The sequence below is a fragment of the Tinamus guttatus genome, unplaced genomic scaffold, assembly GCF_059628265.1.
Source record: "Tinamus guttatus ecotype Peru unplaced genomic scaffold, ASM5962826v1 Tinamus_guttatus_pri_ptg001087l, whole genome shotgun sequence".
In the NCBI taxonomy this organism is placed as follows: Eukaryota; Metazoa; Chordata; class Aves; order Tinamiformes; family Tinamidae; genus Tinamus; species Tinamus guttatus.
In genome coordinates this window covers 1,720,674-1,857,352 of record NW_028289621.1, presented here as the reverse complement: position 1 = coordinate 1,857,352, position 136,679 = coordinate 1,720,674, and the positions used below count along the sequence as shown (strand labels likewise).

General features: G+C 52.5%; 9 protein-coding genes across 17 annotated transcripts in view; 1 reads left to right on the top strand and 8 right to left on the bottom strand.

Annotated features, from left to right (window-relative positions):
• The window catches only part of OGT (O-linked N-acetylglucosamine (GlcNAc) transferase), a 23,171-nt gene extending 15,465 nt beyond the window's left edge, over positions 1-7,706 (bottom strand). Inside the window, exons 1-4 of one of the 4 annotated variants that reach the window (XM_088538556.1) lie at positions 7,555-7,706; positions 3,873-4,053; positions 2,625-2,868; positions 1,172-1,240 (exon numbers count right to left, since the gene is read on the bottom strand). In XM_088538556.1, the coding sequence (XP_088394682.1) occupies positions 1,172-1,240; positions 2,625-2,868; positions 3,873-4,053; positions 7,555-7,591 (531 nt within the window). In that variant the 5' untranslated portion in view covers positions 7,592-7,706. Of the gene's footprint in view, positions 761-1,171; positions 1,241-2,624; positions 2,869-3,872; positions 4,054-7,554 lie in introns of those variants that run through there. The other 3 variants (XM_088538557.1, XM_088538560.1, XM_088538558.1) reach the window with 3 other exon arrangements.
• A 1,115-nt stretch (positions 7,707-8,821) lies between these two features.
• TAF1 (TATA-box binding protein associated factor 1) lies at positions 8,822-41,490 on the bottom strand. The gene is made up of 39 exons (XM_088538457.1): positions 41,336-41,490; positions 40,493-40,610; positions 39,743-39,859; positions 38,507-38,626; positions 37,810-37,883; positions 35,484-35,702; positions 34,845-35,066; positions 34,498-34,699; positions 33,052-33,168; positions 32,493-32,660; positions 31,904-32,031; positions 31,712-31,819; positions 30,658-30,831; positions 30,383-30,556; positions 30,191-30,295; positions 28,717-28,917; positions 27,003-27,144; positions 26,717-26,847; positions 26,054-26,134; positions 25,555-25,704; positions 25,276-25,395; positions 24,930-25,105; positions 24,096-24,337; positions 21,735-21,948; positions 20,229-20,394; positions 19,856-20,067; positions 19,497-19,605; positions 19,193-19,291; positions 17,703-17,880; positions 17,494-17,561; positions 16,964-17,086; positions 16,201-16,293; positions 16,030-16,114; positions 15,412-15,479; positions 15,213-15,329; positions 11,539-11,637; positions 11,106-11,256; positions 10,158-10,329; positions 8,822-9,061 (listed from the first exon to the last, which is right to left on the bottom strand). Exons 1-39 carry the CDS (start codon positions 41,459-41,461, stop codon positions 8,845-8,847), a joined length of 5,586 nt encoding a protein of 1,861 aa, XP_088394583.1. The 5' UTR covers positions 41,462-41,490; the 3' UTR covers positions 8,822-8,844.
• Positions 41,491-45,554: 4,064 nt separating this feature from the next.
• On the bottom strand, positions 45,555-53,382 carry LOC104570345 (rho-related GTP-binding protein RhoG). 3 transcript variants are annotated; one of them, XM_088538515.1, is made up of 2 exons: positions 53,360-53,382; positions 45,555-46,317 (listed from the first exon to the last, which is right to left on the bottom strand). In XM_088538515.1, exon 2 carries the CDS (start codon positions 46,294-46,296, stop codon positions 45,721-45,723), a length of 576 nt encoding a protein of 191 aa, XP_088394641.1. In that variant the 5' UTR covers positions 46,297-46,317; positions 53,360-53,382; the 3' UTR covers positions 45,555-45,720. The 3 variants fall into 3 exon arrangements, with proteins under 3 accessions (XP_088394641.1, XP_010215649.1, XP_088394642.1); XM_010217347.2 differs by lacking the exon at positions 53,360-53,382 and adding an exon at positions 48,188-48,257; XM_088538516.1 differs by lacking the exon at positions 53,360-53,382 and adding an exon at positions 48,202-48,221.
• A 739-nt stretch (positions 53,383-54,121) lies between these two features.
• Positions 54,122-57,556, bottom strand: ITGB1BP2 (integrin subunit beta 1 binding protein 2). The gene is made up of 11 exons (XM_088538469.1): positions 57,488-57,556; positions 57,354-57,403; positions 57,219-57,275; positions 56,686-56,825; positions 56,484-56,596; positions 56,336-56,394; positions 55,768-55,838; positions 55,581-55,683; positions 55,119-55,238; positions 54,905-54,967; positions 54,122-54,379 (listed from the first exon to the last, which is right to left on the bottom strand). Exons 1-11 carry the CDS (start codon positions 57,549-57,551, stop codon positions 54,122-54,124), a joined length of 1,098 nt encoding a protein of 365 aa, XP_088394595.1. The 5' UTR covers positions 57,552-57,556.
• Positions 57,557-60,738: 3,182 nt separating this feature from the next.
• On the bottom strand, positions 60,739-74,850 carry NONO (non-POU domain containing octamer binding). 2 transcript variants are annotated; one of them, XM_088538541.1, is made up of 11 exons: positions 74,735-74,850; positions 74,458-74,587; positions 71,725-71,945; positions 70,439-70,740; positions 68,440-68,535; positions 67,145-67,341; positions 66,772-66,856; positions 66,046-66,148; positions 64,636-64,678; positions 63,795-63,904; positions 60,739-61,772 (listed from the first exon to the last, which is right to left on the bottom strand). In XM_088538541.1, exons 2-11 carry the CDS (start codon positions 74,576-74,578, stop codon positions 61,635-61,637), a joined length of 1,416 nt encoding a protein of 471 aa, XP_088394667.1. In that variant the 5' UTR covers positions 74,579-74,587; positions 74,735-74,850; the 3' UTR covers positions 60,739-61,634. The 2 variants fall into 2 exon arrangements, with proteins under 2 accessions (XP_088394667.1, XP_088394668.1); XM_088538542.1 differs by having other exon boundaries at positions 71,725-71,918; positions 74,735-74,849.
• A 725-nt stretch (positions 74,851-75,575) lies between these two features.
• ZMYM3 (zinc finger MYM-type containing 3) lies at positions 75,576-104,041 on the top strand. Its single transcript, XM_088538537.1, has 25 exons — positions 75,576-75,596; positions 84,075-84,971; positions 85,665-85,708; positions 86,095-86,167; positions 87,388-87,679; positions 88,065-88,239; positions 88,651-88,863; positions 89,094-89,244; positions 89,802-89,917; positions 91,583-91,669; positions 92,024-92,174; positions 92,751-92,923; positions 93,348-93,513; positions 97,183-97,241; positions 97,748-97,916; positions 98,498-98,613; positions 98,789-98,963; positions 99,512-99,658; positions 100,497-100,600; positions 100,991-101,159; positions 101,273-101,424; positions 101,843-101,957; positions 102,964-103,218; positions 103,305-103,422; positions 103,840-104,041. The coding sequence occupies exons 2-25, from the start codon at positions 84,089-84,091 to the stop codon at positions 104,036-104,038; spliced, it is 4,302 nt and encodes a 1,433-aa protein (XP_088394663.1). The 5' UTR covers positions 75,576-75,596; positions 84,075-84,088; the 3' UTR covers positions 104,039-104,041.
• A 1,970-nt stretch (positions 104,042-106,011) lies between these two features.
• On the bottom strand, positions 106,012-106,745 carry LOC148590812 (gap junction alpha-3 protein-like). Its single transcript, XM_088538544.1, has one exon. The coding sequence runs from the start codon at positions 106,731-106,733 to the stop codon at positions 106,014-106,016; it is 720 nt and encodes a 239-aa protein (XP_088394670.1). The 5' UTR covers positions 106,734-106,745; the 3' UTR covers positions 106,012-106,013.
• Positions 106,746-107,018: 273 nt separating this feature from the next.
• LOC104570349 (gap junction beta-1 protein) lies at positions 107,019-107,886 on the bottom strand. Its single transcript, XM_088538543.1, has one exon. It carries the CDS (start codon positions 107,872-107,874, stop codon positions 107,035-107,037), a length of 840 nt encoding a protein of 279 aa, XP_088394669.1. The 5' UTR covers positions 107,875-107,886; the 3' UTR covers positions 107,019-107,034.
• A 4,695-nt stretch (positions 107,887-112,581) lies between these two features.
• NLGN3 (neuroligin 3) lies at positions 112,582-131,557 on the bottom strand. 3 transcript variants are annotated; one of them, XM_088538538.1, is made up of 7 exons: positions 130,928-131,557; positions 129,841-129,900; positions 122,679-122,738; positions 120,827-120,976; positions 118,942-119,127; positions 113,806-114,595; positions 112,582-113,479 (listed from the first exon to the last, which is right to left on the bottom strand). In XM_088538538.1, exons 1-7 carry the CDS (start codon positions 131,403-131,405, stop codon positions 112,642-112,644), a joined length of 2,562 nt encoding a protein of 853 aa, XP_088394664.1. In that variant the 5' UTR covers positions 131,406-131,557; the 3' UTR covers positions 112,582-112,641. The 3 variants fall into 3 exon arrangements, with proteins under 3 accessions (XP_088394664.1, XP_088394665.1, XP_088394666.1); XM_088538539.1 differs by lacking the exon at positions 129,841-129,900; XM_088538540.1 differs by lacking the exons at positions 122,679-122,738; positions 129,841-129,900 and having other exon boundaries at positions 130,928-131,556.
• Positions 131,558-136,679: the final 5,122 nt, after the last annotated feature.

Here is a 136,679-nt window from a genome sequence, read left to right as displayed (position 1 = left end):
TACCAGTCACACTAAAGCTGCAGTGAAGTGCAATTCGTGTTAGCTGTCCGCTTGGTGGGCTGAGAACCAAGTGTCTCAAAGACAGTTCAAACTGTAAACACTGCTCCAAAATATTTTCAACCTGGATCTGACCAAATTACGTTGTTCTAAGAAGGTACACACATCCAAGCTGTCAGAGAAATCAACAAAGAAGAAAATTTGAACCTGCTTTCCCATTACCCCACGAAGATCTAATCCCTCCCCAAATGGTACTGCAGCCAAACAGACAGCTACGCTGTTCATACACTCCACTTTTTAGCATGCGCGTGGGGCTTGGAGTGACAGACGTGGAGTCCAGAGCGTTTCTGATTTCTCCACACTCCTCACCCCTGCAGCGCGGACGCGTAAGGTGGCTTGTAACAAGACAATTTCATCGCGCAATTGAAGTTTTAACTTGCCAAGAACTTTAAACTCATCTTGGTGTTCGAATTCTCAGTTTAGAAAACACAGACTGCTAGAAGCCACCTTTCCACTACAGCAAGTTTTCTTTCGATCAGTTCATTTACCGAACAAACCAGCTTTGTCCTTCTGATTTCTTTATTTTGGGGGAAGGGAATAGGGAAGACATGAAGAAAAGTTATTGGGGGAGGGGGAGGTTGCATACTGCAGCTATTCATCATTTAATAGCCTTTCTTCCACTATTGAGGGAAGGGAAAAGTTAAAGAATAAAAATCTTTAAAAGCCAATATTACAAGATAACATTTGGATAAGTTTCTTCTCCACTTACAAGCCACAAAGGACTTTAGAAGAGCAGCACTTTCAATAGTACCTGCATCGTACAGGGATCTCGAGCTAATCACAGGCTCTCTGCTTGGCACCAGCAGGCAAGCCTCAGATTTGAAGGACTTATTTCCAGTTAAGAGCATGGTGGAGCCCCTGCCCAATACTTCAGAATGGTTTCAGATAGTCTAGTTCAGCAGAAAGACTTGGTAATGTTCCATTTCTTGATTTAAACCAACTTTTAAACATGGACATGCCATAGCTTGCCCTGCTACTACTCTGGGGTGTTTCAGTGCCTTCAGTTTTCAGCAGTTTCTCAGACTGTCTGTAGATCAACGCAGATCTGAAGACTTGGTGCAAAGTTCAAGGTTTCAAAACACTGACGTTTAAATGTATTCTACTGAACACCTACCTTGGCTTCTTCCAAGCGACCCAGGGCTTTGAGCAGGTTCCCCAGGTCACTACGAACACAGTACAAGTCCTGAAAAATCAAATCACACCATCAGCACTTAAACTTCACGACCTCACAGGCACCCCAAAGGTCCACACCGAGGTCTTACAAAGTTCTTAGGTTTGCTGCTTTAAAATTAATTAGAGAGAACTAGTTAGTGGAATGCCATTTCAATTATGAATGATTTTTCTTGACTATTATTGGTGACATTTATATTGATTTTAACATCACAACAGTACAACCATAAAGAAATACAAAGAAACGACCAACTCATACAATGCCTGTTTAGAGAGAAATACAAAATAAATCCAAAATTAAGCTCAAGCCCCTGCCCCTGAGATAACTTTAATTCTTTTGACAGAGGAGAACACACATTTTAAGACTGTTTTTTTTCTTTTTAACTAAACTATGACTGTCTGCTCCCCACAAGGCCTGTACTGTTAATTTACACCGTTAATAATCTGAAACCATTTTAAAAATATGTATATAATGACCACACCTCCTCTATTCCCTAAGCAGGGGTTTTCTCCCTGTTTTTCATCATCTGTGCATTTTCAACAGTCTTCCCACATGCCTTTTTTTTTTTTTTCTACTTTTATTTGTAACCAGAGCATAGACTATAACTGCAGTCTCTGGCAGTACATGCGAAGACAACATAGTCTATGGAAACATTTCTATCAACAGTAATGAAAAAAGTTTCTAACCTAAGCAAGACTTATATAAGAATATACCATCTTACAATATTCCTAACATTTGTTGAACTTATTTTGCATCTCCCTTTTCAAAGGGCAAATGCCTAGCTGCGTTAAACCAATGGTGCTTTGTAAGTATTTCTGGCAAAACAGTGACATTTATCACCAAACAGCAAACAACTGAGACACTTCCACCATGCTCAGTATGACTATACCATTGAGTGTAATTCAAAATAAATAGAAGCTATCAGTCTAATTCAACATTTGTTAAAATGCAAAAATCAAAAGTTATCACTAAAAACTCCCAATAATATACCAATTAGATCAATTTAGCCATGTTTAGATAGATACAGTTGCAGTCTGTAAAGCATAAATCAATGTTTCTATAAGTCTGCCCAGTGTGGAAATCTAAGCAGTGAAACTGTAATCATCATAGAATTTTGGATTTCATAAAATAGTACCTGATGATTTATTAAGATTTAGCATGTATCTGTAGAGATTTGTGACAATGGTATTTCATATATCTTAAAAAAAAAATTAAGTAAATGATGAAATTTAAGGTGGCCATCTTGGGGGTGAAGGGCCGCTTGTTGTTCTCTTTAACTAACAGCTGGAGTTAAATAGTCCTAAATCTTTCCACATCCATGGAAACCTGTTACTTGTCTGTCTGTCCTGGGGCAGCAATGAAGCACGCAGCTCTTCCACAAAACAGTGTTACTTACAGGATTGTACTGAAGGGCAGACACATAGGCCTGTACTGCTCCTTCCATATCACCTGCAGCTACCAGTGCAGCAGCCAGATTAATATATCCATCGATGAAGTCTGGTTTGAGGCGCAGTGCATGTCTGTAATGTTCAATGGCTTCTTGCAGCTGTCCACGTTCCTTGTACACATTGCCCAGGTTCGAGTAGGCTTCAGCCAGCAACGGATTTTGTTTGATAGCCAAAGTGCTGAAGTGAGCAGACCTGGAGAAAATCAGACAAATTAAAACAAAGAAAAGACTTTGTCTGCCCGTCTACCTACTTAACATTCACGTTCGAGTAACACAAACATACAGCCAACAAATCTGAAGTTGCAGAGAACAGTCTTAAATTTTGTCTAGCTTCTCTTAAATTCCCATCTCCCTTCCATTGTAGGTTCTACCGAAGACAGACTACTCTAGTTTGCTAACAGGAGAGTTCTTCAAGCTTCTTGCTAAACTTGAACTGAACACAGTTTAAAAAGAAGTGACTGTAGAATTTGTGTTAAGCTTCTGCCACCACCGGAAGTGTTTCCTCTAAGCAAGGTCTTTGCTTAGTTACTCTTTTCAAGAAATAGGATACAGCAGTATGTAAATGTAAAAGTTTGCCTCCTCCCCACATTTCCCCATATCTTCATTACTACTACTTTAATTAGAAGCCTACATAAATCCCCATCACAAATCACCTCCATCGCCAGGACACACACAGGACATTCACAGACATAACAGTTAATAAGGTTTGAAATGCTTGAGGCACATAAAGCAAGCTCAGGAACAGGCAGAAAGGAAATGTGGAGACAACTTGCAGAGGACAAAACATTCAACTGATCATGCCACTTCACAGCAAACAGTCGTCATGTCTCACCAGTAAAAAAAATCCCCACAAAACCCACACTACAGGTGGAATGAACAATTATTTTACAAGTTTACAAGTGCAAACGCCCTTGGTACACACAAGCAGGCCTGATATCCTGATATTAAAGTGAGTAATATTAAAGTAAAACACAACTAACAACATCTGCTGTGTGTTGCAAGGCTAGAAATATGTATTTGGACTCCTTTTGCCCTAACAAAATTCAGAAAGAAAGAACATTTTTGGACCAATCCTTACTGCTGTCAAGAAGTTAAGTTGTTAATGATAAAACCACATTTTTTTTTTTAAACAGAACTTTTGTCAGTTGTGCTCTATATTATGACAGATACAAACTAAAAGTAAAACAGGTCTCCTACCTGTCCAGTCTGCGACACTGGAAGTGAATGGAGGATAGCAATAAAAGCACGCCAGTATTATCAGGCTCTTGTCTCCAAAGCTGCATGCAGTGTCTCTCTGCTGCTTCAAAGTCTCCTGCCTGATACTCACGATGAGCCAACTCCGCTAACCCTTGGAAGGAAAGCATACGTTTCGTTGGTTCTGGAGAATCACCAAAACATTTAAGGGGGGAAAACAAAAAGTTAGATAATGGAAACGAAACAAACAAATAAAAAAAAAAGTTTAAAACAAAAACAAACAAACAAAAAGATGTACAAAATTAAAGGATGAAAATGCACAAAATTATGTAATGAACTACAGCATGTGACATTTTAAACTCTTAGATCTTCATACCATATAGTTATGACATTTCTAACATTACGGGTACAATAGTGCATGACCTCATCAGTTAACAACAAGCATATAAACACAGAGAGCTATTACCAGTTAATCATTTTCCATGAACCTGAAAAATATTCAGATTCTGGAAATAATAGTGTACTTTGGTTCATAACACTAAAAATGCTAGCAACCAAACAAGGAACCTGCTCTCTTCCCCAAATAAAAGTTTTAGGCTTCATAGTTTTAAAAACAAAGCCTAAAAACTATTAATTGAGAAATGAAGGACAGTAGACAAAGACTTCAAAACTCAAACAAAAAGGACTCAACAAAAAATTTGCTGTACCAGGATATTTGTATCATGTGAAAGCCCTTAAAAAGAAGAGAAAAGAAAGTGCAACACGCAACATTTCTTCCAGTCGCTATTATGTGCTATTAGCACACGTATCTATAATTAGTAAAAATTCTTCCATCGATAACAATTTTGGCCTTGGAACAACCGCTGCAATATTGATGTTGTTGGCCTACCGAAGCAGTCTTTAGAAAGGACAGCACACAGAAAAGGATTCACTAATTCTGGGTGTCTAGCTGGAATCAGAGTGACAAAGCGCTTTTAGTGTTAATGACACATTCATAGAGAACAAAAAAATTAAGTAAAACATCAGCCATTTTACATAAATAACCTTTTTTTTTTTTTGAAAGAGTAAACTGTGTTACAAAGTACAGTTCTACACTGGAATATAGATGTGCGTGTGTTAAGTGCAGCTTGCAGAGAAAATGGTCATCATAAAAAGAAGGATCTGTCCTTAGATTCCATCTTTATACCCGCATAAAATTACTTTTAATAATAAAAGTATAAAAATATCACGTTTCAACTACCACAAATGTCTCTTATTTGCCCTTCTTCAGTCCACAATCACTTTAAACCCCATTAATTAAACAACACTTCCCACCATGACCTAATGAGTTTTACATTTTTTATACCATAAAGCACAGATAAATCCTTCTTAATATATGGAGATTTGCTAACGCAATAGAAGACTAATCACGAGGAGATTAGGTATAGATTTTTTTCCTCTAATGTTTAATGATTTTGAGATTGATGGAAACCATTTAAATTCTTTTTAAAAATTAGCTTTTTAAGCACTGTTGGGTTTTGAAGATGATTGCAAAGACTGCAGGACCCGACTAAAGCATCATCTCTGTTGGTGTTGAAAACTTTTACTGCTTCAGTGTATGTTGAAGGTAACTCAAAGACCCTTAAGACTGACCAGGTACCTTCACACAGAATAAGTCCTTTTTTTTTCCCCCCAGAGGAGCCTAAGATTAAGAGTTTTCCAACTCCAGCCCATGGAAAAAGTGGACTTCTGTATCTGGTTAAACTCTGACAGTAATCAGATACAGGCGTTATTTAACATGAAAATGACAGCATCATCTCCCAAAATTAGCGGTCGCTGACAAGTAAGAACACTAGTGTACACATGCACTGTCCCTCGCCTTCCTTCTGCTGTTAAGGATCACGCAGGTTTAGCTTATCTGACACTTGCTGTGTTTTCAAGTTCTGATGATGCTGCAAAAAATCAAGAGGCTCCAAGGCCCTAAACCAGCAATCTCTTCTTCAAATAAACTCCAACGGTGTTATTAAATTCAAGTACTAATGCAAGAAAGCAAAACCCCCTAAAATTTAGACTTAAATTCTCATCATCACTTGGAAAGAACCTCCTAACTTAGCTACATGCTTTGCCTATTTAAGCCAAGGTAAAAAGAAATCAAAGTTACAGTTGCAATGGCAACAGAAAGAAAACAGAGCATTAAAAAAAAAAAGAAAGAAAAAGAACAGTTAATGGACGGAACAATGAGTAAAACACTCAGATTTCTCCCATCTTTGGAATCTTCCATCCCTTTGTAAAGCAAACCCTGCAAGTGAAGATGAAGCAAACCCATCACCTGCAGCAACACAAGGGCCACCTCCCTGCCCAGAGGCACCTCAGCAGCGATCCTGATCCTCTGGAGATGCACACAGGAGAGCGGGAAGCAGAAAACTACTGTGGACTTCAAAATGAGCCCGAGGTTTAGCAGTGCTAGTATAGAAGAGAGACCGTAATACCCAAGGAATCCATTATACTGCCACACACAGTTGCTTGCGGAATCCATTTTAAAGAAAATAACTCCAGGGAAAGAGTCACAGCCAAAGTAATCCCTTAGCAAGTCTTGCAAACATTCACCTGCTATCTTACAGGGACTTGTGTAGCTCTGCCAGGGTGTGCTATACCTTGAAAATTATGACCTTGGAAAAGCACTGTGTGTGCTGCAGCAATGACCTTTCTCGGTACTTTTGGAAAACCCACGCAGGAACATCACCGCTGTACCCGAGACAAGAAAATCTCCAGCGGCAGCACAGAAGCACTTAATGTACGTTCACACCCACCCTTGCACTTGCACGGGATGCAGGCAGGAATAGCTGCTGCCTCCGCACGGAAGGTGGTGGTGGCAGGGAAAGGCTCCCTGAGGGGCCATCCGCCCTTGTCACCTCCATCACATGAGGCCCCCAGAGAATACTGCAGATGAAGGGACACGGCAAGCGCTTCTGGCCAGCCCTTCTCCACCTCCTTAGTGCTTCCAGTTCCCTCTGCACCGCTATTGCTCCTGCTGGCATCACTGCTCTTTCCCTGCTTTGCCTTTTTCCCCCCTACTTTTTTCAGCATCATGCTTCACCCATCCTGTAACCAGAAGGGAAAGAAGGGTCTCAAAGCCCTCAAGTTCCCGTGGACAGAGCTGTGTTTTCCTTCCATCCTCTCAGGACGGAGGGCCCTGAAGGGAAGGAGGGAGGTTTTACTCCCCACCCCCACACTCTGCATCTGCACGCTGAGAAGAGCATCCTTCCCAGCCGGAACAGCTGCCTTCCTCACCGGGAAAAGTTGCCCTGCCGGGCATTTCCACAAGGAACCCTCGCATTAAATGTAGCAGGAGAAATTCTAGAACAACCCATTTGTACTTCAGGTCAAGCTTCCATTCTCCTCTGCGAAACCCTAATTGCCGTATAAACAAAGCCACGAGGAGCCCCTCGCTCGGCACTGACTCCAGCGGCAGCGCTGCCCGCGCGGCCGCCGGGCCACGGGCCGGCTCCCTCCTGCTCCGACACCGCCAAGGGCGGCGAGAGCCGCTCCGCGTTGCCGCTTCTGGAAAGTTCCGCCGGGCGCCGGCCCCGCGGAGCGCCGCGCTGTGGGCGCCTCGGGCCCGCGCCGCCGCGGGGGGCGAGGGCAGCGGCCGCCCCCAGCAGGGCTGCGGCCTCCCGGCGCGCCCGAGCCCGTCAGGCCGCGCTACCTGTGCTGTCAGCCACGTTGCCCACGGAGGTCGCCATCGGGACGGGGGGCCGGCGGGGCTCGTGCGGAGGCAGCGGTTGGGCGCGCAGCGCAGGGGCCGCGGGGCTGAGGCACGCGGGGCAGGAGCGAACGCCGCACACGCTCCGGGCGCACTGAGGCGGCGGCTCCCGAAATGGCGCTGGCGGCGGCGGAGGCAGCGCGGAGCCGAATGGCCGCGGCCGGACCTACCTCCGCTCGCGAAATAGTGCGGGCGGCGCGCGAGCGCGGCGCTGCACGGGACTCGCGCGGCGGAGGGATCCGCGCCGGAACTGCATGCGTCTCCCTCCGCCGCGCTCCGCCTGCAGGCGGCGCCGCGTGAGGGCCGCGGCACCTTTGTCCCTGCGGGTATCCCTCCGCGCGGAGCCATTGCGACAAACGCGGGGGGAGCGCGCATGCGCGCGGGGCTGCCGGGCGCCATGAGGCGGGCGGCGGGTGAGGTGTCGCCCTCGCTTTGGCCTCACACCGAAACGCAGCAGCCCAGGAAAAGACAGGCAGGGCAAGGACTAGTCCTCGGTCTTGTCTTTAAACCAGTTCGGGTTTTATTTACAGTTGGGTTAAGCAGCATGTACAGTACAAAAGCTCATCGGGGTCTGTGCTCCACTCCTGCCTGAAAATGAAGGATCTCACAGCCACAACTACTGAGGATTTTTCCTGGAATACAAGCAGCCGGAAATTTCCTCCACTTCGGAAATTTTGATTTCTGGGAACAGTTGCAACTTCAAAAAAAAAAAAAAATAAGGCAGGCATTCAGTGAAACATTCTGGGTAGTTGAATTACTAGCACATCCACTCATACTGTGTTCCTGGGTAACTGTCATTTCATAAGGGGAAAGTCCATCCTTTACAATGCTTTATTAAAAAAAAAAAAAAAAAGCTGTTTCATTCTGAGCAACCATTTTTCCCTGGTAGACATGCTGGAATCCATAGGGCTCTTAAAGTTCAGAAATTACTTTACATCTCTAAAGACCAAAGAATGAACCATTCCAGGTCTCTTCAGCTGGAGTCTAGAAGTAGTAGAGACCATACCAGGCCAACACTGCAGCCAGGCTTGTTTCTCTAAAGCTTATTTTTCACCATTTATTCAGTCACATAATAAGCTGAAGAACTGATAAAAATTACTACTAAAAAATGTTTCATATTAACACAGACTGCACCGTGTTGTTTCCTACACCAAACTGGGACGATGGTAATTCATGAGCCAGGAGCAGCCTGGGCTGCCTGGCAGCTCAGGGAACAGGAGGCTCCCGAGAGGTCTATTCATCCGAGTCCAGGTCGCTGTCTCCTGCAATGGAATGGAAATCCTCGCTGTCTTCCTCGTCCTCAGAGAGATGGACCTGACTTAATACACTTGGCCCACAACGCTGCTCTTCCTCCTCTTCCTCTTCCTCCGAGATCTCATACCCTCCAATACTGCTGAAACTAGTATCTCTCGTGTTGGATTTGGGGTCTGGTTCTTCATAGCTGCCATAACTAGAGGAAAGAACATAACTCCTGTTATACTGGCATTTCAAATCAGTGGTTGGTATTCAAATTCTATATGTAACATTTTTACTCCTGTAAGCAGTCCCCGAGTTGAACTGCTTGTGAAATTCTTGGAACCATCAGGCATTTCAATTTGACAGTGACAATTCTATTACTAAAAAAACAGCTCTCCTAATGAAACAATTCTCCATCCTCATCCTCACCCCATTCTGAAATGCCCAGGGCAGAAAGAACAAGGGGAGCTCTCTCCTTCCTGCAGGGACCTTCCACTCGTCACCTCCACTGGAGATGCAGCAACTGCCACCGCAGCACAGCCCATTCTCATCTGGCCTGAGTGACCATTTGCCTGCCCCAGCATAGCTACTCTTATGGGGACAAGTCTCATCTGTATTATGTTTGCCTGTAAAATATTTTATTGGGCAAATACCAAGAGCAACATTGTGGGGGTGAATTCTGTTAGTTAAAAAAAAAAAAATCTAGTGCTAACACTCTACATAATGGCCAGAGAAAAAGTAGATCAGTATTTTCTCACATCAGTGCAGAAAATAAAGTTATTATTGCTGTACTTGCCATTTTCTAAAAATGGAACTCCTTTTAAAATACAGAATAGGCACATTCCTATTCTTCACTATTCTTTTGGACTTCAAATAAGCAATTTTCTTTCAAGGAAGGAAATTATTACTTTAAAAAAAACCCTTGAAGGTAATCAACTATATTATCTTTTAGCTTCAAAGGCATTTAGTAATTTCTGAGACAATTTATAACAAGACTCACTTTCCTTGCCTGCAAAAAAAATTATGCAGAGGAAGCTATTTAACTTACAAGAACTTATTCTTGATTTTATTTTTAATTTAACAACTATTCTTCATTAGGGATGGTCTAACAGCATAACCAAATTCCTATCAACAATAGCTTCAAAAGTAAATTGCAGTGACACTCGCAACACTAAGACCATTACCAGAGAAACTTAACAAAATTATGAGACACTCTCCAATTCTTTACCATAAGCGCTTCAGAACAAAATCCTTCCTGTTAAGAGATTTCTGAAGACAGTATTTTAAACAACCTCCTTAGCTCTAATTACCTGATATTACTGTCTTCCATGACTTGAGATGTCTCCCCACCTTCATAGGACATCATACTTTCTTCGTTGTCCATGCCCATTCGCGTGTTCTCTTGGAGAACATGAGGTTGTTTGGGTCTCACTGCACTGGACTCCACGTCGGAATCACTGCCACTCTCACTCAATTGGATAGCTGGGCAATAAACCAACACTTGGTCATAAATCAACAGTTTGGTTCCAGCAGTGACATACATACTGTCTTCATTTGTTAAAAGGACACAATATAGACTATAAGGAACATATAGGAAGTAGTGCTTCCAAAACACAGTACAAAGTGCATCTGGAAGCCGGTACCAGTGAGCACCCATTTCTGATGTTTCTTAATAACAATCAAATTCCACTATTCAAGTGCTTCTACCGCATCTTTCCTTTGTCTACTCCAAACATTTTTTCCCTTATAATAGTTTTCTGAAGCCATCGCTAAATACCACCATATGCTCTTCTGCATGGACACTTCTTTAGCAAAATGAAGAGCCTTCAAATCCCTCTGCCAGCTCCTGATAACAATCCTGATCCCACGGTCTCCTATCGACACTTAGTGCTTTTGGTAATCTCTGCCCAATCCTGTTCAACACATGAAATCCTAGTTCCAGTCTCTCCTAACCATTTTTTACTTTATGAAACAACCAACCAGATCTTAACTGTTTTCCTCTGTGCCCATACGTAGGCACAGCACTCCTGTTCTGCTTTGTCTTTAGTTCCATTTATGTTTTTTTTTTTTAATCTTGCCCTGATGATCTCTTTTCCTTACAAATGCTACTTTACTTGCTCTATGTATACCAATTATAAATTGTTTAATTATTAATCCAAATAATCCCCGGTTATGTTTTTATGATGGAAGGACAAGAGAGCTATTCTGGTGAACAACCAGTTCCTATTCAACCTTGCTATATTAAAAGGGAAACATACATGAGAAAGGATTATCTCCTTCTTCGTCACTCCCATCATCATCATCCTCTCCATCTGACATGAGCAAATCTTCATAGAGGACACTGGCCTGGGGCTGCTGGGCTGATCCTTCTTCTTCATCAGCAAGATCACCATCTGCATCTTCAACTTCCTGTATCATTCAGAACGAGAATCATTAAGCTCAGACATGGTATAAACTACTGCCATTTCCAGCTTATACCTATTTTTTAATCTCACAATTCAGTTTGATGCATTCATTAATTTGTTTTGCAATGCTGACATTTTAAAACTGCATTTAATTGTCTAACTACTACTGTGAATACTGCTGCCCTTCAGGGTGCCAGACACACTGCACTTAAACTATGGAGACTTCTACCACAAGGATGCAAGTCAACAAGTGGACTGTGGATGGGATTTCAGTAAGTATACTCACTGGGGCTGGAGTCTTAGGTTTCCCATCATCATCCTCATCAAACCCTTCAATATCTACGTCAGAGTCTTCCTCGCCCAGCCTACCTCGCCCCTGGCGCATCTGAATGGGGAACACAAATAGCAACACCATTGAGGAAGGCACTAATGGACAGAAGCCAATGTTTTGACTGACATCCAGACCACAATGATGAGTGGGGGGGAAGAAAGGGGAGGGTGAGGCGAAATCCCTTCTCCCTTTATTCCAAGAATGCAGGGCACACAGTCTCCACCCACCTTTTTCTTGATGTACTCATCTGGGAAAAGGAAATCTCCAGCCTTAAAGCACCCAAATTCCTTCATTACCTAAGCTACTTCTGGAATAGACCCTTAGATCTTAAAAAGGGGCTTATTTTCACAACACATTTTCAAAGCAGTCAGCAGTTTCCAACAAGTCTTTTCCTGCCCTTCTCTCCCATTCTTCTGCCCCCAGTCATCATGAGTCCAAGGTAGAGAAGACATGCAGGTTCTGATCCAAGCCCAGAGAACACTTCCATTCTCAAAGCCATGAACAACAGCAATCTAGACAGAACCACATATATTCAAACTCTGCAGGTCAGGAGTACTCAGAGTACTCCTGAATTAATTTAACAACTATTCTTCATTAGGGATAGAGCTCTCATGAAATCTTTCTGGCACCAGCTCCAATCCTGGGGCTCTCCTCACCTTCTTTCCTCTTCCAGTCTTTATTTTTATTGCCCATGTTACTGTGTTACCTCTGCTGTGCCTTCTTGTCCATTTTTTTTTTTTTTGCTTAACATGGAATAGAGACTAAGAAAAAATATGCTTTGTGGTTACTGTAACCAAATCACTTATAATGATTTAACACCTTTAACCTTGTCTTTTTCTTACGTTCTTCAACAGCTCGAGAGTAAATACAATGCCAACCATCTCCTCCTAGGAGGTTTGTATAGTTTCTAAAGATCACTGAATACAAGCATAATAAACCAGCTATGATTTTCCAAACCTTTAGAATAGACTTCACCATTTCCCTATTCAGAATCAATGAGGGATTGCACATGAGCACTCTGAAGAATGAGTCACCAGGTTTCTACTCCCTGAAGTAGTGAAGCAAACAAATATCTGGCCTTAGGCAGATTCTCTTGCGGTTTTTGATCCTTAGGAGTCAGAGTAGTAGATTTCACAATTCCAAACTCCCAGGGCTCTTTAAATTTGTCATTTCTTTTTTTCTAGAGCAATCCAAATGAAGGAAAGCACCTAGTTTTTGAAATGTATTCCCTTGTCTGCTTGAGCATCCTCCTCTTCTTTGTCACCTGCTACATACAAAGTCACTGCTTCCTCTCAGGAACTTGTTTACACAGCTCAATCCGTGTTCCTCGCTTCCCTGGGATAGTGTGGTGAGTGTCCATGCAGACAGATTGCTCTCACCTCCACAGACTGAAGCGTGACCTGACACACTGAGAGAAGTGTTACCCTCATACAAATCAGGTGGCTAAGGCACATGTGGATACTGGGGACAATGTTCTCAGGCATTGAACTGAGACTGGAACAATTCCTTGAGAGGCAAGACTGGTACTTCAGGACTGAATGCACCTGTTTGGTTCAGTGCCTCTGCTATTAAATACTGTCTAATCATGATAAGGAATTACATTTTAGGAACAAACGGATAGAAAGCAATAGCTCACAACTTCAGGATTGAGGTTTGTCAGACAGCAAATTTGAAAGTGGAGGGCGGTACTTCACACAGTGCAATCTGGTAGAGGCCAAAATTGTAAATGGACTCCAAAAGGATCTGAAATTTGCAGAGAATACATCTCTCTGCAGCTCATAAGCCCAGGAGCAGGTACAATGCCACCTTGAAGGGCCTGGGCTGCCAAATGCCAGCAGCAGAGAGGCTTCACCATAGTTGTGTCTGTTTGCATCCAGTCACTCCTGCCAGAGACAGAGGATTTGATTTTATCGCCCTGTGCTTTGACTCAGTATGGCTCTTTTAATGCTTCTACCATGGAAATAGTGTTACAAGCACAAATGCCGAAGAACTGCTGCTATCTGAACCGGACAAAAACTACTTTACCAAATACGAAATAGTAAAACATTAACTTTCAGTCATTTCTGTAAATCGCTATATCAGGAACACCACAAAATGACAAAAGAGAGAAAAGGGATGGGGTTGGGTAATGTGCTCTAAAAGGCAGCCTGTAGTTTGATTCCATTTGATCTCTGTAAAGAGTTAATAGGGAACTACAGATTCAGATTTTGATAAAATACCCTTATAATGTATACACGTATAGTGCACCCAGGTAAATATACATGGTTTAAGTACCATGACAATCCTGAAAGTGTTAAAGAGCAGCAGCAGTACTGTTCAAGTTAGGCAAAAACAGGTTTCCTAAGAATCTAAACAGACATGTAAACCATAAACAGCCTCTACTTGCTGTATTTGCTTTTTATAGCTCAGAGACCAACTCCTGAAGATGCATATGGGGAGCAATATTCTAGTCTCCACAACTGCATTTGACTAAAAGAACCTAAAGCCAAGGAACCATCAGCAAGCCTGTGATCTCTGACCAGTTTGGGAGTTGTAGGGAGTGGGAATGTACCTCCAACCAAGAAGCACAGTGATAGGGCTGCCGGATGATGAGTTTAGGGGAAAAACTTCCTTCAACAAGCACAGAAAGGCACAGGCAACCAAGAGGCAGTTCACTCTTCTGACCTCTTTTCCTCTCGCCTGATCACCAGCTTGGAAAAAATTCAGAACAGCTAATGCTGCTCTTGGGAAAGGAAACCACCAGAGACAGATATTTTCATCGCTCCTTCTCAGAGGAATTGCAGTGGTTCTCAATTTCATCTAATCTTGTTTTAAATGTGTCAATAGGCAGTTTCAGCAGCAAATCTCCAAAGCTTCCCTTTGCAGCCTGACATCTCCCATTGCTAGCAAGTCTTTTTTCATGATACTCAATATTTCCAGCCCCTTAACTCATCCTTCCTGAATGGCTTATAAATTTTTGTCAATTCTGTGAACACTTTCAGTTTTCAACAGTCTGTCATACAACCATCAATATATATTATGCTTCCAACTTGGTCTCTCATATGCACAAAATACTCTCACACATTTTTTTCCTAAAATAGTACAAGCATGAAGAGTCAAAAAGTTTATTTCCTCTAGGAGGCAAAATAGATGATGGCTGAAATGAAAAGAATACCATCAAAGAATGCAGAAAAGTCACATTTCACTGACCATACTGGGCAGTTTCCTTGCTCAATAAGCCTCTTAAAAATATCCTCAAACTGCTCTCTTGGCTTCTTCTCACCACTATGCTACTAGTATTTTCCCTTCTATCTTCCTTACCTTTTCACAGCTTGCCTTCTGAGGGTTTAACTGCTGCATTTATATAGCAGTTGAATTTGCAACAAATGTTCACTTGAACCTCACTACCCACATAGTTCACCTTGAGATTGCTTTTGCAAGTGGTCTGGGAAGTGACTTCATGCATCTTGCTCTAATGCAAGATAACTGTTTCTTCTAATTATCTTTAGCGACAAATTTTAGGATGCCATACAACAAGACAGTATACTAAACACTGAGGACAAGTCAGGAACAGTAAATGAGGCACCTTTTAGATCAAACATCCAGCAGACTGACACTAAAGAAAATGAGAAACGTGCTTGGTCACTTGCCTGGGGTGTGTAGGGACCAGGGGTCATAGGATCAAGACTTTCCAGATCTGCCTCCTCTAGTGCTGCTTCCTTAGCAGTAGAGATGTCTCTCTCAAGTTGAGTCAAGTGTTCATCATACTAAGAACAAAGTAGCTTGTTAAAAATTGCAGAAAAAAATGTAAACATGAAAAAAAAAATTACAACAGACGTGTCCACATACCTCTGCTAAGGTTTGGTAACAGATGTTTACAATCTCCTGGGCTGTTTTTGTGTACTGGCTGTCTGGCCCTGCAATAAGAAACAAATCTCTATGCCTTTGGACAAGTTGACTCAAGACAAACTCAGTTGAGTTTGGACTCAGGACAAGTTGAGACTAAAGACTGGTGTGGCTATACAACCCTCCAAATACAGTCCACTAAATGGTACATTTTGATCTGAGAAGAGACATAAAGCAGAATTCACACTGAGCTAAAAAAGAGCAACCAGATCGTATCAACATCAAAAATATAATTTTTGATATATGAAAGCTGTTCCCTGTCAATCTCAAGGAAATTCACAAACACATGGAACAAATCACTGAGAGACATGTAGTGAACAGGCAGAAAATCCTCTCCAAATACAGCTGTGTCCCATTCTGCAGAGCAAGATTTTTGGCACCATATGACAGTTAAAACATCAATGTTTTAAAAAATGTCATTTTTTTTTCCTCGGTAAGAAAGGAAGGCAACAATGAAGCTCACTATTCACACTTTCAGGCCTTACCAATACTGCAGAACAGGTGCATAGATGTATTTAATTAAGGATAGAAGAAGGTTAAAGCTTCGTCATCAGAACCTACCATTGTACTTAATGCTGTTGGCAAGGATGAGGTTAACGTCATCCAGGAAAGTCTCTCTGCTCTGGTACTTGTGTTTGGAGATATTCTGGAAGAGATGCCAACAGTAAGCAATCAAGCCTAAATGCTTCTCATAAATGTTTCGCAAGCAGCTGCACAATTCAAGCTACACACCTTGCGGATACTCTCCAGATCCATTGGATTAGCAATCACCTTGTAATAATCAGGAACAAACTTCTTATTAACGGGATGATGGAATGGCCAAGACTGGAGGAAAGAAATAAAGACAAGTTTAGAAGGATTCCATGTAGAATGTGTTAAAGGTCGAGCTACGAATTTCATAAAGCAATTCTTCAGAACAGATGAAGATTCATTAGGTAGAAGAAGTATTTCTTGAATCACATTACTTAGCCTCAGAAGGAGCACAGAGTAAATGCTTTACCAGCTAGATTTTTAACTAGATGCTTTGCTTGTTGAAATCTGATAGAAGCATATTATAAAAATAAATAAATAAATAAAAACAATCACGCAGAAGATGTTTCTATTCAACATCACTGTTTCTTTCAAAACAAAACTGCTTGTCCATTAAGAACACTTACTGCTTTGTTTAATGTAACAAAGAACAAAAAAACAAAGTCTGATTTCACAACAGGGTCTATATACACTGACTTAGCAGTTTAGCATGATGGGAAGGGATTGGGGAAAAAAAAAGAAAAAACTTTAAAATTTGTTTCTACACATCAAAAAAACAAATAGATTCTGCAACAGTTCAGTACCCCATCACAGCATTTCTTCTACTTAGTAAGAGCTAAAAGATCCACACAGTTCCCTCCAGTATATGGCCACAGGACTATAGTCAGCACATTTTGCACATCTCCCTCGGGAGAATATAGATTTACACAAACACATGTGCACGTGCAGTACTCAACCTACGTACATCTGGAACTGCCATCATCTTTTGAGTGACAATGTTATCCAAAATGAAGGAAAAGGCCACTTGGTCATCATCATCCAGGAGGGGGTTAATTGCTTTTTCCAGTCGAGCCAGTTTATCTTCCTTCTGCAATACAATTCAGGAACGTCAGCAGCTGATGCTATGTTAATAACTATTAATATTAGGTTACCCTATCCTAAAGAGATTCCCATTCATCTTTTTACAAAGCTACTTGCAAATAAGGGGGGTAATAGCCTAGATAGAAGCCTACATACAAGATAAAGTAACTAGTGCAGCAACTAGCATTGTTTATTTTTTGAAAGAGAATCCAGTGTGAACTTCTTAGAATTGTATAAACTTAAACACACCACCAAGATGGGGGGAGTGAAGGGGAGAGTTCCCTTACTCTTTCTACTCTTTCTTAAAGCCCTGTGTTCTGCCTGCTCCCATCCTCTATCCACCCCAACCACTCCTCAACCACCCCAACCACCCCTCACTCCCCACTCTGGCCACAACTCATTGACAAGACTTGCCTCTTTCAGCTTTTCATCACAGAGGTCCAGCATGGATTGAGATATCTGTGTCAGGGAGTGCTTTGGCCCTGCAAAAACACAGCAAGTGCAGTGAGGTACCCTGGTCATGATGGAAGCTTTTAGAATTAAAAGCGGCAGCGGGGAAAGATTCACCTCTCCCACAGCACGTTAAACAGAAACAGAGATTTCCCTCTTTGCTAATGATTTACCGTTATAAGTTGCACTGTTCTTAACGATCAGCTCCAAATGTTCCCGGAACTCTTCCCGGGATGGGTATTGCCGCTTACGAACATTTTCGCGCAGGGTCTGTAAATCCATGGGCCTCGTAATAATCTTGTAATAATCCTTTACAACTTTTGGATTTACGGGTGTGTGGAAGGGATATGTCTGAGGAAAAAGGAAAAAAAGAAAAAATATATATTTATTAACAGAGTACTAACACAGTTACTCTCAATTTAACCTCCATATTTGAATGGACACTAACATACAAAGCCTTTACACAATCAGTTCCCTAGTCACGAAGGAAAATATGATAAGCATCAGCCCCCAGTATTTTTTGGTTTTGTCAACAAAATGTTCTGATAAAATTACAGAAAAGAAGAATCTTACACAGGATTTTTAGGTAGAATTTTTAAGTATATAACGCAGAAGTCAAGCAATTTAACTTTATCATCATTTCAACTCAAACATTATTATTTCAACTCAAATCTTAACTTTAAGTTCCTTTTTTTTTTTTTTTTTTTTTTTTGCAACCTTTGATGAGTCAACTGTGCCCTTCAATTTCATGCAATTTTTGCTGGGTTTGTTGGGAGAGAGAGAGGGGAGAAATCACAGCCCAGGCATTGAGTCTATCCACACAGGATTTTTCAACTTTATTTTCTGATGAGACATTCTGATTTTGATGATGAATAATTATCATAAGATAATCATCTAAGAAAGAGTAATAAAATATGCTGTCATCGCAGCAATTTGTTTTTACTGTGTATCATACCTTAATGTTAATTAAGGCTCATGTGCAGACAAAGCTTATTCTTTTTTTAAATATATATATATAGATATATTGCCCTTGTAAATGGAAAAATAATCCCCTTAATGTGGGACAAATGTAGACTCTCGCACTGACATCAGGAAGTCAGCAGTTTTTCTACAGATGGAAAACTACAATGTAAATTGCATTTACCAATAAGATTTAACAAACATGCTTAACAGGAACATTGTAAATCAACACTAAGGACAATTCTTTTGCCATTTGCCTTTGCAATGCGAACTCGAGTACTTCATGCTAGCAGACAGCAATCTGAAATCACAGCCTTTTGAGGAAAAGATATTTCCCAAAACTACCCAAAAGACACGGGGGAAAAGTAAAGCAAATACAAAATGTTTCCTGTGCTAAAAAGCCACAAAAGCCTTCTCAAAACTCAAAAGCTAGCACACAACCTAGCCAACCTGCATGACTCGGTTTTAAAACCAAACACTACTTGCAGTGCAATAAAACAAAAAATTGTGAATAACAACCATTATACTGGGATACTGGTATGACTAGACTGCCCATAAAAAGCAGATCCAAGGTGCTGAAAGTGGTTGCTAGAACACAATTTAATCAGAGGGCAGTCTAGCATAATTTTGCTATCTACATCAACTATCGACATCAATCATGTTGTTTGAGACAGAGATTTTTGGTCTCATAGCCTAAACTTACATTTGGAAGATCCCTCATATCATTGATGATGCCCTCCAAGATAGATGACAGCGTCACCATAGGGTCTGTTCGACGTCGGTGGATGGATTTATGGGGACGCTGCAGATACGAGAAGCAGAAAAATCAAGGTAGATATAAGACAGAAAATAGTGATCTACAGAAATCCCAGGCAATTTAGTTTATTAATATTCTGAGTAGGTGCCTCTGTTGCATGCTGATTAGTGTGTATGTAGTAAAGGAAGTGGCTAGTTGATACAAATGGAAACAAAGACAAAAAAATCAGCTCAGTAACATCTCAACTCACATTCAGATAATCACAGTGAACTGTTGTCCCTACTCGTCGCTTCTTCTTTGGAGGAAGCTGCTGTTTAGGGAACTTCAGCACCAGTGATTTCCTGCGAACCTCATCTGCACTAAAAAAAAAAGAAACAAAAACAATAGTCCTCTCCAGTCCTTTTGGGAACAAGTTCATTTGTCCCTTAGTATTGGCTCTGATCCCATCTGTTGTAATTCCAAACACACAATCTAAATACTGTGGTAATAGCCTGTGTAAACCCTTGTCACTCTATTTCTGATTGCTGCACATATGATGAATAGCCTGCACTCAGTTCTAAATCATTTTTTCTCACTACCTCATTACTATGTCTATATTTCTTCCCTTACCTCTCGATCAGTTGCTTTCCCAGGACAATTTTTGTTCCTTCTACTTTGATGAGTTCTTCATTATCATTGTGAATGACTGTTTTTTCCAGTTCTTCCTCCTGCTCCTCTGTCATGGCAACGGGATTAGAAGGTGGAGCATTGGTTTGGTAGTAAAGAGGGCAGAATTTATTGGTCCTCATGTGGCCAATTGCCCCGCAAGCTCCACATTTTAGCTACAAGATACAAGAAAGAGATAATAGATCAGAATTCATACATGGATGACTAGTGTAGACACAGACTATCATAGAAGTCCCCTACTCAGACCTTTCACACAGCAGAAAACTTCTATGATCTGCAAGTTCCATTACCATGCTTTGTGTGTGGATATGCTTACTTTCAAGTCTGGACGCTCTTTCATTTTCTTGGGCTTCTTCTCTGGAGGGCCCTTAAGTTTCTCTTTTTCTTGGTTTCGTTTTAACCTTCGTAACTGCTCCTGGATCCTGCGCCGCTCCTTCCGCATTTCCTCGCGGTGCTGTTCATCGAACAGAGCAAACTTCCGTCTGAAAAAAACAGCAGTTCCTTTTACCAGGGGCTCTTCCCTCAGTGTGTTTCTCCTGAGCCTTGAAGCTCTACCCCACAACTCTGGAGGAACCAGAGAGCTGGGTTCTTTTGCTGCAAATACTTTTCACATTATTTTAGGACTCCATTTAAATAAATAGGTTTCTAGAATAAACTTGCTACATTTTAAGGCTATAAAATAAATTTATTTACTCACCTTAATTCAGTTCCTTTACACGCTACATTACACAAAATAACTGTTTGATCAAACAGTATCTCTTTCTCTCAGAATCATAATTAATTGGTTCACAAAACGTACAGTACTCTCTGAATGCACGGCCATTAAATCTCTCTCTCCACGCAATTACAATGCCAGGTTTCTATACACAATTATTTCAAACAATTACCTTCTGCAGGGGGGCTTTCTACAATTCTCACTCGCACACTTTCCAAATGCCTCACTAACAAAGCAACATAATATTATTTCACTGGTCTGAGGACCAAGTCAAGAGCAATTTAACCAGATTGCATGAAGTAGTCACTGATTTTAGATGCCAAGAAATAGGAAGCCTAGTGTCAATAACCACAGTATTTTGAATTTTACAGATTCAAAGCTCAGAGTGTAACAACTTCTCTCAGAAAGCTGCTGCAAATAACTTTTTTTTGTCTCGCTCATTCTTCTCTTCCTGTAGGCACCTATTTTGCTCACCAAACACTTTCCATATATGGTAAAAACAATGACAAGAAAAATCCAGCACTTCTTCCAAAATCACTTTTGCATCTTATTATCTTTGCACACTGTCTGTAGACGATCTCAGAGAGTTTGAATAAAGTGCTATGAAGATTCCATTGTATGGAAGTCTACTGATGTCCTGGCTCACTGGTAACACAAGGGGCTTTAGATGGTAACTAAGAAGAATCTGCTACGTGTAGAAACCAGGTAGAGACTGCAGTGTATTGAGGCTATGAAACCAAACCAAAAGAAGGGAAGCAGAGATTTGCTGCGGCCTTTCAAATTTCTGTAGCCCACAGAGAAATGCCTGGATTTTATCTTAGATGCTATTCTCTATTCTGATAGCCTTCTCTCCTTGGGTTATTTAAAACTTAACTTTACTAACGTTTGCTCAAAAGACTACACAAAATAATATCTCCTCATTATAAAAGAGTTATCAAGCATTTCTACCAGGAACCACAAGGGTAGCATTTCCAATTCAGTTGCACCAGACAGCATTTTTCAGCAAATACTCCCCAGAGGGCAAAGAAAACTATCCACGTTTCTTCCTACTGCCAATAGTGTGAACTAGGTCTAAGAGCAAATAAAAGAAAAACACGGAGATCTTACATAAACTCTTCATCCTTGGTCGTCCGTATGCGGCAGTAGGCATCAATAACAGAGGGCTTTCGAACGGTCTCACACCTCACGTATTCCTTCCCATCCTCATCTCGAAACGTGCGATAGATTTTGAGGCGGCGACCGGTGGCAGATGAATTAAGGCTGGTTACAGAGGCTGTGTCATCGTCTTTGTGAGAATTTGCTGAAGCTCCAGAAGCTGATGCTACAAGAGAGTGTTTTATTTGCTTTTAATTTCTTGCGTGCTGTAGGAACATAATTGTTTGTACACAGGAAATAGCTTTAGCTCGGAAATTTCCGAGTCATAAATTCAGTAAAACCTACGGAGAGCTCATTTGTCAGAACGTCTGAAAAAAACTAAGTTCTGGAATCCAGGACATGCAGAGAAAGCAGGAAAACAGCACGGTGACAGATTTCACCCTGTTCGAGATCTTTTATTGACAATACAGGGATGGGTGCAAAAAGATAAAAACAGTTTCAGTGTCTAGTTGTCTTGCTTAGCATCCACCTACATATTTGCACTAGGTGACTGGTCTGGACAAAAGGAAGAAAGATCAAACAGAAACATTTAGGAGGCAGAAGCAGTTGGTTTGTCATTGTTTGAAAAGCAAGATCAAGTAATACTAGCCTTTTCCTTGCTTGTCTGTGTTCTCTTTTCATCATCCAACATTCTGAAACAAAGGCAGTCTACTGAAATATCTGTATCTAGAAGAGTTTACAGAAAGAGCTCTGGTAGGAAGTCTGCAAATATAAACTTCCAAATAAAGGAGCCTTTAACCACATCTTGGTAGCACAGAAATTGTAAACAGATAAGGAACTGTCTACAGAAGATACAGTGAAGCTCTTTTAAACCTAACCTTCAGCTGAAGAGAGATTACAAATAAAGTTCCTCAATGACTGACCTTGTTAAGTATGTGTTACATGATGAATGTTATTTAATACAGCAGGTCAGCACTAATGAAGTCAGATGACAATAAAGGTAGGACAATAACTGTTGCAGAGGAGAAGGGAAAACGTCCTTTGAGGAGAAATTTTCGGGACTGAGATCAAACAAGAAAATATGCACTTCGCCCCAACAGGAATACTGCTGGGAGTTGAGCAGGAGGTGACAGGGGAGGGAATGCCATGGATTATGTGAAATAAAGAACCCCTCTCTATGGCAGAGCCTCAGAACTGCATAAAAATCATTTCCTCACTGGAGGAAAACATTCTTTACCATAAAACGTCTCTAATGAAGTGGCAACATTACATCTGCATCATCATTTGGCTATTATACAGACAAAAAAAACGATGTTCCCCACTCATCTGTCTCAGAAAACTGTCAAGAACACTGCAGATCTGCACCCAAGCATTTGCACCACTGCCTCCAATGCGGAATTTCCCAGATGGCCGGGCCAAAAGCAACAATGACAGACAAGGTCCTGGTTGCCTAAGTGCAATCTGCAAGTCACTGCAATGTGGCCCTGCACACGTTACAGTTATTTTGATTATAAACTCAGAGACCTGGCAGAAACTGAAGGCAACAGTTGCCCAGTTTTCCAAACCAGCACTATACCATTGTTTGAGGGATTTTGTTTTAAATAACACTGGATATCTTTTCATAAGATTACAGTCATTAGGTTCATTCCTCATTAAAAGGGTTCCTCATTAAAAGGGTTTCCAACAGCAATGGTAACTTTGGTCCAGGTTCAGCAGAGCTCAAGCTTGCACACACACACACACACACACAGGTAGTGAGCCCGCTCACACAGACACTCACACAGTTCATTTGCAGGTCAAACACTTCTTAGTGTCTGACTAATAACAAAATAATAATAAAAATAATAGATAAATGAAATAATAATAATAAATCTAATTAGGAACATGTTTATCTCTGTTAGAAAGCACTTTAGATACAGAACTGTCCAGGAAATCCAAGTCTGACGGCTGCCCAGCTACCCCCTGAAAACGCTGCCACAACACCCAGTATAACAGATAGTGCTCTCAGCCTGTGTACTGTGCATATCTGCTTAACACACACAGCTGTGTGCACAGCCCAGATGCAGAGTGCCATGAACTGCTTGCTTGCAAGAACACCATTTTACTTATGAACACGTCTAGAGAAAATTACTCAAAATAAACAAATGAAAAAGCCAAAAACAAACTGGAGCACCAAGCAGCAGTGAATATCTACAGAAATATCAGAGTAATTTTATAGTTCAGAATAGTCAAAGCTGGAGGCAAAGGAGACAATGTAAACATACTTCCAGTCAATAATTGTTCAGGATGTATATGAGGACATACATCTGTGAGGAATCTGTGCTTTGTTCTACATTCCTTCCCAGTTATGTTCTAGTTTCAACAGTTACTTACATAGCCCTTTTTTGTCTCTCCTGTCCTTTTTGCCCCTCTCCTTGTCATTGCCACTGTCTTCTCCCAAAAGCATCCTCTGCAATTCCTTTCGCTCCTGCTCTTCTCTTTCCCGAGACAGCTGAGAACTAGTTTTCTTGTTCTGTAACATATTCTCAATATTCTTCCCCATCTCTTCAAAGTCACTGTCTTCAGCTGAGCTGCTATCTGTGTCTGTTGACAAAATCTCAGTGGATTCCAGAACTCTGAAACAGAAGGCACCTTGAAAGTCAGTTACTTAAAAAAAAAAAAATTAGCCTGACACCTTCCCAGAAATAGAAGGCAAAAATGACGCAAAGGTCTGAAAATGTTGCAAATCACTGCTCTTAAAAAAATAAAACAAAACAGACTAACATAGACATGATAATATGATATATTCCCTTCCTTTCTGCAATCCCCACATCCAAAAGATTAATCGTCCCAAGCCTACAGTCTTCAGTAAGTCACTTTCTTCCCCATCAATAGTACTGTGTTCCCTCCCCACTTCTGGCTCTTGAGCAAGAACAAGGAGCAGTGCAGGAATTCTTCTGGCAGTCCCAAAGAATGGAACATAGGATTAGTAGTTACCACCCAAAAGAAATAGGGCAAACATCTACGATAACAAGGCACGCAAGCTACTCCATTAGGTACTGTAAACAGTCAAAGCCTTCCTTCTCAGCAGGATATCTTGTTGGCCCAAGGAGAAGCACCAACATCTGCACCACTACGTATCAGAGAGCCCCAGGCATTCATAGAACTGGACTTTTAAGGTGGGCACAGGGTGGGGTTCAAGACTGCAAACACTGGATAAGGCCTTACTTATTCTGCAAATCAAAGATGCGCTGGCACTCCTCTTTGTATCTCTCTTGATGTTCTGCCACAGAAAACCGAGACCCACGTGCAAATTTGCTCATAGGACCTTCCCCTGAGCGAGCCTGCTCCGTCGACATCGTGCGTACGACGTCAATCACTTCCCACCGGGACAGCTTCTTTATCTGAAAGGAAGATGTTGCACTAGAAAGGGCTTTAGAGACTCACAGCTTAGGAAGCTGACTGTGAATTTCCACTCCTCCAAGACCAGAGCAGAAAAGAATATGCCTCTTCCACAAATTGCTGAATCTATCCATGAAGGGGAGTCTGTATTTAGCTCCAAGCTCATGCTCACCTCCTCTTCAGGCACTCCAAATTTACGCAGAAGCTGTTTGGCATTTTTGAGAGAAAGTCGGCGCAGATCAGCATCTGTCCCAGTCACTGTCTTTTTCACTGGTTGTGGCTCCTTATCATCCTGCTCAGAGAAAAATTTAGCCTATGAATATCATAATGTATTAATATTTCCTAGGCTCACCATCTGTACTTTCCTCATCTCATACCCCACGTTTACTCCATTTCTCCTGCACGACTTTCCGTTATTGCCCCATGTTCAACCCAACCTTGGGAACGATACCTTTTGCTGAGTTGGTTTATTTGGAATCTTCACATAAGAAAATCCTTCGCCACATCCAGTAGGATCTGCTACTCCAGTCACTTCCAGAAGGCACTTGCCCTTCATGGCAGCAATGAAGGCTCGTGTGGTGTTCCATGGAGCCGTGCGCACCTGCCAGCAGAGAGAGAAACCTGCCCTCACAATTTGGCTCCCACCAAGGAGCATTCCAAGCTTTTTATCTTGGCTTCTCCCAGTCATACTGAAAAATCTTCAAATGCTTCATAGCAGAGCAGCTGAAGGAACAAGCAATGGAATTCACCCTCGTTAGAACCCACATGAAGAACCAAAGTTAAGTGGCCAAAGGCAAAATGGCATGAAGGAGGATAGGGCCAGGCCAGGTAGAAGAGTGCACAAAATATATTGGATCTGCCGAATACTACTTGAAATTTGTTCTTTGTATTTTAAAAGGCCTAATTTTTCACCTGACATGGATGCACACACTTCTTTTTTTAAACAATACCTCGTCATCAATCTTCATTTGGAAATCTTCTTCATTCTCTTCTTCTGGTGCAAAGAAAGATTTCTCCCCATAACCTGCATCCTGCAGAAAAACATTATAAAAAAAAAAAAAAGAGTGCATCATGTCTTGAAAAGGTTACCAGAGCGAAAAATAGAAGCATATTATGCATCTTCTGCATAATCTGTCTTCTGCAGATCTGTCTTGCTGAGCAAGCACACTTGTACAGGCAGTAGGATTTGCAAGATTCACTGTGAGCCAGTAACTGAACCACAGAATCACAGGTCTCAAACTGTCTGGTATTTTGACAAGCTCCATAATCAAACACTGCACTCAAAAAAAATCCTCTCAGAGATCAGCTGTGGAATATACTGGTGGCTTTCCTCAGCTCTTTCTAGGCTTAATAGGTAGAAACATAAAGTCCTTGCTTACACTTTCCCTTTCCTACCACAAGCATGGCTACCTAAACACCTAAATAATACATGGAAACGACATAAGGGCTCCCTCTAAGACCTTGATTCTCTTCCTATGCAGCAGAAAATTTAGCGAGTTGCTCAGCTGTCTGGGTTCTACTTTGCCTAACTGTATAGCAATAGCTTTAAGCAGAAAGTGCTTTCCAGCCTCACCCTTCACCATAACTCGCTCCGTGCCCACAGCAGTGTTTACCTTCAGCCGCTGTTCAGCTGCAATCATGCTGTAATAAGCACAGCACTGTTCTGGGGACACCATCGCTCTGATCTCTTCCTCTGTGGGCAATCTGAAATCTGGCTTTAAAACCCACCAATTTGAGTCCATCCCTGAAAAAAAGCATTTTTCAAAAATCATTCACCTGTTCAGGAGGACATGTTGCCTCCTCCTTTGGAGCCTCCTGGAGCTCCAGGAGTGGCAATGCATCAGTTGGCTTGCACGGCTGAGAAGCAACTAGCAGCCTCCATACGACAACTTAAAATACCTGTGCGTTTGAAATCAGCACAAAGTTTGAGCCGCTTTCGGATGCTGCTCTCTGAGTGCGAGGGAAACGCCTTCTTGATGTCCTCCATGCGAATTCTTCGAGGACGGTCTCTGCTCTTCCAGAAGAGGCGATAAATAAAAACCTGGAAAACAAGAGTCATTTGTGATGTGTAAGGGAATAACACAAAGACAGTGTAAACAATGCTGCTCCTATAGTGACAAGTCCACAATTCCTACTTAAATCCAATTTACCCACTTTTAAGAATGAGATGTGGGGAAAAAATCTGTTTTGAAAAGTTGTGTATTATCCCATTAGAAGTCTTAATGATTTGGAAGAGAAAATCGAGCTCTTAAGAATGGTAGAGATTTTCCAGCTTAAGGAATGCACTTCATTGCAGCTACATAAAAAGGGCCAAGATGAAGTTAAGTTAAAATTTTCTTTTCTTTCTCCCTTTTTTGGGCGGAAGGGAGGAGAACAGAGGTGGGAAGGAAAGTGAGAAAAATCACTGATTCGAGAATTGAGAGCTGAAAGGGATTTCAAAAAGTCACGCTGTACATTTGCAAACTGCAAAATATAAACTACATTTTCTCAGTAGAAAACCAAGTAATCTGTGAATGGGTGGAGGGTATGGAGTGGGAGAATCTTGCTTGCAGCTGCTGTTACCAAATTTTAGAGGCTATGATCTCCATTTGCAAACTTCTCTTGGGAGATAACTTGTTCAATTCAGAAAGAAAGAACAATAAAACACAGCTACCACAGCAACCTATGTAAAACTTAACCAAATAATTGCTTTCCTTTCTGTGAATCAGTTACTAACTGAAACAGACCTGAAACGCATAACCTGTGTAGCAGTTTCAATTTATGAAGTGTAAAGCTTTAAATATTTATTATCCCTCAATACACAAAAACAGCCAAGTAATATATTAGGTCAAATATTTCAGCAATGATCTGTACCAAAACCAAAGTTCTATACGTAGCAAATGCATGTTTTTACAAACAGATTGCAAACTGAAATAACTTTGTCTAACAGCTTTCAAATTCTCAACCACATGAAGAGATCTCCAATACTGCTGGCAGAAGCTAAAATTGTTTCCAATAGTATTGTTACCTTTCAATTGTTTGGGATTACTGCAATAACTGTCCCCATCTGTGGCTGCCAATACCTCCTGGGTTAAAATTTTTGATTAAACCAACAGTAAATGATCAGAAATAATTTCCAACATCTAAAATTTGGGATATTTACTTGAATCACTGACAACCCCACAGCTTAACTGCACCAAGATCCATGAAATGAAAGAATCAACTCTAATTCTGTGCCATGTAATAAGACTGGGATCAGATCCCTTAATTATCTCTTGGTATTACTCATGTAAGTGTAATTTTATATTGTATAATGAGTGCACAGTTGCTTTTCATTTGCTTAGTTTCCTACAATTTTATATAATATCATCAGCTTCCATCACGGCTAATAAATGTCTCCATCATACACATATTAGACACAAGTAAACAGGGGAAACATGCTACAAATAAATGGTTAAATAAGGTCTGTATGGTTAACAATCAAGTCCTGTAGTGCTCTTATCTCAGAGATACAGGCAGCCACAGCAGGGCAATGGGCTTCTCAACGCAAGGCTGTTTGCATGAACTCCATGGCTAAGCCATGGCCTTTCCCCACAGAGCCCTCAGATCCCCAACCTGTAACTTTACCACATACCTGCAGAAAATCTCTGATGTGAGTGTTAGCTCGCTTCGAGTTGGGACCAGGAACTTCATAAAGAGGGCACTCCTGACCAACTACAAAAATATCCACTAATTCTCGAACATAATAGCCTTGTCGTGTCCGGATGATTAGGAAATCTGTTTCAGGCATCTTATGTAAATAGATGGGGGCCCGGAAAAGGTTGTTTTCAAATGCCTAATAAGAGAAACAACAATTTGAAAGTCAGGTAGTGAACAAAATTTCTATAACATAGGGACATCATGGGAGATCTTAAAAAAGACTGGAATTAACGGTATATCATTACTTATGTCACAATATATTGAGATGTGCAGTCAGAATACTCCTCCTTTATTCAGAGAATAACCAGAGATGAAGCACAAAAACAAACAAAAAAAAAACACAAACGAATGCATAAAGAATTTGAAGGGCTCTTAGGACTGACCTTCACAGAGGCAACTTAAAATTAAGGACAGAATGAACAGATATGCAAGAAAGTGCCACAACCATGGAAACCAACAAGGACACATGTATAGCCTCGGAATATGACTAGACAATAAAAACAAGAACTAAAGACGTTGCTCAGAAACTGAGGTGGTAGGAATATAACCAGAAAAGCTGAATGGCAGAAATGTTCAGTCTTTAAAGGTGAGGAAATTGCAACTGGCACCAAGAGGCACTAGACTGAGCAGAACCGGTAAGAGCATCCTCTGCTCTAAGGCTTTCCTCCACCCCTAAGGCTTCCACAAGCCTTATCCATTGCTCCTCTCCCAAGCTACTCCAATCCATGCTGCACAGCTTTCCCTGAGCTGGCCCTGCCCTGGCTTCAAGGCTTCCACAAGTGCCGCTCTTTCCCTGAGCCCTTCCAGCCTGAACCGTGAGCACTGTCAGCTGTGTTATTGATCTCCATTCTCATCCTACTTGTTCTCTATGGCACAGCAAGGACAAAATTACTGCTGCAGCAACAGCAACTAGCATTAATTGGAATTGATTTATTTTTGCATTTATCATGGATTTTGTAATCAGGTGGGCCTTGAAACATTCTTTATTTATCCCATCTCAATCAAAGTTGAGACTTTCAACATGTCTCTTTCAATGCCTTTCAGAGAAACCTAAGTAGTATCTGGCATCTAGCGACCTATGCAATAATAGTGCAAATCTAAGGGAAAAAAAAAACAAAAAAACACTTTGGCTCACCTTGTGTGAGCCACATTTTTTGTCTCCTGTAATACCTATTTACTGAGTTCCTCAACACTGGAGCAGCTCTAGCCTTCTACTAACGAAATCCTCTTTAACAAGATTTCTAAACCCATCACAGTGTAACGACTTCCTACCATTTCTTACAATTTTAAACCCACAGAACGGGGAGAGATTTTTTTAAAAAAAATCATCATTTGCAATATATGTATATAGCATTCTACCTATTATCCGCCATTTAACTCTCCTGTCTTCTTATTCCTGCTTTTCTCACCTGCAATAACTGGCCTGGATGAAGAGAACCCAGGAACGGAGAAGTGTGGCAATAAACAGTCTCTCCATATTTACAGTCTGGAGCCCCTGGATCTTTTCCAGGCTTCTGCAATGTGTAATGAAGATACAGTTAACACTCAGTGAGAGGCAGGAGAAGAAAATCACTGTGCAGCAGCGGCGCTTACTTACTCACCCTTTTGTAGTAATTTTTTATCTTTGTTGCCATGCCAACCTGCATCATTAAAGGGGCATTTTCCTCACTGTATTCAGCAAGGATGAGATCTCCATCCTTGCCAGTCAGGTCCTGTGGTGTGCGCATGAAGAACATCTCACCGCCTCCGGAGGCCTGACGCTCCTGCTCTCTCATCTGCGCCAGCACAAAGACGGCATCAGGGAAGCAGCACGTCAAGCACATACCTTGCTAATTGAGTCTCAGCAGACACCAAATAAAGACAAAAATAACTGTACCTTGGCTTTCTTTTTTATATGTTTCAGCAGAGGTTGCACGGCGTGAGGTCCTGGCTGGGACAGGGCTCCAAAAGAGTATTTCTTCAGCGGAGGCCGATGGAACTGTCGGAGCTTCATAGGACCCATATGGGTGGGAAAGAAAGGCTGGCGGAGTTCTACTGCTGGGATGGAGTGCTGGTAAAAACAAAACAGGCGTTTAAAATGATTCATAGCATCTCAAAACAAAGGTGTTTCCAGCAAAGATGCTCTCAAAACAAAGATGCTCTCCAGTCCTGCAAACCCTGCTTTATCCAATAGAACCTAGCAGCATTTATGTCTGCGAGCAATAACAGCAGTGCATCCAAATTCATGTGTTATCACAAACGCTGCCCTTCGACAGGAAGCATTAGCCTTTGGATTGAATCCTTTCTCATTGTGCAGACACTACTTCTCATTTACTTTTTCACAGGGCACCACTGAGAAGAATTTTTATTACTCAGAAACATGCAAACCATTACCGGTGTCAGTGAGAAAGCAGCACATTTTGAACTGCATACATTTGCCACACTGCAATAAAGGGTGGATGCAGCTGAGGTTTTAGAAGAGGACATTCAGTATCACAGTGAAACAAAAAAAAGTAACAGCTCTTCACCAAGCCCTAGGCCAGCAGTAGCTTAAATTCATCAATATCTAAATTATTTTTATCATATTCAGATTAAAAGCACACCAGTAGCAGAAGCATAGCCTCACTTTTGCTGTATTGTTGCCATCTAACCCCATCCTATTACTGCTTCAATAAGAGTAGTGCAGAGACATGAAACAAAAGCAAGGCAGACATGATGCTGCAAGAACTAGCACATACCTCAGCACCTCTTTCTGATGGGATAGTCAAGAAGTGTTAGTCCAAACTCCTTTCTAAGCATTTTAATTAAACTGTGTTAAAATTTTCTTGCATGAACACTTAATTGACCCACCGTTACATGACTTTCTATTTACAAATCCTAAGTCATACTCTCAGAAACCTTCTACCAAGACATTCTATCTCTAAGCCTATACCCTGCAGTAGCCTCAATACCTGAATGATGTTGCCTCCAAAGGTTCCTCGAAGTCCCTGCTGCTTAGGGTAATAAAACTCATCATTGGAGAGGTTCCACGGATCCTTCACTTCTGGTTGAGACATGTTCTAATATTACAGAGAGAGAAACATCAGAAAAGTCATGCTTTCCAGGTCATTCCCAGCCCTCAAGGTGCTAAAGCTCATGCTGACCTGCTGTGGTTCTTCCTTGATGACACCTGTTTTTCCCAACAGTATTCGACTTTTCTTCAGAGAAGATTCTTTCTTATTCTCCTTGGATGGAGAGTTCAAAGTCATCTCTTCCTTTTCATCAGGAATTTCTAAAAGGAGAAGCAAGCACCCTCTAGGACACTGATCCTAGAGATTCCCTTTTCAGCACCACTGCTTCCCACTGGTGATGTGTCGAGATCTTTTTTTGTTTCATTTTGGGGTGATTCTCACCCTCCTGCACTCCCCCACCTTTTCCTCTGTAACACCAATTACCACAGTGTCAAAACTGTCCTCTGCAAAACAGAGAGTTAGCACAAACACCAGACAGAATTTCAGTATATAGTTTCATAAGACCCACAGAATGCAGTAGTACATGCCCAAATGCCCCTGAATACTGACAGTCTCAGCTACCACCAAGTGGTTGACTGCAAATTGTTTTTAAAAGTCAGGGCAGAAGACTATATGCATTGAGCCAGCCCAGTTATTTCCACTGTCATGTGACTAAATCCTTGCTTCTACTTCCATTCATCTTCTCCCATTTGAGTCAATTTTCTGGATGCTGTAAACATACCTAGAATTATATTTTCATCATTTGGATCAAGTGTCAAGACAGGGGGGTCCAAGAAGGTTTCCATTGCCTGATCATCCCAGATGATATTGTCTTCCCAACGGCCATATACTAATTCCTCATTATCAATTGGAAAAATAGAGTACCAGGGCTTATCTTCATCCAAGGAAACTGCAAAGATCATAAGACAGATTTTTTTTAGCTTAAAACACTACCCTGGCATTTCAGAGCTCATCCCACACTATATTTACTCAGCCTTCCCCTTTTTTCTGTACTGTCTGACAGGACCTTTAAAGGGCAAAGAAAACAGAACTTTAAAGCTAAAAGAAAGACAGCCTCACGTCTCAGTTCCACCAACAGAGCGATTTTACTCCACTGAAACACAGAGAATCTCTTTAAAAATGAAATTGTAGGTGCTCTAACAGGTTTTGGAGCAAAATCACGTTCCTTTTATCTACACTTTCTGATGAAAAAAAGACCTTGTTATTGCACCGAACCCAAGACTATTCAGAAACGTGTTACATGCATATACTCATAGGCCAACGATTGACACCCTCATTACCTTGTTGTTCAGGGGCCTGCTTCTCTTTGCCCTTTGCTATACCTAGGACTCCTGCAACACTGGGTTTCTGTGCTAGTGGAATGGGTGGGTTGAGCAAAGACCCAGTTCGGTTCAACCCTAGAGAAAAGGGAAAAAAAAGTTGGGTTAGAAGATGGAAGGAGGTGTTCCACTGCCTAAAAATTCAAATTTGGAGATGGATGTAGAATGGCTTCCAGGCTACACCAGGATGGTTCCGCTCCTCATAGCACAGATCTTAAGCCTAAAGAATGTTACGTTTCATCAGTATGGCTGCAAGCAACAATTTACAAAAAGGTATTCAGCCACAGCTTAGTGCTGAGGTCTGCAGTTTCTTGGAAGTTATGTTTGGCTTCCTTTGCATTTGCTGCAGAATGACGTGCAAGCTGACTTTCTATCTGTTCCCTATAAAAGAGAGAGGTCTTGAGCAGACAGTTGTCTCTGACAGAACAGTTAGTCTGACTCAGCAGCATCCTATCTATGTCAGACTGTCACAGAAAAAAAATGAGGGCCAAGTAGACCTGAATGAATCGCTCTATGGAGGCTGCTTGCCCCCAGCCATCCTCCTCCTGCCAGGACAGACCAGTGCACCTATGTCCTTATGCTACATATGTCAACATCGTGTCATGTATGTCAGTATTTCTGGAAGGCACAAAACCTGCTGCATGTGAGAAGACCAAACATGTTTGGCATGTACTGTAACCTTTGATGGGACTTACACAGCAAGCCCAAACCTGAGGCGGTCAAGCACGAAATATTCTAAAATAAAAATTGTAATTAAAAGCCATGGCCATTCCAATCCACCTCTCAGCTCCACAGGGTGTTTTGTACACCTAGTTGAAGAGCAAAGGATTGAAGTTAATACCCGCTAAAGACGGGAGTGATATAAACAGACATTTCCATTAGTCTTTTCTTGTAAAAGCAAACCAGAATATAACAAATAGGGAAAAAAACCTATGCAAATAATTTAAATTCAAATACAGCTGTGCCTAAGTTGTGTGAGGCTTGTAAGAACTGTGACCCCTCCCTTACCTAGAAGGTCATTATTACTTCAGGAAAAACAATTCAGAGGAACTTTACAAAATTCTTCCAATTAAAACATATACAGAAAATTCCATTGGCCAGGAAAGGGCAGATATCCTAAGTGTACCAGTCCTCGATACTGGTAGATGGATGGACCCTGGTTAGATGGATCAAGTATCCTGTACTCCAGATGGAGAGAACAAAGTCAGAATTGATCTTTTCTTCAATAGAAGAAAATGTTTCTGGAAAAAATGTAAGAGACTAAGAGTTCTGCATGGAGCTGCAATTTAACCAAAAATGCTTCCTGATGAGAAAAACTATGTTCTGTATTTAAGAAGAAATGAGTCAGCTCAACTACATCAAGCACAGTGACTCAAGATCCTACCAAGATGTCAGATCACTGCTTACCTTGCTGGGCATTGTAAGCAGTGGCATTTCTAGTCATGCTGGATGGCAGCCAGCCTGCCAGACTTGCCCGCTGTGTTTTAGTCCCTTTGTGTTTTACATCTTCTCCATTCCAGATAACATCATCCTCCCACTGCAGCTGTGTCACCATAAGGAAGTGCTCATCAGCTAGCAGATCGTCCTTCTCATCCATCAACTCCGCATCCTGGAGGGGAAAGAACAGCTGCTCAAAGACTTGCAGTGACTTAATACTTTACAGCTAAAAAAAGGAAGCCATGACCAAGTTCTCTTTGTGCAGCAATCCCCAGCACCGGACACACCTCCACTCCTTCCCCCACCGTTCCTCTCACCATCTCATCTCCGTGTCCTTTAACTTCCTGCTCTTTCTTCTTCTCTTTCAGCTTGAAACCATAATCAAATCCACTGCCATCCTCAGGGATCCCTAGCATGTCATACCAGAGTTGTGCTGGGCCATAGCGCCATTCTGCCACCTTAGGCTTTGTGTCTGTTACTTTGTCTATGTCACCCGTTGACTGGGAAAATTTGGATTCCACAGGAGCCATCATGGTAATCTGAAGCAGAGCAGAGAGTGGTTACACCAAAGGTCTGAGTGGTAGAAACAAGTTTCCTCCTTCAAATTTCCCAGTTCATTCTCAAAAGAGAAATGTATTTCTAAAAGGTGCTTTTCCATACTTACTAGCTGCCTTAAGAACGTTCTGCAATTAGACTTCCAAGAACACAGAGATTTCTTCTTGATACAAAGTTAAGCTCTCCTATTGATCCTGTACCATGGACGCAGCCTTCTCAGTGAGAAGCAATCACCTGAAGTCACTGACTAGTGCCTGGAGAGGAGCCTCCGCATAGCTGGAATATAAACCAACCCTGCCATCCAGTTTTGTTTTGGAGGAAAAGTCGTTTACACTAGACGTCCGTTCCAGTATTACCCCCAGTGCTAGCTGGCGACCCTCTCTAAGACTCAGATATCCCACCTCATCATCTGAAAGGCATTGCTCAGGAGGGGGAGGAGCAGCAAACTCATATTCCCAGGGAGATTTTCCTTCCATTCCACTCTCAACTACAACTTCACCCTCCTGTATCTGCACTTCTTGTGCCAGTTCCCGATGTTTCTTCTTGCGTTTCCTTCGGGCGCTACGCCAGACCGATGGAACATTCTTTCCAGGGCCAAAGAGACGGAGGAAACGCAGCACCTACAATAGGAAATCAAACATACAAACAAAAAACAGAAAAAAGAAAGAGAGAGTCAAAAAGGCAAAGCACTGAGGAATGCTTGTCTGTCTCTGAAGAGCAAGAATGAAAGAGAGCATTCTGAAATCCTGTACTTGACCTGCACTACAATCCCAATCCCCAAAGCGGGCCACAAGCTCACTGTTGTAAAAGAGTTTCTGATCCATCTGTTTGACATCAGTTGTTTTTCAAAAAGATTTATTCTTAATTTCAGACACAGAGAAACTTAGAACTGAAAATAACTACACCTTGGGCATGGGGGGAGACAGTACCTGGAAATAACTATTTCCATACTGAACAATTCCTAACCTTCAGCAAGACACACGGAGACTGAAGTTGGTAAAATGATTAGGAGAATAGACAAAGTTATACAAGCAGACATTTCTTAAGCAACCAGATAGAAACAAACAGCACAGCCCAGAAATACTACATTTCCTTCATTCCCAGCACAGCCCAGTTTCCCTCTCCGCCCATCAAAACCTCCACTGATGGAAATGGCAAACCTTTCTTTCTATACTTTCTATGATGATGATCACTGCCTTTTAAGCTCTGGTAAAGTAACCTTCCAAATACCCTCGCATTATTCCCAAACTAACTAACAAATTTAGGAAACAGGAATATAGCCAAAGATTTGCAAACCAATCTATTTATTTGTTGTCTTCATGTCCAGAGAACATAATATTTGTATGACTCTGCTCATATCCATGTTATCTTCCCCCCCCAAACAACCTCCGAACTCATTTGCCAGTTTCGGTGAGGTTTTTGTCAAGGGCAGAGGTTCTGGGTATAGATAAAAAGTTTAGTGAAATATAAAGTGGTTTCATCAGGATAAATAGTACTGCATAAAAATGTGCCTTCTTAGACATCAACCAATCAATTCTTGTGATCAAATCCAGAGGAATTCAGGCTTTGCTAGCTCTAGTAGCTCATGAATAAACCGGGAGAACAGCTCAGCATTAACAGCTTGCACTGACTGCACTACAGAAAGCAGGCATTGCCAACCAAAGATCAGTCCTTGCATTACATGCTGAGTGCCACAGAAATGAATATATTAATGACAGCTATAAAGACGCAGTAACACAGGAATCACCAAACTTGTCAAAGCTGAGAGAGCATCAAGTGCTTCACAGAAAGATAAGGACAAACCACTACTTTTGTGTTGACACTCACCCAGACCTCTAATAGGTAGGGGTTAGCGAAGTCATTAAAACACAACATTTAATTATGTAATCATTACAGAAAGCCTATGGCAAAGACACATGTAAAGTTGACTCCAATTCCTTGGTAACCTTAAGCTTATTATCCTTTCCCTCCTGTGTTTTATCTCCTCTTGATAGCTTTAAAACTTCAAAATTATAGAAATACATGATCTATATTTGCTACTGGGTACTGATTAATTTTCAAATTTTCATTTTTTTCAATTTACCCCCAAAAACATTTAAAAATAATGACAAAAAAGCACAAGGCAAAGCCTATAATGAAAAGTTCTCAGCAGTGGGGACAGTGATTAGATAGATTATGATCTTTAGACATAAAAATCCCCACCATTCTTTCAACCAAAATGTTATTAACGTGACCTCTGATCCATAATCACAGTGGTTTTGAAGGAGAGTTAAATAAAGGACATACACCTTGCAGATTGTTTTATCAGACTAAGTTCAGAACAGCATGAAAGGAGCAGGTATTTGGCTGAGAAGCCAGAAAGCAGATTAAGTAATTAAGCCATTTTTGAACCATCTGGTAAAGCATTTTCTACTCCACTAGAAAATAAAAAACGGCTTAATAGATTTGTGCCATGGTTCTAAAGAATAACAAAACATTATTTTATTATTTTGCACTTCATTGATTTATATTGATTTATATGGCACTTTTTAAACTACAGATGGTTGGAAAAGCACCACAGGTAAAGCAGTCTGGAAACAGCAACCCACAGAAACTAAAGCAGGAAAGAGCCAGATAAGCCAGAACACCTATGCAATTATGGTGTGCACACCCTTAATACTTTATCATTCATTCTTAGAGAGCCCATATAATAGAGTTTCTGTTGCCTCCCCATATTTCTTACAATACCTTTCCAGGTCGAAATTCCGGGAAGAGCTCTGTAACACTTGGCAACTGTTTGGTAGCATCTCGCTGCATGATTCCTGCAAGAGGAAGTGTGAGTTTGCCTTCCTTGGATTCTGCCTGCCTGGCTTCTTGAGGTCCCATCTCTGACTCAGAATCAGAGCTGCTGCTGAAATCCACCTTGTCGGAGGCAGCAGAGGAAGGAGCAATGATGGAGGGCAAAATGATACCGTCTCCATCTTCAGATACTACAATAGAACAAGCACCTTATAAACAACCAGGTTTCCTCCCTGTCCCCTAGTACAACCCGATAATGCCATATGTACTGTTCATATCAAATTCTGCAAAGCGTAAGCCTTCGTAATTGTCGCGAGTACCATTCTGGTTTAACTTGTCATTTTATCCTAAGCGTTCCAGGTGAATTTCCCAGCCACAACTGAGAGGATGAGATAAAAAAAGGAGTTTTATTGTGAATATCAGTATTTTAATAGTCATACAGTATTTCACTCTGTATTTTACCTAAGAACTCACTTCAGACAGTTCCATCTCATCGGGTATCAGGAAAAAGACCCACCTCTGGACGCAGTCTGCAGACAGAACTTTGATCACGCGTGGGTGCTGGCCGCAGAACGAACTGCTGTGCAGCTGTGTTTGCTTCCTTCAGACAGCTCACATTGTCAGAGGGAAGAAGGGCCTCACTCACCAGGGACAGCTGCATCTTTTTCATCTTCTTTCTTCCCAGGTACTGGAGGTGGTGGCGGTGGCGGCATCAGCTTGGAATCAATATCCTCACAGTCAGCATCGTAATCATCCTCATCTTCATCTAAACAGACAGCAGACAAGAATACACATTAGGCTGATAACAAAAGAAAACCAGACACCCTTCCCCAGCTAAAACATCCTCTGTGTTGGGACAGATCACACCCCAACATAGTAGACCACATCTCCACACTGGCTCAGTAAGATTAACATTCTTTTTTTCTTAAGTAGACCCCAAATCCTCACAACTTCAGCTTTTTTGCACAAAAGCATTGGAAAATTGGAATTTTAAAAAGAGTGAAATGTGGAAGAAGGGTAAGCTGACAGCAAGCGAGCTGAAACCTTCAAAAAAAAGAAAGAAAAGTAACATACTGACATCACCTCTCTTTACTCAAGCTTTGCAGAGCGAGTAAAGCTACTAAAGAAATCAATAAAAAGTTGGAAAAGTCCAAATCAACTTTCCATCCCACCAGCAACAATATGATGACAGAAAGGTACAGTATAACTCAACTTCAAGAGATAAGCACAAGATTGAGCAATTGCACTAGCAACTACCAAAAGGGAAAAGTCATAGATGTTTGAAGATTTGTTTCTGCCACAGAGTCCTGGGACTGATATGAGAACTAAAGTGCCTTCTGGAGAACAGTAATTTTTGACAAAAGAATGCAGAGGCAGAACAGGAGAGAGATATTATGGTTGAAGTGACTCATTAGGGGATCTGGACCTCAACTCTGTCTTAGGTTACTCTCTGAGAAGGAGCCGACTGCCCGCGTAGCCCTGCTTCTAAAAGCACAGGTTAAAGAAAGATCAGCAAGATATCAAGTATTCTCTGCAGGGGATCCCATGGCAAAAGAAAGATTTCTCTTCTGAGGGTAGTTTAACTTTGAGAGCAACCCAGCCATTAAAAAAGGAACTTATCTAGCAGAGCTTTTAACCAGTGAGCAAGGTTTCCCAGAAGGTTATATTCTTGAAGCAATGGGTGAAAAGGGAGGGAACTTATCTAGCAGAGCTTTTAACCAGTGAGCAAGGTTTCCCAGAAGGTTATATTCTTGAAGCAATGGGTGAAAAGGGAGCAGTAACACACTCTTAACAAAGCCAGTGTCAAGGGCAATTGCCCCCAAAACATATCACCAGCTGCCAGTCACTTCAGCCTCTTTTAAGAAGCACTTATCCCATTTACCTGGTCTTCGAACTGGTTGCAGGTTGCCCATTGCCTGCTTATACCTTCGACTCTCATCTTCGGCCACTTCATTAATATCTGAATAATCAACAGCATCTTCTGTGCTCTTAACCCAACCTGAGAGAAAAAAGAAATCTGGTCACAAAACACTTCATTTGGATATATGTGACTAATATCTGGCTTCACAGTGCACATATGACTCCTTTACATTTCCTTTTCTCGGAAGAACAAAGCGTCTGATTAACTTCTCCCACCAAAAGATTCTTTCCCTTCACTCTAGCTAACAGCCCCAACACTTTTCAATTTCCTATAAACAGTGCTAAGAAGCAACCAGGTTTAGCACAAGAGAGACACCCTTCACGTAGTCAGCGAGACTGTTCAACAAACTCAGGAAACTAAACTCAGGAATAAAAAGAAATAGTAAGAAACTGGGCACTGAATAGGGCTATAAGATTTTAAGACTGAGAAAAACACAGAATAAATTTGTTTACAAGGAAAAAGAGACAAGAAGTAAACAAAAAAAAAGAGAGAGAGAGAGAGAGAAAAGATCTTGTGTAAAAGGGAGCAGGGGCTAAGGTGGAACTAACGCCATCAAGAAAAAAGGAGGTGAGGCTTTTGTCAGATGAACAAAGACCAGATAACATCGCCTTTTTCCTTTCAGCCTTAGAAGACCTGGGTGTTTCTTCTCCAACAAGAGCTCCCATCCCACAGGTTCTCCATCGCCTAATGACAGCTAACCCAGGGCCTCACCTTCCTCATCCAGGTGGGCTCCATCAGCCTCTGTGCTATCGTCCTCGCTGGCTGTGATCTCAGTGATCAGGTTGCCCAGTCCCAGGGCACCCAACCCAGCTAGATGCTTCTTGGATTCCTGGAGAGACCAAAGGCAGATCCCAGCTGGGAGAATCCCCCAGCTCCCCCGGCCAGGCTAAGCCCAGAGGCAGCACTTGCTGCCTGGGCCTGTCCTGAGGCGCAGAGAGTTGGGATCCCCCCAGCCCAGTCCTGGCAGGAGCCTGTGGCACCAGGAGCCTTCCTGCTCCTGGCCTGGCCCTTCCCTGAGCCCGCAGCCATTGGATCCCTATCTCAGGCCCCATCTGGGAGCCTGCACAACCAAATCCCAGCACAAACCCTATCCCAGAGCCTGCACCACCAGGAATCCCCATCCCTGAGCCCACACATGAGACACCCGTCTCAGACCCCATTCCCGAGCCTGCACCCCCAGGACTTTCCGTCTCAGCTCGTCCTGGATTTCGCACCCCTGCCTCAGCTCCCGTCCCAAAGCCCACAACACCGGGAACCCCCATCTCAGGGCCCGTCCCGCAACCCCGGGACCTCCCCCCGGACCCACCTCGTCCCTGAGCTCACGCCACCAGGAACCCCCATCTCGAAGCCCACAGCCACAGCCCCCCCATCGCACCCGGGGCACCAGCCGTCCTGGAGCCCGTACCCACGGCACCTCCCGCCGCGGAGCCCACGGGTCCGAAACCCTCCTCAGAGGCCGTCTCGGAGCCCGAGCCCACGGCGCCCACGGCAGCCCCGCCTCAGAGCCGTCCCGGAGCCCAAGGCGGCGGCCGGGCCGGGCCCAGCGGGCGCTACCTTGTCCAGGACACTGTCACCCTCCAGCTGCCCCGCCTCGTTGATGTTGCCGAAGAGGAAGCCGGCGAGGGAGAAGGGCTCTGCGCGGCCGCCCTCCGCCTCCTCATCGCTCTCCGAGTCCGACATCGCGGCGGCGCCGGAGCGGAGCGCGAGGCGGAAGCGGAACCGGGACGCGAAACCGGGACGCGGCCCCGCCGCGCGCGCCCCCTGCCGGCGCGGAGCCGCGGCCGCCTCGGGCTGAGCAGCGCCGCCCAACGGTCCTAACGGTCCCAACGACCGCCCAACGGTCCTAACGGCGCCAAGCGCCGCCCAACGGTCCTAACGGCCGCCGCCCAGCGGTCTCAACTGCCGCCCAACGGTCCCAACGGCCGCCCAGCGCTCCCAACGGCCGCCCATGGACCCTAACGGCCACCCAAGCTCCCCACAGCAGTCCCAGGAGAGACCAATGAAGGCGCCAGGCTTCCGAGTTCACCAAAAATCGTTTATTGCATTTAAGAGACGGGGTCTGGCTTTCCACAGGAAAGAACTACATTTAGAACAGCTGCATCAAGGGAAAAAAATTTAAAATATACTGAAGGAGTTAATAAGACAGCCAGAGAGATGAAGAAAATTTTATTACAATTTAATCTTGCATAATTTAAAAAAAATCTTTTAAAAATTGTTAGCTGTAATACATTTTTTTCTTATATAGTATAAAATCAAGTTGCCAGTGTATGTATCAGTACCACACTTAAAAGTCTGGGGCTCCTGTCGCCAAGGACGCTCGCGGCATCCCGATGGCGCCGGCCGGGGAACCCTCCTCCGAGATCCATCTGCTCCTTTAGGTTAGCCCAAGCAGCACCACGATTCATCTACACAGCAAGGATTAGCACTCAAAGCACAGTGAGGCTTTCCTAGTTTAAATTCCGTATAAATAGCGACAGCTGTAAACCGAACAAAGCGTTTATACATCTAAACATGCTTCATAACATCCTTTGGACACGGGGTTCCTGGACTGCTCAACTCGGTGTGGATGGCTTCAGAAGGAAAAAAAGAAAAAATCCTTGCGTATCTGAGAAATTATTCACAGGCTGAAAGATTAAAACGGGTCTCTTGGTAGAGTCTCTTTTGTGAATGGTAACACGCACTACGTTTCTACTAAGAAATAATCTTGAGCAGTTTTGGAAATCCTCATTTCGGTCACATAGGTGGATTTTGTCTGTTTTCATAAGCGAAGTTATGAGTGTTTAAAGTCTGTATTTGTTACCTGTCCACAGGAAAAAAAAAAGAAAAAAGAAAAAAAGAAGTGGAAGGAAGGGAATGGATCATAGACTGAAACGCTGGACTATTTAAAACACACTAAAAATTACAGAAAGAGAAAAAAAAAAAAAAAAGAAGGAAGATCATAACTGAGAGAATGCCCATTGAATGGAAAAGTTCACTGGATATGTGCACCCCTGGAATCCTTTCACATGGAAATCAGATGCTGAGTAAATGAACTGTCAAACCAGCAGGATTTTTGCTCCTCTTGACAGAAAAACACAGAAGTACAAGGCATTTGAATGAGTCTATTAATGAGGTACTTTGAAAACAGTAGAAGTTTTCATAGTTCTGTTCAAAGTTCACTTTCTGCTCGTTTTCCTCACAATGGTATTAATCTCCCCAGTACTGTTGTGCAATCAATTAAGTTATCTAGACAGGGGTAAAGTGTTCTAGTATAATGCAATCAATTCAAACAACCTGATTAAGCGGTAGTTTCTCTTTCCGTACCCTCTTCCAGTTAACACCAGGATGGCTGCACTGTGAGCCTACAGAAATAGGATGTGTGCAACAGTATTTGCTCACAGGACTTCTTCTCCATACAATTATTGTCATCCAGTTATGAATATCCACAAAAGATGCAGAATTACAAGATTTCAGTATCTAAAAGAGTAAAAATCTTTAAAAAAAACAGCAGTAGCTTCAGTATAAAATTGCAAATTTGTGTAGCCAAAAAAAAAAAAAGAGGTGCCTGTTGTTGAAATAAAGTCTATTTAAGAACAGTTCAAATGTATCACAAACTTTTCCAAAAAATATATTTGAATTAAGCAAAAGTTATGGGCTTGCACCAGGGTAACTATGCCATTGAGTTAGGCCTGACCTGCATTAAAAACGTGCACTGACTTAAATAAATATATTTGAACAATGATAAACTATTTACTCTGTTACTGAAATTTACCTACAGAACAAGAATCTTGAATTACAAGGCACAGAATCATTGCAGCATACAAGTCAAGCCACAAGTCTAAAGGCTACCTATTAAAATAAAGGCAGAGAGTGGTGAGTAGAAGTCACATCAGTGAAATATTCTATTCCCTTACTGCTTGCAGAACGCCGCGGCAGGAACCGCAATTGGGGTAGCACTTCCTCTACAAGCACAAAAGATGCAAAGACGCTCCAGAAAATGGCACTTGGTGAGGAAATATAAACAGAAGCCTCTAAGTTTCTAGAAACACCAGGCATTACGGATATTTTGGTGTCGTCTGCAATCAGGCAGTGTTTGGAATTCAGTGTTGCTTCACTAGCTACATATACCAATATTTGGATGAACTGCAGTTTTTAATTGCTGGGTTGCAGAAGCAACCTAAGCACTACCAGTATGAGCATACACCAGATATCCAGAAATTGTAGTTAGTGTTGGCATCAGTTACACTAGCTGAAGAAAGGCACATCCTCTTCAGAGGGGAATGATGGCACAAATGGGAATGTGTCTCTATCCACCTGGTATTTCTGTCTGTATCAGATAAAGCAAGGTTAATTTAACACAAGATCCCCAATAACCTGTTGATATATTTTCTGTTACCTTGCTAAAAAAATAAAAAAATGAGACTTTTTCTCAGGTTGTACACAGTACAGTTTTGTATGTGTGGGAATCTTAAGAAGGCAACTTTTGAATTACCAGTTGAGGTGGCATCTGGACAAAGACAGCACTGCCAATTTAGACAAAGTCCAGGCCAGCACCATTGGTTTCACACAAGGTATCTTGGAAGCATTCTCTTTTCACATCACCAAGCTCTAAGGTTAAGTCTCAGGAAGGTTTCATGCTCTCCTATCTCAGCTGGTCCCAGAATCACACATTAAAAAAAAAAAAAAGCAGTGCATATTCTGAAAACAAAAGCCAGCAGCCATTTGCTATAGCCACTAGAGAAAGTTAAACAGTACATAAATGGCACATCAGATAAAACAGTTTATATTAGGTGATCATCTGGTAGATGGGGAAAAATGTCCAGGTAAATCTATCAGTGACTGGCTAACCATTAAAAATTTAACTGGAACTATCAGTGAGTTGCCATGAAGAAACAATGGTTCCTGATTCCTGTAAATAGAGCTTCCAAAATTTAGGTCAATGATCTGCCAGAAAAACAGCAAAGGAATTTGCCATGAAATCCCACGTGGTGACTCCAAGAGCATTAAGAAGTGAAGCCATGAATTCCTCGAGAGCAACCTGGCTTCTACAAGTCTCTGGAATTCATCAAAAGGAATCACACCAAAAGGCTTGTTTTGGGAAGCGTCATCCCAATTACCTTAAGCAGATAACTGTAACTTTATTCTCAAAATGTGAAATCTCATTGGAGAGTGAAATAAAACATTCATTCACTTTAGAGAAGATTACGTAAGGCTTGTTGCTAAACTGCTCTTCTACCTCTCTGTTCAACGGCACAAGAACACTCATTTGAGTGATCCACCATTATCCTAAATTCTTTACATTAAGAGAAATCAGTTCCCACTTCTATTAATAAAATTATTGCAGGTGTTCTCTATGTCTTGCTCATTGGATTAAATACCCCATATGTTAACTTTCATATAAACAATCACAAGTTCACTGCCAAGTGAAGCTCAGTAATATCACAGGCATTTGTGCATGTAAACAAATGGTTTTCAAGCTTTAAATTGACAAAACAACATTTGGACAGCCAGATTTCTGTTTTCTAAAACTAAATTGATCATTAAAGAAGGGATAGGAAAAGCAGCAGCTACACTTAAAGCAAAGTTACCAGAATTTGTGCTTTTCAGCAAGTTCAGTAACTGATGGTTGTCTAATAAAGGACACTGGCTTCAAAGAAGTCCCTTCTTTTTTTCTTCCTCCACTAAATAAGAACAGAAGCCAAGTGATCGCCGGAGGAGCTGGAGACTAAAACTTCAGAAATTAAGTAGGTGTTTGACCTCTCAGTGGAAGGGGGGAGGAAAAAAAAAAACCCACACTTCTGTTTCAGTTTCCCTGAAGCAATAAGCCTGCAAGAATATTTTTTGCATAAACCATTTCTGCTTAGAGCTGTTAGTGCAAGATGCAAATCTTCAATTTAACTCAAAGAGACCTCCAAGATTCTAGTCAATATTCAGCTTCGAACACCCATTATCCGAGGTAACTACAACAAGACACATTTTCTTGTGTTCTTCTTTGTCACAGGATACAGAACTGCACGCACAGCTTCGGCAAACACCTCCCGAACACCCTCCTGATTCAATGCCGAGCACTCCAAATACTTGACTGCTCCGATTTGCTTAGCCAGTGAAGTCCCCTGTTGCGGGGTAGTGGGAGCCAAGCTTTGCTCTTTCAATTTTTTAACCGTTTCCAGGTCATTTCTCAAGTCTCTCTTGGTGCCCACTAAAAGGATGGGAACATTAGGACAGTGGTGAGAAACTTCGGGATGCCATTTGTGCCTCACATTTGCATAGGAAGAGGGGCTGCCAATGGAAAAACAGATGACAAAAACATTGGTTTGAGGATAGGAGAGCGTGCGCAGGCGGTCGTATTCCTCCTGGCCCGCTGTGTCCCAGAGATTCAGGCTAACTGTCCGCCCATCGACAGTCATTTGCGCGCTGTAGTTGTCGAACACCGTGGGGATGTACTCCTCCGGGAAGGCGTTGGTGGTGTAGCTGATGAGAAGACAGGTTTTGCCCACAGCGCCATCTCCAACAACTACGCACTTTATCGTCTGCATTCTTCACCCAGAAAGGAAGACCTGCACAGAGCAAGAAGAAAAGTTAGGAAAAGTACACTCAATGCTAGCAATTTTAACAGTAAACCTAACCGAGAGTTTTTAATATTGCTAACAATTTATTATCATGGCCAGATGCCACAAAACCCATTACAAAGAGCATACAGACTAGAAAAGCAATAGTGAAATAGAGACAGAATAAGTTGAAAACTCAGTGACAACTGGCTGCATATGGGTAAATTATGAGCAAATCATATGAGTAAAATTAGCCAAATTCTCAGTCTAGCCATAATCAGCCAGTTTCCCACAGGCAAAAGGGACATGTCTTTAGAAGGTACCTGCAAGTGGGAAGAGACTGTGGCCTCAGATACAACAGTAAAATACTCTGTCATTTGTAGGTCACATACACACATATTCCGTCTGAACTGACACTTCCTGACTACATATTCTACTGTAGAAATGGTTTAGCACAAAGAAAGTAGGGTAGAATTCTATAATAAACTGAGATATATCTACTGCTGCACTGCAGTAATATTATTTGATAGAAAAATAAATCACTGAATTCAGCATCAGTTCGACCTCAAGAAGCTGCAGCACTGAGAGGACACCAGATAAAAGGTTCAGAAAGTAGCACTTGCAAGAAAAGCTTTGAAGTATAATTGGCCATCACGGATTAGAAAACATAAAGAATTTTGCTAAAGAAGCCAAGAACAGATTATTCTCACTAATCAGTGATAGAACAAGCAGAACTTAATAGGCTTGAGCTACAATAAAGAAAGCTTATACTGAGCATTGGAAAAACACATGCTATGAGAGACCAATAAGTAACTTTCCTAGGCACGTTGTGGGACTATTGCTGGAGATAAGTGATGTGTAAAGGCTTCCCTATCCTTCCCCAATACCTCAGGAGAAGGAATGATAATCAAATAGATACAGTCTAAAATTCATTTCATTCTAACCCTTTATCACATGAACAGCAGGAACTTTGAACGCGGCATGAAACAACTGCAAGCAGCTCATTTGTTCCATGCTGGAGTTTCCACTGGTAGCCCGAACAAGAAGGAACTTGTACCTGCCTTCTCACCTAAATGCCTTTGAGGTACTATCTGTAAGCCCCAACTCGCAACCGCCAGAAAAAACCCTGCTTCAAACGGGAGAAGAAAACAAAAAAACAAACAGTGGGAGGGACTACACTGCACGTTCCAGAAAAATCACAGCTCAGACACCACTGAAATAGCAAAGGGAACACATGAAAATGAGCACTAGTGAAGTAATTGATTAATAAAGTTATAAAATACCTTTCAAACAACTTCCTCATCAAGCCAATCCAAACAAACCAACAATTTTATACTGTTTGAATCTCAGCCCTGTCCTTTTTGACACAGTCTGCAGCTAGGCACATTTATCTTCCCACAGCTGGCACATGCGACTCTTCTGTACCACGTGCAAATAGTCTACCCTAAGCTTTGGGACAAAGTTGCAACAGGCAACTCAAGTGAGTGATCTTGCCTGTGCTCCCTACACCGTACAGGGCTTTAGGATGTATCAGAGTACCTACACATTCATAATTGGAAATCAATCAGTTGCAGTAAGCAGTGCAGGAAACCTTGATCCTGAAATACCCTGCAGGGGAGGAAGTTGGAGGAGAGAAGCAGGAAAGATGCAGAAATAGTTTCTCTTTTGCAGAAACAGCAGAAATTAAACTTCTGCAACAACGTGAGTCATCTAAAATGAAACCTAGCAGGCACTGTTGAGTTTTAGCAGATCATACATGTGAATTCCACCAGGCATTAAAAATAGCAGACAAGCCACTTCAAGGCTGCAGACATGTCTAAGTAGATGTACGAAACTGCAAGTTGTAAAGTTAACAAGTAAAATGAAAAACGTCACTGACCAGCAGAAACTGACAGCAGGACTGCATGCAATATCCCAGAATAGTTGCACGAAGATTTTATTTAACAGGGCTAGGAGAAAATAAATAAATAAAGGTAAACATCTCTTTAATTAGAAGTTTAAAAACATTTATTGCATTTTGCAAAACCCAAAGCTGAAACTTCTTTAATAAAATGTTACTTAAAGCATTATAAATTAAACACTTTTAACATTTTATTATTAGTCAGGGTTGAATACTGACAACATAATGCAGCATAGTGTTTCTGACCCAGGAGGTCTATCTGTTCCAAACGACGATGGAAGAGCGGCTGTATTTTAATGTTGTAACATTGTACAACTGAAGACACGACTGTAACTCGCAACATTCCAGTCCCTACCTCTGTTTCCCTTGTAGGGCAGATCGCTACAGGGCTGCCCCACCGCCCTGTCCGGCTGCAAACCTTAGTAGTGACCAAGAACAGTGACAAAGCACCATATTTTCCCCAAATGAGTTGACCATACAACAAACAGCTGTTTGGATCAGTTCATAAAAAGGTGGTATCACGGAGACAGCAGAGCCACGCTAGCTGGAGACTTGCATTATAAACTCAAGTAGAGCAACAGAAGTCATAGGAAGAATGAGATGCAGAAAATCTTTTATGTCCAGTTCAAAGTTTCTAAAACAACTAAGTTGCAAAGACTTGAAAATAAAACTGTTTTTAAAGCACAAACCACACCTTCGCCAAGGGCTCACGGCTCGATTTATTGCAGTCCAGGTTCTTTCGCAGAAATACCAAGTACCCCAGTGCTGCACCTGCACAACAAGACACATCCACGTTCTGGAGCATCATCACACCAGCATCATGATGCAATACCGGCAGTTCTGTGTATTGCTACACTATAAAGCCACACAAACCCTGAATCACGTGGAGATTAAATCATTTGATTCAATCCATTCCAAAAGTTTCTAACAAAAATACACTTTTAAAACATTCCTTATTTTGTTGGGGCTTTACTTAAGAATTCATAAGAGCTGTTGATGGGGAGCAGGGCGGTAACAAAGCAGCCTGGAATCTGGCTGCTCTTTTACAGCATTAGTATTACCAGTTCCTCAACTAGGGCTTGGATTTCAGGAGAATCTCATTTGCAGTTGGAAATAATTCTGTTCAAACGTGCCAAAACATCAGACCAAACATGAACTGCACACATACAAATAAAGAGCCTGTAGGCTCTGAGGTCGGCTCCTCTGCAGGCCTCTTGGCTAAAAGGAATCATTTGTGGCAAGTGCTGCCTAAGGAGAAAAAAAACAGGATTCACATGATTAAGTACTAGAATGCAAAATTTAGAGGCATTAATCACCACAAAGGATAGAAAGAAGCTCCTACACTCCACAAGTCTGTAGGCTACGAGCAGGTGTAGTTTGGTTAAAGATTTACATGTGGAAGACAAAGGATTTCTTAATTTAAGCCGCAACCAAGCACACAATATTACCTCTGTCTAACCTTCTGCTATTAAATCCACAAATCACTTTGCTTGTAATATACAAAGTCTCTATTTAGCTCTTCTTGTAAACAATTTGCATGACAATAAACCTCTCCTAAGAGCACAAAAAGATGAGATGCAAATTTCTGCACAGAAAATTTATTTTTTATTTCTCAAGGACCCTTCAGCTTGGCACTGCCCATTATATGATTTTAAATATATGAAAAAAAATTAATGAAAATGACCAAAAGCAGAAAGAATATTACAGATTTTGAGTTTTTTCTTTTTTTTTTTTGGAGTGTTGGGCTTGAAAATAATTTTTAGGAAGAATTTTGGAGAGAGTAAAGAAATAAAGCGGGACAGTTTCATGCATACCTCCAGGTACAACAGGTAATAAGAAATCAAAAACTGTAAAATACTGATTAACACCTTAACACATCAAAAACCAGACTGGGAATTTAGACACAAAGCTGGGCACAAGCTTCAAAGGCAAGTTTAAAGGTTACTCGGCAAGAGATGGGAGCCAACACAGAGTCCAAAGAAGTGAGAGGTAACTCCGTAACGCCGGTTGCAGAGTTCTGGATTTGGCCAGTCAGCAAAGGCCACCAGCAAGGCGAGAAAATGGACCTTGACTGCAATGAAGGTGGGAATTATTCCCAAAAAATCGAAAAGAAAAAAATCACAAGCATCACGCGAAAACACGTAGGCGTGAGTTATTTCTATCTCGTCCATCAGAGCCTTTGAAGGAGAAAACTGCTACTGCCGTTTGGGCTAGCGCTGCTCAGAGGATGCTGCAAGGATCCTGAGGAGGACCCTGTGCTCCGCATCCGCACACCTGGAGCTTCCTCTGGAATGCACGAGATTTCGATCTACGTGTCGAGACATTGTCTGGAGAGCTGCTCCTGACCTAATTACATACCTGATGCTATCACCAACACGGGCAGTTTGCTCTCCTGCAGCACTGTGGGGCATTTGCTGGAGAAATTTGCTATTTGGACTCTTCTTCCACCACCCCACTCCCGAGCTGGAAGTGAAATCGCACTTAATGTTACATCAAAGTATTTTTTGTGAGGGAAAAAAAAAATTCAAGATTTTCTCCTTTAATATCATTGAAGTACAGTGCTCTGTTTAGGAAAGGGAGAAAACACTGACAGGAAAACAAGGAGGAAACACAAACCTAATTTCTTCTGGGGGATTTCTAGATTTTCCTTATACTTTTAATACTTCCTGCACTTTGAAAATTCTTGGCAGATAAACTAATTCTTAGCAGGATATATTTCTGCAGCATTTCTTGCAGCATTAATACTAGGAGCTTTTTCTCTGCTGGGTGAATTTTAGCTTTGATATCGCTCTTTGAAGATCTCATCTGGAAAGAGTTTGTCAGGTCTTCTACATCTCACCTTCCAGTTTGGATATGCCCATTTTGGCCACATATGAGCAGAAAAACACTAGGAGTTCAGCAGAAGTCACCTCCAATGAGCATAAACCCTGCGCTGCTCTGCTCAGCCATCACCTTTGCTCTATCCCTCCCAGTTCTCCAGGCTCAGAAGTTTGATCCTGCTTTATCAGGAGCAAAGAGAAGCAGAAGTTAAGAAATCTAAACAACTTAATTGCTCATCTTCCAGTAACAAAAACGAGAGATGATTCACGCTGTCCACCTGACACAGGAAACTTTCAGCAAAGAATCGGAAGGATAACACAGCTCTAACTCCGTCCTTCTGACTCTGCCCATGCAAAGAGGTTTCAAAGGCTCTCGATTCATGCAGTTTAGCCACCAGAGCTTATAGGGAAGAGAAAGGAGCTTTCAGCAGTTTAATCAAGACTGTGTTACTATCCCATAATAGCTCAGCTTACTCCATTTTTTTTTATTCAAGTGCCAAAGCAATGAACAAGTGCCAAACTTTCAGAATGTATCTACACATGCATGCCAAGAGAGAGCAGTGAAGTTAAATAGGGGACCTCATCCATAACACTCGCACTATTCCCTGGGCAAGGAACGATCTGCTGGAACTTCCGAACGCCTTTCAACGTTTTCACACCAATTTCTGTCCCGTCATTTAATTCCTTAGCCAGAGAAAACACACAACAGCCAGAAAAGCACCAAACCACAACAAGCCAGCAAAACGGCTGCATAAATATGAAATCACAAGGTGCATCTGTACAGACACAGGCACACGGGACTGAACGCTTGAACAGGAGGAGACACCTGAACCCCGAGCACACAAAAATGAGATGGATCCTGCCACAGCCAAAAGCTGATTAATACAAAATTTGATTTTCCTCCCACAACCACATGTGAGAGCAGGGATTCATCGGGCTGGCTATTCTCAGAATTTCCTGGCACACGAATGAGGCCTTGAGGGCGATAAGACTGGAAGTCAGGGCTGCACCGTTCCGCTCCCACACCCGCATCACGCTTCCTAGGAGCTGCAGGCAACTTCCAGAGTGCCCGATACCCCAACCCGCAGTTTATAAAATGTGAGTCCTATTTAAAAATAATTTAAAAAAGGCAAGAGAGCGAGACAGAACATCTCTGACCTGACCCCATGTTCTAAGAAGAACCTTAAACAAATTACAGGGTGAATGACAAGACCAGTTAAAGTCTGAATTTCCACCTGAGGTGGGAAAATGGAGCAGTTTTAAACTGTATCATCTTTTGTCACCTGGCATTTGTTGCCACTCTAAAACAGTATTTTTAAGGAAAGTTGGAACAAAGCCACTGTTGTACTTGAAGGGTAATGCATACACAGGAAACGTCCAGCTTCTTCTGCCTTCAAGAAGACAAAAAACACTTAAGTCTCTTCAGTATCTCCCCCTCCACCTCGAAATTTCATTGAGAGAGGAAAAAAAAATCCCCCAGCGCCGTCTTGGCCCTTCCATCAATAACAATTCTCGAAAGTCTCTCTAAACAGTTTCGATATGATTAAGGGCCGAGCACGCGCGCGGCGCGCGCCCTTCGACGGCGCGAGCGCTACGAAACTGCAGAACCCGCCCGCGGGGAGCCCTGCGCCGGCGAGAGCGGAGGCCGCGGCTCACACGCGCGGAGCTGGGACAGGAAAGAGCAAAAATGAAAAAAAAAAACCCTCCCCAAACGCGTGTTTTGCAGATAACAGCGCTGCATGGGCGGCAGGGCGAAAACGCTCCGGGGGAACCGCAGCCGCCTCACGTGAGCGAACGCGGCGGCCGCGGCGATTTCCTCCGCGCGGCCGCCCTCATTGTTCTCCCGAGGCCCCGGGAAGCCCCTTGCCGGGAGCGCTCCGAAGGGCCCCGCGCCCGGCTGGGCCCCCCGTTACCTTCTCCGGAGCAGCCCGGGCGCGAGGCGGGCGCTGGCGCGGGGGCCCCGGGTGACGGTCGCTGGATGCGGCGCAGGGCGGGAGCGGAGGCTCCGCGCGCTGGGAGTTCGGCGGGGAACAAGCGGCTCCCGGCACGGGGCCGCCCTGCCCGGCGCGGCCGCTGCGGGCCAGCGGCGGGAGCCCCGTCCCCGCGCTCCCGGCGAAGGCGAGCGGGCTCGCAGGCGGCGCCGGGGAAGACGCGGGCGGAAGGGGAAGAGGCCGCCGGGCCCCGCGGAGCAGCCGGGACGCGGCGGCAACGAGAGCGCAGCGCCCCCCTCGCCCCCCGCCTTCCTTCCCTCAACTCCCTCCTCCCTTCCCGCCTCCGCGGCGCAACCGCCCCCAGCCCATGCAGCGGGGCCGCTCCGGTCCGGCCCGCTCACCTCGCGCACCGGCGGGCGCTGCTGCGCGGCGGCGGCGGCGCCGTCGGACCCGCGCCCCGGCCGCGCCCCGGCCCCCGCCCCTGCCGCCTCAGCGCGCACGCGCCGCCGCCCCCGCGCACGCGCGCTCCGCTCCGCGCCGCCGCCGCCACCGCGCGGGTCGGCCCCGGCCCCGGCCCCGCTCCGGTCTCGATCCCAGTCCCGGTCCCGCGGGCGCCCGCCGTGAGCGGGGCGGGTGGCTCCACTGCGCGCCCCGGGGTCGGCGGCCAAGCGGGACCGGTGCCCGAACCCGGACCGGGCCCCGGGCCGCCCGCCTGCCCCCCCGCGCGCGTCGTTCTTGCAAGCAGCGGCTCGGCGGGGCCTGGACGCTTTAGTGCGGTCAGCAAACAGCGCGCGGCGCTTCCCGCCCGCCTTCCCGGCTCCGCGGAGCGTTCAGCAGCGCAAACGCAAGGGAATTCCCGTCTCCCACCGCCCCGTTACAGCGGTTCACTCCGTTTCCTGCCTTTCCGACAGTTCTTTAACCCCGGGGCAGCTTCGTTTCTGCGGGCGTCTTGCTGAAGGAGCTGGTCAACGCCCCGGCAATGCCCCAGGCATCAGCAAAACCGCCCGGCCGAGGTTTCTCGAGCACCTGGAGGGATCCGGGACTGTCACCTTTGCTCGGGGGTTTTGCTGCCTGCCCTTTCGCCCGCCTTGGCACGGGAGGCCGGGCCGCCCCGCCGGATGCATCGGGAGGGCTGCGGGAAGCGGCGCCGACGCGCTTGGGCGTCAGTTGCTCGGCGTTGCCCCCGCCATCTCCTCGTCTTCGTCCTCCGACCAGCTCAGGCTGTCGTCCGAGTCGTCGTCCGGGGGCGCCCGGGGCTCCCGCGCGCCGGCAGCGTCCTCGTCGTGCGCCCGGTCCCCGCGGGGGCGCGGGCTGCCCCGCGGGAGCTCCAGCCGGGCCCAGGGCACGGCGCTGGCCTTGCTCAGCGTGATCTCCACCTTGGTGGGCACCATGGTCACGAAGCTCCTGCCCGTGTCGATCACCTGGGGAGAGGACAGGGCGCTGGGGGCTGTGCGGCCAGGGCCGAGCTGCCTCTGCATGGGGCAGCGGGACCGTGGGGCAGAGGATGGGGACGAGCCAAGGCCACTTAGGGCAGCCTGGTGCCTCTACATGAGCATCTGTTTTAGTGAAGGTGTGACAAGGAGGGACCCCTGCACCCTGCAGGGCATCGGGAGCCAGCGGTGAAAAATGACAGAGGGAACTAAAAAATCACCCTTCACTCCATGAAAGCAACAGCCTGGGCACTGGGACAGAGCCAGTCCCCTGGGTCTAATCATTTTTATGCGCTATTATAATTAAAGTCTGCCTGGCACCACGTGCCCAGGGAGGAGCACACGGAGGTTGCAGCAGCAACAAAAAAGCCTGAGACTGGTGACTGCACCAGGAGTAATGTTATCCCCCGGCGTCTGTATTGGGGGCTGCAAGTGCTCCCCAAACTTGTCTGCCACTTCGTGGCCTCTCAGCTTGTCCAATTGCTGCAAGGGGGTATCAGATTGACGGGCTCTTACCCCCCAGAGGTCCAGTTCTGCCTGGAAGACCTTATCGCCCTCGAAGACGACGTGAACCTCGAGCTGCAAGAAAACCGGAGGACGGCGGCTCAGCGGGCAGCTCCCCGGAGCGTGTGGGCTGCCACCTGCGAGCGCCGCACGCGGCGATGGTGGCAGCGGCCAGAAGGGCTGTCCCGAAGCCCCCTGGATGCTCCCGGCTCCGCGGGCCCCTCACCACGGTGCGGTTGGCTTTGACGGTGCTGAGCGCTGGCAGCGGGTTCCTGGCGTAGACCGTCACCACCACGTGGCTGCTGGTCTGGTGCCAGTCCTGCCGGCAGGACACGGCCTTCTTGTCCTGCCGAGGAGAGGGAGCTGTCACGGCGCCCCGCGCCGCGGCGGAGGGGACGGGGAGGAGGCACGAGGGAAGATGTTGCCAGGCCACCCTGCAGCACGGCCGCGGTTGTCCCCACGGCATGCCGCTGTGCCCAGGAGCTGGGCATGGTCAGGAAACCTCATCTTGTGCCACCCCGTGGGCACAGCCTCCTTCCCATCCGCTTTTCTGCTCGCGGATAAAATCTCTCCCAAGCTCCGTGGTGACCGCTCTGGGCATCCCACAGCACCGACACCAGGGACCGTGACCCCCAACCTGGCACCCCCTGCTCTCCTGCTCTCCCGCACTGTGCGGATGCCCCTTTACCCCCTTCTCGGCCCAGCAGTGCCGCCCGCTGCTGCAGCCCGGCTGCTCCAGGAAGGCTCCGAAGTCCGTGGTTTTCACCGCGCAGCAGCTCCAGTACTTCATCCTGCGGGAGAGCAGACGTGGCCGGGCTGGGAGCCCAGCACTGCGAAACCCCGCGCGTTGTTCCCTGGAAAGGAGCGTTTCTTACCCCTCGTGGAACACGGGAGCTCCAGGGTGGAAAGTGCAAGTCTCCGCGTTGCTGTCCGGCCCCTGGTAGATCTGCGGGACAAGGAGCAGAGGGCTCGGCTGCGTCCCCGGCCCTCTCCAGCAGTGCCTTGGCACTGATGGCACCTCGCAGGGCTGACACAGGGTGCGGGGCAGTTTGAACGCTGCAGAACCACCCACGGGGCTGCTGGGGTCCATTTCCCTCCTCTGCAGCCACGTGCCCTCGGCCAGGTCCGTGCTGCCCTTGGCTGCCCCTCGTCCTCCCCAAGCCCCCCGGCCTCTCCGGGGGCTCAGGGCGGGCAGGCAGCCCTGCACTTGGTGCAGGATGGAGAGCGGGCTGAGCTGCACTTGGTTAAAAGCCGCCTGGAATTGTTTTGCGCGCGTTTGACCCAAAATGCCGCTCCTGAACACACATTTTGTTTCATTGCAAGCGATTAACGCAGCGAAAGCAAACGGGACACCAAGGCGGGACTTGGGAAGCGTCCAGGAGGGGCCGGAGCAGCCGCGGGGAGCGGAGGGCACACGCGCAGGACCCGCTCTCCCGGACTCACCGCCTTGCAGGCCGCGTTCTTGCAGGCGGTGCCGGCTCTCACCTGCGCAGCAGCCTCCCCTGCGGGGACAGCGCGGGCGTCACCGCGGCCCCCGCGCGCTCCTGGCCCGGCCGTGCCAGCTCCCTGCCACCCCGCGGCCCCTCGCTACCTGCGCCGCCGCCCTCGCGTGCCTCCTCCTTGGCCGACAGGTCCAGTTTCTCCAGCGCCTGCTCCAGGGATCGGGATACTTTAACGGGCAGGAGTTGCCTGGGTTCATCCGAGCTGGAAAAGAGCAGCAGCCGCGTCCGAGCGCTCTTCCCGCAGAGGCCCCGCGGCTCCGGCACCGACGCGGCTCCCGGCCGCAGCCTCACCTCGGCCTTTCCCGCTGCATCCGCTCCGCCGATGCCGGTCCTTGGATGACGAGCTCCGCGGCCGGCTTGGCCTTCGGCTTCTCGGGGGTCTCCTCTCGGCTGAACGGCTTCTCCTTGCTGTGGTAGCCCTTTGTGCAGCCCTGCGGAGCGCAGACAGCCCCGGCTTCGCCCTCCCTAGCCCGCAGGTTGCTCCCAAAGCCTGCGGGTTTCCACGGCCTGGCGGCTCCGCGGTCTCCAACCCCGCACCAGGGCAGGGGCTGCATCCGCAGGGAGCCCCAGGAGCCAAAGCAGCCGGAGCGCTGGGGAAAAGGCCCCAGCTTGGATGCGCTTACGCAGCTGAAGGGCAGCAGGAGCCTCCGCCATCTCCACTGGCCTCTGTGGCCTCCTCCTGCCCCCTGAGGGGACAGTTGGACCCCAGAGCGTGGCTGGCGCTTTGGGCACGCGCAGCCGCCCCGCAAAGCCCCGCAGAGGGGTGGAAAGGGCGGCTTGGCAGCGAGCAGGGACCCTGGCAGGACCCCGGCGCCGGTCGTCACCTTTATGGCGAGGAACTCGGAGAAGTCCGTGGTGCGTTTCTTGCAGCACGACCATCCCTGAGCGGCAGGACGGGACACAAGGCGTGAGGCGCCGCGGCGCGGGCGGCCCCCCCGGCGCCAGCGGGCCCCGCTCACCTTCAGGGCGTCGTGGAAGATGGGGTTGCCCGGGTGGAACACGCAGGAGTCTGCGCGGGAGAGAAGAAGCGCGCGGAGCCGCTCAGCGGGGGCAGCGCCCGCGGCAGCCCCCGGCCGCGGCGCCCACCCCGTACCCGGCGAGTTGCGCGCAGGGTCGAAGCGCTGCCCGCAGCCCGCGTTGTAGCACAGCGGCTCCATGGCCCCGGTGCCCGCAGCGACCGACCGGCAGCCTCCGCGCGGGGCCAGGCCCGGGGCCGCCCTCCTTGGCGGCGGCCCAGGAGGTGGTTGGTAACCGGAGAGCAGCCCAAAGATGGACATGGGAGCCCCGCGCCGCCCGGCCCCGCTATCTCCGCGCGCGTTTCTGGCGCCGCCGGGCCGCATCCGCAGGAGCCTTTGCCCCTCGACCGGCCCCGCGCGCTGCAGTGCCCCCGCGCACTCGCGACGGGAGTTTTGGAGCATTAAGGAGCAAGAATAAGGGGACAGGCATCTAGATTAAAGACAGATGAAAAGCCAAGCTGCTAACTTTCCCTCTGAGGATTCTCAGCGCGTTTCTGCAGGGCCTGGGGCGGTTTGGGCAGGAACGTGGAGATGAGCGGTTAGGAGACCTGGCAGCCCCTGGCTGAAGCAGAAAGGCACCGTGGCCCCGATCCCCATCCTCTCTGCAGCACCGTCCTCCCCCAGCGCAGCCTTTCGCATTGCAGGGAGGCAGAGGACCGGGAAGGACCCTAGTAGAAGCACAAGCTACTTGGAAAACACCTCAGAAACGCAAGCGATGACAGGAAAGGGTGGATGGAAAGGTGCCCCCCAGCTTGCAGAGCCGGGGCTGGGGGATGACGCGAAGCAGGCGGAGCCGGTGCCGGGGAATTTGCCGTGCGGGGCTGCGCGGAGCTCTAGGGTTTCAGCTCCCCTCGCCCGCCCAGCAAGGCTGCAGCTGTTGCCATCCCGGTGCCAGGAAGAACTCGGAGCTCGGGTTTCTGCGCGGGCCCCAAGGGCAGCCCGGAGACGCTGCCGCGGCCGCCCTGCACCAGGGCCTGCAGGTACCCGGGGGGCCGGGAAGGATCCCCCCATTCCACGATGTTGTGCTCATCTGCACCCAGCGCCTTCGCCCTGGTCCACAGGGCCACACAAAACATCTTTTCCTGCTCCTGAGGGCAGCCCCATGGAAAAGCAATATCTTATATTCTTCCAGCTGTAGCTTTCTGATAGATGCAGCTTCTGGTAAGCAACAGAATGCCGGAACTAAAATAAAAATAATTAAAAAAAAGGGAAATTTATCTACGCCTTTGATGTCACAACATTATCTAGGTACCAGATGGATTCCGTGCAGTTACTCTGGTTCTGGCAAACGCAATCGCTGTTGCTCAAGAGGAAGCTGCATACATGCACTACGTGACTTCTGGAGCCTAGGAACGACTGGCGTTTAAATCTACAAGCAAGCGGCAGAGAAGCAGACAGATCATCAGTCTTGCTCTAAAATGTGCTCGTGCGGTATCAGTTCATAATAACCAGGCTGATCAAATATGACAGCAGACAGCAATGATAGTCAAAACACTTTATCACTCTGCAACTCTGTAACAGGCAGTAATCTCCGAAGTCGGGCAGTATTCTCTGCGTGTTGGCTGCATTGCAGCACATCAGAAAGCTGCTTGCGCAGAATGCGTCTGGGACAGCGTATCCGACAAGGCTGTAATTGTGAGTTCCTGCTCAAAGCTACAGACCCAGGAGCTGCGACGTTCCCCGCGCGCTGCCAGCACCTGTGCCGACACCGAGGAGCTCCGGCGGCCTCCAGCATCGGGACGGGCTATGGGAGGAGATGGCCCCGCTGCCCTGAGGGGTTTCCGCGCTCCAGCAGCCCCTGCTGCCCTTCCCTCCTGCTGAAGACGTCTGTAAACCTCAGTAAGAGCTCGCTTTGCAATGCTCCTGCTGGAATCAACTTCATGGGTCTTTAGTCTCCTCCTCTCAAGGGAGTGAGGATCATCACCTCTAGCGCATGCAGCAGGGAGTGCAGTTTTAGCCCCTTTCTCTGCTGTCACTGGATCTTTGATTTCCATTTTATACCTGTCTTGTTGTTGGATGAAACCCTCTTCCTCATCATCTTCACGAAGCCTGTTATTATCTTCAGTTTTCTCCCACGGAAGGAGAGCGAGCAGTCCAATCCTCACCTTACGCTTTAAAGGATTTGAGGCAGTTGCTAGAGCAGAGGCTATTTGGGCTCTGCAGCTTCCCTAAAGCTGTCACTGCTGCTTCGACTACATGCCAAAAGGCTAGAAACAGGCAGAAGGGGAGACAATTCAGATGCTTGAGCGCCTCTTAACAGTCTCTTCTCCTGACATTTCACGTTTTGGAATTGAACGACGTAGTTACCAATCCCCACGGCATCGGGGAATGCCTGCCGGTCAGGTTTGGGATACAGGAAGCAACAACCACAGACACATCCCCTCTGTAGGGCACTCAGCACTCTCGCCAGCTTAGCTCAATGCTGCAAAACAGCAGGTATCTCATGCAAATCATCACCAAACACCATACCTTGCACCTCAGATAAGTCATAGTCCCTCTGACAAACAATAAATACAGTATCAGCCTTGCTGGATGACTATGATGTTGCTGCTGTAAAGAAACAAGGTGAAGAAATAGCAGCAGCTTTAGTCTTTCCCAGATACATTTTCATGTTGGACCATCGCTAATTACAAACCATCAAATGACAGGAATAAACCAACGTCTCCACAGTGACTAACTCATCCTTCTCCATTTAAATAAAGTACCTATAGGCTGAACTGTGATTACGTTGGGCACCGTAAGATGAGGCTCAATCCTGAGCCTCCCTGTTGCCTGCCCAGCAGCTCCCCACGTCCCCTTCCTCCCTTTCTCACCCTTCCAGACCTCCTTCCCATCCCAGCGCCAACACAAGAGCCTCAGTGTGGGGATACAGGTCACAGAGAACTCCCATCCCCGCAGATTGCAGCACATATTGCACAAGATGAAGCGTTTCTTGCTCTCCCCTGTCTGTCCCGGGTGCTCCGTGTCCTGCCCCAGCTGGGAGCTGACAGAGCTCCAGGGCAAGGGCTGCGTGGGGGGACACGACAGAGACACAACTTTGCACTGCACAGATCAGCTCACGTCCAGGCAGGAATTACAGACATATCCTGGTTCCATCGGGAGTTCCCTTGCTTTACTCCAAAATGCCAGGGTTGAAGGCATCCTTCCAAAACACAAATAAAACCCTTTCTGTGCCAAGGAGAATCGCTGGAAAACTCCAGGGTTAAACACTCTTCACAGAGCTGTGCAGGAACAACCTTTGCTCCACAATCTGAAGCCCAATTTATTTCACGCTGTATGTACCCATTTTATTTTTTTTCCAGAAACAGAATAGACAGCACACCAGATAAAAAAGGCTTAAAATCCACTTTAATAATGCATTCCTGTAACATTCCTCAGACAAACTCAAACTTGTTAGTGGGACAATTACAGCTTGTGTTCAAACAGTTTACACTAAATGAAAAATCTTGTAGTACTTCTACACAAAAGACAGGCAAGGTTAAGATTATACAAACATTTGTTTCAGTTAAATCTTCAGCATGAGATACAGTATCTTTGTCCAATAGATTGTACTTTACTACCAGTAAAAATAAACAGCGATACAACACGTTATCAAAAAATCCATCCAAACAAGAGCCTTCCAGCCATTCAGGCTGCGCATGACGGTCAACTACTTTAAAGAAACAGATGGTCCAGAGAAAAAGAATAACTACAGGTTAGGAGGAAAGAAAACAAATAAAAGAACATAAAAATCTCCCCAATTTACTACATGATGGATCATTTGGAGCTATATAAATTTACAGAGTCGTGGGAACTGCGAAGTACCCAGATGCTGCCCTAGTTCTCCAGAGACTTGCCTGTGCTTAAAGCAAGGTTCACTACACTAAAAAAAATAAAAAAAATATGCCAAGACATACCCCAATTGTATCTAGTTTAGTCTCAGGACTCCGGCTGCGAACAGGAAACCTGGAATGGTCAAGGCTTTAGGGTCCTTGCCAGATCTTACCGTTACCGAACAACCATGGCAGCCTCCCAGAATCCCTTTTCACATTGAAATTATAGGAATGCACCACATGAAATTTTCTAAAACCTTTACCAGACTGCACTCCCCGTGTCCTAGAGTGGCTTTACCAAAGCAGGCCCTAACTAACTACGTTGAATATCCACCCCCTGAGTAAGAACCCTGTATGGCCTGCTGAGATTCCTTTCCTCTTTGGGGTGCGCGCAGGGGGCAGTTGAATCCTGTTAGTATCTGCGACGCTTGTTAGGGCCAAAGTCACCCCCGGGGTTTCCTCTGTTGAAGGCCGGCGGGTTTCCTCCCATCGCTCCGAGTCCTTCCATCGCGCCGCCCTGGCCAAAGCGATCGGCGGGCGGCGGGGGAGTCTGGGCAGAGGGGCAGAAAGGGCAGAGAGAGAAGAGAAACCGCAGGGTTAAGAGCCGTTTAAGTCCCTTGGGATCCTATCAGCTTTCCAGGGTTCCAAACAACCTTGCTGTGAACCCCCACCCCAACAAAGATAACCCCAAGCCCAAACTGATAAGAGTCGCTAAGATAAGGGTTGCAGGCAGTGCCTTTCCCCTCGTAACCTGGAAGCTTGGAAACGCGGCTCCCAAACGGGAAAGGAGAATGGCCCAGGTCCAACCTGCGCCAACGCCGACTCCACAAGCCCCGTACGAGCCTTGTGCCGTTGACCTCAACTCCCAGCCTCCGCATTCACTCCTCAGCTTTCCCTTCCATTGCTCTGTGCAGCCTGCATTTCCTCAGCCACCCCACTGTCCCTACCCATCGGTATAAAAATCAGAACACGAATAAAACTGTTCTTTACGTCCAAAAATCTGAAGTAGCAGCCATGAAGTAGCAGCCACGATAGACCACAAAGTCTAAGTGGGAAGATTTGCATCTTTTTTATTATCATTATTGGACTAGCTGATATAAACTGAAAAAACAAAGAACAACTCTCCGGATCAGCTTGACTTTGCTGCAGTTTCTACTGCAGATTTGAAATACTGAAACTGTGAGTGGATCAATCCTCTGTACAATGGATAGGAATGACAGATGCCCAGGCACCACGGCCTGTTGTGAGGCTCCACACTAAATCCATGTGAGTCGCTGTGGCTTTTCATCCCCAGAGACCCCTGAGCTCACCTGCTACCGGGTCCCATTCCCACACCATTTGCTTTACAAGGTTAGATTTTACAAAATAAACACCCAAAATTGGGAGTTACAAGTTGCAGGCTAGGGCAACATCAATGTTTATTTTGTGCTCCTTTTGTTATTTTGAAAGGGACACATTTTTAAGTACAAGGACTTATTTTATTATTAAGTTATTTTAATTCCTGTCTTTAACTTATTGCAAAAAACTCTATATTTTAACTTATTCCACTGACAGCTCAATGACCCTTAAGATAAAAGGCTTCTAAGAACAGTGTTTGTTTTACACTCATGGAGAATAAACTCTTTTTTTTTTGTAAGCTGGCTACAATATACAGGGAGAAAGGTTGTACAGCTACTATATGTTTCAGAGCAATGTTTCAGTTCACAATCGATACTAGAATTTATGAAGAATTTCATTTCTCATGTCCTAGCATTGTAGGAGAGATTGGCTGTGAGTTTTCTGAGGAAAAAGCTTAAAATCTTTTGTAAAAGATTTTCTAGCTTTCCACCAGCTACACTTAAAATTTCAATTTGTATTTGCAATTTTCCTTAGGATTTTTAATTCCATGGTGACATATAGTCAGTGAGAAGGTGACCTGGGAAGCTGCTAAATTGTGTAAGGTGGGGAGGCTGGGATGGGGGAGTGCAGCTGGGGAGCTGTCGGCTTCCCAGGCCTTGGGGATGGATTTCAGCCTTGACTTCTGCTGAACAAGCATTCACATTTTCTGTGCCTTACCAGAAAAGTCACAAGGACTCTCTGCAAAGACACTGTTTAAAATTCAGTTAAATATAAAAATTGAAAGAGACCAGGAAACAAGCAAAATCTCCACGGGTTCTTTGTTGTTTACTTCTTTAAGCAAGAAGATTTTGTTTTAGCCCACTTATTTACTATTGCCATACTTATTTACCTTAGAAAGGAATCCTTCATTGGTGATACACAAATATTCCTGAAAACTTCGGCATTCTGGTTGCAAGAAAGTAGGTCTCCAAACACTCTAACTCAAATGAGCTGCCCAATGTGCTTGTTTAGCAACCATATGTTAATGCTAAGACTAGCTATTTTTGAAGCAAAGCATTAGGCTTGGCTCATTCTCCTCGAAATTAGCACCATATATCAAGGTAAGATTGATTGCCAAGATCTGAGAGGAGCTAAAGATCAAGTAAACACCTTTGACTTTGGCAGCACAGCTCCTAAGGGCGGAGATGACACATGCTACGTTTAAGAGTGTGTGTCCCAAGAGCGGATACGTTACCATTCCCATAGCTCCATCAGGAATCATAGCTCCAGGACCCGCTGCGGGAGGCGCGGCGGCGGGGACGTTGGTACCACCCATGGCTCCTCTATTGTTCATGCCAATGGCTCCTGCAAAAGAAATCTGGGGAATATTCCTGGCATACGCAGGGAGGGAGCGAGTGCCCGTTCATTGCTCCAGAGCCACAAAAGGCCCCAAGCGCCTCCCTGCACTGTCACACCCAGGGACAGAACCCTGATCTATTAGTTAGTTTGGCACTACTAGGGCAAGACAAACTGCTCTTGCATTCCAGGTTTATCTGAAAGCAGAGCGGATTCCAGTGCTCTCCCATCTTCACTAACCACCAAACACCTACTTTTCCACTGGTTCTTGCCCACGTGACCTAAAACTCTAGGTCACATAGTCAAAATATGGAAAAAAAAAAAAAAGTATTTGAGATTGCTTCCTGGGCTCAAGGTCTATCCTTACATGTTGTACCAGTTTATGTATCAGTACAAACTTCTGTGGAACCTTAATCACGCCATGGCTCCGACAGCAACTTCAGCTAAGTTTTGTGCCTACTGAACAGCCCTCCCCGGACGTACAGTATTGCCTCCAGCCTGATTGTTGGTGTGTTTGTCATAGGAATGTTTCCTGTCACTGAGCTGAGAGAAATTACGTGGAGTTTCTAAATAATAAGCCAATAAAATAATTATATATATATATCAAATAAGCCAATAAAATAGATTATATATGTGTGTGTGTTTGTGTGCGTGTGTGTGTGTGTATATATATATATATATATATATAAAATAGAGAAGAAAATTAACACGTAAAGGAAAGATGGCCACAGAAAACTCACCTCCCATACCCATCTGCCCCATTCGCATGTCTGGCGGCTCCCTCTGAAAAAAATGAGATAATTCATTTCAAATGATAAATTCAAGGCATTTTTCATAACAGTTCTATAAATTCAATCAGTTTGGGGGATTTATTACTGAAAACTTGCTAGGAATCATTTCTAGAGTAAATTTCAAAAGACTTGGGCTACCTTCACTGTTAACTACTGAATACACAGGTCTTTAAAAAAATCTCATTCTTCAAGGCTGCTTTTCACAAGCATGGCACAGCATCCAGGAGCAAAGCAAGGCTGCGTGCGTAGAATTTACCACAGTAGCAGCATAAAGGAGATATTTAATGTCTGGATGGAAAGATCTGTGAGCAGCAGTAATGCATTAGGAAGAATTAGCTTTGCTACTTCCTCAGCATAGCTAAGAAGCTTTTCATATCAAAAGGAATGCAAGCTTATATAATGAACACACAGGGCTAGGTCGCTTACATTAAAATTCCAGCTAGTAAGTGCAGTTTTTATCATTTGAGCACAGGGCACACACCACAGGCAAAGCCAGGAGTCCCACATCACTTCGGTGCCTCACTACTCCCTCACTTTCAGCTGGAATTTATTTATTTTACCACTATTTACCCTTACGAAGGTATTATTATTCAGAGAACTCAACACCTCTGCGAGGCAAAGTAATATTCACATGTTTAGGTCAGTTGCACAGTTTTGTCCTTTGGCTCTGTACATATTTAGCTATTTTGTTTAGGGGCCAATTTTACATTTATAGACCTAAATCCTTGACACCCCACTGCACTGATGCTATCATACCACTTCCCTGGCATGACAGCTGCTGTCACGCTAGAAAGCTGTTGGGATTGGAAATGATTTTTAAGACAGATCAGTATAGAACTAGAGTTCCTGCTATTAAAAACCAAGCTACCATGCAGTGCATTTTACATTTACAAGAAAATGTTGACTGATGCTGACTTTTAAGTACAACCAAAATATCATGCCTGCAGCACTGCCTCGAGTTGTGGTAATTTTATCTAAGCAAAATGAAGAAACATGGCAGGCTGGGGACATAGCCGAGCATATGCCCATACAGGACTCTGCAGCAGCAGTTCAGAAAAGTACATTTTAATTACTGCTCTTAGAATAAAATCAGTTTCTATATATTCCTCTGAACAAGATGACTACTGAGAGTTGTACATGAACAGCACCGGGAAACAAGCAATCTGATAATCCAGTAAGAGGGGTATTTATAATTTCCCAGACAAAACCATGTTTAGATTTAGGACAAAATGCACTGAGGATGCAGAGTGTCCCAACCACGATAAGCATCCACAAGGCGATATGGAAGGGCAAAATACTAATGCAATAAAATGATAATGCAAATGTCAAGATGTAATGGGAAAGCAAGAATGCTTGTACCGCATCCGGAAAATTCCCTTTAAAGCCCTCCTGTTGGCGTCTCATCATCTCTTCTTGTTGCCTTCTCATTTCCTCCTCACGACGCCTGCGTTCCTCCTCTTGCCTGCAAAAGAGTCCAGAGTTATTCAGCACAACACAGGTTAATCATCTGCATCACAGGGTTGCTCTCTGTTTCAAGGAGTTCACTATAAAACCCTACCAGAGCACACCCATGTGCACAGCCACTCTCAAATACATCCTGTCTCCATGTAAAATAACAGACAGGAGCCACAGATAGCTGTCAAGTTCCTTCTATATATTCAAGCAGTGTGGAGTTTCTTACAATGACCTTAAGACAAGGAAAAGCAAGAATGCCAAGAGACTTCTTCAGTCTGAGGACACGTCTAGAGTGGGGATCCCAACCTGCAGCACTGAAGTCATTGAACTGCTGTACACATTTTAATCATTTTATGTCCCTAAGCCAAGATGCTAAACTGAGGCACCAAACTATAAAAGAACAAATACTAGTCAACTTCCTTCAGCATCAGTGCAAGAAACTACCTCTTGCAACTTAACCAACTGTCCACTCTCCCTATATCTCATACACACAAAAACCAAAAAGCCTGAAGTAACAACAACTCTTTAGCTAGCAATTAAATTGTCACCCCAAACAATTATGTGCACTGAAGAAGTGCTTCGGTTCCAGAATCTCACAGGTTCAGAGAATTTCAGCACCTGCCCCCTTACCTGAGTTCCAATTGTTTACGTTTTTGCACTTCCTGGTTATGCAATTCCTCCATTCTCCTCAGTTCTTCCTGGCGTCTCATTAAATCTGCAAAGATGAAAGTAAAAAACAATGAAACTTCTGTCTCCTCCAACACCTCTCATCAATTTCTGAAGCAAAACTGTACCCCAGCAAAGAAGGTGGTAACGGAACTGCCATCAGTACAAATCTCTACGTTGATTTGCCTCTGCGATGGCTGGTTACAAATCAAGCAGTTGTGTCACTGCCCACACTCAGCGAGCTCTAGGCTGTCTGCTAAGCTACGCAACCCTTAACTTAGCAGGGCCTTGTGCTTGTACCACGTGTGCTTGTACCACGTGGATCTTTCGCCAGTACCTTGCCGCATGAGCATAACTTGGTGCTCATGGCGAGCTGCTTCCATCTCCATTTCCAGCTTCTCTCGAGCTTCCTTGATGTTCCGGTCTACCTGTTCTTGCTGCTGCTTCTCCATTTCTATTAGAGCCTTCCAACGCATGGCATATTCATACTCAAAGCTGCCAGGCTGTGCGAATCGAGGAGGTTGTTCACGTTCCCTGTCAGACAAGGGGGAGCCAGTGAATGCTTCAATGGAGCAAGGAGGAATTAGGAAAAATACAGTGTGTAGTAAATAAACAGCAGATCCTGTCAACAGATAGAAATGTATTTGTCTCTCTAACAAACAAGCCACTTTGTCCTCTCGTTTCTCATGGAAGTGTAAGATGGCCTCAAGAAAAAACAAAAGCAAATTTATTGAAAGGAGAAATGTAGGTAGAATCCTAGTCATACCCTCTTCTTACCACAGACCTTTCTATTGCAGGATTAATTAGACATGAAAACGGTGCCCTGCCCTCCTCCATACTAAGCAATGGCTATGCTTTCCTAAGACACCAAAAGCTGATGGCTGGGAGACATTCAGGAATACTCTGCATGGAACAGCCTTTGCTCCCGCTGCACACCCTATTTCCCCTACAGATCTGCTCCAGGAACAGACCTGCCAAACACACCTGCTTGTTTCACTCATTTCTGCAGTCTCTGCTGCACCTGGAACATCCCGCTATTCCCAAGGCGGCTTCCCTGCTCCTGCAGCACCCGTTTTCCTTACTTGAAAAATTCATGGGATCATATGGCTTATTAATTCCCACTACTGTGATCACATGACACCTACTTAAACTGAGAAGCCTTCCAAGACCACAGCTTTGTACCTCAATAGCTCTACAATCTCTTAATGCTACCCACATAATTCCTTCTACTTTCACTGTGAATTCAAGCCTGTTTGCTTCATAGACTCTGCACGGGATTTAGAGCAAGTAATTGTCTCAACCTTTCATGTGCCTTCTCCTTGCACAGTTATCTCAGATTTTAATATCAATTTTTATTCCAGCAATGGAAGCATACAAACACTCATGACAAATATGTGAATGCTGCTAGGCTTATCCAGCCAGTTAAGCAGAAAAATTTCCACAAGCAGCACTTTCCTCCAGCTAACTACAGGCAAAGCAGAGTGTGCTATTCCCTTTCCAGAGTCAGGACACAACTACAGAAAAGAAGGAGCTTTTGGAAACACCAATGAGCCACGTTCCTAAAGACTAGGCCACCAGTCAGTGTCCTAGGCCACAGCTGATCTCATCTCCTTTCTCTCAGTAAACACATACTTGTGATATTGCTGGTTTTTGATGACCAATTTCTCTGGTAGTCCCTCTTCATCATCGTACTGATCCATGGGCTCCACAGTGACAGGCCGAGGAAACCTAGAAAGAAAAAGGGAGGTGCCTTCAGGACAACTCAGGAATAAGCTTGCTGCGCAGGAAAGCATGTACAGTTTTGCCTGGATCTACAAAATATTGCTTTAGCATTGCTCTAAAGGTTCAAAGTAACCAGGGGTCTGAACCAAACAGAAATCACTTAGAACCTCCCCCTTTCCTCCCCCCCAGAACAGGAGTTGAAGTTCCAAAGCAAACTGCACTGAAAGAAGAATATTTCCAAGCACTGGTTTTAAACAACAGCTTAACTGAAAATGGACATTCCTTCGTAGGACCTTCATAGGACCCCAGGACCTGTCTTTTCCCCCATTTCTCCCTGGCTACATGGTCGACCTCCACGTGCTGCTCCAGCCCTTGCCTGCCTTTTTACAAAGGCTCAAGGCGAGTTCTACCTGCTGTGCTCCTTGCTGGAGGATCACGGCAGCGCGCTACAGCGCTGGGTGAAAAGAGGCCGTTCCTGCCAGGAATGGAGGCTCTGCAGGTGCCTGTGGGGCTTTTCAAAGTGCGAGTGGTGCCTGGACTCCAGCAAGAAGGCAGGATGTGGGAGGCTAAATCTCTCCTCAGCTGAAACTCCACAATGTTGTTTTTCCACTATGATGTGTCCTATTGCAAATGGTCTTATTTTCCAAGGTGCACCAATTTCAATGAGTTTAAGGTTACCTAGGTGTTGCCATCATTAACTAGGCCAAATGAGAACAACTTTAATTGGAAGCAAATCTTTAACAGAATTGATCAGCAACCTGGTTTAGCTGCCTTATATGAGAAACTAACGCACTGACAGCTAGAACAAGAGTGAGTATCCCCTCCGAGCCACTCAACGTCGTGTACCAGCAGTGCTTAGGGTTGCATGGTGACTTTTAAGAATTTGTTTTCCTGGTTCTTTCAGGATATATGCTTCTGAATCAGCAAAAAAGCGCTCAGACTAAATAATCCCAATAATCTAAGAAAGCCCTGAAGTTCCCCTGAAGCAGCGTTACTGCAGAGCACTAAGCACAATAATGGCCATTCCCAAAGAGCCCCAGGAAAGAACAAGAAAGGATAAAAACCCTGAGCTGCTTTTGGAAACTGAATGCGCTTGTATACTGCTGTCATAGGCAGCCCAAAGGGAAAAGGTGGGAAGTAAGAAGGCACAAAGATTCCAAGTTACTTTAGAAATTAACAATATAGTTCAATTTCCCTTTCCATTATCAAAATTGAGGGGCACGTGTACAAAATATACAGTATTTTATTTTCCAGAGGTTAAAAAGTGTCCCCTCGAGCTGTTAAAGCAACAAGCCATGTTCTGAGGAACATGCCCTAGAATTAGCCGTTTACTTCAGTACCTTCATGTATTTTCCCAATAGTCCATTTTGCTCCTTGTGATATTCAAGAACAGCAAAGACAGTTGATTGCAGTCAAAACCCAAACTAATCCAACCCACTGGAATGGCTTCTCAGACAGATCCCATGCCACCGAGGGCAATAGATCATTCCACTTTAGCAGGGCACTCTGCTGAGCGCACCCCATTCCAAGACTCAGCTCTGAAGTGACCCAGAGCACACAATTAACACCTGGCTTCATTTCCACACAATAAGGATGGTCTCTGAAATAGTTCCTGCTTCTGGAAAGCTGCTTTAACTGCTGTAAGCAGGTTTTATTAACAAGGAGCTTACTGGACAGTTTTATGCACTTATCCCACTAGCGACCTCCCAGAATAAAGCTTTCAGCCTCGAGTTTCAGCACAAACTTTTGTCCAAACAAAGAACCAGCAAAATTCTCCATGGCCAAAACCACCTACTGCCTCCTGTCCCATGTGTCAGAGGCCCCACTCTGCATTAAGAAATGTTGAGGCCAGTGCTACCCCTCAAACTGCACACATGCCAGAAGAGCACTTCTCCCCCTCCACACTTACGTAGTTAGCAGGAAAGACCCATCACTACATCTATCCAGGGCTTTCCTAGCAGCCGGCTTCCCTGAGAACTCCACAATGCCTTTCCCAGAGGATCGTCCTCTGTCATCCACAATAACCACAGCCCTTTCCACCTGGCCAAACACAGAGAAGGCTTCCTCCAGGAGCTCGTTGGACACAAACTGAGGCAGGTTCCTGACTGTCAGAGACGCGCTGTGGCAAGCAAAGCGCACTCGGAGCTGCTTCCCACGGAGAGGCATGTTGTCTAGTTCCACCTTTGCAATCTCTGCCAGAGTGCGAGTTTCCTGAAGATAGAAAAAGTTATCATTAAAACTCTCAATGCGGGATGGACTTAGCCAGTCACAGACACAGCAGTCAATAGCCTGCTTCCCCTGAACAAGGACTTCAGAGAGGAACAAATAATCCTCTCACAGAAGGGTAAAAATGCCCTGACAAAACGTAGCTGTTTTCTATTATCAAAGACTCTAGCTGAATAGGCATGTACAGAGTTTGGGGGAAAGAAAAAGGTACCAGACATAAACTCAATCCAACAGTCAGTCCTGACTACACATGCAATTAACCCATCATTATCTATCAAACATCATTAAATTAGGGCCACAGAGTGGCCCTTTTTTTTTTTTTCCCTCCTTTGAGATTCAGCTTTTAGCTGGTAACTGTAAAAGGAAACGATCATTATGTAAGAGCTTCTGAAAGATGTTCCCACACCTCTTCCCAGTTTCCTACCTTTCCACATATTTAAGTTTCTGCCCAGCAGCTATGCCATAGCGAGGCACCCCAAACTTGGGGTGTGCACCCCATACTCCATCCATTCACTCTGGGGCTCTTGGAAAGGCAGGACATGAACCAGTGAAGTTGGGGACCTCACTGTGTTGGTTTCTACCTGTTCATGCTTCAGTGTGACCACTGTGCTTCAGTGAAGCACTTCATGATGATCTACGCTCACGGAAATCCCATCCTCACGCCCTTCCTGAAAGCAGAAGTCTATCCTATCTGCAACAGTATCGTGTCCACGTCTTCCTTCTGTTTTCTACCAGCTGATCTCAGAATGACTTTTACCACAAACCTCAAATTCTGCCATAGGCAACCCAAATTCACATGCCTTCTACTGAAAGGCTCTACACAAACAGCTTGCAAAGCAGATCCCATATATTCCCCAAAATTCACAGCAGACAAGATACCTGAATATCTACTGCTCCCAATTAGTAGTAGTCCTCCAGTGTGAGGATCACTGCCATAAGAATACCCCAAAAGCAGCAACAGTCACTCACCAGCCTGATAAAGCCAAAGCCTTTGTCCTTGTGGATGAAGACTTCACCCGCCTTCCCATACTTCTCAAATAACTTTCTCATCTCTTCCTCTGTAATATCTGGGGGCAGATTCCCCACAAACAGGCGGCTTCTTTGGGTGAAGGTCTTTTCACCGGGTTTCCGGAAATTCTTCAGGTCAATAGTCAGGCCTTCATCTGAGGGGAATAAGGTACACAGCTGCTCTACAGTTGGGGGGATAAATTCCATTAGGTTACATCACAGTGAATGCAGAGACACAGGATAATACAGGCAATGCCACTCATTCACTCACTTTTCAAACCTCTCCAGCCATCTCTAGAGCAACTAAAGCACGCAACTTCAAAATGGGCCAATATTTTTCTTAAAGAAAACACGTGCTCAAACTCCAATGCTCATTAACACCATGGCTTGGAATAATGAGAGAGATTTCACTCAACTTTTGGAGCTCTGGTCAAGATGACGGGCTCACAATAAAGGCACTAGTGGTTACAATACAGAATTCTGCTAAAACAACCTGGGTAATTATAGGAAGGCAGCAGTTTTGCCAGCAACCAGATTTTTAGTGCAGTGGGACGAGTCTAGAAAAGAAGTCTAAAAAGATGTGTACTAAAGCTATGATGTTTTGCCCAGATAGGGAACTCCTACTGCATGGGATTTGGATTTGAGACTGGGGTTCCAAGCTGAAGAGAGGGCTGGAATGGTGAAAATACAGAACTCAACAAAAACAACTATATAAGCGAGACCCCAGAAAAATAACACAGTTTGTTACAAAATGCGTATTCAGTAAGTGATGCTACATCTAGTACTCATAACTAGGGCTGATTGTAGAGCCCCCCTCAAATCTCCCGACTCTGTATATTCTATTGGCTCCTTAATCTTTCCCTCAGGAAGTTTTCCACCCATTACCTTCACCTCAACAGCATGACTTTGGAAGCCCTGCTAAACCACCACACAATCCCAACTTTACCATCAGTTTATCAGCACATCCCCATTCCCAAAACACATGCAGAACCTACCCACACAGGACAGCCACCCACACAAAGCAAATCCACCATTTTCTTTCTTTGTTCCTTTTGAACCTGTTTTTTCTCTTGTATTCCTCATTTGACCCCAGCATCTTGCAGATCAACTCCTATTTAAATTAAGCTTTTCAATTGATGTCTCATGGCCACAAGTAACAAATAAACTACAAACGTGAGTGGTCTGATTCAGGCTACCAAGAAGCATGATACTGATGAGGAAAGGCAGCTCACGGGGACACAAGACCAAAAACATCTATTGCAGACGGAGCACAGAGGAATGAAGTTATCTACCTAGCCCAGGAACAGTTCACAGGCAAAGGGTTTTTCTTGTGAAGTTTTGAGGCCATTATCAGAAGCATTTGGGCAATAATTTCAAGGCCTGCAAATATACTAGGAGAGACTGAAGGCAGAGTTACATTAATATGACTGGTTTGCCTTATAAGACCAACATCCACAGGAAAGTTAGACATAGTCACTATAAGCAGATCCCGGTGAGGACACAATATTGGGCATTATTCCCAACTTGACTGGGAATGGAGTTGTCAATCTCCCTATTCTTCAACCTATCGTGACTGATTGAGAGTCTACATTACAGGTTGTCTACTGGAAATATCCTAGAATGATAATAAAACATATCCTGGATTTTTGTACCAGCCCAGTATGTGCATGTGTGGGGAGAACAGGAAGTTCTAGTCAAACCTGCAACAAGGATAAATAAATAAATAAATAAAAATAGGGAAAGCATGCAAAAGAAAAACAACAAAAAGTGTATTTAGCTCAGGGGAAACGCACCCAAGATGCACGTACCACTTTTTTTTTCTTTTAAAGTCATGCGCTTAGAGTTTTCAAAACAAAAATAGCTTAATTCATAATACATTAGGGCACCTCCTTTCCCCCCCGCACATGAAAATGTTAATGGCCATGCCCTGGCACCGTAATTCTGAACTATCAAGTTAGATCAGTTAAGGCCTCAGCGCTCATTAGCGCATCCTGCCTCCGCGCAGCCACCGCTGGCGAATCCAAGCCCCAGAAAACTCCAGCCCACACACGCTGAACAAGAACAAACCCAGAAAAACACCAGAAATCAGCGTTAAGGCCAGCACCAGTGTCAGCCTGTGCTTTGGATACTGAAATATGAACAAGAAAAGCTAAAAATCTCATGCTCCTGCTGTGCACCAGTTTGGCTGTAAGCAGTAACTGCAGACCTCTGTGACAGCCTTTTTACTAAAGCTGCATCCTTACAGACAAGGGATCTGTTCCACTAGTGATTAAAGAAGGGAAAAGAGGAGGAAAAGAGGAGGAAAAGAGGAGGAAAAGAGGAGGAAAAGAGGAGGAAAAGAGGAGGAAAAGAGGAGGAAAAGAGGAGGAAAAGAGGAGGAAAAGAGGAGGAAAAGAGGAGGAAAAGAGGAGGAAAAGAGGAGGAAAAGAGGAGGAAAAGAGGCCCCCTCACGTTTGTAGTTTAAAGAACACTCTTGCAAAGAAAAAGCCAGGACTCCCAAACTTGCCAAGTTTCTCTCTTAGAAGCTGGAGAAGAAACTTTTGCACCAAGGCCGAATTTCAGGAACACGGAGCAAACAGATCTCGCCGCGAACAGCCGCGCTCTGCACCGGCGCTGATGACCCGCCGGGGACCGCGAGCCGCCGGGGAAGGCGGCGACGAGCCCCGCGGCGGGGCCGCGCTCGGCCGGACTCACTCTGGCTGTTGGCCTGCTGCCCGTTGGCGGGGATGGAGGGCGGCGGGTGCTGCTGGTGCTGGTGCTGCTTGCGCGGCGCGTGGTTCTGCTTCTCCATGCTGAAGCCCTTGTTGCCCTGCATGGCGCCGACCTGCGGGGCGCGCGCACACACACACGCACGGTCGGGCGGGCGCTCGGCTCCGCCTCGGCGGCGCCGCGTGCGGCGGAGCGGGCCGGGCCGCGGCGGGGCGGGGCGGGGGGAGGCGCGGGGAGGGCGGCGGGGCCGCCCCGGCCTCACCTGGGCTCGGACGGCGGCGCCGAGGGGGGATCGCGGCCTCGTCGCCCCGCTCAGGCCGGAGAGGAGCGCGCGCGCGGCCGGAACTGGCGCAGCCTAACCTCCCGCCCGCTGCCCGCGCTCCCATTGGCCCGCGGCCCGCCAGCGCCGCGTCGCTACTGGCCGAGCCGGCTGCCACTCAGCGCCCGGAGGCGACGGGGCGGGAAGAGCGGCTCCGGCCGCCCTCTGCGCGCAGCCGATTGGCTGACACGCGGCGGCGCGCGCTGCCAGTCACCGCGGCGGGCATCATGCTTGGTTGAGAGGCGAGGCCAGGGACAAAGGAGCCGAGCGACGTGCGCGGCAGCCGCCGCGCAGGCGCACTGAGGCGGCGGCGGGGGGGGGGGGCAGCGCCGCGCCTGCGCGTGCGCGCGCGCGGCTCCGCTGCCTTTAAAGGGACCGCGGCGGGGGCCGAGCGCGTGCTCCGCGCGACGCCCCCCTCCCTCCGTGCCGGCCCCTTCCCCCACGAGCCGCGCGAGGCCGCCGGGGCGGCGGGGACCGTGTGGCGCCCCCCACCCGCGTCGCCGCGCGCTCCCGCCCCGTCCCCTGGCGGGGAACGTGCACGCGTGGAGGGTGGGGGCGCCCAGGTGGGGGCGTGGCCGCTGTCACGCGTGGGTGTTGGGGGGGGGGGCAGTCGGGGGGTGTCGCGGGCGGGGGAGGGGGCCGGGGCGGCCCCTCCCGGGGGCGGGGCAGCGCCGCGGGCCCCCGCGGAAGCCCCGCCCGGCCGCGCTGTCACTCACCGCCCCGGGGAGACGCTCCAGCTCCAGGGAGGCGGCGGCGGTGGCGGCGCCCGCACCGGGCCGGCCCGGGCGGTTCCCCCCGCGCGCAGGTAGCGGCCGTGGCGGCCGGGTCGGGCCCCTCGCGGCGCCCACGGGGCCGCCCGCGGCAGCGACAGGGTTAATGCTTGGGGGGGGAGGGGAAGGAGTCCGTTCCGTGCGATCCGCTCCGCACTTTGCGGGCGGCCGCGCTGGCACCGGCGGGGACCAGGGGCGCCCCATCTCCGGCCCCGCGCTGCCCGCCGGGCTGCGCGCGCCCCTCTCGCCCGCCAGCGCCCGCTGCCCACGCGGGGCTCCGCGCCGTGGGCGCGTGCGGCCCCGCTCCGTTGCGCCGCTCCGGGTTTTTACGGGTCGCCCCGCTTGGCCGCGCCGATCCCGGGCTGGAGATTCCAGCCCGCGTTTCCCAGGCCGCCGGCTGCGAGCGAGTCTCGCGAGCTCGGGCCCCGCCGCAGCCAATGGGGAACCGTCCCTCGCTTGACACAGCCAATAGGGAGCTCCCCCCGCCCGCCCTCGGGCTGCAGCGCGCCGAGGGCTCCGAGCGGCGCCTCCATTTAAAGGCGCCGCGACCCGAATTGGGGCTCCGGGCAGAGCGGGCGGCGCAGCGCGGGGGAGCCAGGTACGAGCGGCGCCTCGCGCGGGCGCCTCCCCGCGGGCTCCGCCACGGCGCGTGGGCGCCCCCCCCCACCCCCACCCGTGGGGCGCCGGTGTTGGCGTGGGGGCGGGGCGGGGAGCGCGGATCCCGGGGGGGGGCGGGACCCCCCCGCAAGATGGGGGGCGGGGGCGGGGCGCGCGCCCCGGTGGGCGGCGGCAGCCCGGGGGGGGGGGCTGATCCCCCCCCGAGGGGGCGGGGCCGGGGCGCGCGCCCCCCCCCCCTGCCCCCGTGGCGGCCGCGGGGGGGCGCCCTGGGGCGGGGGGCGGGGGGGGGGCAGGTCCCGGTGCGGCCCCCGCCCCGGTGCGGGGGGGTCAGCGGGGACCCCCTGTTGGCCGGGGGGGGCGGCCTGGGCGTGAAGCCCCCCCCGCTACCGGGGGGGGGCGCGGGGACCCTCCGTGAGGGGGGAGCCTCCCCCCGGTGCCACTTGTGGGGGACCGGCCCTGGAGCCCCCCCCAGCTTTGCGGATGGGGCGGGGGGGCAGGTTCGGGGTGACCCTGGGGGGGGGGGGCCCTGGGTGCAGCCGCCTCCCCAGGGCTGGTTTGGGGGGCTCGAATCCCGCGGGGGCAGAACGTGGGGCAGGTGGGGGGGCAGGTCCCGAGTGCCCCCCCCGACCAGCGGTGACACCCCCCACCCCCCCCGCCATGGCATCGCTGCCACCGGGGAGGGGACGGTAACGTCCCGGCCCGTAAACGTCTGCGTGGCCCCGGCCGGGCCGGCGGCCCCGATGCCAGCGGGGATGAAGCGCGGGACCCGCACGGACCCTGCGTCGCCCCGGCCTGTCCCCAGAGGCGGCCGTGCCCCGGAGCAGGGACCTCCGGGCAGGGTCGTCCCCGGGAGCTGGCCCTGGTGCGTGACACCAGGACAAGGGGCCGGGCGACGGCAGCGGCAGGGCTGGGGCTGCCCTGTATCGAGTGACAGTGGGGGACAACCTTCCCCTTCCCTCTCTGCCTTCTCCCCCACAACCCTGCCCAGCGCAGGGCCAAAGGCAGTGCCAGCAGCGCGGCCCTTCCTTCCCATTCCAGCCTCCTTCTCCCGCAGGAATGGCCGTGTCCTGCGGGGCTACCCCCACGCTGGCCAGCTTGCCCTGATGTGCCTGTTGCACAGACCCCGTTGCCCCCCTTGCATGGGAGATGCGACGTAGCGGCCCCATAGCAACGCCAGGCCCGTGCCAGCAGGTCCCAGCGGATCCAGGCCTGACAGCCGGAGCGAGGGACCGAGGGGAGCGAAGTCCCCCGCTTGCTTCCTTGTAACAAAATCACAGAGTGTCTGAGGTTGGAAGGGACCTCTGGAGATCACCTAGGTGATCTTCTGGTCGCTGATGGTGGGATGCGTCACCCCCATGGACACGGTTTTGCCAGCAGGAGATGGTGAAAGCCACGCAAGGGGAGCACGGAGTAAGCTTTGGCTGCAAAAAAAGCTATTTTAGGGTAACGACGGTCGCGTCAGAAGGATCTCGCTGGTACCGTGTTCTAATGGTACCGTGTTCGGCGCCTCCGCTTCTCCCTCTGCCGGCAGCGCCGCTTAGCAGGGGGCAGCGCCTGGTGCCAGCCCTGGCACTCGCGGGCTCCGGGGGTGTCTGCTGGCCCCGCTCGCTCCGGCCGCTCCATCCATATGAAAAAGAAGCGTCCGAGGCTCCCTGGGGCTCCCTGGGGTTCCCTGGGCCGGCTGCGAGCGCGGCTCTGCTCCTCACTTTGCTGCTCGTGGGCAGCATCCTCCCCGGAGCCGAAGCACCCCAGGGGACCCGTGCAGAACGAGCCGGTTTGCCCTCAAAAGCCTCTCTTCCCTGAGACTCTGCTCTGCTGTCTCCTCTTTCCTGTGCATTAAGCTTTTCCCAGAGAAGCACATGACGATTTAGGTTGGAAGGGACCACTGGAGATCTCTAGTGCAGTTTCGTGCCCACAGCAGAGCTTATTTTAGATCAGGGTCTTGCCCAGTTGAGTTTTGACCTCTTCCAAGTCTACTGTCCAATTCTATTGCCTAACCAGTGTCTTAACGCCCACGGGGCCATTTCGGGAGATGCTGCAGAGGATGCTGTGCACCTCCGCGCTTGTTTGTGAGGCTCCAGGCAGCACTTGCAAAGCTTCTTGCCCGCTTTCCTTGATACACTGCACTGTTTTGGCAGATGTTGGCGTGTGGCAAGCGTTTAGTCATAAAAAAAATGCCGCTTATTCATTCTATAGTCACAAAGCTGTACAAGCAGCACTAGAGCTTGATCTTTGCCATGATCGTTGAGTGGAGCTGGTTCTTGAAGCTGAATTGCTCTCTAGACACCAGATATTACTGCTAAGACCTCTGCCTTAACGTGTGTAAGGAAGACAAGTTGTGTTCGGATGCACCTGGACTTGCTGCTGCCCAGTTCTCCACTGCAGAGCCTTGACGCTTGCTGCTTGGGAGACGTTGGCCTTGGGAAAAGGTGTGAGAGTATCCTGGCAATTCCAAACTGCTGCCACAGCGGCGTCCCTGATGGATGAACGTGCTCCCGTGGGTTGTCTTGGAATTCACTGCTCCTGTGGAAGTGTTGGGTTATCAGCAAACGATGCCGAGACCCCAGGAATGTATCGAAGTACCTTTAAAACGTTGCAGGGAGCTTCCTGGCCACGCCAACAACTCTGCAGGAAGATTCCTGAGTTTTGTGCTTCCTCCTTGATTTTCTCGAAGCCGAGACGGAGTCTCTGAGCTGCAAGCTCAGAATGCAGTTTGGACAATTCTGCCTTAGAGGAATTGACGGGAAAACCATGGATTTGGATTCTTATTATGCAGTGCCATCTGCTCTGTTTTGGAGAATTTCAGCTTTCTTGAATTTGGGTGTCTGCAGTACTACGCTTGAGGCACGTACCCTAAGCCGGTGCTCCTGATGCAGCAAAAATTCCCTTTGGTCTTGGTTCTTCTGGCGTTGGGGTGTTACATGACCGGTACCGGTGTCTCCAGGCCACTTTCTGGTGATGCTTTGGGAAGGCTCTTCTCCCTGTCCGCCAGTTCACCGAGCGCAGACAATTTTGGCCACTTGTGAAGGCTGGCCCAAAAGGGACACAGTGATGGATACTGCAGTTTTCACTCCGTGAATTACTGAATAATATCCAGTATTTCATCCAGAGCTCAGAATAGACGACTGTGTTCATCTAGCTTGATCTGCAGAGTGCAGGCAGGGGAAAATTGCCGAGTTGCAGAGGTCTGTGTATCCCTGGGTCAGTTGTTTTAAGTACTCAATTACCTGCAGCTTAAATCTGGAATTAGACACTTCTGATTTGGTGCAACGCTGACTTCCAGCCTCTAGAGTCCTCCTGGGCGTTTGCTGACAAGTCCTTTGCTGTCAGATGTTCTTCCCTTATAGGTTTTTGAGACAGGTCATGTCACGTCTCCCCTCTTCTCAACAGATCCATCACTGGGAGGTGTTCTCTAAACCACGACTGATTCTTAGAGCAGTGGGATTCTTCATTCTCTTGCCAGATTTGTGGGTTTTTTTTATTATTCGAAATATCCCAACTCTTGCAGAGCCCCTCTTCAGGTGAAGACCCCGGCCAGGACCGAGGCGGCCGTGACCTGGCGCGCGAGCGGTGTTGGACGGCCCCGATGGATCTGGCTCTGTGCCCTCTATACTGGCGAGCAGGAGCTCGGGGAGCTGCCTCTGCAAACCAGGAATGAACAAGGATGCTCCCTCGGCTCCCCGGCTGCTGCTTTACTGGCCGTTCTTCACAAATCAACGTGCTTTTAAAAGCAGTTAGCCCATCTGTAATAAGCGTTTGCAGGGCTTCAGCCTGGAAAGCTATAAGCAGCCACCTGCTTTAGTAAGCTCAAATCCATCACAGCAATGAAGTTAGCCCTTGCCATATTTGTCACTCAAGGTATAATATTGTTAATGAAGATCTGTTGCGTAAAGTCTTGCTGGTAGGGCATTATACAACTTCCTTAATGCTTTATTGATAGATCCATGTATCGACCATGGTTATTTTTGTCAGGAAATACTAAGTTAGGTATTACTGTTTGTTTGAAATTTTGGCACAAAAATAGGAACTTTCTTTAGAGCTCTCTGTTCAGTTCTCATAGAGCTCTTAGGTAAGAGTTATCTGGTCTGATGATCTGAGTGTTTTCACTGCAAGACATATTATCTAACGTTTTCCTATTTCAAATGCTTTGTAACATCCAAAAGAGAAAAGAGGTAAATCCTCTAGCCTTTCAAAGTGTCAATCAATGTCCATTGACAAAAAAGCCTTAAGTCAGGTAGCCAAACAGTTGCTCTTCCTTTGCTTGAGGAAGGCAGTCACTGTGCATCCATGCTCTTCCATGGACAGTAGAGACTTCCCAAGTATCCACCTCATTGCGAGGGAGTAGCAAAAGGATTTCAGGTTTTGCTTTATTTTTACGGATCTAATTAAATATTTGCGGTAGTTTTTCATTTTTGCAGGTAGACCAGGTTCCCCCGTTGATGGTTAACTGAGTTAGGACACTTGTAACTGCACAGATCTTCTGTATCCTACAAAGAGCATCAGCGATATCCTTAATAACCCATATAGCGTCTCAGCTAGTCACTTGAGGTACTCGAGATGCTGTGAGAGATGAACACTCTGAGCTACCTGCTCTGGGAGAAGATGCCCTCCCTGCCCAGCCTCTCCTGGCACAAAGGAGGAGTCAGGTCTGATAGTCTCCTCTCATTGGATTTGTGACCAACGCTGTCTTCGTGCTGGTCATGGACATTCAGAATGGCCCTCGGCAGAGCTGGCCGCTGCTTGGGAGCTCAGGGACTGTCGGAGATGCCTGACTCTTGTGCCAAGGACTTTGCAGTCCTTGAACTCAGTCTTCCAGGAACAGCAGTTACTGAGTATTCTGGAGAGCATGGTGCCCAGTCCAAAGTAATGAGTTTCCAGATGTCTGCTTGAGCAGTCACATCTTCTGAGGACGTGCAGGACTCTTCCACGCTGTCTCCTCTCTGCTTGGCTGAGCTGTGTTCCCACATACTTTCCGTGCTGCCAGATATGTGGCCAGAAAAGAGGCAGATTTTAGACTGAGCTGTGACCAGAGCCCGCTGAGTGATCTGTGTATTAGATAGTCGTGGAATTAATAATTAAAAAAAAAAAAAAGAGAGAGAGAGAGAGATGATGAAATGCAGTGGATCATTTCAGCGTTTGCCGAAACCAGTAAGCGATTACCCTTCTGTTAGAGGTAGTGAGAAGAGACCAGGAGGGAAAGTGCATGTTCGGTTGGCAAGAACCGAACTTGCTCATTGCAAGGTTCAGCAGGAAGCCCAGATGCTTCTGAAAGTCCTGGGTGAATGAAAGGAGCGTGGTTTTCCTCCCGCAGGGCTGCCTTCTTCATTCTGGCAGCTGAAAGCTGCTGCAAAGGCTTCCCTGTCAAGGGAACAGTCGCAGAGATGCGCAGTGACGTTCCTTGCTTTCCCACCCAAACGGCATGGCAGTGTCTCCTGTTTGAGTCCAACCTTAGCGCTACTCCATCTGTTTTTTCAGAATGATATAAAACATGTCAAATGTCAGCATTCTGCTCTTTCCGTGGATCATTGTCATGGAGCTCCGATGCAGCAGGTGTAAAGTAAACAGGAGGAAATGCTTTTTAAAACAAAATGTTACATTGCAGAGCTTATTGCCATTGGAATCTGTGGAGGCCCAAGATAGAAAGTCCTTCTCTCCTGGTTGCCATTTGGTTGGATGAGGTGCTGAAGAAGAATCGTCTGCTGTCAGTGATGTTTCCTATGTTCTCTTTCCAGGTATCTGTTCTTGGTGTCAGTAGAAAACGGGCTATTTGAGTAGATGGACCTTTCACTGACTAACTACGGCAGTTCTTAGCTCTGCACAACCTTAGAAGATGTTTTGAGCTCTTCACTAGGACACATGAGCTGTTCTGCTGGGAGTTTCTGGCCAAGCTGATGAAAGCAAAGGGGAATTTGAACACGTAGGTTCACAGGAACACACTGTGCTTCCAGCCAGAACTTGCAAGTGAGTGGTCTTACTGTGGACTCTTAGATCTTTCTTGTCCACATAACCTGCCCCAAAGACGTAACAATATTTTGGAGTTGATTCAATCAGCAGAATACTTGTTCTCTTCAAGAATGTTGCGTTTGTCGGTGTTGTTGCTGTTAGGTTTATCATAGTCTTGCCTTGAATCGTAAGGCTCTTGTGGCCAAAGCTTGGAAGCAGTGCCAAGATCCGTGTCGCTGAGCCTGGATGCTTTGGGTCTGGCTGTAGAGCATGTGTGAGCAGAATGGCAGGTCCCCATCCCGGTGCTTTCCGGGGCTGTTGCTTGCATGTCCCATAGCAGGGAATACCAATGTGTTCCCGGGGTCCCTTTCTGCCGAATGAAGACTAGACCAGGGGAAAGTGGCCAAGACTGCAGGAGTGTGATCGACCTCTGTGGATCCAACCTCTGCAGCCTTGTGCAGGGAGGCGTTTGAGGAGTGTCTCCGTCCTCTATTACATACACATATAAATACACATTCCCTAGTCATCCGAGTCGCTTGGCCCTTCTGCTGCTTTTTGTTGTAAGCTCTGCTGTCTTTCCATAGAGGCGTGGAAACTTGGCTGAGGTATTTCTTTTAAGAAGGTATTGTTTCATGTCCAGAGAAGCAGAAAAACATGTTTATCATCTTGAAGGGATTCGCACCTGCTTTCTAGCCTTTACAGCTTCTTTCAGATGCCTTTTTTTCACTTTCTCTTTGTTCTCTTTCACTCCCTTTGCCGCCCTGAAACACATACGAGCTATCACCTTGCTGGGGAGGGTTATGCCCATAGTAAGCCCCATGGCTTGAACTACTGAGCAGACTACTTTAGGGCTCAAAGCAACCAAATTTAGCCATAGTGTGACTCTTAACATGGAAGTAGGTTGGTGCTACAGCTTTCGACTCTGGTGTCTCCCCTGTAGTGCCTAGTTACAACCTAATTTGCGGACCTGATGCTCCAACATGTCTTATTCTGCCTGACCACTTATGGACTCCGACTCCTGCTTCTTTCCTCTCTTCACATTTTCACCCTTTCTCTGCAGGGATGTAACTAACTCATGATTAGCCAATACAGATATGAGGGCTTTTTTGCCTCACCTCATGGTCTTGTCCTTTCCAGCGTTTGATAATGTTGACCTCCCTTGGACATGAGGAGCTGAGCTGTGATTTTGTCCCTCTGATGTTAGCAGTCAGTGTCACCTCTTTCTGTGTGAGTGCTCTGTGCAGTGCAAAGCCTCATTGGTCTTTTTTTCCTGGCTCTGCATTGCACACTTAAGATTATTTTGCTACCTTTGCTTCCTCTCAAAGCTACTTTTAACATCATGGGCTTTCCTATCTTTGTGCCACTGTTTTACCTTAAGGTTTCTACAGTTCTTCTGTGTCTTGGTATTAGCCCACATGGGTTTGGGGGTATAGTTTGGGCTAACTATGACTGTAGTTATAGTGTTATGTGGGTTATTTCTGTCCTCTGACAAAATTCCCACATCTTGTCATCCCATGTCCATTTGGGATGGTGCCTGATTCAAGGTACAAGCTATAGAGCCAACAGGGAGTTCTCTCACCCTCTCTATGCTTAGGAGAAAAGATGCTTTTAAAAATAGGAGTTAGCAACATGAGAACTGCTCAGAAGAACAGGATAAGCCCAATTATCCGGTGTTGCCGTTCAAACCTGCCCGTGCAGGTGAGATGAAGGAGAAGGCAGGGAAGAGGGAACTGCAAACCACAGAACAGCTCTATGAAATGTTCCAGGTTGGTACTTGGGTCATTTCTGGTGCCCAGTGTCCTCATGATAGCAGGGTGTATGGCCCTGCTGTGGAGAGATGTGTGTGACATAGAGACCTCCCAAAGCTTCACCGCTTAGACTGCTTTTCACTGTGTAGGCTGCACTTTGTAGACTGTTTTTCACTAACTTGCAAGTCTCTTTCTCATTTCCAGCTGTCATCTTCTAAATGGACTCCAGTGAATTTTCGGGATCTATGGACCCACTGTCCTTGCCTGACAAACCACTTATTGGCGATCTCCCTGCTGACATGGAGTTTGGGGAAGATCTCCTGGGCTCCCAAACAGCTTCTACCCAAGAAGTTTCCGTTCTTCAGTCTCCTGGCTGGGATCAACCCAAGCAGATGACTGCAGATGGAGATTTGGACCTTCTAGTGAAAGCAGACAGCTTGTCTGAACTAAGCAAGCCAAATGATCTTCAACTAGATAAACCTACTGTCTTGGACATGCTGGAGAAACCTAGTGTCTTAGATGATGTGGATAAAACTGCTGATTCGATGGAGCTAGATAAATCGGGGGATCTGGATGGGTTGTATAAGGCACATTCTTCCCAGGATGTGGAGGATGGGCCAGGGGACTCCTCTGCCCTCCCTAAAGAAGCCCTTGTTCCCGAAACGTGGAAAGAAGGGGAAGATGCACCAAAAAGTGATTCTGGGGACATACAGGATGATGGTGCTGCTGCTATTCCTGCACTGTCTGATGACCATGGCCCCGAATCACCCCCCCAGCCTGTTCCTGACCCAGATGAACTGAGCAGTGCCCCAGCCACAGAAGAAACCACAACACAGTCCTCAAACCTGCCCGTGTCCCCACCCCAGCTCAGTCTTAAACAGACCAAGAAGACCAGGTTGAAGATGCCAAGGAAGAGCTCACCGGGGCAGAGGGAAGGGCTGACAGCGGAGCCGAGGCCGGAGCGGAGCCCGGATCCTGGAGCGTCAGCCTTGCGCGCTGAGCACACAGATGAAAACCGTGTGGAGGAAGAGGATGCTGGCAGGAACAACTCTCTGAAAGAGAGCAGCATGCTGAAGGCCCAAGAAGTTTCACCACCAGCAGGTAGGTAGTTTTCTCTGCAGAACCCAGTTTCCTCTTGCTTGGTAGGTCACCCTGTTGCACCCCTGTAACGTTAGGGGCTATTTTCAGCTCCACATTTTCCCATTCTCCTCTGCCATGGAAATTGTCAGTACTGCTGATGGGTGTATAGGGATTTTTGCTCTGGAAGCTGCTCCATTGGTGTGCACAAGCTCTCTTGCTCTGGCTTTTGTATCTTTAACAGTGTGTTTCAATATTTGTGTCAGCTAGAAGCTTTCCTGCTCAAGCCGCTGCTGTATCAGATCACTCTCCTTTTCACTGGAGTCATTGTGGGAACTGAGTATCACCATCAGAAGATGTTCCTGGTGGACAAGGACATGTGCCCAAGCTGGCTGACCTTTGGAGAGGTGCAAGCTTTGCAGTCGAATCCAATTGGAGGCACCATTGCAGCTTCTCAGCATCTCCCCAGACCCTTGAGACCCTCTAGGCCTCCCCCTCGGGGAACCTTCTCCCAGGCTCTGTGTGTGGCTCTCTAACTACAGTTGATGAGTTTCAAAGCTTTTGTGTGTTTGAACAGCAGCAGAGCTGTGCTCGTGAGCTGGGATTGAGGCTTCCGAGGCAGACAGGTCCAAAGAGTGGCTGTATCTGGGCAACATTGTTTCCGCTGGAGAAAATCCAGGTACTGGAGTCAAGCTTTCTTTTCCACTTCTGTTACAGGAGAAGACCTGCCTGGGAAGGGAAGTGATCAGGCAGCTGAGAAGGTGAGGAGGATGCAGCTCAGTATGTGCTCTGCAGGAGTACTGAGGTTGTGTTTCTGTCACCATACGTGGTGAGGGACCCTGGCTGTGTCTGTCCCTTTGCGGGGACATTTTGCATGTCTCCTGGGACAGTGGTCCCTTGCACTGCCACTTTGCTCTACCTGTGGCTTCAGTATGTCTCTCCCTGCCACCCCAGGCTGGAACCTCATTCTCATAAGCCTGCTTCACCCCTCTCTGCTCTGGTTAGGTGTCCATGGAATTTTAGCCCCTCTCAGCCTAACTACTGGGAAAGCAAAGCCCAAAAGTTGGAACTCCACCATGACCTTGGGTATTTATCTATGGTTGTCCCAGCAAATGGTTAGCTTAAGTGTTTTCTAAATGTCTTCTAGGAGCAGAAAAGAAGTGAACGAGCCAGAAGATCGGAAACTGCCAGGCCTGAAACTGTGAACTCCTCTGACAGCAGTGAGTAACAAGCAGGAAAGCAGGGCCCGGGCCCAGTGCGAGCAGGCAGTTTGTGATGCGAGTAGGATGGACGTAGGAATTCTTGAGCTTTCAGGCAGACTTTCTTGTGATGCAGGATAGGTCCCTTAACCCTTTTCATATCAGAGTTTTTGTCTTGCTTTCTCAGGGCACTTGGGATGAAGAGAGGGTTGGTAGTATTTTTACAGCTGTTTGTAGATATCGAGCACCAAACAGGTGAGAATCTGGGGGTGTTCCTATGAAATCCATCTTTCATTTCCTCAGCCAGGAACTTTGTTCCTTTACCCCTATGCCAGCAGGCTGTCTGAAGGAGGGTTGTATTTTGGGGGCTTTCCTGACAAAGTACAGAAATTCTCTGTCCTGTGAGGTGTTGAGTGTCACACTGCCATTCCCTAGTACTTGTCTGTTGCTCCTTCATGTCTGCCTGCATCCTGTGCTGGAGAAGTGGCTGGTGAACTAGCTTGTTCCCCTTAGGGTCTGTTGGTTCTCAGAGGGTTTCTGCTATAAATGTTCATGTTGCAGGCTTCTGCTCAATCTTCACTTCCTAGAGAAAAATACTGCCTAAGTATTTTAGTACTGACTAAGTCCAGTTTGCTTAAAGACTTCCTGGCTCATTTCCAATTCCAACAGAGTATCTTTTAACTATCCCCTTATCACTCCACCCAGGAAGGTACAAAGCATGTAGTAGGTATGCAGAAAGATGACCCCAGAAAGCCCTACTGTGTTGCTCATGACTAAAGTTTTGTCTCAGTCCCTAATGGGGAATTTCTGGAGCATCTATCTTATGAGGAAAGACTTAGTGAGCTGGGCCTGTTTAACCTAGAGAAGAGAAGATTGAGAGGAGACCTGATCAACATGTACAAGTACCTGAGGGGAGAATGTAGGGAGGATGGGGACAAACTCTTCTTGTTGGTGGCCGGTGACAGGACAAGGGGTAATGGGTACAAATTGAACCCCAGGCAGTTCCACCTCCATGTGAGGAAGAACTTCTTTGCTGTGAGGCTGCCAGAGCCCTGGCACAGGCTGCCCAGATAGGCCGTGGAGGTTCCTTCTCTGGAGATCTTCAACCCGCCTGGATGCCGCCCTGTGCCCCTGCTCTGGATGTCCCTGCTGGAGCAGGGATTGGACTAGGTGATCTCTAGAGGTCCCTTCCAACCTCAACCCTTCTGTGATCCTGTGATCTTCTGCCTGTTCCTTTGCAGTTCCGGTCTCCGATGAAGACTCAGATGCGATGGTGGATGACCCTAATGACGAGGATTTTGTTCCCTTCCGTACCCGTCGCTCAACCCGTATGTCCTTACGCACTCAGATGGCTCAGCGAGCCGCCCGCTCCACTGTCACCAAGATGACTTGTGCCAACTGCCGGACCCCCCTGCAGAAAGGGCAGACTGCCTACCAGCGTAAGGGGCTCCCTCAGCTTTTCTGCTCCAGCTCCTGTCTCACTACGTTCTCAAAAAAACCACCCGGCAAGAAGATATGCGCCTTCTGTAAAAAGTGTGTGTTCGTTCCCCTTCCCTCCATGTTTGTCGATCCCTTTCACCTGCCCCCAAAGCCATACAATCCATGTGATCCTCATGCTTCCTCCTGAGGAATGCGATGTCTGCCACATCACTCCTGTCCTTCCCTATGCCTGTCTTCATGCACTGCATTCCCATCCTTCCTATTCTTGCTTCATATTATTGCCCTTCCCTGCGTGTTCCTAAAGTCCCTTGTCCCTGCCTCCCTTCAGAGCAACCTCCTGCATGCTGCCCCTTTGGACACTGGCCTGCTGGATCAGACAGAAGCTTCTGCCACCTCCTTTCATTGAAGCCTTGCAGCCCATCCCTTCGCGGCAGGACTGACATGTGCCTGAACTAATACATCCTTTCCTGATTCCTAGGGAGATCTGGAACACCAAGGACTCGGTGGTTGCCCAGATTGGGTCAGGCTCTTTCCATGAGTTCTGTACTTCTGTCTGCCTCTCTCTCTACGAGGCCCAGCAGCAGAGACCGGCCCCGCAGTCTGCAGATCCTTCGGACAGCAGCCGCTGCAGTGTCTGCCACAAACCTGGCGAGGTAAAAAAAAGTCCCTGTCTTTCCCTTGTCCAGGGAGAGGTGCTTGGCTCTGCCTGGGACCAATGCAGGGTGTTTTCCAGGTACTCTGCCCTGAGGCCTCAGCCCCTGAAGCGCCTTGGGCTGTCTGCCAGGTTCTTTCTTGTCCAGTATGATCCAACCCTCATTCCCCAAAATAAAACTTCAACTTCTCTCTACCCTGCAGCCAGCAGCCTCCCGCTGCTCTGCTCTGCTGACATCTTTGCCGCTTTTGGGTGAGGGAGGCTGGGCTGAGTACACAGCAGCTTCCAGGAGAGCTCTTGCCCAGATTTTTTAACATACCAGCCCGTCCTCCCAAGGCATGGAAGTGGCACATGTGCTTAGGAAGGAGCCCCGTGGTGGTTTGAGGGAGTGACAGCAATGATGTCTCTGCAGATCCAGCACGAGGTCAGCAATGGGAGCGTGGTGCATCGCATCTGCAGTGATGCCTGCTTCACCAAGTTCCGGGCCACCAAGGGGCTGAAAACCAACTGCTGCGACAACTGTGGACTCTATATCTACAACAAGGGCTTGCCCCTGGAGTACCTCTTCCATGAAGGCCAGCAAAAACGTTTCTGCAACTCCACCTGTCTCAACAGTTACAAGAAGGTGTGTGAAGTCGGCTGCCTGGGTCAGGGAGGTCTCCGTGGCACACGTCCCCTTTGCTCACTGTGGCACAGGACACGGCAATGGTAGATACCACATCAGGTGGTATCAGGTCCTCCCAGCAGGAGGGCCACCCTGCGGTGGATGCAGTAATGGTGTGTGAGGCAGGCAGGAGATAGGATCCTGATGGGTGTGATGGGCTTCCTGACAGCTCTGTGCTGCTCTGCTTGCAGAAAAACACTCGGGTCTATCCATGCATGTGGTGCAAGACGCTGTGCAAGAACTTCGACATGCTGCCCAACGTGGATCGCAGTGGCAAGATGGGCCTGTTCTGCTCCATTTGCTGCACTACCTCCCACAAAGTGAAGCAGTCAGGCTTGGTTGGTAAGAGCACCCACGTCCAGGGATTCAGTGAGCTCTCCACTCTACCCTCTTCCTTTTGTGCTCTTGCTTGTGGTTTTGCCTGGAAGGAAGGCGTGCTGCTCACAGAGGAAGGTGTGTGGGGAGGTGTCCAGGGAGATAAGCGGAAAGATATTTGGAGCATCTTTGCAGCACGTAGCTTTTCTAATGCTGAGGGGTGGTGTCTGCTGGGAATGCAGGAAGTGGCTTGGTGCTGTGCTCTGCTGTCCTTGTCCTTTCTGCTTCATGGAGCACTGGGGTGCCCAGGAGTGGGAATGGTCCCTGCTGACCGGTGCAAGTATTGCGGGCTGTTTTGTCAAATTCTGTAGAGCCAGAGTCACTTTTTTGAGTCACTTTGCTCTCCATCCATGTATTTCTGTCCTAGCAGGACTTGGTGCTCTTAGTTTTCTGGTATTCTTGTCCTTTCCCTTCTGGTTGTAGCTTGACAGACTGCGGATGAGCGCGTAGCCTACATACCATCCTCAGAATCCAGTCCCACGTGCTGAGCTGCTGTCCTCACCATTTCCTCTCTGTTTCTTCAGGTCCCCCTAGACCCTGCAGCTTCTGCAGAAAGAGTTTATCTGAACCCTGCTATTACAACAAGACAGACCGGGTTGTCTACCAGTTCTGCAGTCCCAGTTGCTGGACCAAATTCCAGGTACTGAAATATCCGTCATGCTGGACTGGGCACTAGAACCTCCTGCCTCTCTTCACGCTTAGCAGCAGCTGCAGCTTCCTCAGGGAGAGTCCATAGGAAGGTCTGTGCTGCAGCACCTGAAATCCAGCGCTCTCCTCAGCTGGGATAAGTCTGGCTCTCATTCTTCCTTGCCTATCAGCTTGTACCCAGCAGGAGTGCTGTGCAGAGCTGTGTTGCATAAGTGGTTGCAGGGTATAATGGCCTTACATGGGCACAAGCCTCACAAAGCACAGTGGGCACCTGCTAGTGTGATGGAAAAGAGCAGAGCTGCTCTCTGTGCCAGGGATCACCAAGGACCAAAAATCTCCTAGAATATGTCTAGAAATTTAAATTCAACAGGCTCGGATACAGTTGCAGTACTTTGAGGGGTTTTGTTTGTTTGTTTGGGGAGGCTGTTTTTTGTTTTATTTTTTCTTTTTAAATCCTTGATAAAATTCTTTGCTGAAGAGTTGTTACAGCTGTAGATCTTCCTAAGACACTTGAATCACTGCCGTGTAAAATCATCTCTGTAAAATATGAGAAAAGCCACGCACAACCTGGATTAGGAAACATCTTTGACAAATCTCAGGGCACAGTTGTGAAAGAGAAACCCTGGAGAGAGTATTTCAAGATGGTTTCTTGGGGATCAGCATTAAACCCCAAGAGTTCGACAGCTTCATCAGTGATCTGGAAATAAAGTCAGCATAAGTGTGCTAAAAATTTTGCAGACGAAACAAAAACTAGTGGAGTGTTAACTCATGCTGAGATATTGCTTGACGAGATGGGCTCTTTATACCAGGCATTTAAATACAGGTCAGTGTAAGATCCTCCATCAGCCTTACTCAAGTAATGTGGGGGTGTAAGGCACCTAAAGTAAGGATTTTGAAAAGGCTCTGGGATTAAAGCACATAAGCCAGTCAGCTTGAGCTCCCCATCTTAAAACTATAGCAGGAAAGATTAGTTAAATTATTGGAAGTACTAGCAGCAGAACAGGGAATTAAAGTTTGGGGGCCAGAGTAAAAAAGGACTACTCAGAATACTGCACAGATAGGATATTCATCCACTTTATTTTTAATGTTGAAGAAAAAATTGGAAGTGTGTGGGGAAAAAAAAGACACAAATTACTTTGAGGCTTGAAAAATGCAGCGCACTTGCAGTACATCTCATGAGAGGTTATCAGAAAGAAAACCAAGAAGATGACTCTATTAATAAATCTATCACTGGGGACAAGACACCAAGTGCTAAATGGCACTCTAAACTAGCAGAGGAAGGTGAGATGAGAACAACTGCTTGAGTTCTGAAGTTATATTACCCTGAAATTAGAAACCAGGTGCATGTTCTTCAAGAGCTTTTAGAGAAAGTCTAAGGAAAGATAGTCCTCATCTCTGGGTTTCAAATCCAGAGAGCTGGCGATCTGAAAGCTTGCTTACCTGACAAGGCCTGAACCCAGTATCCCGCAAGCAAAGCGGAATCGCCCAAGCCGTTGTTATCCCAGAGCTTGGCACCGATCTCCAGGACCAACTCCGAGCCACTGATGGCAGAGCAAGGGCAGAGTGAGGGCTGTGAGGAGTGGAGGAGGCAGGAAGAGCCACGGCGGCTCCTCGAGCTCCCTACTTTCCATCCACTCACTGCCTTTGTATTCTGCAGCGCACGAGCCCAGAAGGTGGGATCCATCTCAACTGTCATTACTGCCACAATCTTTTCAGCGGGAAGCCGGAGATCCTAGACTGGCAGGTGAGGCCTTTTCTCCCAGGGGCGTGCTGAGGCTGAGAACAACCCTGGGGAGGACTGCAGAGCTTCTCTTTTTCCCAGTTTAAGAGCTAGAGCTTCTCCTGTGCCCGTGGTTAGAACTTTTGAGCTATAGAGACATGGCTGGAAACCATGCCCTGAGCGTGCTGTCATGTTCAGCGGGAGGTCAGCAGGGCCAAGTCAGGGCAGGAGGAAACCACCTCTTCTGCTAAGTCGAATGCCAGGAGAGCTGGGGACTTGTAAACTGTCTCCTCAGCCCCGCAGTCCTGTTCCTGCTGCACCAGGGAGCCCTGGGACCTCTTGCCAGCTTGGCTGACCTGGTGGCGGTCTCTTTGGCAGGACAAAGTGTATCAGTTCTGCTGCAAGGACTGCTGCGAGGACTTCAAGCGGCTGCGTGGGGTAGTGTCTCAGTGTGAGCACTGCAAGCAGGAGAAGCTGCTGCATGAGAAGATCCGTTTCTCTGGGGTGGAGAAGAACTTCTGCAGCGAAGGTACTTGGGGAAGGCATGGGAGAGGCAGAGGCCCCCTGCCAGCCCCTGCTGGGGGAGGAGAAGAGAGCATGGAGTGGAACAGAGGGGAGACTGGCCAGGCCCTGGGGCAAGAGCCTCACCATGCAGTGAAGGGAGGATTGTCGTGGGGATGGCTTGCTGTCCAGCCAGGCCCTAGGGCAAGATCTTTACCGTTCATTGTGTCCTTGGGGAGGGCTTTCTCACAGCTTTTCTCTCTCTGGGGGCTGGGGAGACAGCAGGTGGCAGCTCCGCTCCTCCTGTCATCATGCACTTCTACGCTCTTGCGTCTGGGCTGGCCTGACCTGGCCTTGCCCTGCCTGCTGGGTTCCTGCACACAGGAGGTTGGAGTCAGACTCTTCCTAGAAGCATGGAGGTGAGAGATGGCAAGTCCCCATGAGGTCCCATCTTATCCCAGCCCCAGGGGCCAGTGCTGGATTGTTCCCTACAGTGTGTTGCGTGTGCTCTGTTGTCTCCGCAGACCTGGATTCTGGTCATGTTTGGGTCAGGGAGGCCCCCAGTTCATCCTGGGAAGGTTTCACTCCTATTGTTTCTCCGCAGGGTGTGTGCTTCTTTACAAACAGGATTTCACCAAGAACCTGGGCCTGTGCTGCATCACCTGCACCTACTGTTCTCAGACCTGCCAGCGGGCGGTCACCGAGCAGCTGGAGGGCAGCACCTGGGACTTCTGTAGTGAAGACTGCAAAAGCAAATACTTGCTCTGGTACTTCAAGGTCAGTATTGGCACTGACAGCTTGTGCTAAGTGCTGTGGTGGGCTACGGCACCCAGATAAGTGGGCATTGCACTGACGAAGTTCGCGCTGCTGGAGTCTGGCTGGCACTGCTGCGGAGAACCTGGCACTGCTGGAGTCCTGCCTGGCAATGACGGGACACTGCTGCGGGGAAGCTCACGTAGCTGGAGTGCCCAGCTGACCCTGCCAGAGCACTGCACTGAGGAAGCTCACAGTGCTGGATCCGCGGCTAGTGCTGCTGTGAGAAGTTCGCACCGCTGGAGTCCCCGGCCGGCACTGGCAGGGCACTGCTGTGGGGAAGCTCACAGCACCTTGCCAGGTGCACCTCTCACCGGAGCGTTGTGTTGCACTCGGAGGGGGTCTGGTTAGTTACTCGTTGTTTCTCTCCTGCTGATGCGGGCTTTAGGCAGCTCGGTGCCATGCCTGCAAGCGTCAGGGGAAGCTGCTGGAAACCATCCACTGGCGAGGGCAAATCAAACACTTCTGCAACCAGCAGTGTCTGCTGCGATTTTACAATCAACAGAACCAGCCCAACCTGGACACGCAGAAGGGGCCCGAGAGCCTGCTGAACAGTGAGTAGGAGGGAGGGAGGGGACCTGCATAGCTCAGTCCAGGAGACGCAGGGAAGAGCGAACAGCGAGGGGTGGAAGCTTCCTGCCCGGGACTGGATGAGACGCTAGGGAACAATCCTGCACTGGCCCCTGGGGGGGGAAAGGACAGAATGGGACCTAATGGGGCTTCTCCATCTCTAACGTCTATGGTTCTATGACACACAGGGCCCAGACGGGAGGAGCCGGTGCCAGCGTGCTGCCTGTAGCTCACACTCTTAGCGAGGATACTCAGGGATTTAATGGGCGACTCCATCCTCATGTTGCCAGCGGAGAGCTCGATATACAGGGTTAGGGGACAGCGTGGTTTGGCATGATAATCCACCTGCAGCCCCACACCACCTCCGAGCTGTGACCTTCTCAGATCTCATAAGCTAAGCAGGATTGGGCCAGGTCAGTGCTTGGATGGGAAACATTCAAGGAAAACGCAGGGTGCTGCAGGAAGTGGTGCTGGTGATGCTGTAGGTGGGCTCTCAGTCAGAGCTGAACCTGTGATGATCTTGAGGGATCACTAAACTGCTGGAGGCACTCTGTTTTGTGATGGTGGATTGAAGTCCTAGCACTTCTCCAAAGATCCCTGGCAGCTTTGGGGAGTTGCTGACCCCTTGTCCCGGATAACCCAATTCTGCATCTGTGGAGTTCCAGCTGGAGAGGAGATTTTCACTGCCCGTTGCCTCATTTGCTATCATTAACCTGAGTTGTTTATGGAAGATGGCAAAGTGCTTTGGGATCCCTCAGGATGGAAGGTGCTCATAGTCACAGTGACAAGACATCGCTTGGCCCTCGGACATGCTCTTAGTCTCATTCTGCTTGGTCTTTCACAGGCCAGGATCTAGATGATCTCATCTCATTAAAAGATGCCCACAGCTTGCGGTGGAATTTGCTTTGGTGGCTCAAGCTGTGACAGATACTGGTGCTGCAAGCTCAGGCTTTGCTGCCCTCCCTGCAGTTCCATGAAGTCAAAACCTGGCTAGGATGAACCAGGGAGGAAACCAAGAAAAGGACCTTCCATGGGAGACCTATTTCCAGTCTCCAGACCTTCTCGTTCCTCTCTCCTGGCAGCAGTGGGCTAACTACAAGATGGGGAAAGCACAGGATGTCAGGTCTGCTTAAAGATAATTTCTCCTGCTCATTGCTAGAAGCAGCAGGAGCCCTGGCCTCCCATCCAGGCGCCGTGTTGTGCAAATGCCATGAGTAACCTGGATAAAGAACTGCTGGTTTCTGCTGGCACTGGGTGCCCAGAGGGAGCGTGTTTGACAGGGCACGGTGTCTTGCCGCCCCAGTAGAGGAAGGTGTTACGCTTGTCTGTTACTGTAGCTATCCCAGTGATTCCATGGCCCTAGCCATGCTCTTGGATTTGTCTTTGCTTTCAAGGCATATCAAATCCGCGGAGCCTGTAGTGCTATTTTGAGGACACAAGCACATCAAAGAAGCCATTACCCACTGAAGGAAGCGTCTATTTCACACCATTGGCCATTGCCTTTTGGGAGCCATGGACCACAGAAGCCTCATAAGTACCTCCTCCACCACCACAGACCACAAAAATCCCCTGAGCACCCCCTTCCACCACATTTCTGGAGACAGCTGAGAGCTCTTCTGTCTAGCCCGTGGGGCATTGCCAGTCACTCTGCCAATGAGGCCTTTGCTTGAGCTGTGTGAGCCAGAGGACTTCGAGGGCAGCCGCGGCGATGCCCTGCTGCAGTGGTGAGTGCTTGGCTGAGCACAAACTTCTGGCTGCTCCAGAGCTGTGGAGCTCTCTAAAAGCAGCCCTGTGACCATTGCTAGTGGTGCAGGTGGCCTCGCTGGCACACCTGTCCCCTGCCTGTTGTGGGGTGGCTGTGGACATCCTTATCACAGGAGCTGTGACGTTCTGGTTGGCTTTCGGTGACCGGGAGCAGGGGCCTGCTGTGCGCTTGCACAGAGAGGTTTGAGAAGAGCTGTCCCTGCGGACCGTGCAGGGCATTTGGACCCCGTGCAGGGTCTCCTGGGGACCTGGCAGCAGGTTTGCTAGCTCACAGGGGCTGCTTGGCGCTCAGCCCTGTCTTGGGCACAGCTGCTGACCACCTACTTCTTCTTTTGCTGCCAGTGTTTTCCTAAGATTGTTCATTCCAGTGACTGGCTGCTGCAAGTCTGGTGGTCCTGAGACTGCTTGCTGGTGATAAAAGTGGCAGATCCTTTAATGGGAACAGTGTCTATGTAACAAGAGGAGCTTCTGCTGCAGAACTGTCCCCAAAGACTGCCAAGAAGAACTGGCTTTGCCCAGGGCCGTGCAGCTGGAGAGGGGAGATGGTGAGAAGTCCATAGCTGGTGCAGATGATGCCTCAACAGCTCCTGGCTGGCTTTGGCATGAGAGCCAAGAACAAAGTGCAGCTTGGATGGAAGCCTGGATATGTAGCGCATGGAGGTTTGCAAGGAAGATCTTGCCCGCAGTCCCCGTGACTTGCGGGACACTGAATTTTTATTTTGATTCCACCGCAGCAGAGACTCTGCTCACACCCCCACAGCCTGTCTTTCCCCACTGGAGTCGTCGATGGCTTTTTTGCCCAGGCCAGCTGCCTGTCGACCCTGAGCTGGTCCTGGGAACATCTTGGACCCACTGACAGAGCTGCAGATGCTGTAACTGAGTGCCCTGCTGCAGAGCTGGGGGCTTTCTTGGGCTGGCTCTTGTGTGTCCCATCCTCCCCCCAGAGCAGTCATCAAGTGAGTCCTGCTGTGCCTGTGCTCAAGGACTGTCCTGCATTTCCTCAGGAGGGAGGAAACCTGCATAGTACAAGTGCCTTTATGTTGCTCCTTCAGGAGTCTGGCTCTTACTAGAAGAAGAGCCTCTCACTAGGAGGTGTGGAGGGACCTGCCACTTCCTTTGGGTGCTGAGGCCTGCTGCTTTCTTTGCAGGTGTCTCCTTCGTGCTGTAGAAGGCAGTTCTTTCTCCCAGCCACATGGGTGATGAGGGCTCACAGGACCCTTAGATCAAGGTGCTCTTTTCATGCAGCAGCTTGTGTGAGCTGGGTGCAGGATCTCTGCAGACGGAGCCAGCGGGAATCGTCATCTGAGCCCAGACGATGCCATTTGCATGGGGACTAGGGTCTCTGCTATGCACGTCTTCTACCTGCTGGTGATCTGCCCTTTCCTTAGGGGAAATGGACTGTGGTGCCAGTGCAACGCTGTGTCTGTGCTTTCTGGGGTATCTCCTAGCACTGCTACTTCCTCTGTCACCTTCTTCCTAGGGATCTCCAAGCACTTTGCCAGGATCTTTGTGGCAGGGACATGGAGGCACAGGGAGGGGCCATGGCTCGGTACAGCAAGCCACTAGACAGAGCTGGGAATAGAGCCCTGGATTCCCCTCTCTTAAGAGGGGCTGGGATTTTTCCTGACCTGCTGTTATAGGGGTGGGGTGGACAGTAGGGGAGCACAAAATGCTGCGGGAATGACTTGATTTTGGAGTTCTAGTATCTTCTGAGCTGTTAGGAATAGAGATTTGGGAATGACTTAACTGTTCCTGGAGTGATCCAGGAACAGTTTCTGGAGAGCCTGTCCCTGCCCTCTGGCCTGTGGCTGCTGCCACCTCCAGTCCCAGCAGTGGGACCTGTTAGCCCAGGACCTCTCTAACTAAGAGTCATTGTTTTTCTCTTGCAGGTCAGACTTCTGAGCCAAAACCGCCTGCCTCTTCCCCACAGAAGGCAGAGACTAACATGGTAAGGCCTGTTTGAGGTAGGAGTTCTCACGATAGCAGAAAGGAGCGTCCCCAAAAGGGGATGTTTGCTGTTTCCCCAGGAGGTTTTGTTCTCCTGCAGCCTCGGTGTTTTAAAGATAGTGGTGGCCTGGGCAGTGGGAGCTGAGAGGGGCTGCCAAGGGGGCGAATAGCCATTTCCCAGGAGTTGGACATGAGCACCAGGGCAGTCTGCACAGTGCTCACCTGTGTCTGGGCATGGGGTCACTGCCCTCTGCACTCCTCTGTGTCCCATGGGGAGTGAGCAACCAGTGCCAGGCTCTGCTGGCTGCCGAGGGGCTGCTGGCTGCCAGGAGCAGCTTGCTTGTCCTTTGGCCAAATCCAACTGTGGGAGGCCTGGGCAAGTCTCAGAGCAGAGTCTGGCCACTGGAGACTGTCTAAGGCCTGGGGGTGGCTCTATCTGCACCCACAGAAGGAAGGAAATGGTGCCGCCTCTCCTGACACCAACCTCTTGCTTTTGGGCTTCCTCAGTTGTCTGCAAAGACCTCCTCAGCCCAGATACCTCCAGCTGCGCCGCCTCCCCCGCCTCCTCCCATGCCAGCCACCCCTCGGAAGAACAAAGCTGCTATGTGCAAACCGCTGATGCAGAACCGGGGCGTTTCCTGCAAAATAGAAATGAAGTCCAAAGGATGTCAGACAGGTAGGGAGATAAGATGCATCTCTCATCTCCAGTTTACTGCTTCTGTTGAAGAGGCAGGCAGCACGTCCGTGCTCCAGACTGGATGTGAGTTCGCTTGGCATCAGACCGAGGAGCATCCAGGCATAGCAGTGTCCACACTGCAGGGCTAGATGTAGGGAGCTCTTTCCCTGTCAGCAGCAAAAGGAGAACTGCAGAGAGCACTGCAGCATTATCCTGCTTCCAGGCAACCTTTCTCCTCTTCTTGCATGTGGGACAGCTCCTCTTTCTCTGGAGATGGTCAGCTTGCCTGAAGGGCTGTCTGCCAAGCAAGTCCCGCCATGTAGCTGCTCTTGGGCATGTGTGTAGCCTGTAGCATATGCAAGGACCTCTTGAAGGGGCAGGTTTGCACCTCTGGCCAAAGACAAGCCTTTCTTGTTGCTGGGGTGTTCAGCTTGCTGCTGCAGGGCTGCCCGTAGGCTCTGGTAGCTGGTGGCTGGAAGGCCCATGGCACTGGACAACTGTATGGGCATGGCAGTGCACAGCTGGATGGGGTGAAGGAGCTGTTGGGAGCAAGCTCACTGACATACTTTTGCTCTTGTCAGAGGCTGACTGGAAGCCCCAGGTGATTGTGTTGCCAATCCCCGTCCCGATCTTCGTGCCTGTGCCTATGCATATGTACTGCCAGAAAGTACCTGTGCCTTTCTCCATGCCTGTCCCGGTAAGCGACACACTCCACCTGCCCCTGTTCTGTTACTGCCTTCACCCAGCCATGCCGCAGCCTCTCTTTGCTTCTTTGTCCATCCTCTGCCTCTGCTTTTACAGCAGTCAGCTGTGCCAAAGCCCTTTGTGGGTACCGCACGTCTGATCTCTGCCCGCTGTGCTGCTGTCAACAGGTGCCTGTGCCAATGTTCTTGCCCACCACACTGGAGAGCACAGATAAGATCGTGGAGACCATTGAGGAGCTGAAGGTGAAGATCCCCTCCAACCCACTGGAGGCTGACATCCTGGCCATGGCTGAGATGATTGCGGAGGCCGAGGAACTGGACAAGGCCTCCTCAGACCTGTGTGGTGGGTTCTGCCATGCCTTGGTGGGGCCCAACAGCGGGGTTATGTGCGGTTCTCCCACCCCTGCCCTTATTGCTGCTCCTCTAAAAGCCTTTGAAAAGCAGTAGTGAAGAGTGAGTGCTGGCCTGCTGTTGAGGAGGCTCCAGGGAGCAAGTGCTGCAGCAGGGAGTGGTGTCTGCCACCGTCCCTTGCAGAAGTGCCCGTGCACCTCTGGCAACGTGCAGCACCATTAGCTTATTCACATGGCTGTTCAGGCTCTTACTTCAAATGGGCTGTCCAGCAAGAAGACTGGGCATCTTGATCTCACTCATCTTCTTAGCTGGGAACTACCTTCCCCAAACTTCCCCTGTAGCTGGGGAGAGGACAGAGGTCCAATATCTCACCATGCAGGAAAAGCTGGACAGTGTAGCCATCATAGGACTGCTGTGTGGGGTTGCTCTGAGCACAGGACTTGCCCCAGGGAGACCAACTTCATTTTCTAGCTGTCACAGGAAAAACAGCCAGAAAGATTTCTGTAAAAGTGCGTTTCTTGATCTGCTTTTGTATTGCAGACCTGGTGAGTAACCAGAGTGCAGAGGGGCTCCTGGAGGACTGTGATCTGTTCGGGCCGGCACGAGATGATGTGTTGGCCATGGCTGTCAAGATGGCAAACGTCCTCGACGAGCCTGGCCAGGACCTGGAGGCTGACTTCCCGAAGAGTAAGAGCTTGGGGAACCAGGCGTGCGGGGCGGCTTGTGCTGCAGTGGGGTCCTCCTGCAGCTTTGGGCCACCTTTGCCAGCAGCATTAAGAGCTGCGTGCTGTGACCTCCATCCCCATGTCCTCTGACTGTCCAGGTTGGAGGCCAGAACCTGAGTATCTGGCAGGTGATCGCTCACAACAGCGGATAAGAGATCACTGCTTTTGAACAAGTCTTTTGAACAAGTCTAGATCAACTGACATGCTGTAGATACATTTCTGCAGAGAAAAGGGAATGGGAAGCTGATTTTGGCACCAGAAAGGGAAGGGCAGATGTGCTGTCATGCCTATGGGTGATTTTCGGGGATCCAGTAAAGCTTCAGACAGACCTGGACAGAACAGGGATCAGGGAGACAGATCTGGGAGACAGCAGAGTTCCTGTGCATGCCCTGTGGAGGGCAGAAAGTGATAAGGAAGGGAGCAGAAACACAGCAGTGCTGAGGCAAGATGCAAGCGAAGGACAGAAAATTGGGATGCTGGAGCCAGGCTGTCCCGATTCTGGCAAACTGTCAGAAGGGGGAATTTGGTTAGTGTGAGAAAGTTTAGCAGCTCTGGCAAGTAGTACTGTTTGTGGTGGTGGTGTTGAGCTGTGGCTAAAAGTTCATGCCAGGCAGACGGTGAAGGCCTGTGTGCCTTTACACACAGGTGGAGATGTTTCTTACAGCATGATAAGGAGAGAACAAAGTGAGAGGTCCAGGATAGAGCTGTAACTTGTCTGTAACTTGTAACCTGCCTCTTATCTCTGCTGGGGACAGAATGGGATGCCTCAGCTGAGCCCTTTTGCTTGTGTTTCTTGTCAGACCCCCTAGACATCAACCCCAGCGTGGATTTCCTCTTTGACTGTGGACTGGTGGGGCCAGAAGATGTGTCCACAGAGCAAGACCTGCCTCGTGCTGTCCGGAAGGTGAGCTCTTCATGGGTGCCTGCTCAGAGCTCTGTGGGTTTGGACTTGGAGCTGGTACCTGGGAAATGCTCCGAGGTGAAGCATGCTGGAGGCTTCAGTGTGCTGGGGAGGTTGTGCCCTCTCCCTTCTGCACGTGCCTGGACAATGGGCTGCTCCTTGAACGGAAATTATGTTTGGAGGGGCCCTGAATGCCACAGGCCAGGTGAGAGATGGATTCTTCTACTGTGGCCCTCCCAATGGGCCTCATTGACTCGGCTGTCACCAGAAGGCTGCCTGGGGGCACGGACACAGACTGCTGAGAGGGAGGTGGCTGTCAGCAGGTTCCGGGGCGGCCAGGACTCTTGCATCTGCCCCAGGTACGTGCCCAGCCTCACAGTGCCCTTCCCGCAGGGGCAGAAGCGCCTGGTGCTGTCCGAGAGCTGCTCGCGGGACTCCATGAGCAGCCAGCCCAGCTGCACGGCGCTGAACTACTCGTACGGGGTGAACGCCTGGAAGTCCTGGGTGCAGGCCAAGTACGCCGCGGGGGAGAGCAGCAAGGGCGAGGAGCTGCGCTTCGGGCGTGAGTGTCCGGCCCGCGCGCCGCGGAGCGGCACCAGCCGCCCGGCACACGTGCCCTGGGCTGCTGAGGTGCTCCCGGCCTCTTGCCTGAGGCTGCCTTGCTCGCCTCCACAGCCAAGCCCATGAGGATCAAGGAGGACATCCTGGCCTGCACCGCGGCGGAGCTCAACTACGGCCTGGCCCAGTTTGTCAAGGAAATAACTCGACCCAATGGGGAGCGCTATGAACCAGACAGCATCTATTACCTCTGCCTTGGCATCCAGCAGGTGAGGGAGGGCTTGCTGCCCTCAGCTCCTCCATAGCCAAACCTGGCGCTCGGATATGGCGGGGGGAGCCCATACCCTTTATTCTGCCTTCTGGGAATCCAAAGAGATTCATTAACCTCCCACCCTCAGTGCCTCGCCCCAAGATAGGAACCCGCCTGGTTCATTCTCTGTTCCCAGCCCTAGCACATAAGGTGGCAGCTCTTCCCCGGCCTTGCACTTTTCATGCACATCCTTAAGGAGAGCTGGGAGGTTTTCCCAGCGTCACTCACTGCTTCCAAGGCTGCTTTGCCAGGCTCTGAGTGTGCCCTGCAGCGCTGGCTGTGCAGGGATGGCTCCGTCTGCTCTGTGGGCCCTCTGGGGAGGGTTTGCACCCGGGTGCTGCCATGTCTCTCTTGACTGTGTGTTCTGTCCTTTCTAGTACCTGCTCGAGAACAATCGTATGGTGAATATATTTACAGACCTTTACTACCTGACCTTCGTGCAGGAGCTGAACAAGTCCCTGAGTGGCTGGCAACCCACAATCTTACCAAACAGTATGTGTCTCCAGATTACCTTGAATTGCCAAACACACAGGCTCTGCCCCTAGCCTTGTCTCCGCGGTCTGATTGCACTCCCCAGCCTCTGCTCTCTTCCTGGACATGGAGCTCGCTGTCCTGCTGTGTCTTGGGGACGTTATGAGCCCACAGCCCACCCCAGCAGCAGAGTCACTCTGGTTTACACCTCGGCAGCTCCCTTAACCCTGCTCTGGGTTAAGGTGGCTGTGATCAGAGCATGGCTGCTTTGTGTCCTGGCACAGCAATGTCTCGGCCAGTGGCAAAGAGGGCACCAAGCCAGGAGGCCCTGTGACCTGTGCCTTCATTCCCGCATTCCCAGCCCTGGGTGAGCCTGCACGCTGTAGGCAGCATTGGGCAGGGTTGCTGTGCTGCTGCCTGTCTCCCTTACAAGCAAATTACCTTATTGCTCTGCAGAGGCTGTTGGGGATACTGTGATCTGGGCTCCCTCTGCCAAGGTGTCTTGTCCGTGGTTAGTCCCCCTTCCCCTCTCTATGCTGCCTGTTCCAGGAAGATGCTTTTGGCTTCAAGCCTGTATGTCTGGGCAGCGGCTGACCGTGTCTGTCCTGCCTGCTGCTCTTTCTTTATCTCCCCCTGAATGTGGAGAGCTGACCTGGAGTTTGGTGGCCATCTATACGGATAAGCTATTAGCGTTGATCGGGTTCTGGCCCATGGTTTGGCCGTGTTCTGGGATAATTAATGGCTGGGCAGAACCAGCGTCTATCCCTGCGATGGCTCTGGAGAAGTAGCCTCCCAGGGCTGTTGTTCTTGGCTCCACAGTATTGCCCTGTGCCCAGGAACTCAGTGTTGTGCAACCCACTGTGCTGCTGAGCTGAGCTTGTTTGCCCTGGAGAAGGGAGAGCTCCAGGCCCCCATTCCCTGGCTGTGTGGAGCTGGATCCCAGGCAGGCAAATCATTCCCTGCAAGAGCCTGGAGCTGGCACAAGGTCACTGTGGGTGTGACCTGGTTGTTCCCCTGTGTGTCGCAGACGCCGTTTTCTCACGTGTCGAGGAGGAGCACCTCTGGGAATGCAAGCAGCTGGGCGTTTACTCACCCTTTGTGCTCCTCAACACCCTCATGTTCTTCAACACCAAGTTCTTCGGGCTGCAGACGGCCGAGGAGCACATGCAGCTCTCCTTCACCAACGTGGTGCGCCAGTCCCGCAAGTGCAGCACGGCGCGCGGCGTGGCCAAGGTGGTGAGCATCCGCTACTACGCCCCTGCCAAGCAGAGGAAAGGCCGAGGTAGGGGCTGCGTGAGCACCCGCGTCCCCATCCCCGGCCTCCCCTGCCCCGTCCCAGCCCTCATCCCCTTCTGTCCCCCTCTGCAGATGGCGCTTCTGGAAAGCGGAAGCGGGAGGAGGAGACGCCAGTCCTGGAGCAGCGGGAGAACCGGATGAACCCTCTCCGATGCCCAGTCAAGTTCTATGAATTTTATCTCTCCAAATGGTGAGGCTTTCTTGGGACATGGGATGTAACTCCTTTAGGGGCTACCTTTCCATTCCAGCAGGACAGTGTGGAGTGGCTGCGGCTTTCCACGCATGCAGAATTAGGCCTTGAGTGTAAAGTTTTGCCTGGGCTCTGCATTGCTTACAGCCCGTGGCTGAGGAAACAGGTCTCTGGCTCCTTCCACTCCTCACCTCTCGAGGCAGGGGGCAGCGAGCCTGCAACTGCTGCTCAGCTGCCTAAGGAATTAGGTCCCAAGTGAGGAGCTCCAGGTCTGCATTCCCTGCTGGAGACAGACACCGAAGCAAATCGGAGCCCCCTGAATGGTGGGAGGGTGCTGGGCTTCCCCAGGGCCGGGGGCACCGAGCCCCATGCTGCTCTCCCCGCTCACCTTCCTCTCGCCTTCCTCTCTCCCTGCAGCCCCGAGAGCCTGCGGAACCGCAACGACATCTTCTACCTGCAGCCCGAGCGCTCGTGCATCGCCGAGTCGCCCCTCTGGTACTCGGTCATCCCCATGGACAGGAGCATGCTGGAGAGCATGCTGAACCGCATCCTGGCCGTGCGGGAGATCTACGAGGAGCACAGCCGCCTCGGCGGCCTCGAGGACGACATGGACTGAGCGCGGGGCCGCGGGCTGGCCCCGCTTCAGCCCTGGATGCCTCGTCCCCCTGCGGCAGGGCCAGGGCCGTGCGGCGCGGGGGCCGGTGCTGAGCCGCAGCTGGAGGCGCAGCAGCGCTGTCCCCTCCTTGTCACCGGCCTCAGCCACTCGCCCCGCTCCCAACAGGCCTTTCCTCCGTACGTGGCCCGCGCTGAGCCCCAGGCTGCCTCCCTTGGGGCCGGGCCCTGCAGCAGCCCTGGTCCGGGCCTGTCCCCCTGCTCTACAGGGCGCAGCCCCGTCCCTTGCCCTGGCGCTGTCCCCTTCTCCCCATTCCGGGGCCGCAGCTGCACAGTGGGGCAGAGCCTTGGCTGGGGCCAGCAGCCCCCAGGCTCTTCCTACCGCGGTGGGAACGGTGCCCAGGGCATGGACGAAGGTGAGGACCGAGGACGGTACCGCTGCCCTCGGCGGGAGGAGGACACGGGGCTGGGCTGCAGTCAGGGCTGCAGGGTGCCCCCGTTCCAGCCGTGTTTTCCCAGTCGGCAGAGCCCGCGGAGGGACACGGGGCTGGGACAGCGCTGCCCCTCTGTGCCCACGGCTCCCAGGGGGCAACGAGCCTCGCATCTCCCCTTGCCCCTCCATGCCAGCTGCTTGCAGCGCTGCAAGCAGGAAGGAGCATGGGGGAGAGGCAGAAGAGCAGGGCTGCCCAGCCTTCCTCCTCCCCTGTGCCCACGGGGCGCGCTGGGCTCCAGCTTTGCTGTCCCCCTCCCGTGTCCTCTCCCTCTGCGTGTCCTGTTGGGTTTCCCCGAGCTGTACATGGGTCTCGGCACTGTCTGTTGAGCCTGTATATATTGTCGGGGGCCCTGGCCCGGGCCCCCCTGTCCTCTGTGTCCATGTGGAGAGTGAGCCGCTCACCAGTCTTGTTGTAGTGATAACAGGGCAGTAGGACTAACCCTGTGTCTCTGGAAACCATTCATTTCAAATAAAGATGGAAAAACCTGCCGGCAGCCCCCGCCGTGTCCCTGGTGCACAGCCTGGCCCCAGCACCCCCTCCCCGTGTCCCCAGCTGCACCCAGGCCCGTGCACCCTGTCCCCAAACACCCCAGCCCTCTGCACACACCGTGTGTGCCTGTCCCCGGGTGTGTCCAGCCCTGTGCTCCCTGTCCCCGTGCACCCTGTCCCCATGCACCTCATCCCTGTGCACGCTATCCCTGTGCTCGCTGTCCCCGTGCACCTCATCCCTATGCACCCTATCCCTTTTCTCTGTCACCGTGCACCTCATTCCTGTGCACCCTATCCCTGTGCACCCTGACCCATGCGTCCATCCCTGTGCTCCCTGTCCTCATGCACCTCATCCCTGTGCTCCCTGTCCCCGTGCACCTCCTTCCTGTGCACCGTCCCCATGTGTCATCCCTCTGCACCTTATCCCTGTGCACCTCGTCCCTATGCACCCTATTCGTGCGCACCCTGACCCATATGTCCATCCCTGTGCAACTGTCCCTGTCCCCATGTGTCCTTCCCTGTGCTCCCTGTCCCTGTGTCCCCGTGCGCCTCTTCCCTGTGCACCCTGTCCCTGTGTGTCCTCATGCATGCTGTCCCTCTACACTCTAGCTTCATAAACGTCATTCCTGTGCACTCTGACCTTGTGTCCATCCCTGTGCACCCTGTCCCCCTGACCTCACGTGCCTGTCCCCATGCTCCCACACCGTCCCCGTGCACCCTGGCCACATGCACTTGCCTGCAGAGCCCACACGATGCTGCTCACCCTGCCCCTCCTGCACTGCCCGCTGCAGCATGAAGCTTCCTAGTCCCCGGCACCCCTCCCCATGCACTGCTGGCCCTGTCCCCGCTGTTGGTGGCCACCCCGATACCTAAGGAGCCTTGGGGACCAGAGCGCAGACGCCGCACGCCAAGCAGGAGGCCAACGAGGTGCCCTGCGCGTTTATTACCCCAGCCCGGCCATGCTCACGCTGGGGCCCCCGTGTGTCCCTGTCCGCGCTCACACCGCCAGCACCGCCGGGCGCCGCTCGGCGCGGGCCCGGGCCCCGGGGCGGCACTTGGTGGTGGCCAGGTGGTAGATCTCGGCGAGGTTGAGCAGCAGGGACACGCCGGCCGCGGCCAGCATGAAGAGGATGAAGATGGTCTTCTCGGTGGGCCGCGCCACGTAGCAGTTGACGGCGTTGGGGCAGGGCCAGCGGCGGCAGGCGTAGAGGGGCTCCAGCGCGAAGCCGTACAGGGCGCACTGGCCCGCCATGAAGCCCACCTCGAGCAGCGCCTTGGCCACCACGCTGCACACGTAGGTCCTCAGCACGGCGCCCCGCAGCCGGGCCCGGCCCCGCGCCTCGCGCCCCGGTGGCCACCGCCGCCGCCGCGGGGCCGCCGCGGCCGCCGCGCGCCGCCGGGCCTTGTCCTGGCGCCGCAGCAGGTGCAGGACGTGGCCCAGGTGCAGCAGGCTGGGCGTGGAGACGAAGATGATCTGCAGCGCCCAGAAGCGCAGGTGCGAGATGGGGAAGGCGCCGTCGTAGCAGGCGCTCTGGCAGCCGGGCTGCTGCGTGTCGCAGGCGAAGCCGGCCGCCTCGTCGCCCCACGCGCGCTCCGCCGCCGCCCCCAGCACCAGGATGCGGAACACGAAGAGGACGGAGAGCCAGACCTGCCCCGCCGCCGTCGAGTGCTCCTGCGCGCCCTCCAGCAGCCGCCCCAGCACGCTCCAGTCGCCCATGGCGCCCCGCGCCGCCCGGCTCCGGCCCCTCCGTGCGTCCGGGTGCCGGTGGGCAACGCGCCGCCTCCATTCGCTCGCTCCTGAGTGGCAGCCGCCGCGGCCACTGGTGGAAAAAACCCCTTTCCCCCCCCTCTATTTTCAGTCTGGGCGCTTCTTTCTAAATATACTCGGGGCTGCAGGGGAGGGCGCCGGGGCCGGCGCGAGCCCTTGGCCGCCCGCTGCTCAATGCCACCGCGGCTCCCCGACGAGGAGGGAGGCGGTGCTGGGGACGGCAGCGCTAATGGCGGCGGCGGCGGCGGCCCTAGCAGGCCGAGCAGCGGTCGCCCTTCTCCTGCAGGCCGGGGTTGCGGCGCAGCATGTCCTTGAGGGAGCCGTCCTGCTCCGTGAGCAGCTGGTTGATCTCGTTCTGCTTGTACTCGGAGGAGAGCTTGTGGCCGTAGAAGGAGCCCTTGCCCGACGGCGGGTTGGAGTCCGGGTGGCTGCGGCGGGCGCAGGCCCGCACCACCAGGTAGACCAGCTCGGCCACGTTGAGCACGATGCAGATGCCGGAGGTGACCAGCATGAAGACGGTGAAGATGGTCTTCTCGGTGGGCCGCGACACGAAGCAGTCGACTATGTTGGGGCACGGGTAGACCTCGCACTTGACCAGCCGCAGCATCTGGTAGCCCGGGTAGATCATGTAGAAGATGTACATGAAGACGGCCTCGAAGAGCAGCCTGAACACCACGCTGCAGACGTACGTCCACCACAGCGAGCCCGCGATGCGCATCTTGTGCTTCTTCACCTCCTCCAGGTGCTTGGCGTCGCCGTGGCCCGTCAGCACCAGCAGCTTCTTCTCCTGGTGCTGCATGTAGGCCACGTGCATGGCCACGAGCAGGGCCGGCGTGGTGACCAGGATGAGCTGCAGGGCCCACAGCCGGATGTGCGAGATGGGGAAGAATTGGTCGTAGCAGACGCTGTTGCAGCCGGGCTGCTGCGTGTTGCAGGTGAAGGCCGCCTTCTCGTCCCCCCACACGCTCTCGGCCGCCACCACCAGCACCATGATCCGGAAGATGAAGATGACAGAGAGCCAGATGCGGCCAATGGCGGTGGAGTGGCGGTTCACCCCGCTCAGGACCGTGTAGAGGCCGGCCCAGTTCATCGTTCCTCACGTCTGCGGGAGCGAGAGGCAGCGTTAGAGGCCGCTGCCGGCATGGGGAGGCCACCGAGCTGGGGCAGCAGCGCCCGGCGGGCGGACGGACGGCAATGAGTCCGCTCACGTGTGGCCTTTTACCTCCCACCACATGCAACGGGGCCGACCACAAGGCGCCCCAGCCCAAGAGGAGCCCGCGGCTGCTGCGGGGAAGCGGCTGCGGCGCCCGCTGCAGCCCCGACCTGCGCCCAGCGTGGAGCAGCCCGCGCGGCCCGTCCCCGCCGCTACCACGTCCCTCTCCGCGCGCCCAGCGCCGCTCGGTGCCGCCGGCCGGCCCCTACCTGTGGCGGGACGGGTGCGGAGCTGCCCGCACGGCCCCTCTAAGCCCTCATGGCTCCGGCCGCAGCGGCCGCCGCGCCTGCCCTCGCGCCGCTCCGCCGCTGCCCTGCACTGCGGTCATATGCCGCTTTATAGGCATTTGCATACAAAGGGGCCTTTCTGGGCCCCTGAACAACACGCTTTAGCATTCAGATCCAACGCCCCGACTTCCGCCCACCCCGGCCAAACAAAGTGCCTGTGTGCTGCCCTCCCGCCGCCCGGCCCCGCACCCGCTCCCACCTGGCCCCGCGCACCGCTCCGGCGCCAGCCCCTGCCCGGCCGCGTGGCCACGGCCACCCCCTGCCCTGCTGCATAGCCACCGTCATGGTCACAGCCACCCCCTGCCGCATGGCCATGGCCACGGCCACCCCCTGCCCTGCCACATGGCCATGGCCACCTCCTGCCCTGCCGCATGGCCACCGTCACAGTCACAGCCGCCCCCTGCCACATGGCCACCCCCTGCCCTGCCACATGGCTATGGCCACCTCCTGCCCTGCTGCATGGCCACCGTCACAGCCACAGCCGCCCCCTGCCCTGCCGCATGGCCACGGCCACCAGCACGGCCCCGGCCACCCGCTGTCCTGCACCCGGGCTCCGCTGCAGGCCCCTCCACGCTGCAAGCCCGTGTTTCTACCACAGCCTGGGGGCCACCGCGGCAGGACGGTCCCCTCGTGGGCCGGGGAGCCACGCGGCGCCCCGGGCGGGTTTGCAGCCCGGGGCCCCAACACGTTCCCCCCCGCTCGGGCCGCGCTGCCGTCGGGCCGCGCCACGCGGCGACGGCGAAACACGGAGCAGAGGCAGCGCCGGGGTAAAGGGCGCCGAAGGCAGCCGCGTCCCCCGGGCCGTCCCCGCCGGCCGCACGGGGCCCGAGGGACCGGGGAGGGCCCCGCTGCCGCCTCCCCGGGAGCCGCAACCCCCGGGGCTTGCGACGCGGAGCGGGGGCGGCCCCGACCCGCGGCCCCCCTGGGGTGTCGCGGCCCGCGCGCTCACCTGCCTCGGCCCCGGCGCCCTGCGCGCCAGCGCGCGGAGCCCTGGACTTTATACGGGCCGCGCCGCCCGCCCCCCGCGGCCGCTTCCCGGCGAGCAAACACGGCGGGCGGGACGGGAGCGGGACGGGAGCGGGACGGGAGCGCCCCCGCCGCCCCCCCGCGCGCGGCGCCCACGGGGAGGGCGCAGCCCGCGGCGCCCCCGGGCACCGGCAACCGCCCCCCGGCCCCGCGGGAGCGGGGGGGCCTCGAGACCTCCCGTCCCGGCCCCCAACTACAACCTCCCGTCCCTGCCCCCCGACGAGACCTCCCGTCCCTTCCCCCAACGAGACCCTCCCGTCCCTTCCCCCACCGAGACCCTCCCGTCCCTGCCCCCCCCCGACGGGACCTCCCGTCCCTGCCCCCAACGAGACCCTCCCATCTCCGCACCCCAACCTCGATGGGACCTCCCCGTCCCTGCCCCCCCCCACGAGTCCCCCTCTTTTATTCCCCCCCCCCGCGGTCCCCCCCCGCCCCTCCCCGCCGGAGTCGGGCCGGGAGCGCCGCCGTTGGGGGAGGGGGGCCGCGACGGGGCGGGGGGCCCGCGCGCTGCGATAAGGACCGCGCTGAGTCAGCGCCCGGGGCGCAGCCGCCGCTCCCCGCGGCCGGGGGCAGAGCCCGGTTCGGGGCACCGGGGCACCGGGCCGGGGGCTCCGGACACCTCTAGGGGTGCCCGGCTGGGTGGGGGACATGCGGGGGCGCTGGGGGTCCCGGGGGCGGCGCGCGGCGGTGGCGGCAGCAGGTGGCGCTGCGGGGCCGGCACCGGGACCCCCCCGTCGGGGCCCGTCCCACAGCGCCGCGGCCCCCGCCGCGAGACTCACCTGGAAACGAGCTAAAAAATAGCAAAAAAAGGGGGCCTCGGACCGGGGTCCCGCCGGCTGCGGCGACTCGTGGAGGGACAGACGGGCCGGGCGCGCTGGGCGAGGACACCGCGGGGCAAGTGGCCCTCCAGCCGCGTCAGGGGCCCCCGACCTTTGTGCCCTGCTCCGGCCAGCGCCACCCGCTCGCAGGAGGCCACGGGTTGTGCAAGCGGCAGCGCTCGAGGACAAAGTGTACCCAAACAGACCCAAATGGACCCAAACAGACCCCCATGGAGCCGAACGGAGCTCGCAACCAAACGGACGTAAGCAGAGCCCCAAATGGACCCCAATAGAGCCTGGCGCCCAGACGGACACAAACAGCGCCGGGCCCCGAGCGCCCAGCACCCCACCAAGGGCCGCACCCAAGATTAGCCGGGCTGGACGCGGCCGTTGCGTTAATGACTTTGGACACGTCGGGCGATGCGGAGCGGCGGTGACGGCGCCGGGCTGTGCTGGACCCGGGCGGGCCGGGCGAGTCGCCGTGTGGCCGGAGCGGGGGAGCTGCTGGAGCCAGCGCGGACCCTGCAGCGCTGCCAGATCGGGAGCGTTGAAGGGGTCGAGGAAACGGAGCTCCGAGGGGGCTCCAAGACCCCGTGCCCAGCTCCCCTGGGCTGTGGGCACCGGGACCGCACGGACACCGGCACCTGGAGCCTCCCGGGCTCCGGTCCTGCTGCTGGTGGTGCTGGACAAGGGTTACTCCTTATCCCCTTGGTCCCGGCCGTGCCGGGGGGGACCTTTGCACTTCTCTTCCCTCCCTCCCTCTTAGCCACCATCCCCGTCTGTGCCCCCAGAGCTGAGGTGTCCCACCCCATCCCGCCGCCAAGTGCCCTTTCCTGGATTCCCTGGATCCCAAAGCTTTTCTGGGGCTGCAGAGCTGCTCCGATCATGACCCAGGAGCTCCGGGACGGCATCAAGGTCCCCAGCAGCACCTGCCCGGCCCTCGCCGCGGGTGCTGGATGCCGGACCCGCACCGCGGCAAAGCCCCGGCATCGCCATGGCGACCGGCGGCTGGATCTTCATCTCCGCTCGGGTCGCTAAAACAGCAGCATCCCGGCGGCCCCGCGCACGGAGCGGGGAGCGGAGCCGGCAGGACCGCGGCGAGGGCACCCCCGGCCCCCGGCCGGCTCCGTGCGGCCCTCGGGCTGCCCCGGGCCCCGTGCGGCCCCCCCCGGGCTCCGGCCTCGGCTCCTCCGGCTCCTGCGGCTGGAGGCGATTCCTCCCCCAACCCCGTGCCTGGTCGCCATGGCAACTCCGGCTGAAATTACATTAAAAAGGAATGAAATCAGGGCTTTTCTGGGGGGAGGGGAGCTGGGCACCAGGGGGGGCAGACGAGGCTCTGCCGGGGGAGGACCAGGGGCCCGAGGTGGGGCTGGGGCAGCAGGGACCCCCCTGGGGACACGGAGCAGCCCTGGCCCCACGCGCGCTAAGAAGAGCAGGGGGTGGGGGGCGAAACACCGCTATTAAAAATAATCACTTCTGCTTTATTTGGAATTGGTTACTCTGCGCGGGTGACAGGGTATAAATACATTCTCCGATCGGCGCGGCTCACCCGCGCCCCGCTGCCGGCGCCCGGCTCCTCCCGCGCGTCCGCGCCCGGCGCGCAGGGCTCTGGGGCGGCCGCTCGGAGCGCCCGGATGGACACGGGCACCTGCGGGCCGAGCGCGGGATGCGGCCCCTCCGCGCGCCCCGCTCCAGGGTCTCCGGGCGGGATGCCGGGATGCCGGCATGGGCGGCCTCGGTCGCGGCTCGGCGGCTGCTCCGGCGGGACGGGCGCTCCAAGCAGGGCAGCTCCTGGGCCCAGCTATGCGGGCGCCGGAGGAGGGAGAATATCAAAAATACAAAAGAGCGGGGCCCGGCGGCGCGGGGCCGTGCGGGGCCGCGCACACACGCTGGGGTGGGCTGGGGGGGTCTAACTGGCTGTTTATTTTATATCAAGAACACTTGGTTTAAAATCTTTACAAAGGACAAAACGCGGCGACTCCGTTAGTGTGTAAAGAACTAAAAGATCTGCTTAAAAAACGTCTCTGCAAAGAGAAACGACTGACACAAAAGAGATTCTCTGCAGCGCAAAGAGGCGCAGAGGTGCCGAGGCCCCCGGCGGGGCCGGCTGGCGGCACCGGGGTCTCAGTGCTCCCTGTCCCGGACCCGGCCCTGGGCACCTCCTGCCGTAGCGCCGTGGCCCGGAGCTGCTCGACACAGTGAAGGAGCCTTTTCCGCGGTGCAGGGCTGCTCAGGGTGCTGAGTGTCCCCGCGGCGCCGCGCTGTGTCCGGAGCCGCGGTCCTGGGGCGGGCGGCGGGGCTGCGTCCGCCCTCCCGCTGCCCGCCGGGGTCCTTGGGGCCGCCCGGAGAGTCCACGCGCGTCTCCAAAGGTAGGAACCAACGCCGGGAGGAGCCGGTCGGCGGCAGCGCGGCGGGCGCGCGGCGCTCCGTGCGTCCGGGGGCTCCCGGTCCGGCTGCGTGCGTGCGAGTGTGTGCGTGCGGGTGAGTGCGAGCGTGCGCGCGCGCGCGGGCAGCTATACCCTGGTGGTGGAGTGTGAGTGCGGGAGCCCCGTGCTGTTGAAGCCGGCGGCGAAGGTGTTGTAGGGGTGCAGGGTCTGCAGCCCCACCAGGGAGTTGGGGATCATGGTGATGGTGTTGGGCGTCATGAGCGGGATGTCGTCGGGCGAGCGGCGCAGCGTGAGCGTGTAGTCGGGCAGGGCGGCGAGGCGCAGCGCGTCGTGCGGCGGCACGGCCTCGCACTCGTGGTGCGCCTGGCTCACCTGCAAGGAGGGCATCTCCTCGTCGGGCGTGTGGGCGATGTCGTTGGTGGCGCTGCGCTGCGGGCTGGGCTGCCGGTGCGTGTCCTGCCGCCGCTTGTCCTTGCGGTAGTAGAGCGCGGCGAAGGCCAGCACGTTGAGGAAGAGCAGGGAGGCGCCCACGGCGATGGTGACGCTCAGCTCGGTGGAGTAGTCGCGCGGGTTCTCCAGCAGCGTGCCCGCCTCCTGCTCCGGGCTCCACTTCTCCTTGCCGTTCTCGCTGTTGTAGGCGGGCGAGATGGCGGGGCGCTTGGTGGTCCAGATCTTGCCGTTGGGCCGGCGAGTGATGTGGGAGTTCTGCGTGGTGTCCGGCGGCGGCACTTTGGTGGTGGTGGAGGTGTAGTGGAACATGTCGTGCAGGTTGTACAGGTGGGGCACCAGGTGCTTCCAGAAAGCCACCTTGGTGGCCCGGTAGTGGTCACGCACGCGCGGCTTCAGCCCGATGTGCAGGTACAGCTGGTCGCGGGGGTTGTACTTGGACCAGGCCACTTCCTCAAAGCGGTTGGCCTTGGTGTGGATGAACTTGGTGTCCTGGGGGACGGGCTTGTTGGGGTCCCTGCGAAACAGCAGCAGAACAGAACTATAGAAAGCCGAGAGACAAAGGCTGCCCCGGTGGGGAGATGCCACGGGGCCACCCAAGAGCCAGAACAGCAGCTGCTCACGGGTGCAACGGGTGGCCTCATATGGCCACACTCTCAAGTCAGCGGCTTCTTGCTGAAGCCCCATCCCATCCAAGAGCAAAGCTCATGGACCCCTGAGCAGGGGGATTCGGTGTCCCACCAACGCTCCTCCCATGCCCTCGGCAAAGCCCCTTCCTGAGGGGAACAGGTGCAGCTCGCCAAGCGCAGCACCAACCCCCATGCCCGCCCCAGCCCTGCTCACCCCGTCTTGGCAAAGTTGGTCCAGTAGGTCATCACCACGGCGCTGAGCATGACGTCGTTCTTGGAGAAGTTGCAGGGAAAGAGGTCTGTGGGGCCGATCATGGGGATCCCGAACACGTAAGGCACCTCGTCCCCGTGGGCCGCGTCGGACCACGCAGGCTTCATCAGGCTCTGGCAGTGGTGGTAGAAGGCGTAGAAGTAGGTGGGGGAGCCGTAGCGGGCGTGCAGGTCGGCCGTCACCACCGACGGCTCCACCCACTGGTGGTCGGTGAAAAGGGCCACCAGGGTCTTGCGGCGCGTCTCGGGGTTGTCCCGGTCGGCCCAGTCCGTGTACATGAACTTGATGGTCTCCCGCAAGGTGTCCTTGCCCTCGGGGTAGCCGTACAGGTTGTCTACAAAGTTGGAGACCGAGTAGTCGAAGTCGCTGCCCGAGACGCCGTCCTCGGGGTCCACCACGCCCTCCACGAACTTGAGGCCCTCGCCCTGGTTGACGCCCAGCATGATGTCGTAGTTGAGGAACTCGCCCTGCTCCATGAGGATCTCGGGGTCGTCCGGGATCACGTCGCCGTCAATGACGGGCCCAAAGGCCACGTGGTAGCGGGCCGGCTGGATGTCCTGCTCCACCAGCTCCTTGGCACTCTTCTGGCGCAGGCAGTCCACCATGTCCACCGTGTCCAGCACGTTGCAGCCCACCTTGTCGGCCAGCATGCTGGTGTACTTGACGGGCTGGTAGTTGACGGCCCAGCTGGACAGCGCCGAGCCGCTCTGGATGATGGCTCTCTGGAACAGACCTGCGGGGACAGGCGGAGCGCACGGGGAGCTCGCGGCCGGGATGCGGCGCCGGGAGGCCGGGCGCTCCGAGGCCTCCCGGTCGCGCAAGGCCCGTCGTGAGGGCAGCTCTGCTCCCTCCGGGCTGGTGGCCGGGTGCCAGCAGGGCAGGGACGCGCGGTCCGTCCCCACCGCGTCCTGGCAGCAGCGGGAGGGTTAAAGCCTCCTGCGGGGCCACTTAACCCTGCGTGTCCCACCCCGCCGCTTTGCCAGGGTCCCCCTCGGCCCCCTCCGCGCCGCTTCCTGCCCAGCTGGGGCTGCTCGGTGCCAATCCGGGCCCGGCAGGAGCGCGCTGCCAGATGCACAAAGAGGGCCTTTCTGCCACCGGGAACACAGAGGGAGTGGACTTTCGCCCTGGAAAGCGGGGCCACAAAGGCCCTGGCCCAGGCGGAGGAATGCGTGGCTGGGCTCCAGCCCCCGTCAATGGCGCTTGTGCTGGGAATACAAAGGGCTCCGAGGAAACGGAGCCTCCGGGGCGGTGAAAGGCGGGCCGGGCTCCGAGTGCACCCCGGGGTCTCTGCTCCCTGGCCTGCCCCGTCCTGCGCCCTGCTCCCGTGGGCCGGGGCCCTGCGCGATGCTGCCCGCGGTGACGGGGGACATGCACGAGCCTGCGGCGAGAGCGCCCGGCCCGGAGCCGCCCCGCGCGCGGCCCCGTCTGCACGCACAGCCCGCGCTCTGCCAAGGACCTGACGTCCCGTCCCATGCGCTCGGGGACAAAGAAGTCACAAGCTCTGCTTGTCACCTCCCGGCGCCCTGGAAAGCAGCGTCCGGGCCTGGCCTTGCTCAGCGCCAGCCTCCACGCGCCAGGCAGCGGGACGGAGCCTTTCCCTGAGCCTCGGTGCTCCCAGATGCTTGGGCCCAAAGACAGACCTGGTGCGAGCAGCAGCCCTGGCTGGGTGACAGCAGGGAGCCTGTCCCGAGCGGCCACCGACTGGGCCCTTCCCTGGCCACCACTGCGCGCGGGGAGCATGGGCAGCCGCGTCGCGCGGGAGCCGGGAGCATCACGAGGGGGCCGGGAGCATCGCGCGGGAGCAGGGAGCATCACAAGGGAGCCGGGGGTATCACACAGGAGCGGGGAGCATCGTGAGGGAGCTGGGAGCATCGTGAGGGAGCCAGGAGTCTCACACAGGAGCGGGGAGCATCACAAGGGGGCCAGGAGCATTGCGCGGGAGCTGGGAGCATCGTGAGGGAGTCGGGAGCATCACGAGGGAGCTGGGAGCATAGCGCAGGAGCAGGGAGCATCACAAGGGGGCCGGGAGCATCGCACGGGAGCTGGGAGCATCGCACAGGAACCGGGAGCATCATGCGGGAGCTAGGAGCATCATGTGGGAGCCGGGAGCGTTGAGCAGGAGTCGGGAGCATCGCGCGGGAGCCGGGAGCATCACGAGGGAGCCGGGAGCATCCCCGCTCCGGCCCCTGCACGCAGCCTGCGCTGCCGCAGGCGGCCGGCGCAGCCCGCGCGGTGCCACGGTGACGCCGGGGCGGCCGCGCCGCAGGCTGCAGCAGCGCCGCTCCCCCGCCACCCCGCACACGGCTGAGGCTGCGGAGCCTCCCCGGGCGCCGGGTGCAGCCCCACACAGAGCAGGGCACCCGCTGCCCCGTCAGTGAGCGCCGGGCGCAGCATCTTCCCAGTATCTCCTGCCCGCCATGCACCCGGCCTTGGCCCTGCTCTGGGAACGGGGATCCTTCACGGCTGACATGGCAGGATCACCCACCTGGCGTTGCTCCCTATGCCCGGGGTGGGTTTTCCATGCCAGGCTGGAGGCAAAAGAGCCGGAGCATCATCCAGCTGCAGGGAAGCGCCCCGCGTGCGAGCGCGGGGCTGGCAGGAGCGCGGGGCTCCCTGCTCCGCGGCCTCGGCGCCCGCCTCCCGCAGCGCCTGGCAAAGCAGGCACAAATTAGCACTTTCATTAATAGCTCTTGATCGCTACGAGTTCTATTTTGACGGGATGGAATCGCACCCGCCTGGCACGGGGGCTGCGCGTCGCCGCGGGGCCCTGGGCGCTGCCGGCTCCCGTGGACACGGGCGCTGCGGAGCGGGCGCTGGTTGATCCAGGAGCATCTGGGGGCTTCATCCCTTGCACTGCACTTGCACCCCGCGCTCCCGTGAGGGACCGGAGCGCCCCAGATGCCTGGGATATGGGATAGGGGTCCCCAAGAGCAGCCTCCGGGTGCCTGCATGGGGTGGCATGGAGCACGGCACGCTGCGGGGCGGAAAATCTGGTGTCCCCAGAAAGGCAGCAGCTCTGGGCAGCCTGGCACGAGGCCCCACGGCGAGCTGAGGGTCAGAGCGGCTGCCGCGGCGCTCCAGGTAGGGAGCAGCTGGCGCTGCCGCGCGCGCGGGGCGCGCACAGGTCGCACGGGCCGCCGTGGAGGTGAGCGGCTGGCGGCCGCCATCTGGGCAGGCCGAGCCCGCGGCCACTGCCGGAGCGGCGTCACCATCTGGCTGGGAAAAACAGTCTGCGGCTCCGGCTGTGCCCGCCGGAACAGCCCGGGCCTGGAAAGGAGATGCCGAGGAGAGAGTCCCTTCCCGAGACCTTCCTGGCGCCGGGATGGAGAGAAGCACCCGGCGGAGCAGCGTCAGGGCGGGATGTGGCATCCCAGTGCCGGGCCTGGCTCTGGGGAGCGGAGCGATTCCACCCTGGGATCGCGGAGCTGCCCAGGGTGACAGGGCAGCTCCGCTGCTGCTGGCCTGGTAATGCAGAGGGCAGCAACGCGCTCGCGGGGCTCCACATTTCCATGGGCTTGAGCTTTTGGCAGCCCAAGGCCTGCTAATGCTCGTACAAGTCACGCCAAGACGATGGGGCAACATCCCCCGGAGCTTCCAGCTAGGGAGACACAAGGGGGACGCAGGACTTGGACGGAACACAACTGTCCCCATGGCTTCAGCTTTGCCCCCGTTTCCAGCCACCGCTATATCGGGGCTGCTTGTGGCATCCCAACAGAGGATTAATGGTCCTCGCAGAGGTGACGCTGTCACACGAGCAACACGACCATGAGCCCTGCAAAGCCTCGTGCGCTGCAGCCACCCCCACGCCCTGTGAGCGGAGCTGCCCCGGTGCCCGGCGAGCCCGGCCGGCCCGTTTGGGCCTCCGTGGCCTCCCGGCTTGGCCGGGGAGAGGCTGGCAGGCAGCTGTGCCAGCTGTGCACCCCAGCGACCCGCAAGGCTGAGCGCAGGCACCGGCAGCGCCCTGGGCACGCGCTGTCCCCGCGGAACGGCTGTCACCTGCAGATGGAGGGCAGCGCGGCCAGGGCTGCCGCATGGAGCAGGGCGGCGAGTTCCCCACCGTGAGCAGAGGCCACGTGGAGATGCCACCGTGCTGCGCCAAAGAGCTGTGCCCGACCCCAGCCATGGGGCAGCCCCACGGGTCAGGAGGCTGCCTGCAGGGACCGCTACGCGCCAAGGCACCCGCAACGGGGAGGAGGCGAAGCGGAGACAGCCGTTTTGGGATTGCTGCTGAATTTCCGCGGAGCTGCGGGTTTTCCAGCATCATCACGCCCGGTTTGGGACTCGCGGAGAGCGGCAGCTTTGCTCTCCGCTATTAGCACGTGCTCAGCAGCAGGAGCAGCGCGCGGCGCAGAGGCGCAGATGCTGCGAACGCCGCGCGTGCCGCGGACGCGGCGCCCCGCTCAGCGCCGCTCCGGTCGCAGGAAGGGCGAGCGCCTTCGCAGGCAGCCCGGCTGCGTCAGCCTCCTCCGAGGCGCCTCCGCCGCGCGCCGGCCCCGCTGACGGTTGCCGCTGTCCCTGCGGCCGCGTGGGCAGCACCGCGGCGCTGCCGATGCCACCGAGCGTCACCGCGCTCGCGCCCGCCCGGCCTGCTCGGACACAGACCCACCTTTGTGCCCACAGCTCCCTCAAGCCCTGCACCCTCCCGCTGCCCACACCACGCGTGGGGACATGGTGCTACAAAAGGCAACCGGGGAAAATTCATCACCCGCCCAGGGACCAAGGCTTGCCATCACCCTGGTGGCTCAGCGCAGGCTTTGCCCCCGCTATTTCCTCAGGAAGTTTATCCAGACCTGTGATGGTTAACCATCTTCTTTCTTTTTTTTTCTTTCTTTCCCATTTTCCATGTAAATTTATTCACAGGTGGTTTATGTGCATTTGCGCTTATGCCAACACAACCTTTTAGCATAAATAATTCCTTTCTCTATCTAGAGTAAACACGCTGCTCTATTTACAGATACCGCTTCGCCCTCGCTGCACTTTGCTAGCCGAGATGCTCCCAGCTCTCCCAGGCCTCTCTCCTCCGGCGGGAGCCTCATTCCCTCCCTCCCGGCGCCCGGAGCAGCCTGGCTCTGCACCTACCTTCCGAGTGGTGCGAGAGGGTGAGGAGGCTGACGCAGGAGGCGCCGATGCCGGAGCCGAAGACGGTGATGCGCAGCGGGTCGCCGCCGAAGAAGGCGATGTTCTCGCTGACCCAGCGCAGCGCCTGGATCTGGTCGAGCAGCCCGTAGTTGCCCTTGGCCGCCTGGTCGCCCGTGCTCAGGAAGCCTGTGGGAACGCAGCCGGGTCAGGAGCGGGGCCGCGCGCTGCTCCAGCTCCCACCGCCCTCCCCAAACCCCCGTGCGGGACACGGCCTTTCCCCACCATGAACCCCCCGCTGCAAGAGTCCCGTGAGCTCTGTGGCTTAGCGGGGACACCTCATTCCTTGCTCCAGGGGGCTTTTCCACTCTGGGGGGCTGTTTGTCCAGGTGGCATCCCACCAGGACCAGCACTTGGACTGGGAACAGCTCAAGGCGCCTCAGGGCGCTCCAGGGAAAGCCGAGCGCGCGGCAGGGATCGCGGGGCCCGCACCGAGCGCCCTTCCTGCCCGGCTGAGGCTCTATAAACGCAAGGAGAGGGGCCGGGCCGAGAGCAGCCAGGAGCAAAACCTTGGAGCGTAGAGGAGTCACTGCGAGCCGCTCCCGGGCTTGGCAACAACGCCCGAGATAAGCGACCGGCGCTGCATTTGCCTTGACTCAAAGCAGGAAGCCAGAGTCAGGGGAGGGAAGGAAAATCCTGAGCGGCGGCGCGGCCACAGGGCTGCCGTGGACCTGGGCGCTGCAGCGGGGAGGACGATGGCACCGTTTACGGCTTGTTTGGGAGGGCAGCATGTGCCCCTCGGCCTGCACCTATCAGTCTTAAAGGTCTCACCTCGAGGCTGCTTAAAGAAACTTCTGCTTGTCTTTCCTGGGAAGCCTATTTCCTACCAGCCCATGCCAACCTTGGCAAAGCTGTGAGCCTCACAGCGCCCTGCCCAGCATGGAACAGGCCATGAGAGAGGTTGTGGAGTCTCCTTCTGTGGAGATCTTCAAAACCCGCTTGGACACAGTCCTGTGCCACGTGCTCTAGGTGACCCTGCGTGTGCAGGGGTTGGACTAGATGATCCCTAGAGGTCCCTTCCAACCTTCAGCATTCTATGACTCTACGGCAGGGGGTTTGCAGGCTTGCAGAGGGATGCGCTGCCCCCAGCAGGGGCTGGGAGCCCAGCTCTGTGCCAGGCTGGGAAGACGGAGATGAGGGCAGCGCCGCGTGAGCCTCGGTTTGCACGCAGGGCCTCGCTGGGCGCGGGGAGCACGTGGGCTGCAAGGGGACACCCAGTTCCACGCACGGCAGGAGCAGCGGGCCGGGGGACTCGGCAACGCGAGCCGCGGCCGCACGAGGGATGGCGGCTCCGGGAAGCGGGGCCGGACACGTGCACGGGCGCCTCCAGCGAGGCCCGGCCGGCGCCACGGCCGCAGAGCCAGCGCCCCGGGGAATCCTGCCCTTGCATCGCGGCCACGAGGCCGCTCCGGCGCCCGGCCAAGGCGTCCGGCCGCAGACAGCGCTGCGGGAAGCGCCGGCGTCCCCGGGGAGAGCCCATCGAGCGGCCCGGGCAGCGCAGAGCCCCCCCGGCGCGGCCAGCAGTGCCCGCTGGCAGCTCGCCCTGCCGAGCCCTCTCGGGAGGAGATGCTGGTTAATACATTTATTATTCATTTAACCACAGACCAATATTTGCTTTCGGCCGAGCCGGGCTGTGCAAACGAGCCAGCGTGGCCCGTGCCAGGAGCTGGACGGCCTGGCGAGCTCCGGCTGCGAGGCCGCCACGTGGCACCCCCTGCCCTGCCGCCCGGCCCCGCTCTGCCCCTTTCCCGGCTGGATGGGACCCAGTCGGAGCAGCGTGGACCACGGTGGCCTGTCCCGCAGCCCCCCGCGCCGCGCCGTGCCATACCGAGCACTCCCACGCGGTAGTTGAGGGTGATGACGATGACGTTGCCGTAGCTGGCCAGGACGCTGCCGTCGATCATGTTGCCCGTGCCCTCCATGTAGGAGCCGCCGTGGATATAGACCATGACGGGCTTGGCGCCGCTGTCCCGGATGTCTGCAAGGAGAGGAGGTTAAACACGGGAGCCGCCGGCGGCCGCGGCGCCCTGCCCGACAGGCAGACCACAGACAAGGGCAATGCCAGCTGCCAGGAGCGCCGAGGGGCAGCCAAACCCCAGCCCTCCCGGTGCCCCGGCCGGAGCCGCCGCGGGTCTGCGCTGTTCCCATCACAGGGAGCTGCCCCGGCTCTGGGAACCGGCCCTCGGCATCCCGGCTGGAGCCACGTCCCCGCTCCGAGCGTCCTGGAAACTGGCATTGCGGAGGGGCAGGGCGGGGAGGGGTGTGCAGGACCTGGGAGGCGGTGGGGGAGGCTCACGGGTGCTCGGCCCTCGGATCCCCCCTCCCGGCTCCTGGCGCTTCCCGGGGGAGGCAGGAAGCTGCCGGCTGCCTGGCTGCCCGCCCCGGCGCCCGGGTGCCCACACACAGACATGGCGATGAGAGGCAGACAGTGCGTGCGCGTGTGCGCGGCGCGGTGACGCGGGCGCGAGGACGGGGAGCCCGCGGGAGCAGCGCCGACCAGGGCACGGCCCTGCTCCTCCTGCCGCCCGCGCGCACCCCACGGAGCCCGGGCAGGACGGAGAGGGGAGCCCCGCTGTCCCCAGGCGCACGGGCCACCCCACGACCCCGGTCGCTGCCTGCAGGGCCTCCGCGCTCAGCGTCTCCCCGCGCATCGCGGCGCAAACCCTTGTCCTGCTGCCCCTGCTCCCCTGCCCGGCGAGGTGATGCCGTCCCGCCACCTGTCTCCTGCCAGGACAGGACAGGGCTTGATGCGCTCATGGGCATCCGCCGCTCCTCTCGGGCCGGGATTTCCCTCCAGGAAACCGAGGGAATGGAGAGAGCTCCTCCAGGACTTGGGCCTCGGGGCAGGATGCGGCCAGCGCGCGGGGCTGGGGAGGCAGTGGCACTGCCGTGGCGCACGGGCACGGCCTCCCCGCCGCACGCGGGCACCCGAACGCAGCGGGACCCTCCGAGCCGCCCCGGCGGCCACAGGGACACAGGGGAACCGCCAGTTCCTGGGATGTGCAGCACACTGTGCAGGGCAGGGACCGCCCGGGCTCGGAATGACTCCGGTTTATGCCCTGGTAAAAGGGACCCTGGAGCACGGGGCCCTGGGCGAGTTGGATGCCACCACCGAGAGCGCTCGGCTCCCCCCGGCCGCGGGAGCCGTGTGCCCGGCCGCGCCGGCGCTGTCCCAGGACACCCCAAACCGGAGGTGTCCCTGTCCCCTGCCGCGCTGCAGCCGTCACCTCCTGCCTCCCTTCCGAAGGTGCCGCAAGCCGGAGCGGGCGCAGGACCCACCGCGGCGGTGACACGGAGCGCGCGCCGGCCCGGGAACGGCCACGGAGCAGCCGGGGAGACCCGGAGCAAGGCGGGCGGGAAGGTCGCTGGCTGCGGACGGCCCGGCGCGAGGGATGAGGCTGGAGGTGGAATGTGATGGGGCTCGGGGTGAAATGGGCCCCGGCGTCCTGCTCCCAAGCCGCCATGCTTCCCTCGAGCCCGGCAGCCAGCCAACCTCGCCTGGACGACCCCGAAACCCCCCAAGCTTCCCCCAAAAGGAGGGGAAGGGCCCGGGCGGCCCTGCACAGCCCCCCGGCCCGGCGCGGCGCGCACACACACGGGGTCCCTGGCAATGGCAGCGGGTGGCGGGCAGCGCAGTGGCTGTGCGGGTCATGCAGTGGCAGCCTCGAGCACACAAATACCTTCGTCTTCATCCCCGTCATTATCCGCTAAGTCCTCGCCCTGTTTCTTAGCGCTGGCTCCTAGGGACCAAACACGAGGAGACAGAACAAAAAAAAAGGGAAAAAAACAAAAAAACAAAAAAAGGGGGAAAAAAAAAACAAAAAACAAAAGAGAATTCAAAAATAGCATGACAGCAGAGACGGTGGGGCCGGGCCGGCGCCCCACAGCGCTGCTGGCTACTCACACTGCACCTCTCCCAGCGCCTGCACCCCTTCCCGCTCTTCGCGCGGTGGCCAGGGCCGCACGGAGCGCGCGGACACGGCCCCGGGGCCGACCCGCTGCCCTCGGCACCGCGCCAAGGACGGGACGGGACGGGACGGGAGAGGCCGCCGCGCTGCCTCCCCGCGGGCGGGGATGACGTCCCGGGCCGGAGCGAAGGCGCCGCGGGCCTGCGTGTGCCCGGGAACGTTGGGAACGCCGGGAACGCCAGCGCCTCTCGCGATGGGGCTGCCCCGGCCCTGCGCTGACTCTCTTGGAAGAGCAATCGCAGCCGGGACCCAGGCACCCAGGACGGGAAGGTGACGAGGAGCTCGCGCCGAGGAAGCCCCTTCCCGCAGTGCCATTTCCCCGGCACCGGGCAAAGCGGCGGCACCGCGGCACGGGCCAGCTCGGCCCTGCGCCACACCGGGCCTGCACCGAGGGACGGGGACACGGAGATGGGAGCAGGAGGGGGACACTGGTTGTGGGGCAGCTCCGTCCCATGGGCACAGCCGTCCCGCTGAGCAGCTCCTCGGCAGGCTGTGACACGGGACACGACGGCACCACAAACACCCCCCGGCTCATCGGGGGACCCTTGGCCTCAGCACGGCCAGCAAGGGGGCCTTGGGAGCACTGAGGACTGAGCCCCACAAGTGAGAAAAATCCAGCAGGGAGGAGGAGTGTGAAGGAGCCAGGATCCACAATAGCATCTTGCCATGTGCAAAAGGCCCCTGTGAAACGGTGAAGTGGGACAGAAAGCCCTTCCCTGCCGTGCAGAAGAGGAGCAGCCACAGAGCTGCGCGAGGCAGACGGACACTAGACAAAATGGGAACCTTGCTGGCAGAAAGGGCAGGAAAGCTGGGAAGAGATGTCCCACGGAGCTGTTTAACAGCAGGCTAGACCAGCTGGTCAGGAAAGAGGTTGGGTAGAGCTGCTCCAGTCTTTAGAGTCATCCTGACATTCCGCGATCTTCCAAGATCCTGACCCACCCCGCTCTACCTTCACTTTCCTCTTCACAGCCCAGGCTCTCCCTAAGCACCCAACCCCGGTCCCCACTACCTCATTCTCCCATTTTCCACCCAAATAATTCCACACTTTCACCCTGATGCCCACGTGGGCCGGGCTCAGCCATCCAAGCTGCTCCCCAACCCACCCGCATCTCCGTGTCTCCATGTCTCCTTATCTCCATGTCTCCATATCTACATGTCTTCTTATCTCCATGTCTCCGTGTCTCCGTGTTTCCATGGCTTCATGTCTCTGTGTCTCCATATCTACATGTCTCCTTATCTCCATGTCTCTGTCTCCATGTTTCCATGGCTCCATGGCTCCACGTCTCCATGTCTCCGTGTCTCCACGTCTCCATGTCTCTGTGTCTCCGTGTTTCCGTGTCTCTGTGTCTCTATATCTACATGTCTCCTTATCTCCATGTCTCCGTCTCCATGTTTCCACAGCTCCACGTCTCCACATCTCCTTATCTCCATGTCTCCGTGTCTCCTTATCTCCATGTCTCTGTGTCTCCGTGTTTCCGTGTCTGTGTCTCCGCATTTCCGTGTTTCCATGGCTTCATGTCTCTGTGTCTCCATATCTACATGTCTCCTTATCTCCATGTCTCCGTGTCTCCACGTCTCCATGTCTCTGTGTCTCTGTGTTTCCGTGTCTCTGTGTCTCTATATCTACATGTCTCCTTATCTCCATGTCTCCGTCTCCATGTTTCCACAGCTCCATGTCTCCACATCTCCTTATCTCCATGTCTCCGTGTCTCCTTATCTCCATGTCTCCATGTCTCCGTGTCTCCGTGTTTCCGTGTCTGTGTCTCGGCATTTCCGTGTTTCTATGGCTTCATGTCTCCATGTCTCCTTATCTCTGCATCTCCATGTCTCCTTATCTCCACGTCTCCATGTTTCTGTGTCTCTGCACCTCCCTGTCTCCGTGTCTCCATGTCTCCAAGCTCAAAGGCATCTGCCCAGCCTTTCCGCAGGCAGGGCCACAGCCGACCTCCATCTTCACCAGGGCTGCTGCAGCCCTGCAAGCCCATCCATGACTAAGCGCTGCACAGGCTGCACAGTGTCCCTCATGCAGGGCTTGTCCCCAGCGCATCCCGCAGTCCTCGGCCCACGCAGCCAGCACGCGGCTGCCTTCCCACCCCGGAGATCCCGGTGCTGGCAAAGCCCAGGAGCAGCCGCGTTGCAGCCCGGCTCCTTTTGGAGGACAAATGGGTCCAAGCGCAGCGGGACTGGACCGAGGCTGGACCACAAGCAGGAGCTGATGAGAAGGTGACCAGGGACAGGGTTCGGGTCTTCAAGCAACCACGTGCAGGCAACAGGAAGAACTGGAGCAAAACCCCTGGAACAACTCGCAGGAGGTGCACGAGCACGGAGAGCGCTCCGCAGGGTTCAGCTCGGAGAAGGCAGCACAGCACCCGCGCTGCTCACAGCGCCTCTCTGCTCCTCCTGTGTATTCGCCTCCTGAGGCATTCGAAGCTGTGACTCCTGGGAAAGACACGGGAGAGTCCCGGGATACTCCACGTCCTGCTTCACACGCAGAAGCTCCACTCGGAAGCCAGTCTGGGCTTTTTGCCTCTCAGCGCTCGTAGCAAGGTGGCCCCAGGGGCCTCCTAGCCCACGCTCACCCGAGGACGGTCCGTGTCCCTTCGCCCCGGGCCCTGTCCTCGCTCACCTTGGACGGGTCTCCAGGCACGGGGCAGCCCCGGAGGGCGCTTCCCTGGCGCAGCCGCAGCCATCAGCCGGTTCCTCTGCTTGCCCTGGTCCTCCTGTGCCGTTGCGCGGCCTCCACGCACTCGCGCACGCCGGCTGCCTCGCGCCGCGCTTCAGACGAGGCTTCACCCCCGCTCTGTGCAACCTCTTGAGCTTTGATGGCGAGACCTCCCGCAAAGGCCCCCGCGGGCGCCTCTTCCGCAGCCCCGCGGGACCGGCAGCGCGCGGCGCGGCCCTGGTTAGAGCAGGGCTCCCCTCCCGGGCTCCCCTCTGCCCATTCTGGCCCCCGGCTCGGAAGGAACCTGCAGATCCGCTCCCCAACATGTTCCTTGCGTTTTGCTCCACTCTCTTCCCGTGCCCATGCACCAGTCTCCAAGGACACCCGCACCAGGACCTCCCTCTGCACCGGTGACAGCGCGGAGACCCCAACAGCACCGACCCTCATGGCCAGGACGGGGGGACAACTATTCGGGTCCAAGTTTGGTCATTCACAGGGAGCAAAAATAAAGGACTTAGAGCTTTGATTCTCCTCATCTGCCGAAAACTGACTCCACGAACCTGGTGTGAATGCCCATTAAGTGTCCAATGTAAAGCTGACTGTGAAGTGCCCCAGCCCAGGATGAAGGATGCATATGCTCTTATCTCAAATCTCTGAGAAGCAGGATTAAGCTCAAGCTGAGTAAAAAAAAAAAAAACCCACACAAACAAAATCACTTTCCTTGAAACAGAAGCACCCACACCGGATTGACGCTATCATAAGTAAACCATTCCAGCAGTGCCAACGCCAGTGTAAACAGAGATAAAGAAGGGCGAGGATCCGATTTCCTTGGAACCCTTTGGGCTTAGCACCATGTGGATAAAAGAGCGGACTCTGAGCTGAGATTTCCGAGCCCCACATCTCCTCCGTGAGGCAGAGCCGCAGCGTGGCCCTGCCCGGGGCTCCCACCTGAGCGCAGCCTGGCCCAGCGGAGCCCGCGGCCATTCCCCTGTCACAAGGGACAGTCGGAGACACTGCGAAAAATCCCTCAGCCAGGGAAACCCCTGCGAGCCATAGGAAAGGGGGGACAAGCGGGAGGGCAGGGAGAAGCTGCAGCTCCCTCGCTTTTTCCCTCCTGGGAAAGGAGCGGACACAGGGATGCACGCGGAGCTGCTCAAGGGTGACCTCCAGCAGCAGGGTGGCTGCACCAGTGCCCCACGGGCTCTGCAGTTTCCTCGAGGGCTCCCGTGCAGGCAGTGCCTCCGAGGAGGACTCCACACCGCTGCCAGAGGCCCCCTCGGCTGCCGGGCACGCGGGCTCCGCTCCAGCCTCCGACGGAGGCAGCGCCGGGGCTGCCGGCAGCGCTGGATGCTGCCCCGAAGGGCTCTGCAGCCGAGGCCGCTGCGGGGCCGCTCTGCAGCTCGCTGCCCTGTCACCCTCAAAACCAGCAGGTTCGGACACCCACCCTCACCTCAGCACATCCCGCCCCGGGCAGCAGCACGGCGCAGGGGTTCGCACCGCCGCGGCAGCCGCAGAGGCTGCAGATGTCTGGGGAGAGACCCTGAGAAAAGGAGCTGCCGCAAAGCAAAGGCTACGAGGTGCCTGGAGCCCTCAGGTCGGCATTCACCGCAAGTGTTCGGTGAGTGGCGAGAGGCCCCGGGATATCCCGGGAAGGGTGGTAGGAAAACTTCCAGCAGGGAAGAACCACCCAAGTCCTGCAGGCGCTGGGACACAAGCTGCTTCCTTGGGGATCACCGGGTCAGGAGCCGCATTCTCCTCCTGCAGAGCAGGCAATGGAACTCAAGCCACCCTTGCAGGAGGAGACGTGTCCGCGCGGCCATGCCCAGACTGCACCCAGAGCAGAAAGCATCTCCGGTGATAAAGGGGGTTTGATGCATTCGGAGGGTCACGCTCTGCCCTCCAAGAAACAACATCCCGCTCCGCAGGCCCAGAGCGAGGCGGCGGCGGCCAAGGACAGGGGAGAAGCACCCCAGGACACAGCGGGGCACAGCACAGGCTGGAGGTGTTTGAAGGGCAGAGCGGAGCTTTGCAGATACTGCAGCACGTACAAGCACATGCCTTCCTGCCGAGCAGCTTCATTTTCGCTAAAACTTGAGCATCAGCTGAGCCCAGTCGCCGTCAGGTCCTCCTGCACGGTGCATGGTTAATTATTCTCCAAGCACAATTGCCCTGGCTTATTCCAGGAGAAGGGAGCTGTCTGCAGCCATGCAGGAAACACGGAATCCGCCTGATAAATCCTCAGCGCTTTGGCTGCCGTGAAATAAGCTGAGTTTATGGCGGACTAATCATAAAAACTACAGTGAGCTGAGGCATTTCCAACCACCAAAAATACTGCACAGCTGCCTGAGAACCAGCCGGAGACGGAAGCTCTATACGCCTCTGTCTGAAACGGTCTGAGAAATAATAATCAAGAATATTCCCAAATAAGTCAACGGATAAACACGGAGCAGCCCCGCGCTGCAGGGAGGTCATCCTCACCCTGGAACGGCGCCGAGCCGAGGGGCGGGGAAGCCTCAGCGCCTCCATACGAGTTATCCAATTAATCCAAGTCACCGGGTACCGAAGAGCAGCCGGAGCCGAGGGGCAGGGCCCGCGGCCGGGTGCTCCCCGCTCCGCGTGTTTCGGATGCGGCCACCGAGTATCCGGGCGAGCAGAGCCCAGCGCGGAGCAGAGGGCAGGTCCCCCCGCGGCGCGCGGGGACACGCGGACGAGGCCACCCGGTCGGGACTGCGGAGCGCCCGCGGTTTCCTCGTGGCTTACGGCATCCCCCTCGGGGCTCCTGAATCCCGGGCCCTCATCCCGGTGCCCGGCCGTGCCGCGGGGGCTGCGCAGCCCCGGCAGAGGAAGCGCTTTGAAGTGGCTCCGCGGCGCTGGCACCGCCGGCTCCGGAGGCGGCGTGCGGAGACTCCCTAATGCGCCGGCCCTTTCAGGGGCAGCCTTGGCACTCGGAGAGATGGCGTGTGAATAGCCAGGACAGCGACAGGAAAAGCAAAGCAAAGGAACCAAACAACAGAACGCAGGGGGAAAGGAAAAAAAAAATACAGAAAACCAGAAAACCAACATCGCTGGAAGGAAAGAGCTCCCCAAACCTCGGAGCCCGGTTGTGCCAGGCCCACAAAACGCCGGGGTGCAGGGGGAAGCAGTGCAGGTGACACGGCCCCTGGGGCAGCAGCACGGACGACAGCAGCCCAGCGACGGGGACCCGGTGGGCACCGGGGTCCTGGGATGTCCCCGTCCTGCACGGAGCCTTTCAGGAGAGCCTCTCTGCCCCGCGGCGGCCGTTGCTTTGGGATGCGGAAAGCAGCCGGGCCGGGGATCTCCCTGCGTCCCGGTGGGCTGCGCAGGGGGCGGAGGAAGGGCCAGGGCAGGCGCGAGGGCTCCGGCTGCCACGTGCCGCCGGCGCTGCTTGGAGCAGGCGCTGCGCGGGGGAGCCGCGCGGAGGGCAGGGCTGCAGCGCGGCGGGACGAGCCCCGCGCCGCGCGGGAGGCCGAGGCAGCACGGAGCGGAGCCGCGCTCGGGCTGGGATGCCCTGCCGGCCTCACGGAGGCTGCAGCCTGGCGGGGATGTTGCTCGAGGGGACGTGTTCGGGTGGCCCCAGCGCTGCCCTGGCACGGGCAGCCGGGCGAAGAAGGGGGCATTGGCAGCAGGGCCAGGGCCACTCCTGGCAAAACGGAGGACGCCGGGATGCTAAATGGCAGGGATGCAATCCTGGGGAAGAGATGCCAAGGGCACGGGGAGAGGCCGGCCCAGGAGGGGCTGCAGATGCCACATCCGCACGCGTGTGCAACCCCGCGGGGGCCGCCGTGTCCTCGAGCGGGGCGGGAGGGAGGCCCCTTTCCCGGACGGAGCAGGCGAGAGACCCACAGCCCTACGGGCCGGGGGGGCACTGAGGTGTGACCCGCACCAAAGGCCGTGTCACGGCTAGGAGCTGGCGGGGACAGGACGAAGGCAGGAGCGCGGGCGCCGGCGCCTGGAAGCGGCTGTTCTGAAAGGCCCGGAGCGACACGAGCGTCCCGCTCTGCCGGGAACACGGCCCTTGGGGACCCTCGCGGAGCATCGCGGGGTTCCTGGGAGCGGCGGGCGGGAAGGCAGCGGGGCCGAGTCGCGGCACGAGAGAGGCGCTGGGGGAGCAGGCGCGGGCCCCCTCGCGCTCCCTCTCCCTCTCTCTCTCTTTCCTCTCTGTGCCTCTCTGCCGGTCGGCTTGCTACATACCTCCTTTCCTACATATTTTCTTGTTGGGCTTTCGGGTGCATTCCTTGGAAATCCGTTTTACTGTAAAATGAATAAAAGACTACAAAATAACAGGAGGCTCCAGCGGCCGGAGTGGGCATGCAATCACAACCACGCTGCCGCCCTCCCGCCACCCCCGGGGGCCGCGGCACGCGGGGAGGGAGCTCTGCTGTGGGAGGAAAACTCCGGGCCAGCCGCGCGGCGATGGAAAGCAGGAGGAAAGGAAGGGGGCCACGGAGCCGGCGCGGGCCTCGGAAAAGCCGCGCGGCCGCAAGCCGGCCCCGCGCCGCGGCGCTTCCATCGCGGGCTCTCGCTCGGCCCCCGGTGCTGCCGCCGTGGTGAGGCGGGAGGTGCCGCCTCCGCTGCCTCTCTACTTACAGTTGGAATCCGCTGGAAAGGAAAAGTTATAGACAGGAGGCGCCGGGCCCAGCCTCACCACGACGGGGCCGTGCCGCGGGCTCCGCGCCGCTCGCCGCCCGCGAGGTGCCCAGCGGCGGCCCCCGGCCTCGTGAGAGGCCAGGGGCCGCCGTTGGGCACCTCGCGGGCGGCCCAGGGCTTGGAAAAGACACCGGAGCGCCCGGCCACGGCAGCCCGAGGGCAGCGGCGGAGAGTGTTCCTCCCAGGCGCATCCCGCACCCACCACTAGCGCATGGACCTGAGGGCAGGGAGGGAGGGCAGGAAGGACAGAAAACTCGAACCAACTCAAGACAGAACCTGGCACTCGGCGCCCCGGGGAGCACAAACCAGCTCGTCGCTCTGCGGATCTGCGGTCAGAGAGTCCGATTGAGATTGAGCAACACAAGAGAGGAGCCCGTGACAATGCCATGGAGGTGGAGGGGTGGGGAGGCGTGGAGGGGCAACGCGACACACAGATGGCAGCTGAGGGCAGCGGGCGAGCCGAGTGGCCGGAGGAAGCTTGCCACAAACAGGGGAGCATGCTGCAGGGGCCACGACCACATGCGTCAAACACAACGCCCGGGCGAGACCAAGCGCTGCCGGGGAGCAGCGCCGCGGCCTCCCCTGCCCTCCCAGAGTGCACGTTCCTGCGGGCACCCCGGTGGGGACTCACCATCCTCCGTGGGGATGTAGATGTTGAGGTACAGACAGTCCTCGTTGGGGTCCTGGATGTACGTGGCCACTATATCCAAGTTGGAGGTAAACCAGATGGGCAGCATGATCTCGGGGACGGCGTTGTGAATGTTCTGGGGGCAGACGGGCGAGAAGTGCGTAGCGTTCCTGATGCCCGACCAGGACGGCGGTGGCTCCGGGGGCATGAACCTCTTCTCCCCAACCGGGGGGGCGGCGTAAGGCACCCCCAAGTACTGGTCCACAGGCCCCAGGATCTCGCTGGGCAGCGGCACGCGCACGCCCCGCAGCTTCCCATAGTGAGTGTTGACAGTCGGAGAGTAGACCTGGCCCTCCATGCGCGCAATGGCCGAGGTGAAGCTCAGCACCCACAGGGCGAGACGCAGGTCCCAGCCGGCCGGCAGCTCAGGCACTTGCAGAACAGGGGGCAGGAGCGGCCTTCTCCAGGGTATCAGCCACATCGTCTGGGAGGAGCAGCACCAACATCCAGGCCTGAAGCTCCTGGGGCGAAGGCTCAGGGCATCGCCATCACCGCGTGCCTCCGATGCGTCCGCCAGGAAGAGCCGGATCCGCGGGGAGAAACGACCGGGAGGCAGCAACGTGCAGCCCTGTTGGCCCTGCAGCCGGGTGGCCCGGGAGCGCTGATCCGCGGGGAAGCAGGACGGCTCTTCAGAGCCCACGCGCTGCCCGCTGCTGCCCGCCTGCGCGGGGCACGGCGCCCGCGGGGGTGCTGGCACTGCGGAGAGAGGGAGGCAGTTAAGAGCAGACGCTCGGGGAAGCGGAGCTCGGCTCAAAGGAGCTTCGTGCGGCACATGGAGACACATCCGCCCTCAGCAGGACGCGGCTCGGCCCTCCCGGCCCCGTCACCCTTGGCCCCGTTCCGCTACGGCAGCTCCGGAGGCGACAGCGACCGCCCAGCCCGAGGGAGCAGCTCAGAGCGCCGCAGCAAGCGGGGCCCCAGCGCCAGAGCGGTGCCCGGGCTCTGCCCTTGGCAGGTCCTCCCTCGCTGACCGACACACGCACGTGCCGGGGGACGGGCTGCGCCGTGGCGGGGCCAGGAGGAGGAGGCCCCTCACCCTGGAGCCGCCGGGAAGCGGCTGCTCCCAGAGCAAGAGCCCGGCAAGGAGGCCCGGGCCCAGGCGGGACCCCGGCTGCGCGCGCCGTGTTGCCGTGACCTTGAGGAGCACCTTGACTTCACCGCCCCAAGGTGAGAGCGGGGACCGCGACACGCGGAGACAACGGGCGAGGCGACGGAGCCGAGCGCGGGCAGCGCATGGACAGCGGCCACCGGCGCCCACAGCGCTGGGCAGAGCCGCCCGGGTGCCCACGTGCGCCTCGTCCCCGCCGGGCGCTCTGCGGGGCCGGGTGGCCACCCTGCTCTACGGGGAGGCATCGCAGCGACTGCAGTGACCCGCGGGGTGACCTGTCTGCCACCTCGGTCAGGGCCACCCACTTTGCTCGGGGCTGAGCGCGAGGCGGCTCCGTCACCGCACAGCGCGCGCTGGGTCCCGGCGGCACCTGCCACCCCTCCTGCCCTTGCTCAGTCACTTTGGCCACCGCGCACAACCGTAGACGGGTCCCACATTCGCCCCCTCTGCATCCCTGTGCTCTGCAGGCGGCTTCTGCCGGGGACGCAGAGGGGCAGGAGCCGCAGGGAGCCCCGCGGCCGGCGCGAGCGCGCGGAGCTCCCGCGCCAGGAGCCCTCCCGGCGCCCTCCCCGCGCCGCCTGCCGCATTCGGCCCTTATGTAAGCGGCCCCCTCCCTCCTTCCCCCTCGCCGGCGCCGCGGCCTCCCCGGGGACGGGGACGTGGGCGAGGGGAGGCGGCGGAGGCCGCGCTCGCCGGGAGCGCCGGAGCGGCGCGGGGAAGCGGATGGCGGCTCCTCACCTCGGCAGGCAGCTCCAGGGCGGCGCGGAGGCCGCCGCTCCCGTCCCGGCCGCGCGTCCTCAGCCTGGGAGAGCCGCCTCCGTCTCGGCCCCGAGCATCCTTACGTGCCCACCTGGCAAATCCCTCCAGAGCCGGGAGGGGAGCGGAGCTGCCTTGGAATTATTGGAGCACAAAATAAGGGCCGTGTGCGGAGGGAAGGCAGCGGCTCTATTCAAGGCTCAGCTGGGCAGGGACTCCACCGAATGGAGAACACCTCGTCCAACGAGGAAAATCCGCAGAGAGGAGAAAAAAAAAAAATACACGAAGGGCGTCTCAAATCTGCACTGCACATGTGCAGGCAATTCGCTGCCGGTCATTAAGGAAATGGGCCCGTGCTGTGCCTGCCCTCCCGATATGCCCGGGGAACACAGCAGGCTCAGAAAGCAGGGTCTGACAGGCAGAATAAGAGATGCTCAGCCCAGGAAAATCACGTTACTGCATCCAGTAACTGCGGGGGATGCGGCCGCGCAGGGACGCCGGGAATTCGGGACGAGGAGGGTCCCCGCAGCGACGGGGAGACACGAAGCTGCCCCAGGCGGGATCCGGCTGGGATGGAGCGGAGGGCTGAGCTGCCCCGAGCCGGGCAGACGGGCACCCTCATCCTCCCGCTCGGAGCGGTGCCACGCGGGCGCTCGGCCCCTTCCCGACATCCCAACTCCTCTGCCGTCTCCCGCTCGGCACGGGAAAGAGGAGAGCGGCCCTGGCCAGACGGGGCTGCAGGGAGGAGCGACGATGACAACACGCGCGATGGGAGACCGAAGCTGCTGCGTCCCCTCAGAAAGGGTGCCAAAACCTGGAGGATGAATGCGAGAGCTAACGGAGCGAACCGAGGGGCAGAAATGCGGCCAGGACACTCCGATACGCCGAGCGCCGCTGCCGCCGAGCCGCTTGGCGCCCCTGCTGCCACCTCGGGCTGCACCGCTCTCCGCACGGCCCCGTAATCCTCCCGGATCCATCCTCTCCTCCATCAGCCACAGCCCGAGCCCGGCAGCAGCAGCAGCCCGGGGAGCCGCAAGCGGACGGGGCCACCGCGACGCGCGACGCTGCCCTGGGCACCCCGCTGCGCTCTCCAAAGCGCCCCATTCGAGTCTCCCTTTGCGTGTGGAGGGATAATGTCAAATTACGCCTGCCACAGCCGATCTGCACGGCTGGAAGCTGCGGACGGGTTTGATGGAGGCTGCGGCTCCCAGCAGAGCCGTTCCAGCCAACATTTTGTTCCCCCTCCCGCCATCCGATTTACCGGCCGCCTTCCCGATCCAGGGTGCTCGGCAGGGCCGTGGCCACACATTCCGCGGGCTCTGCAGCTCCCAAAGCTCCTCCGGCTGTGGGATCGGGAGCGGTTCTGCCAGCTGGGCTGCGCGCACCGAGCGCCGCAAAATCAGGGCCCAATTCGCCACCCGCTTCGCCCCCGCGGGCAGCTGCAAAGCCTGTGCAAGCACCACGGCCTCGCACAAGAACGAATCTTCCTTGCAAAATAGAGCCCAAATCGGATTCTCGCTGCAGAACTGTGTTATTATAATATTCCTCTGGGGTTTGGCTTAATCCTCACCTGTGGCCTTTTAATAGTTTTCGAAAAAAAAAAAGGGAATTCAAAGACAAAAAAGCGTATGTTGAGGCAGAATTGAAGTTCCAAGTACACATCTCTGACCCAAGGGAAAATATGCTACAAGACACAAGATTTTCTCGAATTACAAGTGTCACAAAGCCTAGGACACAGAGGGGTGAGTGACACTCGGGCCAGCCAAATGTGCCCAGTGAGGGCACACGACAACCCTAGCGTCACCTCGGAGAGCCACACCGTGACAACAGCGAAACCCAAACCACAGCGTCTTCCCGCTTGTGACACCGGATTTGATTCCGTTGTTTCTCAAAGCCTGTCCCTCCACCTGTCCCTATCCCTGCAGCATGGGGTGAAGGCCCTTGGATCAGCTCAGCAAGATGCTCCCAAGCTAGAGCAAACCCAGCGCAGAGCCTAGACGTGGAACTCCCGGGTTTCCAATGCCTCATTTGGGATGATTACCAGAGCCCCGTAACGCATCCTACCCTCGTTGTGCTGCTCTGTGCTTTCTGCTGTGACTTCATGTTAACATAACATTTAGTATGGGAATTTAGCCTTAATTTAATATTGACAGAGTGCCACGAGAAGCAGCGCTCGGGCTCTTCGCGGAGGGCCGCGGCGCGCGCCTCGCATCGCTGCCTCCGCACGCTCCCCTGCTCTTCCCGAGGGCTTCGGAGAAAGCCACGGAAGAGGTGCCAGAGGCCGCCGCATCCCGGGAAGTGATTCCCTCGCATCCCACGGGCGGCGGGAGCGCAATTTCCCCCCGGCTTCGGCCGCCCACGGGCTCCCTCCCTGTTTTTAGCCGGCGGGAGCGACGCCAAGCTCGGCCCCCGGTGAAGATGGCTGCTGCGTCCCCGCGGCCTCCGCGCTGGCAAGGAGGCGCCGCGAGGAAACGGAGCCGGCCACGCGGCCGGGAAGCCGGGAGAGGCTTCCGAGCGGACACGGATGCCGCGAGGAGCGCGCCGAGGTATCCGCGCGCATCCCGGCTCGGGCGGCCGGCCGCTCTCCGGGATTTTATTGCCCGTGTTCCCAACCGAGGAGCTCTGTCGCTATCGCCACGGCCCCGCCGGCCTGCGCCCTCCCGAACGGCGAGACACTCTCCATGGAAACCCGAGCAGGCGGGAGCCGCGGAGGGCGGAATTGCAGATGCGCGCGGGGACGTCTCCGCGCCCGCCGGGAGAATCGGAGCGGCGCCGGCTCCCGCGCAGAGGAGGTGTCGCTCTCCAAACAGCCGCTCGCCCAACGGATTCCGGATTCCGCCTTCATCCCTGCGCCTTGAGGCTAATCCTGCAGAGCCAAGGCGCTGGGGAGGTGCTAGGAACAGTGCCCAGCGGGTCTTCCCAGCCCTAGGCTTCCCCTGCAGGAGGCAGATCTTTCCCAGCAGGAATCTGGAAGCAATTCCCAGGAATCTGGACCCTTGGGCAGTAATGGTTATGAGGGGCTCTCGGTTACGGGGGGCTCGGGGAGGTCTGCGTCACTGCTGCTGCCACTCGGTGCTTTCAGAAATGACCTAAATGACAGAAGACATTTTAAAAATCTGCACGTGACAGCCAGCACTTTGGAGGGCACGATCCGAACTTGCCGTGCTCCCGACACACTGAAAACGGGGCTGAAAGATGCTGGCCAGGGCTGCAAGTCACCGGTAGCGAAAAATAAAAATAAAAGCAACTGCATAAACACTGATTAGGGAGGAATAAGGCAGCGACACTGCTGCCAAAAGGTCCCGAAAGGGACTGAGCGTGAGCCCTTGTCACAAAAAAAAGGCAAATACATGGAGCACACAGGAGGACAGCTCCTAAAGACACACCAAGGAATTACCGTGCTCTCCTCGCAGATTATCAAGACACATGAAGCAATTACTTTGCTCTCTTCGTTACTGCTTCATTCCCCCAAAGATTTGGGGCAACTGAGAGGCCCCGGAGGAGGCCGGCAAGAACACGGGAAAGCCTGGAAAGCCCCGGGAGCCTTGGAGAGAGCCCCGGGTCCTGGGACACGCGGCAGAGGGTGAGTCCTGCGGCGCGGAAAGGAGAGCAGAGGAGACCAGAGCAGGCTGATGTTGACACTCACGCTACGTGGGATGCACAGCCATGTGTACAGAGGAGATGCGGGTAAACACCAGGAAAATCTACACCATTGCCAGCAAAAGACAGGAGTGAATTATCCAGGAAAGGCCGATCTCTTTCACTGGGGCCTTTCGGTGCAGGCTGAGCAAAAACCTGCCCTGGGGAGACCCCTCGGGTCCCCTCCAGCCC

What these genes read in the sequence shown, in the direction of transcription:
- ZMYM3 (XM_088538537.1), top strand. Translation starts at nt 84,089, where the DNA reads ATGGACTCCAGTGAATTTTCGGGATCTATGGACCCACTGTCCTTGCCT. An exon ending in GTCTCAACAGTTACAAGAAG is followed by an intron (nt 88,864 to 89,093) that starts GTGTGTGAAGTC and finishes CTCTGCTTGCAG; the next exon opens with AAAAACACTCGGGTCTATCC. An exon ending in GTCCAAAGGATGTCAGACAG is followed by an intron (nt 97,917 to 98,497) that starts GTAGGGAGATAA and finishes TGCTCTTGTCAG; the next exon opens with AGGCTGACTGGAAGCCCCAG.
- TAF1 (XM_088538457.1), bottom strand. Translation starts at nt 41,461, where the DNA reads ATGTCGGACTCGGAGAGCGATGAGGAGGCGGAGGGCGGCCGCGCAGAG. An exon ending in ATATGAGGGATCTTCCAAAT is followed by an intron (nt 17,881 to 19,192) that starts GTAAGTTTAGGC and finishes CTTTTTCCTCAG; the next exon opens with ACATATCCCTTCCACACACC. An exon ending in AGGAGATAATCCTTTCTCAT is followed by an intron (nt 10,330 to 11,105) that starts GTATGTTTCCCT and finishes TTTATTGCCCAG; the next exon opens with CTATCCAATTGAGTGAGAGT.
- NLGN3 (XM_088538538.1), bottom strand. Translation starts at nt 131,405, where the DNA reads ATGTGGCTGATACCCTGGAGAAGGCCGCTCCTGCCCCCTGTTCTGCAA. An exon ending in CTACATCCCCACGGAGGATG is followed by an intron (nt 129,901 to 130,927) that starts GTGAGTCCCCAC and finishes TTCATTTTACAG; the next exon opens with TAAAACGGATTTCCAAGGAA. An exon ending in GAAAATATGTAGGAAAGGAG is followed by an intron (nt 122,739 to 129,840) that starts GTATGTAGCAAG and finishes TTTGGTCCCTAG; the next exon opens with GAGCCAGCGCTAAGAAACAG.
- ITGB1BP2 (XM_088538469.1), bottom strand. Translation starts at nt 57,551, where the DNA reads ATGGAGCCGCTGTGCTACAACGCGGGCTGCGGGCAGCGCTTCGACCCT. An exon ending in CCGAGTTCCTCGCCATAAAG is followed by an intron (nt 56,826 to 57,218) that starts GTGACGACCGGC and finishes TGCGCTCCGCAG; the next exon opens with GGCTGCACAAAGGGCTACCA. An exon ending in TCAAAGCCAACCGCACCGTG is followed by an intron (nt 54,968 to 55,118) that starts GTGAGGGGCCCG and finishes GTTTTCTTGCAG; the next exon opens with CTCGAGGTTCACGTCGTCTT.
- NONO (XM_088538541.1), bottom strand. Translation starts at nt 74,578, where the DNA reads ATGCAGGGCAACAAGGGCTTCAGCATGGAGAAGCAGAACCACGCGCCG. An exon ending in GCAGCAGGCCAACAGCCAGA is followed by an intron (nt 71,946 to 74,457) that starts GTGAGTCCGGCC and finishes CCCCAACTGTAG; the next exon opens with AGCAGCTGTGTACCTTATTC. An exon ending in GGGTCTTTCCTGCTAACTAC is followed by an intron (nt 68,536 to 70,438) that starts GTAAGTGTGGAG and finishes TTTTCTTTCTAG; the next exon opens with GTTTCCTCGGCCTGTCACTG.
- LOC104570349 (XM_088538543.1), bottom strand. Translation starts at nt 107,874, where the DNA reads ATGAACTGGGCCGGCCTCTACACGGTCCTGAGCGGGGTGAACCGCCAC.
- LOC104570345 (XM_088538515.1), bottom strand. Translation starts at nt 46,296, where the DNA reads ATGCAGACGATAAAGTGCGTAGTTGTTGGAGATGGCGCTGTGGGCAAA.
- LOC148590812 (XM_088538544.1), bottom strand. Translation starts at nt 106,733, where the DNA reads ATGGGCGACTGGAGCGTGCTGGGGCGGCTGCTGGAGGGCGCGCAGGAG.